The sequence below is a fragment of the Aedes aegypti genome, chromosome 3 (genome assembly GCF_002204515.2).
Source record: "Aedes aegypti strain LVP_AGWG chromosome 3, AaegL5.0 Primary Assembly, whole genome shotgun sequence".
NCBI classification, from domain to species: domain Eukaryota; kingdom Metazoa; phylum Arthropoda; class Insecta; order Diptera; family Culicidae; genus Aedes; species Aedes aegypti.
Genome location: NC_035109.1, coordinates 274,904,083 through 275,048,261, shown reverse-complemented (window position 1 = coordinate 275,048,261; position 144,179 = coordinate 274,904,083). Strand labels below are relative to the sequence as shown.

General features: G+C 37.8%; 2 protein-coding genes and 1 pseudogene across 3 annotated transcripts; all 3 read left to right on the top strand.

The window, feature by feature from the left end:
- The first annotated feature begins 19,090 nt into the window (after nucleotides 1-19,090).
- On the top strand, nucleotides 19,091-20,183 carry LOC5565508 (annotated as a pseudogene).
- An 11,448-nt stretch (nucleotides 20,184-31,631) lies between these two features.
- Nucleotides 31,632-33,760, top strand: LOC23687767. 2 transcript variants are annotated; one of them, XM_011494816.2, is made up of 4 exons: nucleotides 31,633-31,804; nucleotides 31,861-32,575; nucleotides 32,636-32,837; nucleotides 32,914-33,760. In XM_011494816.2, exons 1-4 carry the CDS (start codon nucleotides 31,678-31,680, stop codon nucleotides 33,142-33,144), a joined length of 1,275 nt encoding a protein of 424 aa, XP_011493118.2. In that variant the 5' UTR covers nucleotides 31,633-31,677; the 3' UTR covers nucleotides 33,145-33,760. The 2 variants fall into 2 exon arrangements, with proteins under 2 accessions (XP_021709296.1, XP_011493118.2); XM_021853604.1 differs by lacking the exon at nucleotides 31,861-32,575 and having other exon boundaries at nucleotides 31,632-31,804; nucleotides 32,752-32,837.
- Nucleotides 33,761-60,714: 26,954 nt separating this feature from the next.
- LOC5565486 lies at nucleotides 60,715-142,550 on the top strand. The gene is made up of 5 exons (XM_001649809.2): nucleotides 60,715-61,287; nucleotides 137,452-139,106; nucleotides 139,216-139,471; nucleotides 140,578-140,632; nucleotides 140,737-142,550. The coding sequence occupies exons 2-5, from the start codon at nucleotides 137,471-137,473 to the stop codon at nucleotides 141,445-141,447; spliced, it is 2,658 nt and encodes an 885-aa protein (XP_001649859.2). The 5' UTR covers nucleotides 60,715-61,287; nucleotides 137,452-137,470; the 3' UTR covers nucleotides 141,448-142,550.
- Nucleotides 142,551-144,179: the final 1,629 nt, after the last annotated feature.

Genomic DNA, 144,179 nt, shown 5'->3' with positions numbered 1-144,179 from the left:
CATAATTATAACCCTGATTTTTTTACGACCGTTCTATTTTACGACCCCCGATAACGGACGTAAAAAGAGGTTGGGGTGTATCATATTTGTCCATAGTGACATTTCGTGCCAGTAGAATCTCGGCTCACTTTGACGTACATACATAAATTTCGTATCGGTTTGTCCCTTCCAGATCTAAACTAATTTTGAACATGCTGTACTGTTTTGCTGGAAGTAAAAGGATGATTCAGCAAATTTGGCCATACGTGGATAAATCACTAGAGCGGAATTTTATTCATGCTTTGAGAGCTTCAATAGAATAGTAAAGGATACCATGATGTAACTTGTTCTTAAAAATGAGAAGCTTTGTTATCGAAAAAAAAAGTTTAACTTAAAAGAACAGCTTTTCTTAGAAGTTTTTTGAAGAACTATTAAGTTCTTCAACTAGCATTAGATATTATATTTTCATAACATCGTACAATAGTAGTTAAACGATTACGCGTTCATCAATATAAACAAGAATAACTTCATAAAATGAACAGTTCTTAGCTGAGTAAAAATGGAATACATATTTTTCTAGCTTTTTCCTAAGCAGCTGTCTTCGAAATCTTCAAACCTTCCGACCTGATTACCAACGCAAACAATACACCCCAGATTCTTGGATCATCCATGATCCGATTGTTCGCTAAATTGAAAGTTTATTCTTCTCATCTGCTCATCTCCGAAGATAATCCTTTCGGAGATCTTCCCATCCGATACTCCCTCATTGCCGATTTCGTCCTTTGTGGCTGTATGCCGCATATGCACACTTGTGCCAATAGCGACAGCACGCTCTGAATGTCGTCGCTTCAGTCGGTGTCAACGCAAAACCAGAAAAGGCGTAAGGCGATAAATTTGCATATCGTAATGAGGCTGCCAAATCTGAGCCTGGTACGCCGCAACGGGATCAGAAGGGAGATAAGCTGTGGGCAGAAATTTACGTTTGCTCGAAATGATCAGCTTGAAATCGGATCAGAAATCTGTTCGTTCGGCACCGGCTTTGAGCGTAAGCAGTGTTGTTTAGATGGGTGCAAAACAAAATTATTCAAATTTTTTGAGCAGTATCTAATCAAAACCGTAAATAGGAAAAAATTCCTGGAAGTAAGCACTGTGAATAATTATGCGAAATGAACACCTGTCCTGAAGCGTACAACACAGGTGTGAAAATTAGTTTTGATGAAATCCGATTGCATCCAGCCAAAGAATCGTTGCCGAGGGATAATGTGCTGTAGAGCACGTTGGCTGAGGGATACTGAAATGGAAAATGAAGTAGAAACTCGACACCTGTACCTAACAGATTGGTGAGAAACCCAAGAGAGATCTAAAGTTTTTCATATATCATGATGATCACCTGGATTAAACATGTGGTGAAGTTGACCCCATCAATTGTTGATGTATTGAACATGTCATTTGAAACCAAAGTTTTTGAAACTGCACAAAACCCAAAATAATGAGTGCAATAAAATATACTTTCAAAGTTGCCTTTTTAGTGCACTGAACAGCAAGTTCATCTGTTGTCTGCAAGCAACTTCCAGGAAGTAGCTCAGCATTCTTGGTTGATATATTTAACTAATGTTTTGGTATGCATATTTTCGTGGAAAAATGCCAAAGTTGTACCACTTGTAAAACCAGACAAAAATTCTGTAGAAGCTTCTAGCTTTTGTCCATCATTAAACTTTTCGAAAAGGTCATTTTGAACAAAATAATGATCCACACCAATGCAAATTCAATTTTTGCCAGTGAATGGTTTGGATTACAGCATTGACATTCAACGCAACAACATTCGTTCCAACAAATCTGAAGTCTATTGTACTGTCTTGCTCTTCTAGACATAGAAAAAGCATTCAACAGTGTTTGGCATGTACCCAAAGTTATCTTCAGTTATAAATCAAATCGCACACTTTAGGTTAATAATCAAAACTTCCAATCTGAAGACTTCCTGTAAAAGCTGGTGTTCCTCAAGGCAACAGTTTGCGACCAATATTATATAATATTATCACATCTGACTTACTTGAGTTACCTCAGGGATGTCAGAAATCTTTTTTCGCGGATGACACAGGCCTCTTGGCCAAAAGACGATGCTGGCTGGTAGATTGCAAAAAAGTTTGTATATTTTTTCTTCATACTTGCAAAAGTGATATCGGATGACTTTTTCTGATAAATATTGTAGAATTGTCACAAAAAGCGATTTAAAGCTGTCCACCAGCATTTCACCATAAATCTTTAGAACTGGTAGGACCAGAAAACCACTTTCCTCCACCGCCAATAATTGCATTGCGTTTCAATTGTTCTACATATCTATCGATGCCAGCATAATTTCAAACGACAACCAGCACGTGTTGGTTTCATGAAGTGACAAATATCGCTGCATTTCTCTACACGTCCCCATACGAACAAATAACATGCTGTGCTTGTTCCAATGCAGCAACTGACCGATGAACGCTTGAGCACCAACCGAAGAGTCCTTGAACCCATCACTTTCCTTTCCGACAGCGCACAATGGTCGGGGTTCATACAAAGAGTCGGCCAGAATTACCAAAAAGAATGTTACGATTTCAAAATGTTTTATTATTTAAAAATATATTAAATCCTTGAGTGTAATCGTGCATTTTTGCCGTCAAATATGCTCAAAAATATAATGTTTAAATTCAAATTTAAATAAATATATTAGGGATGAAATATTTCTATATAGCTATGGATTATTTGAAATATTGTGGTGTTAATTGGATATATGGATCAGATATTTCATCGGTATTTTAATCGTTCTGACCATTTTTTTTTCAACCATTGTGCAACCGATAGCACGCGGACCTCGCCATTCACTCACTCTCTCCTGGCTAGAAATCGATCTAATTTGAAATGCAAGCAATTCCAACCCTGATTGTAGGGGTCAAAACTGGGGCAGAAGGGAAATGATTTCACGTGTAGCTGAGGTGGGTGAAAGTATAAAACATGCGGGAAAGGTTGCAATATGGCACAGTAGTTGATAGGTCGATTGTGCCGAAAGCAAATGCATTCGAGCGGTTTCGGTGTGGCAACGGGAGTTTGTTATCTCGAAAGAAATGCTATATGCTGGTTATGGTTGAGGCGAGTATCCTGTCCAAAAACGACGATGAATGGTAGCATCCTTTGCTGTGCATGGAAACTGAACCGAGAACAACTCGTTCAACGGAATGGAAGTTCATTCTTGGAAAATTGTACAAATTCATAGGCATGGCCAGGTTTCCCAGCAGAGGGTGGCGAGCTACCTTAGAAGTTCATTCAAGAGTTTCACTCAAAAACACTTGCACGCAACGCTTCTGCACCATTCTCATATAAAACAAAAAACTATGAATGACATTTCATAAGGACCTATGTAACCATGAGAGAATCTCTCCTCTCCGGTTCTCTTTAAATCATGAAAGTGCAGTACTAAAGCTTTCGGGATTTTTTACTATAGATCGCTAAAAAATGTCCTTGGCTTACGTTTCATACAGAAACGCAACAGAAGAGGTAAATGTAACACAAGCATTATAAAGTTAACAAAGAGAACCTCTCAATGTTAGATAAGGGATGGTACACAAATTATGTCACGCTAAATTTCAACTATTTTGACCACCTCCCCCCCCCCCCTTGTCAGGTTTTTTGTATGAGTCCTCCGAAACTTTCGTAAGGCTTGTCACGCTTGGCTTGACCCCATCCCCCCCCCCTCGGAGCATGACGTAATTTGTGCATGATCCCTAAGTTCGTTTGAAAAGTTACACCAGATTTACTATCGTTTTTCTTTCGCAATGGGCAAAACTGAGCTTGAAACTTGTTTTGGTTGAATTTGTTGGCTGATTTGGGGTCCATTTCACGGCTTGAAAAATTCTGAATTAGAATAGGTTTGAAAATTCAATTGGGTTGTGGGTTCAGCCTAGCTAGTAATTGACTTATAAATATTTCATAAAGATCTTCCAAGAGCTCTCGTATAAAAGTTCCATCAGTTTTGATTACAAGAATAACTCCCGAATTTCTGCAGATGTACTTAAAATAGTTTTTCGAAGTAATCATCCAAGAAGATAAGTACAAATTCCCGCAGAGTTCTCTAGTTTTCTGTGCAAGGAGATTTTTCCAGGATCTGTTTTGAATTTTTCCTCCAAATACTTTGCATTCTTCAGAGTACTTCCAAAGCTTTCTCAAAGTATTCTAACATATGCACTGCTTTTGAAAACACAAGTATATATTAAAGAGTTCTATACTAACATTGGTTGCAGAGATTCCTCTTTGCACAATACGTTATTGTATGCAACAATAGGATACTAGAATGTTCAATACAAGCTCTATAGGGAAGAGCGGAGTATAAAAATGACACAATTACATTGTACTAGTCAGTTAGAAATAAACCATGAATTTAAACGTATCTCTCGTATTAATTATTCCCTACCGGATCGTGTCCGCGGGAATAGAGGTTATCACTCTCAACACGCTAACCTAGAAATACCCATTGATGGGTACTTTCGTACCCATTTCCAACTAAAGTGGCTTAACTCATTAAATGGGTAAAGCCGATTTACTCATTAAAGAGTATTCGGCCTTAATGAGATGAACCAGCCTAGGGCTGAAAGTCTCAATAATAAAGAAAGAAAAAAAAGTATTTGGCCGGAACTTCAAAACATGGGTATTTTTAACTCTTGATTGGTATTGAAAATAAATGGGTAAAAAAACCTCGTTTTTTTCTCGATTTCGATCTGGATTCAGATTGAGACGTTCACAAAACTACACAGAAAAAAATATTTAATTTTCAATGTGATGTAAACTGAAGTCTACTGTAAAATCAAATCGAATTCGTGTGTTATTACAGCATCATGTAAACTTAAATGAATATCCATTCAATTTTCAACTAAAAATGGTTGAATATTACATGATCGTGTAAATTTAAAGTGAATTCGATTGAAAAATAATGGATTGGTCGTTGAAATTTTGGGTTTATTTTGATGCTCCAAATATGTGCATGAAAATAAACTTAAATTTACAACTTTTTTTTAGCTTTATAAGTTGAAAAAACAATGAATGATATAAATGAAACATTAGATATTTATTATGTTCTGTCTTAGGGTCATAAATTATCGTCACAATTACATACAGTATTTTTAATTATAAATTCTGGATCGTACATGCTCCAATGAATCCTCCTTGCTGGAGGTCAAACATTGGAGGATAACCACGGTACCACTGTCAGCCCATTATACAGAGCACTTCCTGGATACTCTATCTCGGTGTTCCATCGCAACGTATTGGAATTTGGCTCTTAGTCTTGAATGCCACATCCTTGGCCAAATCCGTCACGTCCATATCCAGATGCTGTAAAATGAAAACGGTGGTAATAATGATTCTGTAACCCAACTAAACGGCTTTCGAAACAACTTACCTTGAAAAATATGTTTGGAATTAAGGGTATGCGAAATACCGAATGATTCCGTCAAATACGCTTCGAAACGAAATTCCGCGGAATTCCACGGAACTCGCACAGGCGAAATTTGTATTTTGCTAATTCGTTTCATTTCGCCAAATTGTTAAAATATTTCCACGGAAAATTGAAAACAAACGGAATAAAACGGAATTTCGCGAAATTCGAGTTTAATTTCGAACAAAAAAAAGCAAAGCGTTCGCTTCTACTCCTAGCAGCTACAGTCAAAAATGGGTCCGTATTATGGATCAAATCGACTCATATCATGGATCAGAACACTATAACAGCAAATCATGTGCGAGGCAAACGAATGGTGTGCTAGTGAAAGCATACGTTTTGGCGTTTCTTTAGGAATCGGCTTATCTTAGATTCATAACTGTGGTATGGGTTTCAATGCCCCACAAATATGAATCAACGCTTCTAGGCATATGTATGACATTTTATTTCATACGAATGGAACAAATGTGTTTTGCAATGCTGTATAGATTTATGGTTCGCGTAGGTAAAATGGGTTCTGCGTAATTGCTACTCTATTTGATGAGATATTCTCCGTTTAATCCAATTTTGATCCATATCTGTGTGCTATTCATGACTGTGGGATGACTGTAGTATTGACTGGTCCGCAGGATATGATAAACTGCACTGCCGTTGTAAAGTTTCCAAAAACGCCCATTTGCCCTAAATTCCTCGCGGCGAATAGCCCAGGAAAAGAACAACTGCGTTTGATGAACTACCGCAATGTTATCTTCCATAAGAATGAAGAGAGCGAAACCACGGTTTCCTCCAGGGAACATCGCGTGTCCTTTTGAGCAAATCCGTTAATATATCGCAAACATTGTTTGTACACAAATGTCAAAAAAAGCTGCGGAGCGTAAGTCCCTGATGTTCTGGATTTGCTCAGGTGGTGCACACTGAGGAAACGGAACGTATGAGGTACCGTAATCCGGGGTAACATTGATCATTTTTCTGAATGTTTCTTTGATGTTTCGTTTGAAAATGCAAATGTTGCAAATTTTATATTTTTAAAACAAGTACTGCCACCCATAGCTCGTGACTATATACTGTATTTTGTTTTTTGAAATATTTAAGCATGTTTAATAAAATGTTTTAAGTGACTTTTTGATTTAGCTGATATGGGGTAACATTGATCACCTATGTAAACAACGTTCGGTAATATTGAAAATGTCGTTACTTACATAAATCATGGTCCCAGAAACCGAATATGAAGGCCAAACGCTTACAAGTCATTTACTTTTTGAGTTATTTCAAAATTAAAAACACCTCGAACCACGGAATACGCCTAAAGCTAGGCAATTCCCTAAGGGAATTTTACATTCTTAACCATAATTCGGTAATGTTGCCTAATTGAGCATACTTATAAAAGTTTTGACAACCGAATCGTTTTCGGCGATGCCATTTTTAGTAAGAATCACATTTTCCTTGCTTATATCGTTTGCAGAACTTATGTGAGACATGAATGTTTGGTAGTGTTATCCTTACAAATTAAAATCATTATTTCGGGAAATTAACAAATTTACACATAAGGTAAACGCAATTTTCGCAAAAATATTAACTTTTATTAGCTGATGAATGTAAGAATGCCAAGCACCATTCATGATTTGAAAATGTTTCATCAATAAATGATGATACGAACTTTTCACGAGATGACTCATTCCGATCAATGTTACCCCGCTGATCAATGATACCCCGGATTACGGTACACAAGATTTTCTTGTTCTCTTTGACATAAGAAGTATTTTGTTCTTCATTCGAGAATCTTATAAAATTCCAGAACAGACTTATAAAACAATACTCATTACATAGACAGATATAATTTCATAAGAAACTCTTTTTGGTTATCATACGCATTGACCATTGGCCAATCGATCAAGTGTTCAGCTTGAACCGCTGTCGGGTTCGTTAGATTTGTGCTCTTGAAATTCTGAGGTATGCCTTCGATTTATATTCACCTTAAAAAGGAAGATGCATACATTATTTCGTATCGAAAAATGAATCTAGGTTTATTCACGCTGTACCACACCACCAACACCTCTCTCCTCTTATAACGTGACATAATTTCCTCACAACCCCCAATTAAAAAAAAATGCGAGTATTGATAATATATCATTACAAGTATTGGAAGCCAAATGCCGCAAGGCAAAGGTGTCTTAACCTTTTCAATACCGACATCAAGTTTCAAAATTTTCTAGTTTCGCCATCTTTCGATCGATTTTGATGATTTGTTTTAGTAAAAATCACAAATCTCGCGTAACATTACTAAAGGACCTATCTAACATTGAGAGGCTCTCTTTGTTTACTTTCTCTATAGTGAAAAACTTCCCAAAATCTTTAGTATTCCACTGTTATAATCAAAAGAGAACGAGAGAGGAGAGAATCTCTCATTTGTACATAGGTCCTTTAGTAATGTTCCGCGAGAAATCCGTTATAAATTTGATTCATGCATTGCAAGCACCATCAAAATTGGTTCCGGATTTAGATTCAAGTTTGGTGGGATACCTAGGGTATTTCACAATAGAAAAGCGCAACAATTTTTTTTCGATTTTCGCAAATCCCGATTTTGAAAAAACAAATAAGCCAAACATTAAATTTAGCTCATTGAAAGATGGATTGTCTGAACGAACATGGGTGAACTTGTCAATCTTATTTGCGGTTCGTCTATGCTATGTAGTCCAGGTTCAACTTTTTTTTTCGAAATTTTCAAATATTTATTAAAACACTCTCGAGGCTCAAAATTCAGTGAAAATGTGATTTTGTAGTCAGTTTTAAACAAAGAATCTGAAAATGAGATAATATCAACAATCCTTAATTCTTCCAGAAATCGTCCAGAAATTCTTTAACAGATTTTGGAATAGGATCATTTCTCCAGTATTTGCTCTACAAAATTATAGAAATACCTTCAGTATTTTCTACAATTTTTACTCTAAAAGTTTGCATTCATCCAGATTTGATCCCTCCAAGAATTAATTCACAGTTCATGCAAGGCTTTTCCAGAAAATTTATTAGGAACTTCTAAATTAACCCCAACAGGCAATCCTGGCTAAGTTGCTGTCGCAATATCTCTTGGAGTTTATTACTTTTGCAGTTCTTTTAAATTTATCTCGATTGATTTCTTAGGGGTCGTCCATAAATGACGTAGCTTTTTAGGGGGGAGGGGGGTCTTCACGATTTTGTGACGAAGTGAGACGAGGGGGAGGGAGGGGTCCTAGCTAGTAGACGTAGCATTTTAAATCAAGTCCGTTAAAAGAAACGCGCTGAAAAAAATTGCATACAATTATTTTTAATGAAACCTTTTTTTTTACTTATAAACTTGGGTTATAAAATTATGATTAAGCTTCAAAACATTCATATGACAAGATTGAAAAAATATCTTTGAAACTTTAGATTTTCTTGATAAATGCAATCAAACAGATGTTTTGAAGCTTTCAATAATTATGAGATTATTATATTATATTCGCGTCTAATATAATAAATTTATGAATAAACAAAATAAGTTTAATTAATTGAATAAAAATCAATGCTCTAACTACTTGGAGTACATTTTTTTGCCATTTGTTAACATAACATAAAGTCAGCCGTTTTAGTTTAACCCATACTTTCTGTTGGGGCTTTATTTCTTCAAGAAAATAAAATATTCTCTTCTTGGCAAATATTACATTTGAAGCAAGATATTTATTCCGTGAATTATGCCTTCAATGTTGCAGGAGATCTCCACCCAATCAACTCATCATTTGTTTTGATATATCAATGCTCTTGATGGAATAGCCTGAATATTAATGAGGATAATAGATTCGAGTGTAAACAAAATTGCCCTATCATTAAATTTTGTTAATGACTCGGTAATTTGAAGAATTTTTATTATTTAACGGTTTTATTATAGGTTGTGTAAGATTATTTCAGTATGGAAACGATAATGAAAATCAACTGATATATTAATAGAGGCATGTATAATTTTCTAAACATTCCAAATATTTCAAGTGTAATCTTTTTTGTATCTGGGCACTGTTTGCTAAAATGATTTGAAATTGGATAATATTAAAGATGATTCATTTCAAATTAATCTATTTTCTTGATCATCTTCATTGACATCTATTTCCTAACAACGAATAATTAAAAAAAAAAACAATCCTCTAATATAACGAAATTTTTGTTCAATATATTATAAAATATATTGGACCCTAACTCGACAGTAACGAGCTTCATCAATCCAGTCATTTTTTTCACATTGTTTATAGTAAACTTTTTTTTATGGTGGGAACAGCAATAGTAATATAATTTAGTATATAAGAAACTGGAAACAAAAACCAAGGAAAATGTTTATTTAAAACTTTTCCAAATTACTCATTGAGCGCTACTGTATATCAAACTGTTAGAATAGATTATCCTTTCATTTCAGTCAGTTATTAATATCAAACTTTGTATTGATTCCAATTTTTTGTTTCAACCCAGTCACTAAGGAAAACAAATAAAACAATATAGGGGGGGGGGGGGGGGGGGGGTGCTCGATATGCTACGTATTTTCCAGGGGGGAGTACCAGCATTTGTGACGAAATGTTACGAGGGGGGAGGGGGGTGTAAAAAATCAGTGAAAAAATGCTACGTCATTTATGGACGGCCCCTTAGGTATGTATTGATGGATTTTTTAAAATTTACATTAATTCAATACTCCAGCAAATACTCAAGCAAATATTCCAGTGATTCCTCTGTTCTACTTATTTTTCTTCTCCTTTCTTGCGTTGTGTTCCAACTGGGACAGAGTCTGCTTCTCAGTTTACTGTTTTCATGATCACTTATCGACTTGTGTCCCCAATCACATTCACTCAAGCCACAAAGCGTAAAGTACAGCATAAAAAAATGAATATCATTATTCCATGTTTTATGGTATATATTAGCATAACATCACATCCACATGATTAAGAAAATTGTAAGGCGTTTCTAAAAATCAAATTAATTTTGGACTCCTCTTAATATTTTTGAGATTGTTTTAAATGTTTGTAACTGCTTTTCGACCCACTTCTTAGTTGTTACATTTAAATTAAACCCACTCATTGCCTTGTGTGAGTGTCAGATATGTTGAAATGACACCTTATAAAGTAATTAAAAAGATTTCAAACAAACAGAAAAGAGTTTTACCAAAACATGTAAGGATTCCGCTGAGCAACGCTAAGGTTTCCATATGGTAGAAGATTTAAAAAGACGTTTTTATGCCTATTGTCAAATTTCCAGCTTTTGATAGGAAAAAAAACTTACACGTGTATTCCGCGAAACAAATTCAAAAATTTCGTTTCGTTTCGAAAAATTCCGTGAGATATTTGATTTCGTATCGAGTTACACGAAACATTTTTAAAATTCGTTTCGTTTCGTCATTATCAGCGCAAGATATTCCGCGTATCGTTTCGTTTCGTATCGACATGGAAAAAATCCATATCGCATAGCCTTATTTGGAATATGATTGCCAGTACGTTTTAAACATCATGAAACACTTCATACTGCTATTAAACATAATTTCTGCATCAAAACCAGATTTTTATTCTATTAAAAACAAACAGGACCGCAACAGTAACTAAAACATGGCGGTACAGCTCTTCAGAATAAAATGTGCATTAACTACCCATTATTGTTAATCCATTAGAAGCTTCGTTGTGGGGATTAAGTACCCTTTTTCTGACATTTTAAAAATACTCTTTTTCTGACAACTTAGTACTGTTCATAAAAATGGGTACATGGAACCCATTTAATGGGTACTTCTGAATTAGCGTGGATGGTATGAGTTCCCTAGTGTAGAGGTAGTTGTGAAACTCAGAGGAGAATAATATGCAAACTGTCTCGAAAAACACCAAAAACCCGGGTAAAAAAATTTCAAATTGGGTGATATTTCCATATGCATTTTGGTGAGTCTGGAAAGCGTGTGCAAGTTTCGTTGAGTAAAATAAAAACAAACTGTGTATGATAAGCGTATGCGAGTATTCGTGTGTTCAAATGTCACTAAGCTCTATACGCCTCCAACTATAGCCTCCTGATTCTTTCAGGAACAGCACTCGGTTATATATAGAAAGCGTTGTGTTTGGATGGGCATCTAATTCTTCCGAAAGAGGTGCACTTTGCAAAAGAGGACCACGTGATTATTGAGCTGAAATCGAATTCAGGTTAACTTCTGCGTTCATGAGTCCTCTCATGGCGTAGGGGTAACGCGCCCTAACTAGAGATCAGGGAGTTGTGAGTTCGATTCTCACTGAGAAGACGTGTAAATTTTTCGCAAATCTTCACATCAATTTGTCCATCTAATCCAATTGCAAATTATATGTAAGGTTTAGCTTTTCGGTATTTGTCAATTCTTTATGTTTTTAAGAAAGTTTTGCCATGATTCCATAGATGAATTCATAAAAGTGTGTTAAGGTGAAGATGCATCGAAGAAAAACCTCAAACTTTCAAGAGCACAAATCCCCTATGTTTGTGATATATTGGCTTTTCAGTCTTGACAAAATTAAAAACTGTTATTTTATTTTGTCCAACGTTTCGGTCCGTTTGGGACCTTCCTCAGGGACTCAATTGTTACAGTTCTTTCGTCCAGTGTGGTTCGGTAGAACCTGTAACTGTCTGGTGGATCGATTTTTCCCGCACGACCGCAGCCAGTTTAGGATGCTTTTTCGGTGGGAAAATCGAACTTAAAGCTGCGCACCGGAATTTAGTACCTGATCCAATATCGATCACCATTGCTTATTGATATTGGATCAGGTACTAAATTCCGGTGCGCAGCTTTAAGTTCGATTTTCCCACCGAAAAAGCATCCTAAACTGGCTGCGGTCGTGCGGGAAACATCGATCCTCCAGACAGTTACAGGTTCTACCGAACCACACTGGACGAAAGAACTGTAACAATTGAGTCCCTGAGGAAGGTCCCAAATGGACCGAAACGTTGGACAAAATAAAATAACAGTTTTTAATTTTGTCAAGACTGAAAAGCCAATATTTCACAAACAACGAACTACAGTCGATCTATCAACGATACAAATCCCCTATGGGCGATCAGGTGGCCAACAATCGAAAAAATGACTTGTTCTGATAGGTTTTTCTAGTACATCATTCCATAGTAGACACTTCTATTAAGATATTCCTGAAATATGAGGGCAGGATCTTGTATAGTTTAATTGATACAGTATGTCAAAGTTAGAGTTTTTAAGAAAAATAAATAAATCTGTGAAAACACAAGGTACACATTGAATACAATATATTGCATAATCGTAATATTTTATACAGATCTTCATACACTGTCCGAAAGCTTTTTCAAAAAGCTATCTTAGAAAAATAAAATGAAATAAAAATTCGTACCTTAGGTCGGAAAAATGCTGGGAGTGCACTGAAAAAAATACATTTGATTTTTTATCGAAACTTTACACATCCCATACTTTTTTGTCCCAAGTTGCTTCAGACTAAAATTTATCTCCAAGGGTACTTTGAGATGTAAACAAAACGATCGCAAAGAATTTAGCTGCACAAATATGCACTTTTTTGATTTAGGGTTTGTTGAATTTTTCCAATATTTTTAATCAATTTTCATTAAAAACAGCTAAAAAAAATCAGAGGATGACTGAATATAGCTAAATCATTTATATCATCATTTCTTTGTTAGTTATAACATTTATAATGGTTTGCACAACGTTAATCGCATAAATGGCTTATATACATAATTAGTAACAAAACTTATTATTTCGCTATAGGCCCTATTCAAAAGTTAGTCTCGAAAACTTGTTTTTGAAAACATCAAATTTGTATCACAAAACTCATGAATACGACATGAGATGAAAAAATATTTTTGGCCGCCAGTCTGTATGGAAACCGGCCATAGTGAAATCTAGAGAACCAAAAAGCGTTTTGATCTAAAAACTTAATTGATTGGTCACACGCTGGTCACCACCAGCGTGTGACCAATCGATTAAGTTTTCAGCTTGAACGGCTGTTTAGTTCTCTAGATTTGTGCTCTTGAAAATTTGAGGTTTGGTTTTGATGCATCTTCATCTTAAGTCATTTTTTGTGGGGATATCATAGAAGTTATAAAAGGAACTCATGGATGACGCACTGGATCGAAAAAAATTCTTAAAGTCATTCTCAAAATATACTTTGAAGTATTGTTGAAAATTTGCTGGGAAACGATTTTTGAGGAACGATTTTAGGAATAAATCATAGAATCATTCTATCACAGACAAACAGACGTCACACTCTCATCATTGGCCATCGACCACCTTTTTAACGGTCGGTTCAAAAATATGGTAGGTGGCCGATTCACCACCCGCAGCGCTCGCATCGTTTTTGTTCGTGTTTGACGTTTGCACACTACCGCCATCTGTTGGCCTATCGGCCAAACACACCGATTTTAGCATTGGGCGTACATGACCTCGTGACTATGATTTTGATCGACATTTGTTCTAAGTGTTACGTCTGTTTGTCTGTGATTCTATGGTCTCTATTAGATTGGATATTGGAACATCTAGAAGAATATACAAAGGGGTTCCAAGCGTAATTTCGGAAAAATATTAGCTCCACATATCCATTTTAAAAATTTCCCGCTTATCCCTTAAGGTACGCCGGTACAAGTTGAAACGGCTGGTGAAATTGAATGATGATGAGAAATTTTATTTCAGAAACATTAAGTTAACAAATGGAATGAACTTTTAGGAAACAAAAATCTGAAAACATTCATAAGCATCATATTCAAAACTTCGCATTTCATCATGCCCCGTTGTACCTTATAAAATGTTTAGACGAATTTTTGGATGATTCCTGACAGATCATTGGCATAAACCTTTTGAGTTCCGTACCCGGTTTCTAGCAGAATCCTTGCAAGACTCATTCAAATGTCTTTTTGGTAAAATCTTTGGCAGAAGTTTGATTGATTGGTAGATTTCAAAAATTCTTCAAGAAAATCGATCGTGTCATTCTAAAAACATGAATACTGAAGCCAATCTCCTCAAAATTCGTGCAAAATATTATCCTCCGTAATAAACTAGTTGATCTTGATTATTTCTTTCGTCAGTCAAGGGTCTGCGTCACTTTGGCTACGCCTATGCACATGCTCAATTGACAAGTAACATGTTCGTTCTCAGCAGTTCCGACGGAATCAGTTGTCTGTCAAAATGTAACTGACTATTGTTGACACTTTCGGTGTGCATCTCCGCGACGACGATGGAACATTTTTCCGGTTGATTGACTATGCCTTTAGGGACTATAGGGAGAGGGTGTGGACTGTGGATGGGTTTTGTCACTTACATACATTCGGTGAAAAGTGTGGCACATGTCAAACATTCAAATCATGTGTCAGAGAATCATCGACTCGGGTCGGGTTTGAATTTTTACTCTTGCTCTGCAGTGAAGCCCAGCCGTTTCCCTAGACAGAGGGAGGTTACTTACTGTCACATTATTCACCTTAACGGTATTGACTGACCCTTAACGAGTATAGGACTCTGCGGGATTGAGGGTTGATGGTTTGGGTAATTCAATTCCAAATGTACGACGCATTCATTGTAAAATGTGAATAACTTTTGATAAAATTGAGATTTCTCACGGATTTTGGCTCTGCTAACCTTGAATTGTTTTCAAATTTATGATTCCTTCTTGTCAAAATAATTGGCTCTGGCATACAATAGCTAAGCATAAACTGCGGCAAATGCTGAATTTTCTCTACGAAAAAAAAAAACTAAATTTCAATACAGGTCATAAGATTGAGGCGTTCTATCTATTGTGAAACGCTAAGCTTTTGTTCTCTCAATGAAAAGATAGTCTTCCCTCTTACATGGGCATAAATCTTACTAAGTAAAAAATAACGCAAATCGGCATCGACCCTTCAATTAAACTGCAATCGTCTCGCGTTCTCGAATTTAGTTAAATAATCGAATAAAGAGAAAAAACCTCTCAAGCATCATCAATAATTCACTTTTCGACACCAAAAAACGAACGCCACTGCACAAGTTGCACCCGACTGATCTGGGAGGGCAAAACCTCCAGGCCAATTCTACGACCGCAGCAATCCGTAGAATCACATCGATCGAACAATGAAGCGGAATTAATAATACGAGCGTATACGCATTTGGTCATGTAGCTTCGTGCTAGTCGGACCGGGCCATAATTTATGTATGCGAACATACATCACCGAAACGACTGTCGTGTAAGAATGAGGATAAAAGAAGTACGTTTTCGCGTTTTTTTACATCCCTTGAAGAAGGATTTTCTAAAAGGGAATGTACAGTTTTGTTTCAAATTCCGAATATGGCTCATATTCTGAACACTTTGCTTCAGACAGTGATTTTTCAATTAAATCTTAGAAATTTCAGCACAGGATAATTGATTATTGTACAATCGAAGTCCTGCATATTAAAAATATTGAAAATGTTAGTTTCAATCCTTAAAGTCGTCACTGTTCGGAATATGAGTTAAGAATTTGAGACAAAACGGTATTTCGAAATGTCGTAAGTAACATTTGATATGTTTTCTATGCATTTCTATGGAAAGTGCAAATACAGAGCTGTTTTGATTATATCACGGTCACTTACTAACAAAGTTTATTGTCTCGAACATTCAACAATAAGTAAGTAAAGGCAATTCTTGCTTCTGTTTTCCATCATTTTTTCACTTCATTTCAATGCTACGTCTATTACAGCTGTGGCTTCAGAGCACAATGGGCGATCAGGTGGCCAAAATATCAAAAATAAATGTGTAACAACTTTCTAATACATTGCTTTTTGATGCTTTAAGGTGAAACATTTCGAAATCTAAAGATGGCCGGCAAAATGGCCGACTTGTTCCCCAACTCACGTTTTCAAAGGCACTAAACTGGAGAAATAGTAAAAAAATAATACGTTTCTGATCTTCTTATTTCAAGCTTTGTACTATTGCACAAAGACAAAATAAAAAGTACACTGTTATTGGATGCTTTCTTAGCGAGACATGTGCCTTTGAAGTTTAAGTGCAATCTTAGAAGTTGATTCCAAACTGTTTAACTTTAAGAATCCCATCACAACATGAATAATACTCAACAGCATGTGGCATTGCAATCTCTCATGAAAAAAAAAGGAATTGCGACTCTCGCTTGACGGAATCTCTGCTCCACCCAATCTCTCCCCCTCCTTCCAAATACAGATAGCGAAACGAAGTAATCATATTTTCAACAAGTTATTTCAATTACAGTGACCCAATGTCACCCCCTCTAAGGGGTGAGATTGGGCCAATTTTCATTCACATGTGGTGCCGCTGAAAATAAATATTTTTCTTTAATTTTTTTAACTGTTGTCAATGTACCATCAAAGTGCATACACACCAAATTTGAAGTTTTTTGGAGTTAAATTGCGATAGTTATTCAATAAATAAATCGTACATAACCCTTTTTGACCTATTCTCACCCCAACGACGGTATGTTGGAAAATTAAAGTTTTTTAATTTTACGATCAAACCTTCATGCCAAACACTGTAGAATGCTTTTTTCTATGTCTAGAAGAGCAAGACCAGTAGAATAGCTTTCAGATTTGTTGGAACGGATCAAATTTGTTACACGTAAAAGTTGATGAGTAGTCGAATGTCCATGGCGGAATCCGAACTGTTCATTGGCAAAAATTGAATTTTCGTTGATATGGGCCATCATTCTGTGCAAAATAACCTTTTCAAAAAGTTTACTGATGGAGGAGAGCAAACTGATTGGACGATAGCTAGAAGCTTCTGCAGGATTTTTGTCTGGTTTTAAAATTGGAACAACCTTAGTATTTTTCCATCAGCAAAATATGCTAATTGAAAACATTTGTTGAATATATCAACTAAAAATGATAAGCTACTTTCTGGAAGTTTCTTGATGAGGATGTAGAAAATTCCATCATCGCCAGGAGCTTTCATAATTTGAAATTTTTAATAATTGCTCTCTTCTTCTTCTTTCTGGCTTTATTTACGTCCCAACTAGGACAGAGCCTGCTTCTCAGATTAGTGTTCTTATGAGCACTTCCACAGTTATTAACTGAGAGCTTTCTTTGCCGATTGACCATTTTTGCATGTGTATATCGTGTGGCAGGTACGAAGATACTTCTATGCCCTGGGAATCGAGAAAATTTCCTTTACGAAAAGATCCTTGACCAGCGGGATTCGAACCCACGACCCTCAGCATGGTCATGCTGAATAGCTGCGCGTTTACCGCTACGGCTATCTGGGCCCCTGACCCAGATTGTTCTCACTTATTCCAAATCAATCTCCCAGGCATTTTCGAAAACGTTCGCTTGATTGAGAATATTTTCGAACTCCTGAGTAATTTCATTTTCAATTGGACTAGTAAGTCCTAAATTAAAATTGTGCGCACTTTCAAACTGCATAGCAGGTTTTTGAGCTTTTTCGCAATTAGTTAGTAATAATTTGTTTTCCTCTTTCAATGCCGGTATTGGCTTCTGAGGTTTTTTCAAGATTTAAAATAATTTCCAAAAGGGCTTAGAGCCAGGATCCAATCGAGAAATTTTATTTTCAAAATGTTTGTTTCTAAAATCTGCAAAACGTTTCTTGATATTTTTCTGCAAATCCTGCCATATAATATTCATAGCAGGATCGCGAGTGCGTTGAAATTGCCTTCTCCTCACGTTTTTAAGGCGGATCAAGAGATCTATAATCACGGATTCAAATTTTACTTCACATTTTGGAATTGCAATGCTCCTGGCTTCAACAATGGAATTTGTTAAAGTTTCAAGAGCATTGTCAATATCAAGTTTAGTTTGTAATGAAATATTAACATCAAGATTAGAGTCAATATACGTTTCATATATATTCCAGTCGGCTCGAAAATAATTGAAAGTGGAGCTGATAGGATTGAGAATCGCTTCATGGGATATTTGAAATGTAACAGGGACATAATCAGAATCAAAATCAGCATGAGTAACTAATTGGCTACAAAGATGACTAGACTCGGTTAAGACCAAATCAATCATAGAAGGATTTCTAGAAGAGGAAAAACATGTAGGGCTATCAGGGTATTGAATTGAGAAATATCCTGAAGAGCACTCATCAAATAAAATTCTGCCGTTGGAATTACTTTGAGAATTATTCCATGACAGATGTTTGACATTAAAGTCACCAATGACAAAAAATTTAGACTTATTTCGAGTCAATTTTCGCAAGTCAGTTTGGAGCAAATTAACTTGCTGTCCAGAGCAGTGAAAAGGCAAATTTTGTAAATAGGATCATTTCTCCAGTATTTGTTCAAGAAAAAACTCCAGTTATTTCCACATGTATTACTCTAAAAATTTTCATTATTCCAGAATTACTCATTTTTGTGTGTGCTAATCGCAGATTATTTCCATTTATTCTTCTAGTCATCTATACACAGATAAAAATATTTAAATTTCAGTGTAGCATAAGCAGGCATAAAAATCTCATCTGATCGCTTAGATCCTCTCTGGATGGTGAAGAGATATTATCCTCAATCCAAGAGCGCTATGATGTGATACCATCTTTCGATATGAATATGAATAAATGAAAGTTCTTGACAGTTGTTCGGTGGTACAGATAATGTTTCAATCTGCTAAAGCATCTCAGAAAATTGAACTGTTTTTTTACAAAGGTGTAGAGTGCTATATAAAACAGATTCTTGAATTAACTGACCAATTTAAAAATGAACGGTGAAAGAAATATGAATAAGTCATACAATACCAGGCTTAAACTGTGTTCCCTACACAGAACATACAAAATCTTAATGAATTAGAGGTATTCACTTAAAGCTGCGTAACTAAGGTTCTGCGTAATATTGACATAAGAAATATTTCAAATGAAATAATTCCTTTCTTGACTCATCGTTGACGAATTTATAATCAAGTTACCCAACCAAAATCGTTCAAGAATTTGTTTTTGTTTGAACACAGTTCGCATTTTATAAGAATTTGTGCATTTTCGTTCGCGGTATAAAATATTAAAATTCCTACAAGAAGCGCACTCAAAATTAAAGCTTAAAAAGTGCTGAAGGAAGCACGTAAGCTGCTCGAGAAGAATCGGAACGCTTCGCTATTCAAGATCAAAACCTTCGCACCGGCCCAGATCGTGGCTAAGTGCCGTTTCTGGTACTTCCTGCGGCAGCTGCGTAAGCTCAAGCAGATCACCAGTGAAATCGTTTCGGTCAAGCGCATCCTGGAGAAGACTCCACTGCGCCTCTAGAGCTTAGGCATGGTCTGACTGCGTTACGATTTCTGCTCCGGTACGCATAACGTACTTTTACTTAGTGCTACAGCGACATGCCTTCGCGTCACTGTGCCCCTACCCACTCCATCAAAATCGTCAATGTCGAATCGGTGAAAAGCTCCAAGACCCGTTGTGTTCACATCAAACAGTTCTACGATTCCAAGATCCGCTTCCTGCTGGTGCAAAGATTCCATCACAAGCGCTACCGGAAGCTGTTCTCTTTCTGCCAACCAGATACCTACTACAAGTGAAGAATTCGGAGCCGCCGTTTATTTTGCTGTTGGTTCCAGTCTTTTTTAGGGAGTGAAACCAGTGCTTCTAATTGCATTATTGAAACATGTACAGCCAATGTTAGTTCTAATAAATCAAAAGTTATAGCTCGTATAAAACAAAAAGGTAATTTTGTCTGATCCTTGTCCAATAGCAGCTCTTTCGATAGGTTTGAACATATGGAGAAAATGCTCCATGAAATGATCCGGCTTCGTTCAATGCTTAAATTATCGACTTTATCATCAATTTGTGAACATGCGAAACCTGAGCGATATATATCATATGATGCCATTAACACGAAATTTTCGATGATAATACCGCATTATGAGACATCCCGTTTAAAATATTTTCAAGTAGCTTCAGTACACCAGTATCGATCCATTATCAGATCCACTCATGTTCCATGCAACAAAGATGCGTTAATAAATTGACTTATTTGTGCAAACGGGCAACCATTAAAAAAATTGCTCAAGTAAACTTACTTTCATCATTAGCGTCGTAATGGAACATGTGTGGAAACTTTTGCACTGACGATACATAGTTTTGAGAACCACTTCTTGGTTAGATGACTAGAACAGCTGTTATCCAGACGCTTCCACCTAATGTTTAATTGGCCCATTTCCCATATATGTCATCCCATTTCGATCAAAGTTTAGATACTTTTCTGTTGCGGAAGCATACGCGGACTTTTTGATAATCATTTGTTTGAATGTTTATTTATCTTCTGACAATAGTTGTTACGACGACAAACGCGTTCTTCGATCGATTTTGTGTCGATTTTTGACAGCTGGAAATGTTTCATGTGCAGTTTACGCAATTTTGTGAAAGATTTAATATAATCAAATACGGGTGATTTACGCAGCGTTTTACGCTGTTAAGTGAATACCCTTATTAAATTGATGATGTGTATATTTATTGTGAGGCATTTGGTGGATTCATTGTTTCACGTGTCCAGATCTATGACAAAATTCTTGTGATATCATTGACATGGCAATGTGTAAGATTTAATTCATTTTGATATTTTCAGCAGATTTATAGTGAATTCGCGGTGAAATCTTTTGCTCGAGCGGATCTTAAAGAATTCTATTCATTTAGTTTTTTTGGTAATTTCATTCTGAAAAAGTTTGTGGGTGAACTGAATTTATATCTAAATACATAACGATATACGTAGGACAACTTTTTATTTTTGTGTTGTAAGATTTTTTGTATGATACTGGTAAACCTAACGGGAATCCCGCGCAGAAAACTTTCCGAAGAACCAAGGGTCTTCCTTAACGCATCATTTGTAGAAGATTCTTAGGAGATAATCCGGTTAATTGATTATATACAAGTTGTCGATGGAATGAGGTATTAAATTCTGGAGGACTCGGGAACATTGGATGCGGGAACCAATGACATCTCTCGATAGTTTGCAAATCTACTATTGAATAACATGGATTGTTTGATCTCATAAAATGTGCATCATTTACTAACTTCCTTGGATTTACTTCCAATTGACTGTTTTGGGTTGAAAAGTCTTTAAATGTGCGAAAACCGCTATTAATTTACCAACCAACCAAATTACTAAATCAAGCACTTTTTTGAGTATCATTTACAATAACCCTTATCCTCTCTTGATACCTTTTGAGCATTCGTAAAACGACTCAAAAAATCATATCTCCGTTATTTTTGTGCCGAATTTAAAAAAATAACCACTAATAGAACCGGTCACGTCTCTAGTTTGCCTATGTCATACAGAATATGATATTGGCCACATGGTTCGGGAGTTATTCCAGGGTACCGTGGGCTAGGTTTTTTCCCGGATGATGATCCACTTACAAAATGCTTTAGAAACCTGGATTTCGACATGTCATTCTTCATGATTTATCAAAAAAAGGTCACTTAGGACATTTTTGGTCACTTTGGCCACATTCCGGAAGTCTTCCGGGCACCTGGTTCCCTCAGGAAAGTGGCCATATATGGGCCGGTTATGAAGCAGGGCTTGCGACACATCAATCTTCAAGATTTTACGAACCAAGTATGTTGGAGACTATTTCAATCACTTTTGGTTACACTGGCTACGTTACGGAAGTCTTTCGGTTACCAGGTTCCCTCAGGAAAGTGGCCATATATGGACTTGTGAATAAAAGAACATCATTTGGTTTTGCACTGACATAGCTGAAAAAGTATCACTTTCTGCATGTAAGCGCAAGTAGTCACACTTTTCCGGGTCAATATTACTTATGTTGACTGAGTTTTATCACTTTGAAATTGCTAGCTGCAAAAACAACATGGCTGCTAAAACGAATGACGGGCTACTCATACTCAAAATTATTTATTGTTCCCTATAATTCCATTAATCATGCATTGGCAAACAGGTACAATAACAACTGTAAAATTCAACGCAACGACGTTAATCAAAAACAAAGTTGGCGTTACCCAATTAGCAGATCATATCATAATTATTTCACAAATATATGATATTGAGATATAATTATCTCACGTAGATGAAATTTAGATACTATTTATTATTTTTCCATTAATTCATAACACGATTGTATCAGAACGTGTTACAATTCATTTTATAACACATCATGAACAAATCTTATTACAAACTTGTTATAACCGAAACATAAGTTAAGCTACATTCATCATTATAACAAAATTATATCATAGATTTTTATGATAGCAGGACATAATGTTATTGTGTTTTATTGTAAGAAGGAAATTTACCCAGAACAAGTAAGTTTGTCGTTTATATACGTCACTAACTGTGAGATCGTGTTTTCAGCTCAGACGAAGGAGCAATTTATATAAAATCCAAGTCCATGTGCATATTAGAAGAGAAGACGTAGAAACAGTGAGTTTATATCACCCTTTACTTGAAGTGTACCAATAGTCTAAACAGTAGGGATGTCAGGTCATTTCCGATAGTTTGTTGCATGTCTCGGTTCGATTCCCGGTATAGACTTGTTTTTTAAACAATATAAAACTTGTTTTATTTAATTTCTGCCATGTTCTAAAAATAAACTTACACACTTAAAAACACTTGCCCAAAAAATGAGTAAAAATATATAGTGACAGTTCTCAAGTCAATCGTGGCCCAAAAGGCAGGTATGCCATTGCAGCTGACAGCAATGCTGGCAGTTTTTTATAGCTTGTAAAAACTCGTTAAACGAAAGATTTCATACAACGTAGGGTAGAAAAGGGAAGTAAATGAAATAAAATCTAATCAGTTATATCCAAACCATTACCGAGTTAAGTTCGAAATATCCAAGTCCAAATAAAAGTTAAGTGATAGTTAAAGTGCTTGAAGATTGAGTGATCTTGTGGTGCTCAGTTCCGAAAACCATACCAAGTCCGGTAGAGCCTGAAACGTCCGTGTGTGACCCCAATTCCCCGCCGGAAGCTACGATCCTGCCCTAACATTGTATGAAATCTTTCGTTTAACGAATTTTTACAAGCTATAAAAAACTGCCAGCATTGCTGTCAGCTGCAATGGCATAACTGCCTTTTGGGCCACGATTGACTTGAGAACTGTCATATAGTTTTAACCTTAATCGATTTTCACCCATTTCGGAATTTTTAACAAAATATGTGGTGACCCATTCCAAGTAACGGCTCTCGGATAGTGACGTTCGGGGTAGTGTCATAGAGTAACACACGACTTCTTCTAACCACTCCTTCGGTCATACTTCCTGCTCACAAATCTTAAAACCCAGTGCAGCACTTCTTCCAGTGCATCACCACCGTATTTAAGCAGCTTGGTCGGTAGTGATCTACTCCAGCGGCATTGTTGTTTTTCAACATTCCAGTCTCCGAGCCTGAAGTCTTTCGTTCTCAGCACTGACCAATCCCCATTGAGGTGCTCGTCGTAGTGCTGTTTTTGCACGGATATTTATTACACGGCCGTGCAAAAAAAGTTTCCATAATTTTTTTTTTCACCAAAATCTTATTTTTGCATAAAACATCGAGAAATGATGGTACCGTAAAACGGGGTATCTTTGATAATGCGGGTAACTTTGATAGTGCGTAATCCACCAAATACTAATCGAAATATCATAATTTATGTTAATCAGTTAAGCAAAACGAATGCAAAACTAAAGAATATAAGTATGACACTTCATGTAAGAGCGGTTTTCATTTGAATCAAGAACATTTGAGGCTTTTTATACGAATATTGAAAATTGACACAATTTTAGCATTTTCGAAACGCTTACAAACAATCTGTTCTACGATCACTATTTGATGTGGTTTTGAATAGTTGGCCACTTATCTTAGACAGCCTAGTTATCATAGTACTCGAATACGGTCTCAAATCTCTTAGCGAAAAGCATTTTCACAAACTGGGACCATTTTTGTAATCTAAGTCGTAAATTTCCATATATCGTTAAACGCCTAGAGGTATGCAATGCCCTACAAATGTTCGTTTTTCATTCAATTTTGTTCGATTCATACTTCATTATCAAAGTTACCCCAAAACAGAAAGCCGACTTTCGATTATATGAAAAATTATATATCCATTCATAATAAATCTTTTGGAAATCTATCGACTGCAATCGATAGCTAGGATGCCAGTACTTGTTTCAAAAATATAAATTATTATTCTTTGAAACAGCATGCATAAATATTCAAGTTTTCTTCGAAAAAACTATCAAAGTTACCCCGTTTTACGGTACTTTTTTGCACGGTTTTTGAAATTGTGAACTGATTTTTTTTTACACGGTACGCATTTCCCGTGCGAAAACAGAATCGGGTGTATATTAAAGCGCATCTTTAGATGTAAAAAGTTTTGTGATGAATCCTCCTAGCAGTGAGATAGAAAAACTATTTTTTATAACATTTAAATTGACATATGGTGTCTTCGACAAAGTTGTAGAAGTAACAATTTGAAACAACTTTTTCGAAGACAATTTTTTATCGCTCATACTTTTTGAGATTTATTCCGTTGTATGTGAATGAATTCTTGAACCTGGTCCAGAGATCGCAGTAGGCAGCGCGCGCGCGAACGGATGAGTTGAAAATTTACCTGTCACGTTTGTATCGTCTCCGCAAATTATTAGTTTCAGCTGATGAAACTTTAGGTATGGCTTCCATGCATCTTCACCTTAAGAAAACTTTGTAGAATTCATGAAAAATGCTCAAAGTCTCGTTAACGAATTATGAAATTTTACAAAAAATTGCAGAAATTTGTATAGGAAAATTTAATATGAAATCATTTTTGTCCATAACTTGTACTATTTTTTAACACTTTTCATGTCATCTATAAAGTTGTTAGATTACTTAAAACGCGTGTTTTTGTTGAACATCACAACTCTCTATATCTCTTTAAATAAAGAAGTTATAGGCCGATTTCAGATTCATAAGGCTTGTTTATTTAATAGTAAAACGTATGAAAAAACTCATAGACAAAAGTTTTTATCGCCTACCGGAATGTAAGATATGCGAGCGGTTCCATTTGAATTCGAATGTCGGTGTGCTTTTGTATTTTTTGATTTGGCTGAAATTTCTTTATACCCAAAATCGGTTCGCCATTTTTACCCTAGCGTTACTTTAGAGTTACTTTTGGGCCTAAGAAAAAAAGCCTTAACAATTTTCAAAAAAATAAAACTCAGAAACTATTTGTCTGATCGGTTTGGTGTTTTCCGCAAAGTTTAAGGTTATTGTTGGAACTATCTGGAAAAAAATATACACTGTAAAAAAATGTTGTATTTTTTTATTTTGAAAATAAAGCTTAAAATCCATTTTCTCAAAAATCCTTTTTTTTTATATATTTTAAAGTAGACAAAAAATAGAGTATTTTGCACAGTGAGTAAAGATGGAGAAATCATGTACAAAAAAAATATGTTTTTTTAAAAAAAGGTTGATTTTTCAATATGGTCTAAAAAAACTTTTTGAATGCTGTTCGACCCGATTTTATGAAAATACGCAAAATTTGCAACAAAAAAGGTACATGAAAAAAAATTGCTAATTGCTACCGTTTCCGAGATATAGATTTTTAAAATTAAATTTACTGAAAATTCACAACTTTTGGTTGTTTTCGGATGTTTTTCGAGTTGATAAAATAAAGAATATTTTTTTCTGAAAGCATTTTATTTCATGTTCTTATACAATGATGGAGCGTCCTATTTTGATACAGATTTCTTACTTTTTCATAATGTTTACAATTTTTTTACTATTATTGCAGTTTGAAAATAGGGTCCTAAAGCCCTGTCCCAATGTTGATACCAAATGCTTAAGTTTAGGCTATAAACACATGTTTACTCAATTTATAAATGATTTTCGTTGGTTAATGTCAATAAAACATTTTTTTATTGTTTTTGAGATTTTGTCACACCCCTTGGCTTAAACTCAAATTTTTGGGTATCTTTTGTTTACCGTGTCCCTTCCAAAATGTCAGATAGGAACAACCCCAGTGTTAAAACTGAAAGCCCTGTGGTACTTTTGTCGATAAAGTGAACGTCAAACATGACCAAAAGTGTCAAAGTTCATATTTTTAACAATTTTAAATATGTTATAGCCATTTTTTGAGCTGGAAAAATTGCTAAAGTAGTTGCAAGAACATGCTCTTTCGTATAATTGAATAAAAACAAAAATTCATTAAAAATTTTAGGACCCAATTGCCTAACTTATATTTTATCTACGAAAACTGGAATAAATGAATGGTATTTTTGTGTTCCCTGAATAGTTATTGATTTCGAATATTGTTCATTAAGCTGCACCTTGATATGTTCATACTTGATATTGACTTATTGAAAATATCGATACTCACTTTTTGGATGTATTCAGGGACGTTGCAATCCGTTGTCTCAATCGATGTTTCTGACGTTGCTTTTAATGTCTCCTTACTAGAAACATTCAAGTTGGAGTTCGTTGATTCTATTGAAGTTGCTGACATTGCTTCCAATGTCTCCTGACTAGGAATATTCATATTGGAATCCGTTGACTGTATTGAAGTTGCTGATGCTGATGCTTCTATTGTTTCCTCTTCCATGCAAACATCTTCCTCTTAACTACTTGATAAGTCATCACCTCTTGATAATGCTGTTCTTTTTGGCCAATTGTAAACGACATGAATCGCAAATTTTAAATTGTTTATTAAGTTTATTTTCATCTGCAAATCATAGTTCAACTAATTTGGCAATATTACTTTCCGTGAGATTTCGGTAACTTTTTGAACACTTTTTCGAAAACACATTTACACAACCTTTGTTGATGGTGCTCATTTTATACTTAACTAGCTTACCCGACGTGGCTAGCCACGTTCCATCGAAATTTTAAGGGTGTGAGCCGTTTCACCGATTCGTTTAACTTTTATTTAAAATTTGACAGCTCGATAGTTATTTCTCCTCCGGTTGAAAGTAACCCTGCTCTGAAGCATGATTAAACTTGACAGTTCGAAAGTTATTTTCCGCTCCCGAGAATTTGAGAATAACTAACTCTCTGTCAACTTTGTTCAGAAATAACTTCTCGACAGTCAAAGCTCAAATGGATTGACCGCGAAGTTCAATTTAACCATTTGAGGGAAAATAACAATCAACATGTCAAATACTAACTAATAGTTAAACGAATTGGTGAAACGGTTCACAACCTATAGCGAAAAGCTACCTATAATCTTTCAAATCGCATGATACTGATGACCTCAAAATCGCCTAAATTTATGCTCAGGCAATACTTCATCGAGCACGTGGCCTCAATACTGCTGTAGTGTTCTAGTCTGAAATATTTCAAAAGTTCCAGAAGATTCTATGAATTGGAGAGTAGAATCGTACCAAAAAATCAAGCATATCCTCCCAAATAGGTGCTGTAGTGTTTCAAAATTACAGTTGTGGAAAAACCATCCACTCAGAGAAAGGGGCTGTCCATTAATTACGTAAGACAATTTTAGCGGTTTTTCAACCCCCCTACCCCCATGGTAAGATTTTTTGTGTGAAAACCAAAAATAATTTGTATGGCGCGTAAGAAATCTTCAACCCCCCCTCCCCCCATAAACCCTTACGTAATTAATGGACCACCCCAAATACCATGTCATGGAACAGGAATGTTTTAAGTAATCATCATAGTAAGCATAAATTTTGTATTAAGTTTGCATCCATGAGTCGATATCGAGTCATTGAGCATCAACTTTTGGAGGTTTCAATGTAAATTAATAAAACTCGAATATTTGGCGCACATTCATCTCATTTATGTTTATTCTGCTTATACATATGTCAAACTCGTTTTTAAACCTGAGATGGAACTGGAGAAACCGTTTCACATTTTCAACTCACACCCGATAAAAGTTCGACTGAACTAAAATTTGCTTGAAGTTGATTTATTGACGTTTTGATCACCAACCAAATTTCAAATCAGACGACAATGATGAAATGTTCGAAAATATTCTACGAATTGGTATGAACAAAGTTCCAGAAAACTCCAGAATATTCTGCCAAAGAGCTATTGTAATACTACACAATTTGCAATTGTGTTGTTCTAATATTAAAATGTACCGTTGTAGTGCTCTAAATTGCTGTTGTAGTGATCAATGAAACTTTTCGATGAAATATTTCAAAGCGTTACTGACAGACAGACAACTCTGGGATATTATATATATGATTGTTCTAAGCTATCTTTTACTTTTCACTTGATTATCACTTGCTTGTGTCTTTGCTGCATCAGCTCTTTTTATACCAACATGGGTACTTGAATCAAATATTAGGTACGTATCTGTCCGACCACAAAAATATACCAACGTGCTGTACTTTAAGAAAACATCAGGTATATTTGTGTTCCATTATTGTGTACATTTTGTACCACATTTTCTTGATAATTACATATCAAAATATCACAATGTTGAATGTCGAAGTTGTGTTTCGTTAAAAAAATAAATAAATCATTAAATACGATTTTTGAGAAAATTGATTTATTTTCGAAATATAAAAAATTACAACATTTTTTTACAGTGTTTATTTTTTTTTTTCAAATAGTCCCAACAATAACCTAAAACTTTGCGGAAGACACCAAACTAATCGGACAAACCGTTTCTAAGTAATTTTTCCTTAGGCCCTTTTCAAAAGTAAGGCTAGAGTCAAAATGGCGAACCAATGATGCAAAAAGGCATTTTTGGGCATAAAGAAAGCATGTGCAAAATTTCATCCAAATCAAAAAATATAAAAATGAGATTTGGGAAAAAAAGTCGTCATTTTCTGTGGAACCGCTCATGGTACTTTCATAATATGTAAGAGTTGTCTGTGCTATTTTGCGCCGGAATCAGGTATTGGGGTCTAAACTACCCCTTGAAAAAATAGTAAATTTTGAATAACCTAGTTATTTTGAGAGATAGCGTGATGACATGTTCAGCAAAAACACGGATTTTTCTGTGACAAACAACTTTGTATAAGAAACAAAAAATGTTAAAAAATCCTGGAAAAAAGATATGATGAAAAATATGATGTGTAGTGGTCATTCAGATACAACGGCTTATATCTCAAAAAGTATAAGAGATACAAAAATCGTGCCTTTGACAATGTTGTATCAAATTGCCACTTCTACAACTTTATTGAAAACATCTAAATGTTATGAACGAATACCTAGACAACCAGAAGTCGCTTTACAATTTACGTAAAAAGTCGTTTACTTGTGCGAATTACATCACACTCGCACAACATGGTGAATGAAATCGTTTGATTGATGAATTTCCTCGTATAGAACGCTATTTTCTGAGTTTATCAGTGCATTTTGTTTCGTTCCGTATCAACGTAAAAGAAAGTCGAATTAATCCGTAGCAACTGTCAAATCAGCTTTGTTATCATAAACCAAATCATATAAGGTTACAGATTGTTTCGTAATAAAATCTGTACACTCGCATTGTATGTCAATTTTCATCATATAAATTATGCATACAGTCAGTGACATACGTGAGTTCTGTTTGATCTTTCGACCTTGAAACTTGCATTTGCCGGGGCGAGCGACGAGGGCAGGATCAAACATGTCGCGCGTCGGTCTAGTAAGTGAAAAAGTGGCGTGATCGGTGAGTTCGGTTGGAGTAAGTTAAAAAGTGCCGCGATCGGTTCGTTCTTTTTGATCTTTCGACCTTGACGCTTGCTCCTGGGAAGTGCGTCAAGAAAGCCCAAGCAGTCGTCCGTTTTTTTTCGGGAGGCGCGCCTATTTTTGAAGCTGAAAGTGGATTGTGGCTGCTCAGTCAAGGATAACGGATCAATTGGTGAGCTCGTTTCATGCTACTATTTCTAATCTGTAAAATATGTGTGACTGCACATTTAATCGTTACAATGGTGGGATGTGGATGTGATTTTTCAACAAACTATGAATGGTTCGTCACTGTGAGTGTCGACACAAACTCTGATTCATGATTTATTTATGTTTAACATTTTTTTTTTCAGAACACCTCTTATATACCTTTATTTTTGTAATTAAAAAACTTTGAATGGTTCGACACTACAAGTGTAAACTTGCGAAAGGTTCACTTTATTCAACAAACTTTGGATGGTTCGCCACTGTAAGTGTCGGCATAAGAATAAGAGTGTTCTATGATGTCCCAACCAATCGAGTTTTTTGTTTCTTTTCAAATGAGTAAAATATAATAACACATGCTTTCGTCCTGAAGGCTGTGGGAATGTTACATTTGGGTATTCGTTCAGCAAGCTTTGAATGGTTCGTCACCTCAAGTGTCGGCATAATTTTCCTCTACATAGAAATTGTTCATATCAAATGAAAATATTATATTTTCATAAAAGCATATTTATATTTGACAAAAAACTATTTATCATGGTCTAATCGCTTACCAAAGTGAATCCTGTGACCCAACGATCCTTCCTATTAACAAACATCCCTCCCAGTAACCTTTGTGGAGATGCAGAGGCAAACACGGTCTCCATATAGCAAAGGTTATACACTAACTTCCTTCCCCCAATCCCACCTGACTGCAAGGACGTGGCCGGCGCCGTTATTGACCTTGTTCAAATAGAGGCACTGAATTATGCACATTGAAGAAGATTATGGCCAATCCCAGCCGAACTTCTAGTTGATTCTTTGTGCATTTTCACTGACTTCGGTCAATCACGGAATAGCAACCATTGATATGTGTAGTCAATCTAAGCTAAGCCAAGCTATAAATTATGCATACAGTCAGTGACATACGTTAGTAACCAAATGCTGGTTTTCCATACAAAATGCTCAAGGTTGGGGTGCTGTATCTCAGCTTGTGGTAGTCCGAATTGGCTGAAATTTGACCTGAAATGACGACCTACAAATAACTTGAAATTTTGCCTGTAAGGGAATTATTACATTGCAGTCATTTTACATAGAGTTTCAGAGGGTTGTTTAAAGACAAAAGTTAGTATCCAAGAGACTGTTTAATTTAATTCTAAAACGGTAAACGTTAAAGTTGTTTTCCTCTTTAATCATAAGATGGCTCAAAATTACAGAGGTTGTAGGTCATTGGCTCACTTTGGTAATCACCAGTATGATATGTTCAACACTTGTAACGTCAGATTTCAAAAGATCGTTCCATAATGGGTAGTGACGTATAACTGACCCAATGGCACATCAAAGACAACTCGTAATCCTCCACCTTATGAAACGATTTGCAGTCCCTTTAATCGACAAATATTTCTGTTTGACACAAAAATAGGCAATTTTCCTAATCATATATTTCTGTTGCTAGTAATTTACATTAACGAGAAATAAATGACTCTATTAACAATGGGATAGATATATTGACGACTCATTCTTTTGACCCTTCATTTAAAATCTTCAGTTCAAAATGCACTAAGGTTGGAAATGGTGCACGTAAAATCACTGAAAGTAAAATTACTACGGGATTGGAGTTGTATGAAAAAGTTCATATGGCATGATGAGGCTGGAGATGATTATTTCCGTTTACTCGATTATGTTGCGGTATTTGCTGGTAAGCTTGATTCGCTTCAATGTGTATGTGTTTGTGACCAAATCTCATTTTATCAGGGACAAGATTCGTGCCAAAAAATCACAATCAAAAGCGAATGCTGCCCTTCTGGAAAGTGTACCGTTGGATGTGTTACTATCACAGCATCTATGTGATAATGAACGCGTTTGCTCATCTAGATCGACGAAACAATTTCAGTGAATTTTCATGGTTCGTCATGATTGCTCTGGAAGTTGTGATGGGACACGTTAAAGATTTGATAGTCGCTCGAAACTCGGAAAAAATTCAAGATGCTCAAAATTTTATCAACAAGCGGATGACAATAGTATCTGACGAAGTCTTTGAACCCGGAACAAGAAAAACGTTTTTCCGAAAGGTGCAAATAATGTGTGGTGCAACCGGGATGGTAGCTTTGAATATGATTCTTATGATGACAATTCCGAATAAGCAGATCGATGAATTATTTGCCTTACCAAGTTGGATCGCATTTTCAAGTGTGTTATCATATATTTTCAAATTCACAATTTCTCCACCATGGCCTTGTAAAATTATTTGTGGTACGGTACTCCTAACATCAATACTTGAAGGATTCAAAACAGAATTACTAGTTTTTGCAAACGATCTTGGTAATACTGTGGATCGTGCTCGACCAACCGTATTTCAGCAATTCCCTGATTCAGAAACATATCAACGTAAAGATAGTGAAGAAGTTGTCTTCAAGAATCTACAACAACATATACCGCAGAAAATCATGCGTCACATTGAGTTGCTTGAGTATAAGAATCATCATCATTTACAGTAAACTTAATCAATTGTTTTTTATGAATGTTTTAGAAAAATTCAGGATTTCAAACCATTAGTGGAGTTGTTCTTCTTCGTTCTCTACTTTCACGCCATGGCTTTGATTGGAACTTATATTTTTGTGATTCTTCAAACCGATTTCTCCATAGGATCCGCTATGATACTGATGGCGTTAACGGCATACTTTGCCAAATGCTACTTTTGGTGCTGGGTTATCAGTTCTTTTCAGGAAGTGGTGAGTTGATTTTGTATACTGACACAGTTTTTAATACGAAGGAATATACCTATAAATTACCACTGAACATTTTCAGAACGAACTAATTGCATTAAACATCATGCAGCTAATAACTGCAATACCACACCCCGCGGAGCATCACCTGAAGTATATCGAACTGCGAACAATGTTGATGATTATGATGATTCGAACTCAATCCAGTGCTCAATTTAGCTGCGGGGGTTTATCAATAATATCTGTAGAGTTGTTTGGAAATCTGCTGAATGTATCTTACTCTGTGATCACGTTTCTTTTGAACATTATCTAGGACTGCATAGGGTAGCTTTATAGGAACGTGCTCATTTATTGCACAATACGATTTTTTTAGGTAGCTTTATTATTGTATATTGAAAAATGCATATCATTATATAATCTTCAACTCAATTGTCGAATGAACAAGTTAGTATTAAATTTCTATTTACAGAAAACAGTTTGCAGCTTTTGCTCGTGAATATGTGTAGTAATTGTCAATGCTTAGTACCGATGTTGATCATAGGCAACAAAGACTTATATAACTTTTCTTCGACCATTGAATAATTACTCGTTATACAACCTTGTTAAAAAAAAACGCTGAACAAGCATTTCTGCATGTTAAGGGGATAATCAATAACTTAAATATTGGAAAAAAAAAAAAATATTGATGGTACTTATAACGTAAATCCTACTGAACAGCCAAGGTTAGATCATTGAATAAACATGTAATACAATATGTTATTAAAATTGTTGTTATATCATAGATTCTCCCTTTCTGGGTAAAAAAAAAGCTAAAAGTTTATTTTTTTATTTTTCTTTTAAATAAAATCAAATGTAACGTCAAATCTATGCTGAATAAAATAGCTCTAAGTAACATTTCTTAGAGCCGAAATTGTTTCTTTGGGTGAAAATTGGGAAGTTGATCAATACTTGCAATTGAGAATTTGAATGTTTATCAGTACACAACAAATCGAAAGTAGAATGTTTTCAAAGCTTGCTAATGTCCATTTAGGCCACAAGTGTAGACACATTTCTAATACAAGATAAAATATGCTGAGAAGAATGCTTCTTGCCGGTCAGACGGGTCACCACAAATAACCGGTTTGTTTTTAAACGTTTGTCTTTGGTTACGATCGCCCAAAATTTCTCCACTAATACTAACGATTCGCGCCTGTCTGCCTTCAAGCGATATCGCGAATTAAATTTAAAAGCATTCAAATCTTGCACCAAACCCATACAGACAAGAATGGTTCTCTTCCCAGTCTGCCAACGGTAAATTCTCGCTCGGACGACTCGACGATTGTCGTTAATTTTGGCAAAGACAACCGCGGTTGCAAGACCGCGCCTAATTTCGGTTGTCTCGCGTGGTCTCCGGTTTCTTCAAGGTCATTGCCGAAATTCTGCGCGACGTCTCGCATTTGGGGTGAAGGGACGTTTATCTCTTCGCGAGTACCAACTTATTGTTGTTCAATGCAAAGCAAATGACTTGAGAAAAAAAAACAACACTCTCGCTCTCACTTTCACGTGGTGAATGTAATTAGCTGCCTAAAAGCAAAGGGTGTCGTCTTGGACCGTGCGCTGATTTTAGTTGAACAAGGAAATGATACTGGCCAGACCACCAAAGAATAAATTTGATTGTAAAGGGCACATAATCCAAGTTGGATGCTGGAAAATATAAATACAATTCCGAATCAAATACTTTTTTTGCCTATTTGTGTTGATTCATGACAATAATAGTATGCCATAAGAGTTCGGAATATGATTCCAAACGGTAACTAAAAGAATATGACATACATATACCGTTTTGTCTAAAACACCAAGCATGACTTATATTCCGAACATCTATTTGTCTCTTATTCGCGTCCTCGGAACAAGATTGACTGACCTTCTTCTTTTGTACGTATGAGCCAAGGCGGCCATTAGGATAGGTGTACCAATTATGGGAGCAATATGTCAACAGTATGAATAAAAATAAGATTTTGGTAGCGTTTCTTAAACGTAAGCATAATGTTGATGTTAAATACCAGTTTCAGGTAGGTAGTGTACGGACGTAGAAATCCGAGAACGAATAGTTTTAGTAATAAATTGTCTTGAAACTTCTAAAAATGTGTTTTCAAAATCGTTGTCTTTGTACCAATTATGCCAATAATGTTCCTGGCAATCGCCACAAAAGTGTGCCAATTATGAACTGTTAAATGAGTTGCACAAAATGAACTTAAAAGCCATCCGGCGCAATTGATAAGCTACACTAAGAAGTAATAAAGTGATTGGATGTAACATTTACCCCAAAATGTTGTGTAAACATAATGATGGGTTGAAGGGAGTAAATATTTTTTTGAAAACGAGTCGAAATGTTGTCAAACTTTAAAATATGGTACAAAACAGCATTAATGAACGAAAATTGCCATCCTGCTTAGAGACCATTCAAATATTACCCAACGATAAATTTGCCAATTTTTGTATGTAACTGTAACATTATGCATGACCCCCTCCCTCTCCTTGTTGCGTTGCGTAATATTTGAATGACCTCTTAGTGATTTTGAAGAAAAAGGTGAAAAATAAAAATTGAGTTGAAATTTAAACTTATTTAATCACGCGAAAATGATTGAATACAAGCATCAGTTGAAAGTATGAATATATTTTGCACCATATTTTAACTAAAAGAGCATGAGCATGAGCATGATTGACCGCCCGCAGTTGCTACTCCGTTATTGCAAGAACAGCTGTACTTACACAGGGAACCAACAGATGCTACTCGGGATCAGTAACATCTTCAATGTGTAAGTACTGGTGCTCTCATTATTATAACAAACAATACCGGCGCCGGCTGCGTCCGAATGCTGGTCAATTTGGGAATGGGAGGGAAATTTTGACGTGTTACTTGCTTTATGGAAGCCGAGGAGTCCTCTGCACTTCCACAGGGAAACACTGGGAGTTTGGATATGGGAAAGGATTCGTTTTGGTAAACGATAAAGTTATGTTTTTAAATTATTACGTGAACGTATACACGAATAATCGATACCGATTACTATGCAAACCGGACACGATCCGAATTCCGTCGCTCACCCACAAAGGAGCATGCAACAGATTCAACGGATCAAACACTACTCTTTGCACCATATTTTAACTAAATGTGGACAAATTACAATTTTTGTCTAGTGTATCATGAATGGATTAAATCGTTTATGGTATCATTAAATGAAGAAGTTTTACGATGCACATCCTACAGGCCAACACAACATTGGGTTCATTCACATATTTAAGGTGATTATAAAACGAAGCCAAACTTTGAATTTTTTAATTGCACAAGACTGGAGAATCTGACAACAGTTCGCGTTGAAAATCAATCAAATTACTTGCTTGCTGGTGGTGACCAATGAGATAAATTTTCAACGCGGAGCGCTGTTTGGTTCTCAAGTCTTGTGCTCTTGAAAATTTGAGGTGTGGCTTTGTTCTATAGTCACCTTAAAAACGCCAAAATTTTTAATTTATACTTTATTTGTGTGAATTTTAACTAATCCGGCTAGTTATTCACTCACCAATATATGAAGACCACCCAACCTCTCGTAAGCTATAACACCATGAGTACAAGGGTTAATAGTACCGATCCCTTTTCACGAGTATCGGTTCTACGATACTGTAACTCTAAATTCCAATAGTACTGGAAAAATACCGCACAGAAAGAATCTTCTGCAATAAATATAGTATTGCAACTTTTTCAAACTCGTCAATAAACACAAATTTACTAAAAATATTATCAAGCTTATGCTTCATTTTGACGTAGGACTACGTCTTTCTTCTCTATACAGGAGTGAAATCGGAATTTCATAACCAAGAGCGTTACGTTGGCATGAAATATTTTAATCGTTTATAACTTTTTGATGGCTTAACGAAATTCCTTGATTAGCACCTCAATCGGAAGACAAGGCATCAAAGGTTCATGTCGTTCACTTACTGAATCCCACATACCTGTCCAAATAGTTTAATAACTGTTTTAAAAGAGAATGTTGATTTCAAGCAAATCTTTAAATAGTGGTGCTAGAAAAAAGTTAACGTCTCCGCTTGGATCGCATCTCAGCAGGCAACAGATCGGCTTGCTCTGACCGGGCGTGCTTCTCAGGCACAGACAGCAATAGCGAAGGACCCCCTCGTTCGTCTTGCTTCGCTCAAATCAAACTGACCGTCAACCGACCGAGAGAAGAAGCCCTCCGAAGCCAAATCCATCACCGCTACAGCCGCCAAGAAGAAGTAGAGGAAGCAGTCCACAGAAGAATGAAATGGTTGTGGCCGCCATCGCAGCCCTAAACGAACGGAACGGGTCCTCCCTGCAGGTGATCGAGAAATACTTCGGCGGAAACTACAACTGCGATGTCGGCTAGATTGCAAGATTGGCAAAAGTAAAGTGAAATCCCTGGAGACTGTGGCTATGGCTGGCATCCGAGAAGAAAAAGGAGAAAAAGAAGGCAGCTCCTAAGCAAAACCCCACCAAATTTCAAAGACCACCGCGATGAAGAGACCCCGAAGAAGCCGCCACCGCAAACCTCATCGGACGAGAAGGATTTCAACCAGTGCGCCGTCAAAATGTGTCCGTGTTACTCGAATTCAACAATTACATCGGCCTTTTCAGGGCCAACAAATGTGTACTAAAGAGTTATTTGTGAAATATTTACTAATGTGCTTACCACATACTTGCTATTATCTTTTAATTTATCTCGTAGCATCATACAATATCTGACTGATTACGAATAATCGACATCATGGCAATTTGGGGATGTTTTCGAAGACGCTGCTGCAGTGCCGTCGGAATGCAATGACAGCATAATGCTAATCTTGTACATCCCTTGCCAAGACATCAGTTTCATATAGCCCATTTCCCATTTGCTTTTCATTCAAAAAGTCGGATTAAAAAATGCAAAGCATTTTCAAAGTTTAATGTTTAACCGCCAAACGTGAACATATTTTTGTAACAAAACTTTCAGACAAGGGGAAAGCTTTTCTGGGTTTATCCGGAAGTTGCTCGGACTGTTTCTCATGCAAACCCATGAATTATCAATTAGTGTTTCGCTTTGAGCTCCACAGATTCGTACGATACCGTCGTTGGGGGTAAGAATGGGTCAAAAAAGAATATATACGATTTATTTATTGAATAACTATCGCAATTTAACTCCAATAAACTTCAAATTTGGTGTGTATGTACTTTGATAATACTTTAACAACTGTCAAAAAAAATAAAGTGAATGAAAAATGACCCAATCTCACCCCATAGAGGGGGTGACATTGGGTGACTGTAATTGAAATAACTTGTTATTGAGAATATGGTTGCAAAACCATTCACAGCTGAAAAATATTGATGAAAAACGATGCAAAAAAGACGAAAAGACATCTAAGATGTTTCACAAGTATAATTAACCCACTTTAAAGAACAATTATAGCAAAATATTGGAGACCTATGAGAAAAAATATGTGAACCCAGCATTTATCGTCAAGTTTACACAAATTTTCTTGTTTTTCCCTCAAATTGTCTTCAAAGTCTAATTCCCATTGCCATAAAGCATATTCAGTTTCCCCAAAAGTTTACATAAACAGTGATTATTTTAAACCTTTGCAAGTTGTTAAATTTCGGTGCGACATGCCACGAAATTTTAGGCAGATGTTGACGTCATAATCCCGGTATTTCAGCGATCCAGCTCATTTGTATTTCCGTGAGTTGTTTAGATAATATGAAAACACTAATTAATAATTAAATTAAAAAAAATCCATTCGATAAAATATTATGATATTGTTGCGCACGTAAAACAGTTGCTGGTTTCAGAGGTTGTCAAAATGCGTTGCATTGTTGTTGAATGCACGGAATCCTCAACTAGACTTGTTTGATGTTTCAGCGATGCTGTATATAGATTGAATAAACCCATCTCAATGAAGAAAGAGTACACATGGCACCGTAAAACGACAAAAAGTAGACTTGTGATTTCATTCACCATCGCTCTTCCCTGACCCAATCTCACACCCAATTTTAATGTTTTAGTCACCGTACCGAAAAAAATGTTTTTTTTTTGTGGAAAAATCAAATAGATTCCGGAAAATACGTGTGAAGTGTATTGAAAAGACTTTCAACCTTCTACTAATATAACAAAAGAGAATAAAGTACAAGCATTATACTTTGCACAGGAGAAATTTAATATTGTAAATTTTGTCTAGTTTCAACATATAAGTTTGTTGATATATTAAACAAAAACTACTATTTCTTACTTGTTTTTTAATTATGAATCGTGGTTTACGGCTAACCAGCCGAGTGGAAGTTTAACAACTACCGAAAAGCTAAACATTACATATAATTTGCAATTGGATTAGATGGACAAATTGATGTGAAGATTTGCGAAAAAGTTACACGTCTTCTCAGTGAGAATCGAACTCACGACTCCCTGATCTCTAGTTGGGGCGCGTTAACCACTACGCCATGAGAGGACTCATGAACGCAGAAGTTAACCTGAATTCGATATCAGCTCAATAATCACGTAGTCCTTTTTCGCAAAGTGCACCTCTTTCGGAAGAATTCGATATTTTTTAAAAAGCATATTGTGATTAATTATGTGTAAAATATGTTTCCTAACATATGAATTATAAATTTTAGTAATATCAGCGTTATTAGCTGAAATATTTCATAAATAATATTTTTCCGTTTTGAGCCATTCTCACCCCCCAGACCCATTGTCACCCCCATCGACGGTACGAGTTATGCCGAACAATTTTTACTAATTGTTTGCCATAATTGAAGCATTTTTAAATGCCCCACTATTCTGAAACGGTTCTATATACTCGTACCTTGTTGTCTAAAAATCATAATATTCACTGAATCGTTTTCGTTCAACAACTTCACTCACACTATTAACAGTCAATAAATCAAGCTAACACCATGCTTTTAAAGTAAACAAGATGTAAATAGTGAGCGAGCTTCTAACGTTTTTATGTATGATGATAAACTATCCTTAGTGCTGAAAAGATCATCATTAGAATAAGGTTTCACGTCATACGTTCCTCGATTGACCTGAGAAGTTTGCCATCAACTAACTTTACCAAACTTATGTATCATTTATTGTGAAGAAATTTATTGATTTAAACGATTATTTCATATTTTTTTATCAGTACCGTGAACGGGGTAACATTGCTCGGAATGACCCTCCACGTAACAAGTTCAAATAAACATTTTTCGATGAAACTTAACATATGCATAGTAGCCTGGGACACGGTTATATGAAAAATTTAGATTCTCGCTCCAGTCCACTTTTTGGATTGCATTTAGGTCCCATAACAATTGTGCAAAATTTCAGCTCGATCGGAGAAACTATATTTTAGCGTCAGCCGTTCAAAGTTTTTAAGGGATTTACTATTGGAAAACTTACTTTTACAAAGAAAAATCGCCAGAGGTCGTCCATTGTCCTCTATAAAAATTCTGAACACAGATCTCGATAGGTATTTCTACGATGAACAACATTGCCGAAGACCGCAGAGCAATCCGATGCGTGTGAAAGAAAAGTTCGAATCATCATTTATTGATGAAATATTTTCAAAGTATGAACGGTGCCTCTCTTTCTTACATCCATAAGCTAACGAATGTTGAGGTGTTTGCAAAAATTGGTTTTCGTTCATGCGTGAATTTGTCAACTTTTTGAATCAATGATTTTTATCATTATGGATGACACTGCCGAAGATTCATGTCTCACAGAAGTTCTGCAAATGGTATGAGCAAGAAAAATGCGTTGGTAACCAAAAATGGTATCGCTGAAAACGATTCCGTTGTCAAATTTTTCATAAGTTTATTCAATTAAACAACAATAATGAACTACTATTAAGAATGCAGAATTTCCTTAGAAAATTGCCTACCTTTAGGCGTATTCCACGGTTCAACTCGATTTTATTTTTGAAATAACTCAAAAAGTAAATGACTTGTAAGAATTTGGTCTTTATATTCGGCTTTAGGGGCCATGATTTAAGTAAGTTAGACATTTTCAATATTACCGAACCTTTTTTTTACAAGGGTGATCAATGTTACCCCATATCAGCTTAATAAAAAAATCATTTAAAACATTTATTTAAACATACTTACATCTGTTTTAAACCAAAGTACAGTATATAATCACTAGCGGTAGGTGCCAGTACTTGTTTTAAAAATATAAAACCAGCGACATTTGCATTTTTAAATGAAAAGTTTGAGAAATATCCCAAAAACTGATCAATGTTACCCCGGATTACGGTATTTGACGATACACGATGTTTTTAAATTCAAAATAACTAAAAAAGTAAATGATTTTTAAAGGGTGTCCGGCCATTTGGGCGAACGGGTCGTTTGGCCGAAAACAGAGCAAAAACATCAAATTGCTACTATGCAGATGTGATAAGTGTGACCCAGATGTGCATTAGTGTGACCCAGTAACTGACCAGCTAATTAATCTGTTAATTTTTTATGATGCGACGGACGTCAGGTTTAGTTTACGACGAAGTTATGAACTCCACACATCGCATCAAGATTCTAAGCTTATGGTTGATTCGTTTCTGGGTCACAAACGGTGACCTAGGGTTACAAGTATTTTTAATGATTTCATCATATTTTTCTTCTTCTTTTAAACATAGGGTATTCTTTTGAGTTATACTGGTTCAATTACTACCAGCAATAATTTTGCTTATAATTTAATTGGGAATTTTACCTTCTTTGAATCAATGGCAATTCTTTGTAGTTGTAGTTTTTTCATAGTTATTGAAAATAAGGCTTATAATACATTCATGAAGAGACTTCTTCAAAACATTTCTATCACAATCAGTAACATAGAAGAGATGTCATTCTCCTCCAAGAATAGGATTACAAAATACAGTATACAGCCACGAGCGATAAGTGCCAGTACTTGTTCTAAAAATATAAAACTTGGAACATTTGTATTTTGAAATGAAATTTCCAAGAAATATCCAAAAAACTGATCAATGTTACCATGTAATACGGTACCGAAAATGCTGGTACTCAATGCTTTCCAGTACTGGTTTATTCCGTACCGGTACTATCGGTACCAAAACCCTAATGAGTACATCCACCCACCCCCTTCTGCGTTATGAATTTGTGAAGCCTATTGCATAGGACAGCTTATTCTTAAAAAGTAGGATTTATCATTAATTAACAAATAACAATTTCTTCTGTGTAAGTTTAAAAAATAACCAGAGCTAAAAGTTCATTAATTGAAAGAATTGCCTTTTCATGGAGGAAAGCAAACCTCGGATAGAAGATTCATCACACATTACGCCGGTGTTAACTTTGAAGATAGAAGTTTAAACAATAAATTGCTTTTGGAGAAGATTATTGATTAGCGTATTATAAGCTACAATTACAATACTTATTCAGAAATAAGTTTTTAAAAAGAACAGTTTATGATCAAAAAAAGAAAATTCACTTATGAAAATCGGGGATGAACCAGCCTCGGGTCGAATTTTCCCACAACATAGAGTCAACTAAATAATTAACTTCCGAAAATGTAAGCAAGTGTAACACAAATAATCATTACCGTAAATTCGGGTGAAATTGATCAGTAGGGTGAAATTGATCAGTAGGGGGAAATTGATCATTGTGTCACACGATTTTATATCCCTCTAATAGAGCACAGAAATCAATGCAACCTATGTAAATAAACGTTGTTTGTCTTAACTACTGTAGAATTGCATGTTGTGTAGCTTTTAGTGTTGATGAATGTTTATTTCTATGAAAATAATACAAAATTCCATAATCGTGTTATGTATGGTATTGCCAGACATCAATAAACTTATTTTAATAAACTCATTACGCGTGGTAAGGATGGACAAATTATGGGTGAAATTATGAGAAAAAAATCCACGTGCTCGGCTGGGATTTGAACCCAGGACTCTTGTATGCTAGACGAGCGCTTTACCAACTAAGCTACCGAGCCACTTGGTGACACAATAACTGAGTTGGTTACAAGTTTAGAATTCAAATCCCTACATCCCCCTTTACCACGCGTAATGAGTTAATTAATTTAATACCCATGCGGATTTGATAACCGAACAGCTCAATATAAGCATCAATTTATATTAGAGTGTTACTGCCTCTCTGTAGTAGTCATGTCGTCACTTGAGTGAGAACGACACGTTGATAGCCTTCCCACATCTTTACTCTTCCACAATACAGTTGTTGTGGAAGCGATGTAGGTACGATAGGCAAACTGTTTCAACACTAAATAAATCGCACTCGCTCTTCCCGCGTGTGTAGTTAACATCAAATGGATGGATATGGGTTATGAAAGGGGTCCGCGTGGTCTTTAGGGATTTGAATTCTAAACTTGTAACCAACTCAGTTATTGGGTCACCAAGTGGCTCGGTAGCTTAGTTGGTAAAGCGCTCGTCTAGCATACATGAGGCTTGGGTTCAAATCCCAGCCGAGCACGTGGATTTTTTTCATAATTTCACCGAAAATTTGTCCATCCTTACCACGCGTAATGAATTAATTAATTTAATAACAATGCGGATTGGATTACCGAACAGCTCAATATAAGCATCATTTTAATAAACTTAAAAATTTGTAAGGATGTTTGAAATATATCCCCAAACCGAATTTTATTATCAAAATTCGTACCAATTTATTCATTTTGTTGTAATAATTGAATTTTTTATAGTTTCAGAAGATTCGGAAATTGTCTACATTTAGACGTTTTCTACGGTATTGATGAAAATTAATTGTTTATTATTTCCATAAATTTTTCATTGTTAAGAATTTTGCAAGCATTTTTATTTTATTTTTATTTTACAGACGATTTTCAGCACTAATATCACAACTGTATGAAAATTTGAGTATATAAACCAATGAGGCTCACCGTTGTACTTGTTTTTCTGCATTAAGTTGTTTGGAATTGGCAACATCATAGAAAACAGTCATAGAAAACAGTGCAAACTGATCAATTTCACCCGAAATCACGGTATACTAATTTAATAAAAGGACCTGCAAATGATTTATCCCTCTAATACCAAAATTTTTATTCTTGATCTAAGCATCAGTTTTTTGCTATCTAAAATCGATCTGAACACGTTTTGGACATTGTATTATTTTTATTCGCAAATTTATGAATTTTAGTTTTCTTTATTTTTAAATTTTAAATTTTCAACATCCCTATTTTTTTTCTTTTTTATTTGAAGCCACTTCTGGGTACCAATTTTTGACAATAATAATAAATTCATTTTTTGCAGTACTTATGAAAACATGAAATATGTTATTTCTTGATGAAACAAATTTTATTGTCCGTGTAACTATCTGTAAAATCGATTTGAAATTGTTTCAACTCCACCAGGCTCTTCTTCTTTGATAGGTTGATTATTGATAAATATAAAAAGTACAACTTTTTGTGTAACACGATAAACTACACTTTGGCAGTTGTAGGTTTTAAAATAATTAACTTCTGATAAAATCATTAATCATCGACTTTAGCATACCGTTGGTAACTTTGACACGATGTACAAAATTCACAGCTTCGTCCTAAATTAACAGGTCGATTTTGTTTTTTATATATATACTGATAAACATGACGCTCGATAACATCATCAAAATGTACAAACGAAATAGTTAATCAGTCATTGGGCCGCATTCATAAGGGTTTCTGCAATTAATCAATAATAACTGGAAATGCTCATAAGAATACTAAGAAAAAGCAGGCTCTGTCAAAAGGAAGAGGAGAAAATAGAAGAAGAAGAAAAAGAAGAAGAAGAATTATCACCTACAGAACAGCTTACCTAATTCCTACAGAATTTTCGAAGGAATTGAAGATCTAATGGTATTTCTTGAAAAAGTTATAAATAAATTAAATAAAAATTGTGAAATTCTACGATAACTACTCGGAAAAACCCTTGATGAACCTACTCGGAGAAATCTTTTGAATAGTTTTGAAATGAAAATGTTTTCATGTGTTTATCGTGTGGCAGCTACGAAGATATTCTATGCTCTGGGAAGTCGAAAATGTTTCCAACCCCAGAAGATCCTCGACCTATGGGTTTTGAACCCAGACCCTCAGTCAGGTCATGCTGAAAAGCTGCGTGTCTACCGCTACGGCTATATTGGCCCCATCAGTAATACTTAAGGAATAATTTTGACATTTTGTTTTGCTTGAAACTTTTAGACATATTTCATAAAAACGATAAAAAGTGCCTACAACAAAACCAACAAACAAACGTTGAAAAAAATGATGTTGCTGGTTTCTCCTAGACATTCTTGTCAAATACTACGGATTTTCTTGCTTGTAAAATGTATGCAACATAAAATAAAGACTGAGTAATTGTTGGCATACTAATATTATTGAATTTTCTAGAAAATCTAAGCAACACAATTCGTGAAAAAGTGCAAGGTTATCTTTTACGTACCTTTGAGAATTTAGGATTTGATTGGACTGTTTTTGATTTCAAAATTTTACAACTTTTGAAAGACAGAATGGAAGCTTTTTCAATTCTTTAGATTTAATTAAAATTAATCGTTAATTCTCAAAACACGTATTCTTTTAGTTACAAGCTTATCAAAGTAACACATGATTAATTAGCCATACAATAACTTTCCGGAGTAGGAATCAATGTAATTTAGTATGGCCCGTTAAAAATGCAAAAATTATCGCATCAAGTTTTTTTATTATTTTTGATATGAATAATAAAAACTTCAATTCAATTCATTAGTTGATCTGTTAAATTTGTTTTAACCCTTTTTTTTCGCAACTAGGATTGTCATGTCTATTACGGCTTAAACCAGCCTACGGTGTTTTTAAAAAACTGAAAGTCATAGACACAAAAGTAAATTTGGACAAATGGAGATGTTAAATTGTGAAAAATAATAGAATCGTTCTGGTGGGCTTCGATCCCACGACTCCCAATACGCTAGACCGGGCGCGTTAACCAACTATGCCACAGAACGGGTAACGATTCTGCAGCGCAATCGGCCAACCTGAAACCAAAGTCCGTCACGACCCCATATTCTCCTTCACAACCCTAAACCTCCTTCGGCTCTCTGAGATGCCCAATTCGACTCTCCTAAGCGTGCCTACGAACAACAGTAAGAGATTTTACATCTTTGTCCAAATTGACTTTTGTGTCTACGACCTCCCGGTTTTTTGTTTTAGATGATTATTATCTGTCTCTTTCTCCTCACAAAAGAGAGTTTTGAAGCATATTTATCATACAGCAATTGAGTGAAAAAAGGTGGTGAAAGCTTTTTTTCCTTTATAAGTATTAATTCAATCATTCATTCCTTATATCTAGGTATTGTGTGTTAAGAAACAAGTTCATCCTAATTTAATGAAACTATATTAAGCTAATATTAACATTTTGCTAACAAAATATTACATTTTATTTTCCGTAGCAGTTCAGGATTTTTCAGGGTGAAATGAATTCGCTTTTCAATAAACTTAACCTCAATATATAAAGCAGTATTCGTTGCTAAAGAAGATTAGATAGCTCCATTATACGTAATGAGTGTCTTAGATTGGTGAAAAGGTTCAATCAAGTTAACTCTTACTAATTTGAAGCATCTTAAAAGCCACGTTGCTTTCCAAACCAATTTTAACTAATTAGCTGCCCATATCTAATATACTATAATCCCCTTTCAATCCCGTCAGCAAAGTGTACGTGTCTAATCGCTTTCCCTAATCTAAATGCCCATCCTGACGCGTTTTTATTAGCTGAAAAATCTTATAAATAGACCGTAAAGCCTTTCCCATCGAATATCCACGTCGCCGCCTCCAACGGCGACGAAACCGAAACATATCGTGAAACATTCCTACAAGCAGGTGAAGATATGGAAGGACAACATAATTAGACCGCGATGTTGCTGTCTCGCGGAGGATGAAGAAAGCGTGTTTTCGCCCCATTAAAATTCGTTATTCTTCCGTCGCTAGAGCTTCTACGGAAATAGGAATGGTCCTACACGCCTTACTCGACTTCCTATCTACCATTCGTTCTCAATTAGGACCAACTGTGTGGATGAACTCTGTTGAACCTTTTTCCAATCGGTGAAGCCAAATGGAACTGGTCTAGTGGAAAGCCTCGTTGGTCGTTGTCATCGTCTGTTTTGATTACTGAAATCAATTAATCATGACACTGATGCGCTGTTTTGGTGTGATAATGATCGTTGGATAACCGAAGTGGGTGCTAGCGATGCATCCGACGCGTCGGTCGGGACATACATGTGGTCTCGGAAAGATGATTAATTCGTTCAGGATATTGGCTGAAACTCACTACAGTAATTTTTAGAATCATTTTTTGACTCGAGATTTAATTAATGGAGATCAACCAAAAGAAACACTATAAAATACATAAACAATTCCACTATATTACCAACTTTTATCATTGTGAAAATTGGTTAAGTAAACCTTTTTATGACAAAGGACACTATCAGTGTTACAAATTAAGGAGTATGTTTTGAAATTTTCCAACACCTTCAGAATTGACTTCCCACGTAATCAAATAGCAACTTAAATTCGCCCTGCGTGCTAGTATAGTGCTATTAATCAGCTGACACGCCCTATATTGGCCGTCACACTGTTGCGCGACTATCATCCCCCAGGTCCTTATGCTTGTCCATCCCGTTTCCCTCCCACCGCGCATCGATAAACGCACTGCGCAGCGTAATCTACTCGCTCACGACTCGCGAGTTCACCATATTTTCCCACCCTTGCATTCCATGATTCGCGAAATGCATCGTCGTCGTTGACCGCTGCGCAAAACTCCATCAGCACACCGAAACACGTGGTTGCGCACCGGCTGCTTCACCTCTCGCTACATCTCGCTGGCCGTCGTCGTCTTCTTCATTGTCCGTCGCCCTTCAGATCCTGACTGAACTGGAAGAAAGAATACCTACGCGCCTAAATGGATCTGGACTGTCGTCGTCCGCCAAGGTGGAAATAGGGAGTACGGAAACCGAAAGTAAAATGCGAAAAGCCTTCACGTCATACACCTTTGAATGCGTTTCATAAACAGGAAAAAGTTGTGTAACCAAGCTGGTATGGGTGAACCAGTGAAAGAGAGAATAGGATATACGGAGAGAATCGGAAGAAGGAACTTCAATCGGAAGGTGTGCAATGCAGCAGCATAGAGGTAACGGAGAACCCTTCGTTCATATATTAACCTACTGTCTGTGCCAACAAAAGTTAGGTTGTTTTTGGCGGCTTGGGGTCATATTGAACAAAACAAAATTGCGATAGCTTCGCGAAATTAAAATTAACTTTTATATTTTCAACTGTTTTGTAAAGAAAATACAATTCAGTTATGCTACGAAAAATGCAAAATATCATCCGTGAAGCAAACAAAATGACTGGATCTGTTAAAAATCGTACATAGTCTGTTCAGCCTAGCTCTCCACACCTTCTAGCGCAATATTGAACAAAAGCATGAAAGTCCATCACCCTGTCGTAGTTCCCGGCAGGATTTAATCGAAGTGAAATGTTCAACCGTGATTTTCATGCTGTTTTTCTCACCGTCCATCGTTTCTCTTATCAGTCTCGTGTGCTTCCCGGGAAAGCTGTTCTCGTCCATGATTTTCCATAGCTTTACGCGGTCGATACTATCGTATGCCGCCTTGAAATCGATGAAAATGTGATGCGTTGGGACCTGGTATTCACGACATTTTTGAAGGATTTGCCGTACAGTAAAGATCTGGTCCGTTGTCCAGATGGGTCATATTTCCCCTTCCTTCCACTCCTCCGGTAGCTGTTCTGTTCCCCAGATTGTGCCTATCAGCCGGTGCAGACAAATGGCCAGCCTCTCCAGGCCCATCTTCATGAGTTCAGCTCCGATACCATCCTTACCAGCAGCTTTATTGTTCTTGAGCTGGTGAATAGTATCCGCAACCTCCCTCAAAGTGGGGGCTGGTTGGTTTCCATCACCCGTAATATTGACAAAGGCATATCTTCCGCTGTCCCGGCCTTCATTATCTGTGCTCTCAGAGCGTCATTCAGGTGTTCGTCGAACGAAGTGCTGCTTCCACCTTTCGATCACCGCACGCTCGTCCGTCAACATGCTCCTATGCTTATCCCTGCACATCTCGGCTGCGGGATGCGCTGAGCTTCTGACAGAACTTACGCGTTTCTTGAGACCGGCACAGCTGTTCCGTCTCCTCGCAATCCGTCTCCTCCAGGCGGCGTTTTTTCTCCCGAAAGAGACGGGTCTGCTGTTGTCGTTTCCATTTATAGTGTTCCACGTTCTGCCGGGTCTCTTCCTGCAGCATGACCGCCCGCGTTGCATTCTTCTCCTTCAAAACCTCCTGGCACTCCTCGTCGAACCAATCATTCCGTCGACTCCGTCCCACGTACCCGACGTTGCTCTCAGCTGCATCGTTGATGGCTGCTTTTACTGTTCTCCAGCAGTCCTCAAGAGGGGCTTCATCCAGCTCACCCTCTTCCGGTAATGCAGCCTCGAGGTGCTGCGCGTACGCTGATGCGACATCCGGTTGCGTAAGCCGCTCTTGATCATACCGGGGCGGCCGTCGGTACCGTACGTTGTTGACGACGGAGAGTTTTGGGCGCAGTTTAAACATCACCAGATAGTGGTTAGAGACGATGTCCGCGCCATGATAGGTTCTGACGTTGATAATTTCAGGGAAGTATAATCCATCAATCAGAACTTGGTTGATTTGTGATTATGTCTGCTGTGGTGATCTCCAAGTGTATCGGTATGAAAAGCTGTGCTATGAATGGCCATATTCTTGGAGGCAGCGAAATAAATCAATCGTAAGCCATTTTCGTGCGTCAGTCGGTCTGAATTCCTGCTCCTACCCAACCAGAGCGTTTAGATCTACTATAATCAGGGCTGTTAAGGCTAAGTAGCCCGTCATTCGTTTTGGCAACAATGATTATTTTTCTGCTTGCATTTCAAAGTGATAAAACTCAGTCTTGATAGTTTATATTGACTTGAAAAAGTATCACTGTACGCGCTTACATGCATGAAGTGTGCTGATACTTTTTCAGCTGTGCCAGTGCAAAATCAATTGATTTTCTTTGATTCGAAATCGTGAGATGAATGAGCAACAATCATCAACGACGCGTACAAATTTCAATGACGGCCTACTTCGCCTTAAGTATCATGACCGATTTGCGACACTGACGATACGAGTATTCTCACTATCACCATACGAAGCTATATTTCATGTGCTCACTTCACCACGTCGCAATGAAGTAGCTTTCACGAGAGCAATTTTAATGTTTTTTTGCTATTAAAATTTCTATATAATTTTGGAGAATTTCGGAAAGTAAATGTGTTTGATAAGATGAGTGGATATCCTTCCATGATTCCAGCGATATAAACAACAATCATAACAGATAATTAAATTATACATAACAAGTTTACGATTCCGTCACAAGACATAGTGACGTAAAAACGGAAGAGAAATTGAAAAAAAATCTCTGTCATTTTTTCGCCGTCCGATGACAGTGAGTAAAGCATCTATGTAAAAGTCGCACGACACACTCTATTAACATTTACGTTTTCCAGCACAGGCTATGATGATGTTGACGTGTGACTTGGGCAGAAGTCGAACTAGCGGTCAAGCTGCGCGTAAAAAGCGTCAGTGCTTCCACAGTGAGGGCTGTGCACGTGTTTTATGCTGGAATTGAAGAACCGGCCTTTGAGCCTCAACTTGCATATTCTTTCATTGATCGGCCACCACTCGATCACGCGCCTTTGCATATCACCCATCACTGTAAAAGCTGTTCCTAGCTCGTGTGTGTTGCCGCAGCTCTGGTAGATGGTATGGTTACCTCGAAACGTTCGCACAATTGATCCCTTCCAACACACTTCCTGCAACGCTACGATGCCGAATCCACGGTCCTACAGCACGTCGGTGAGTATGCGTGTGTTCTCGATGAAGTTGAGAGATTTACAGTTCCACATACCGAGCTTCCAATCGCTAGTCCCTTTACGTCGCTGTGATCGGCAAAGATTTTCCTGGTTCGTATTTTCTCGTTGATTATTCGTTGCTTGATTTTTTTACAGCTGGATTGCAGGGCATGACACCAACCCCCTAGATTTCCGGAGGACCATTCCCCCTAAATGTTCGGAGGGCCATAGTGCGCAGTTTAGCTTAGAGTCCTTCTCTGGCACTCGAACAATGATCAGCCGCCCCTGACATGGGGAACAAACGCTGTTGTGAGCCGCTTCTAACATGAAGTACAGACGCTCAAGGTTTGCTGCCTAAGTAAATGCTTCTTCAAACCTAAGCAAATGCATTCTACTTGCTAGACATTATCAGAATGCATTCAACGACAGTGATGGGAAGTGGCGAACATTTCTGCTGAACTGGAACAAAAACATAACCATACGCTCCTGAGCGTCAGAGCGCTGGTTTACTCGCATCCGTCGTGCTCCCGAGTAACCGAAGCTAAAAGTGATTCGCTAACGTGTTCGGAGCTGTTCAGAGTCAAATTGCGTTTTTGGGGAAAAAAGCTGCTTCCATTCCAAGATTTGTGGTTTCCAAAGTGTTTGGACTATAAACTAGTAGTTTACTGTCGACTTGATGGTAATGCAATTAATTTGTCTGTCAGAACCATAATAAATCACAACTTGCTCGGTTACTCGCGAGTAAACGTTCCCGAGCTTGTTGCTACTTCTTTTGGCATGTTCTCCCGAGCAGACGGGTGCGTACTTACTCACACCTAGCCAGTTCGCGAGTCTGTGATGTTTGTTATACGTTGGTATACACTCGTGAGCTGCGTCGTAATGCGATCTTTTCCAGCACTGTTCAACGATACTGCATCTAGTGATTCCCAGGTGGAAATTGCCTGCAAAGAGACTCCGCTTAACGTCTATGAGCTTGCGATCAGTCGCATAATGGTCCAACAAGTTGCTTCCGCGATTAATAAAATGACATATTCAACAACAGACAGCCCTGATGGAATTTCGGCCTGCGTATTGAAAAGATGCTGTGATGCTATAAGTCATTTTCTGGCATTATTTTCAACATCTCGCTATAACAACGCAAGTTTCCAGAGAGTTAGAAATTATCCATTATGTTTCCTGTGTATAAAAAAGGAGACAAGAGAAACATAGAGAACTATCGTAGAATCACATCTTTATGTGCCAGCTCTAAGGTTTCTAAGGAAAAAAATTTTCAGCCTCTGAATAGTCATTTTCAGTTGCATAGATAAATTCCCAATCTTTTTTAAATTGGTCTTTCACCTCTTGCGACACAGCCCAGTCGAAAAATTGTTTGGCGTTATTAATTTCTGCTGACTTTCTAATACTAGCATCTCTAGCCATTCGCTTAATGTTGCCACCGATACCATCACAAGGACCTTTTCCATGTGAGGTTGGGAAAAAGTGCCATTCTGCTTTAATTTTAAAATCATTTTCATGGTTGCATACATTTTTGAAATTTGACATTAAGCGAATGGCTAGAGATGCTAGTATTAGAAAGTCAGCAGAAATTAATAACGCCAAACAATTTTTCGATTGGGCTGTGTCGCAAGAGGTGAAAGACCAATTTAAAAAAGATTGGGAATTTATCTATGCAACTGAAAATGACTATTCAGAGGGTGAAAAATTTCTTCAGGAAAGATTTTCTAACATTGTTCCAATTCCTGGAACAAAAAATATCATTCATTTATACCAAAAGACGAACGAAGCATTTTTGCTAGTGAATTCTCAGATGCACATGAAAACCAAGAATATACAGCATGCTTTGTTCTTAATAATACAAAGAAACGAAAATCTTCTGGTGTAAGCAACCAAAGACAATCTTCCCGGTTGAAAAAAAGATAGTATTAAGATGAAAATGTAATATACTGAATAATTGAATAACTAAAATTAAAAAAAGGCTTATATGATCATTTTCCACAAAATTGGCCATAACTCAAAAACGAAAGTACATTTCAAAAATTTCAGCGATGAAATTACCTTCTCAAAAATGTATTTTTGAAAGTTTTCCACTAATTGGAACATAGTTTTTCCGGCTTTTCTTTACTAATTTTCTCAAAGGTTGAAAATCTTGTGGAAAACTGTTTCCAGTTAATATTTTTTTTTATTTCTTAGAAAATTTGCTTTCATTTTCATAAAAAAAAACTTTGTTTCTACGATGCTTCTTTCTTGAGTTATGATTTTTCAAAGAAAAGGCTCAAAATGGCACATTTGCACATTTTTTACAAAATTGGCCATAACTCAAAAACGAAAAAAAGTACATTTCAAAAATTTCAGCGTTTAAAGCTTATGAAATTTTCTTCTCAAAAATATTTTTTTGAAAATTTTTCACAAGTAGGAGTATAGTTTTTCCGGCTTTTCTTTACGAATTTTCTCAACGGTGAAAAATTTTGTGGAAAACTTTTTCCAGTAATTTTTTTTCTATTCCTGAGAAAATTTGCTTCCATTTTCATAAAAAAAACTTTGTTTCTACGATGCCTCGTTCTTGAGTTATGATTTTTCAAAGTAAGTAGTGTCAGAGGAAAACAAAAAAATTCCAACTGAGTTTTCCGGGAAAATAAGCGACCCTGAATTTTTCTCAATTTTTTTATTCATATATTGATGGACCTCGCCTGCGGAAAAAGTTTCATGAAAATCTGAGACCCTTCGGCTCACTTTGTACGGAAATAAAAAAAAATCCCCTACAGCGAGTTGATCAAGTACGTGTCTTAGGCGTTATGCTGGATTCAGCGCTCAGCTTCTGGATTCACTTCGAAGATGTCTTCTATAGAGCAAACAGACAGTTGGGCTTCATCTTCAAAATTTGTGGCGAATTCATGGACCCACTTTGTCTCCGGTCATTATATTGTGCACTCCAATGTTGTTGTATGGTACCCATATCAACTGGCGTGGATAAATAGATAGAGACAATTCAAAGAGGATTCGTAAGGCGTGCTCTACGTAATCTACCGTGGCGTGATTCGATGAACTTGCCACCATACGAGGACCGATGTCGTCTTCTTGGCATTGACACCCTTGTCAACAGAAGACTTATCCAAAAAAGTGGTTTTTGCGGCAAAAGTACTCACTGGAGAATTGGATTTGCCTGAAATTTTATACCATTTGAATACCTACGGACCTCAACGAATTTTGCGGCAACGTGATTTTTAAACAATTACTCCCAGTAATACGGTTTATGCCCAAAATGATCCAATAAGTGCCATGTCAACTGTTTTCAACGAAGTTTACGGATATTTTGGCTTCAACGTGCCTGATGCAACATTTTTAAGAAGGCTTCAACAATACAACCGAACATGATGTCAGGACAAAAAATCAATATTTTTAAGTAATGTGCTTTGTTTTAATGCGGACTTATAGCTTGTAATTGGTGCAAAATTGCAAAGCATTAAATTGTCAATGTAATTTTGAAAAGATGCGGTGTTTTTTAGAATGGCAATTACAGTGCTTGTCAACTGGCTTTTCCCCACGGACGACGATAGGCATAAATACGATAGGCATAATGAACGTTTGGCATAATGGTCAATAGGCATCATTTACAAAATGAAAATCGGAATTGTTTATGTGAAAATTGTGCTGACTTTTTTGATACAGTCAAACCTCCATGAGTCGATATTGAAGGGACCATCGACTCATGGAAATATCGAGTCATGGAACAGCTATTCTTTGGAAAGCTGTTTGAAGGGACCATCATTGTAACCATGATATTGTGATTTTAGTATGGTTCCATGAGTCAATATCGAGTAATGGAACATCGACTCATGGAGGGATGACGATAATTGTGAAAGGCTTAAAAGATCAAAAGTGTGTCCTTTGAAATGTGGTTGGCTTGCTGTCGTCTCACAGTTGTGAATCCTTTGAGATAAATTTCTAGGACAAAACTTGATTGAAAGATCAGCATGACAATGCTGCAGAGGGCCTTCATTAGCTTTCTGGTAACTTCTGCGACCATAGAAAAAAAACATGCTGAAGGTATCTTAGTTCGTTTCCTAGTCGATCCAGGATCTTTTCGTTTTCTTCACTTCCTTGGTCATGAAGCATAACCGTGTATCGTGCACAAAGGAGAATGCAAAATGGCTACTTTGGCAAAGCAAACTTTTGGTTGATAGCTGTGGAAAGTTCACCTAGACACTAAGCTAAAAATTTGTGTAGGGACGTAATGCCAAGAATAAGAACGACGCTATACATGACAAGCTGATCATCTTTTTAATTTGATTGTACACATATGACTGACAAATTTTTCATCGGAGATTATCCATTCTTTAAATTGAAGGCTGTTCTTTGTTTACAGTTGAACTGTCAACAAAATTATTGGTGGTAGTGCTGCTAATGTTTTTTTAAGAATATGTTTCTTCTTTTATAACTAAGCTGCTCTTCCGAGACTTATTGTCGTTATTGCTCTTAATATTTCCATCATATATTTTCCCTTCTTTGAATCATAGAATAGCCTATTATACTTATACAGTTAATTAAGATAGGAGTAAAAGGCTGTTTGAAAAATCTCTGTCTGCTTGTACTTGGATTCTTACTGTTCCAATAGTTCATTGTAGATGTAATATTTGCATCAAAATTTTTCGTTTCGACTTTCGGTTGAATGGTTATGTGGAACACTTGGGAATCAGATTAGTTGTAGGAGCTCTATGCAATAAAATCGGGAATACGTTTTTGATGTTGGGTTAGGCTGCCATGCTTATTGCTGAATACTGTGCTATCTTAAATTTGAACTTCACTTCTGTATCTAAAATAAACACTCAATCAAATTTTACTTTCGGTAAAACTTTCATATGCGGCTGATCAAAATTGATAAAAAATCATCGAAATTGATCATTGATTTGGATCATTGATTTGGATCATTGATTTGGATCATTGATTTGGATCATTGATTTGGATTGGATTTGGATTGGATTTTGATTTGATTTGGATTGGATTTCGATAAGATTTGGATTGGATTTAGATTTGATTGGAATTGATTAGATTCGAATTGAATTTTGATTGAATTTGTGTTTGGATTGGATTTGGATTAGATTTGGATTGGATTTTGATTTGATTGGAATTGCTTAGATTCGAATTGAATTTTGATTGAATTTGTGTTTGGATTGGATTTGGATTAGTTGAGGATGGATGACATTCTGCCTCGTTTATTGATTTGTTTCACAAGCTCACGACTCATCAAACTTGTCAGGAAAACCTCCATAAGAGAGTAGAGGTGAGAGGGATTGTGGTGTAGTATACATGTCTATCTATAATGATAATTGTTTGAGAATATGTAATATTGTAATTTATATTTGGATTGGATTTAGATTTGATTAGATTTGACTTGAATTTTGATTGAATTTGTGTTCGGACTGGATAAATATTTGATTGGTATTTTGATTTGATTTGAATTGATTAGATTCGAATTGAATTTCGATTGAATATGTGTTTGGATTGAATTTGGATTAGATTTGGATTGAATTTGGATTAGATTTGGATAGGATTTATATTTGATTGTGATTGGATTTGGATTGGATTTATTGGATTTGGATTGGATTTGGATTGGATTCGGATTGGATTCGGATTGGATTTGGATTGGATTTGGATTGGATTTTGATTTGATTGGAATTGCATAGATTCGAATTGAATTTTGATTAAATTTTTGTTTGGATTGGAATTGGATTTGATTTGGATTGGCTTTAGATTTGGTTTGGATTGGATTTGGGTTGGATTTTGATTAGATTTAGATTGGATTTGGATTTGATTTGGATTGGATTAAGATTGGATTTGGATTGGATATAGATTGGATTTTGATTTGATTGGAATTGCTTAGATTCGAATTGAATTTTGATTGAATTTGTGTTTGGATTGGATTTGGATTAGTTGAGGATGGATGACATTCTGCCTCGTTTATTGATTTGTTTCACAAGCTCACGACTTATCAAACTTGTCAGGAAAACCTCCATAAGAGAGGGATTGTGGTGTAGTATACATGTCTATCTATAATGATAATTGTTTGAGAATATGTAATATTGTAATTTATAGAAATCAGTACTAATGCTTATCAAGAAAACAGCACTGATGAATATCACCACGCAATAAACATCATTTGCAAATAAAGCCCAATTCAATATTTACTCTTTACGCTGCGTTCTGTGATTGAACGAAACTTTTCTTGGAGAGTTATTTCAATTTGTGTAGACAGTTGATATGGAAGAATCCAACTGTCATATTAGAGAGGAAGAGCGAGAGCGAAGAGACAAAGAGACAGTCGGAAATCCGACCAAGCTGCGATCGCTCAAAGAAAGCTGAAATCAGTTATTCGGTTATTGTTGAGAGCAACGGACGTGTTGCAACGATTTTGTTGAGGATGCTTCACATCCTCAGTCAGATACGACAATCGCTATTTAAAACTTCTACTTTATTTTCCTCCACAGGCTGTATTTATTCTACCATCTACTTTACTACACTTTCTTATAGACTAATCTGACCTGTTCACTTTTTGGGGCACCTTCTTCTTCCGGCTACCACCTGTTCACTCCTTCCTCTCGGCCTGGTATCGGCCGCCGGCGATCTCCTGCCACACAAGTATCCTTCGGCCACGTCTGGCCACGCTCTCCTCGGGTTGGCTTGGGGAACTTCGGCTGCAGCCTTCTAGGACCCTCCTACGCCTCATAGGCTACCGATATGTTGACAGATCGGTCTATGGCCAACGACGGTGCCGGAATCTACCCGGAATACGGCTCTAGGACGGCGCAGGGCGGTAATAGAAATTATGTGGTTTCTGTACCAAAAAACGGCCGGGCCCTGGTGGAATGGAAAAGGGGTTAAACCATGGTAATAGAAATTGTAGTTTTCTTTTGCGGTTACCTGGTGTCCACTTTCCGCTACCTTCTTCCTCACACAACTCCTCGTCTGCTTTACACTTAGCTTTATAATTCTAGCTTAACGACTAGCTTCTTCAACTGCATCCGGGAAAGTGAACGACTAGTAAGTTATTTTCGACCGTAGAGGTTCTTGACCTAGGTCGAAGGTCATTCTCCTTTTCCATTCGGGTTTTCAACGATGTCCCCCATTTCGCCACCCCTCATGGCCGTCTGAACGTTATGCTACCAGACATCTGGTGGTGGGTTTTGGGCTCGGTGGGTGGTAGCCTGCATGGTTACGGTAAACTGACATACTTTAGCCCTATTTTCATGCCTAACGCTACTGGGGAAAAACCTACACAACTACTACAAACATTATCTGTCATATATTTTTTGAACAAACAAAATTTCCTTAACACTATCCATTAACAAACCAAACACTAACACTATAGATGAAGATAATGTCACCTATCATAACATAAATTCTTGAGTTTTGTCTTCAAGCTAATCATTTGCATTATAAGTACTAATATTTATATGGAAGATTTCCCTTTTTTAGGATTAACTCAATTATGTAAGAGAAATATAAAACATGTCAAATACTCACTTAAATAAACATCTTTAGAAACGAATAACACTTTGATTGCACATTGCATATAAGAATCGACACTTACAAGATTGTACTGCGTTAGATTTTAGAATGATAACAATGACCATGACTACAATCTTCTTCTACATCTTGCGATTGTCATTCGATGTATTGTTGTCATAGCGCTTTTTGTTTGAACTTCGCACTTTTTATAAGCTGTTGGATCTTAAGGACACTCATACACCCCCATCAGCGTAATGGAATTTGTAAATGGATCCGAACAATTTTCGATATAAGACGTATTTCAAATGACACACACGTAAGTTATTTTATGCCAAACGTCCATTATGTGTAACGTATTTTATGCCAAACATCCATCATACCTAAGTCTTTATGCCTAACGTTTTTTATGCCTAACATTCTTATGCCTAACGTCCTTATGCCTAACGTCTTTATGCCTAATGGGGTATATTCTTCCCCACCACTTTCATTAGGCCAAAAGGCAGATGAAGTAAAAAATAAATAATACTAAAGGTTTTTGTCTTAGAAATGTTCGATATTCAGACAGACATACCACGTGTTTTCTGATGGTTTCAGGGAAACGTACCCATTCGGCATTCGAAAAATCAAAATATTTTCATTATTAGCTGTCAGAATGGAACATATAAATTTGATGATACGTCTATATCAAAATAACATCAGAACAATTAGAAATTATGGAGTTCTAAATTTATCTTTAGAGTGCAAACATATCATCTAGTCCGATCTGTCCGAGCATCTACCAAATCTTCTAAATTTGACATTAGGATGCATCTATTATGACGAAGAAAACAAGGCTGCTGGAAGTTGTCAAGGTGTACCAGCCGTGGGCTAAAATACTCATTAACAAAGAATATAATAATAAAAAAGCTGCTAAAAATATATAAAATCACCCTCTTTATTTTTTTTTTTCAAAAATTACTTAAAGAAGATCTCTTAGACATCTTTGGAAGAATTCATGTGGAGTAGTTAATAATCCCTTTGGTCATTTTTAGTCAATTTTACGTATGGTAGTAAATATAGGCGATATTTTTCTAATAGAACTGAAATTGAAGAGATCTGTGAACAAAAAAATAAACACATTCTTGACAACCTTCATTCAAAAATCCTAAAAAAAATTCTGGAGGAATTCTCACAAGAATTCGTCAGAGAATTTATTGAGAAATCTATAATAAGTTTAGGACGCATACCTGGTGGAATTCAAGTAGACTTTTTGACGGATTCATAGAGAAATGGAATGGAAAAAAATGATTCCTCAGATAAATTTCTGGAAAAATCCCAAGATAAACGTTTGGTTTAATTACTGTAAGGGTTCTTGGGAGGCCAATAGCAAAACATATTTTAAATATTCCCGCAGAAATTCTTACTGATCTCTGACAAAACTTTTGCAAAAACCTCGGAAAATCTTGAAGGTAGTTTATGATAAATTCCTCAAATAATTGATAGCATTTTTGAAATATTAGAGAAGTTCTTTCAAGGAATTCATGAATTTCTCAAAGAAAATATTTGATGTAGTTCGCAAACTACATAGACGTAAAGTTGGTGGATTTCTTGCTAGAATACTGAACGAATAGTAAAAATAAGCCTTTAAGATACCATTCGAGATCTCTTTCTCAAACAAACATAATTAGTATTTGTATTTCACAAACAGTTTAGGCCTAAATCATGATCTAAATTCTCAGTTTAGTCAAACAATTATGTTTGACTCGGTAATATCATGTTGAAAATTGCGCTATGCCACGAAACGCGGGACGTCTGGTCACTTTACTTTAAGAAAATCTTAGAGAAACCTCTGAAAATTGATGAAATTCCTCAAAAAATCTCTTAGCTATTCCGTAGAGGATTTACTACCGACACATCCGTTTAAATTCTTGAAGATATCGCTGGACAGTTTTCTAGAAGAAAATGTGAATCTTCGGGCAAATTTGTGGTGGAAGCCCTGCAATAATTTCTGATAGAATTCTTAGTAAGAGAATTGCTGGAGGAATCCCAGGGGAAATACATAGCTTAAATACTTTAGTGAATACCTGACCCAATTTATAGAGATATTTCAGATAACATCTTTGGAGCAACTCATAGACTTTCTGATAGGCTGTTAGAAACTTTTGAATGAGTATGTTCATTAAAGAATCCATGCTGATTTTGAGATTCTTATAAATATTTAACTAAATTCATTTTCCAATACATGAAGGTTTACTAACAAAATACCAACTGCCCTTCAAAGCACTCTGCGGTCCAATTGACCCCAGAAAACAGACAACGGGTTAGGAACAAATGTTTTTACGGAACTGAGGGTATCCTTTCGAACGGGCGGCGGTGCAAGCAGAACGAAAGAGAGCGCACCACTACAGTTGACCGAGCAGGCACAAAGTTGCCGGCGCATACAGGCGTAGACCGGTTTTTGCGCTGTAAGCTCCGCGCGCCGGCTAGCAGGAACCTGAACTGTCAAGCAACCGGCTCACCTTTCATACGAGTACGAACCGTCTGACTGAGCGGACACACACGTGAGAGCAACGTTCCCCGGAGTCACGAGAGGATTTTAGTTTCGCTCTAGGTGCTGGTGCCTAGTCCAAATTGACCGTTTTCGCTGACCATTTTTTTGGACCTAAGGTGATTCGAAATTTCGCAGCCCAGAACAATAGTGGAAGTGACGAAAAAGCACACAATTTGGATTATCAAAATTGCTCCGGTGTTTTTGCGTGTGACACTAGTGGAATGAAAAAGTTGCAATACTTGGAAGCAGAACAGTGCGCTGTGAAGAACTGTGCAAAGTAAGGAAAGTTAGGCAATAAGTATGAATCGATTGTGCAAAGTTGCGAAAATCGAAACAAGGATTAAGTGATCGAATCTCGAGAGGTGGTGCACAATTTGCCTCCCGAAAACGGATGAAAAGTGCTCAACAACAATCACCGATCGCAAAAAAAAAACTCGAAGAAAATTGCTCAGTAGAGCCTGAAGAGGATCGCGCACATGTGCGAAGAGACTTGCGGGAGCAGAATATTGGAGTTGTGTTGTGAGCAGTCAGCGAGAAACTCCCGGACCCGGAAAGGTAAGTGTAATGGAACAACGATGTATATACGATTGCATGTCGAGTGCTGAAAGCACTTCAAATATTTGCCTCCTTAAAAACGAAACCCTCCAATTATCGCTTACGGAGTGGGAATGCAATTCAGTGAGGTATTAATATTAATTTGCGCACTAAATGATGGCGGGCAGGATGGACTCCGATTGTGCGACGGACAGGTTCTTTCCGAATTATGGTTTTACTTTTGAAAATAAAAAGCTAAGATTTCTTACTAATCATATTCTGTGAGTGAAAAATATTTCTATATAAAACATCATTGAATAAATAATCAAAATAAATTTGAATTTATAAAATTTATAGTAAACATTATCTAACAATATAATAGAAAGTAATAGTAAGAAATTGATAATAATCGATAATAACCGAAACTTGTTTCATTTTAAAATTTTTAAACATTGAACAAATTACTACTAATCACTTATCGTAATTTTGGATAAAATAATCAGTTTTCAAAGTTTTCCATGTCACTATTCCTCACCATTCAACGCCCAACTGTAGCTCCTGTAGTCAATGTGCAACCATCTGTTCGGTGTAAGACAATCGTCTTCCCGTATGGTTGCTTGCATAAAATTATGGAATTTTTAATAAGGATACCATTCCGCCGCGTCTGCGGTGGCCTTCGAACAAGAACTTTTCATTGAGAAATGTTTCGATCCACGAAGGCAGCAGCAACCGACATCGGGAAAGCGCATAGCAATTACTTACCGAGTTTGCCGACACTTTAATGAGCACGTTTCTAAATGTATTCAGTATTAATGGTTGTTACAGGGAGCTGCAATCGATCCCCGGTAGTAGGGAACCGAGTATCCCATTTGAATCCAGATGTGTCCGTTTTTCGCGGGGCAATGGGAATCATCAATTTTAGGCTCGTGAGGCTAAGCCGATTAGGCCAGATTAATTGGGTTTTGTTTTGATTGGTCACCAGCAGGGACAAATGGTTGGTGATGGCACTTGGTTTTGGTTACCATAGATAGCTATCGCTACCCAATAGCAAAAGGTGGCAGTAATTGATTAGGCGAATCAGCGGGTGGTCGCATTCCGCATTACTTGGAACAGGGTTTGAATTTTGTCGTTATTTTACTAATGATTGGGTTTGCAGTAAACCTTACGGATACCAGCAGTTTTTGGTCGTCAGACGGTTGGAAGTCCATTGTAACTTTTGGTTTGGAGAAAGTAATGGCTGTACGATCGAATCAAAGCTACAACAAATCATCTAGCGGACTCCTGATATTGTACGAATAGATTGTTGATGCAAAAAATCTTCTGGTACTCTGTATCAGGGATTGCAGTGTTTCTCGATTACTTTTTCAAATCGACGTAAGTAACTTTCATACGATTTTGAGAAAATCAATTGAGGAGAATCAAAATTATTGATCTAAAATGAATCTCTTTTCTAAAATTGTGTTGCCGTGTACATCGTCTCAGTTTTGCATGCAATCAGCTCGAATTAAGGGATTTTTTTTACTTTCCCACAAAAATTTGATGACGAAATGATACACAGATTCATTCCATTACTTACGACGTTTTTGTACCAATGCAAGATTGCCTCAAGTAGTGTTTTGTTTGGATTCGTGGTTATGTCACTTTGTCTCTCCATTTAACATAAAGGTGAAAGAAGTGGTAAGGTTTCGAAAGCTGAAAATCCGACTAAAGTCGTTTTTTATGTCCGGAAATTAAACATTTTAAAGTGAGAACCGAGTAGGTTCAGTGTGAAATATTAAGAATTTTGTCTGCGTAACACAAGGGATCGATAATTCGGAGTTAAGGGTGTTTGAATACTTTTTCTAGATTTGTTATCATTTTTGGACTAACAGGTGAAAAGGGCAGAACAAACATTGCAATCCGAACCATTTCCCTTCCGACTAATCCCTGGAAATATTCATCGCTAACTGGTATTTCTGACTTCCATGGATGCATCTACCGGTTAAAGCTGGGCTGAAAATAATCCATACGTTCGATCTATATTCTTTTAAATGTGATTCTGTTAAAGTTTGACTTTGGTTTGATAGCGAAGACTTTTACACACAATTTCAAGTTTTACACCATCGATTAATGTGTTTTACAATTAGTTAAAATTCACGTGTGAAACACGTTGATCGAGCTTGTAGAATGTTTTCAGTGTAGCTTATCACCTTTTAAGTACAATAGTTCTGTAGGGAATGTTCCAAATTATTGTATCTTTTGTTCTTACTGGAATAAATGAAATGAAAAATGAAGTATGCAAGAATTAGTATTTAGTAAAATGGAAAATGAACGATTGATTTCGTGTGGCTATTGTAAGCTGTCACTAGGGTTTTCTAACTATTAAAACTTTGCAATCAAAATTTGTCAATTAGATTTTTTCAGTTCATAGACAACCACTAACCAATACACAATGTTCCTCGTAGCCAGGATGTCCAGAGTGATAATTAAAATTGCCAACTGTCAGTTTTGACAACTGTGAACATATAGACCATTGCTTTGTTTAATGTTTGTTATGGTTTGGTTATCAACTTTTGAAAAAAGCAGAGAAATCATTTATAGGTATCCTGCAAGCCTCCAAGCATGAAATCAGTTATCTTATTGCGACGCATGTTCGATTAAAGATTATAAAAATAAAAGAAAACTTCGCTTTATGATTACACTCTCGATTCAATTTATCCGAAAATGAGTGAACACATCAAGATGCTGACTACGCTAGAAGTCGTCCCTTGCCATGGGCCTAGTTTTTCTACAGAACGTTTCAAAATGCAAACACTTCGTAAAAAAGTACACTTTACTGTCAAAATCACTGATAAAAAAACAGATGGTAATTTAATTATAATTCGTGAAAAATTCTGAATTGACATTTCTGGACAAACATTTGAAAAGGGCCCAAGAGGTCTTAAGCTTTTTTTTCAGGAACGTTGCTGTTGAGCTCTTTTTAGTCCGCCCACGCAAACTAACATCGGATTTTCTCTAGACAAAGATAAGTATTTGGTCTATATTTTCATAATCGGAAGGTTTTAAAATATTCTATCGGTGAAATTTTTTCCATACATTTTGTATGGGCGGAAATACGTCGAAAACTTGATTTTCATGGGATTAAGTATGAAAAATGTCTAAAAAGTGGAAAAAAATCAAAATTTCACCGATGGAATATTTTAAAACTTTCCAATTATGAAAATATAACCCAAATACTAAACTCTTACGAGAAAAAACCCAATGTACATTCGATTTTTTTAATCGTCTGGTTCAGACATAGCGTGTGTTCGCTCTTCCTGATAGTGAAATTGATGAGCGCGATCGAGTAGAACTGGGCGTAACAGCGGCTTGCACAGCCAATGTTTACCAATGTCGATGTGCCCTCTTGAAATGTTTGTCCAGATTAATGCAAATTTGATAGGCACTTTAGTGTTATTCTTGGAAGTAAATCTTGTAAACCGTATCGAGACACTGTTTACTTTTCAACACTGAGGTTGTTCCTATCGGACATTTCGAAGAGACACGAAAAACAAAATACACTCAAAATTTGAGTTTAAACCAAAAAAATGAGAAAACATGTGTGTTTGGTCTAAACTTTTGCGTTTGGTACAAAAATTGGGACAGGGCTTAAGGATCCTACTGGAGCACTTCTTGGGAGAATATTTAGTGGCATTTCTGAACAAATTCTTTGTCCGAATTTTACGCGTTCCAAAAGTTCTTTTTTCAGGATGCGATATTCTTCTATCAAATTCTTTCTTTACTAGGAATATTTGAACAGTTAATACAGAGTGCTTCAGAAATGCTCATCTGAATAAATAAACAAAACACATCTTAGAATGTCAGCAAGAAATACCACTTGGTAAGAAATTTCTGCAGTGATATCACCTATAACTTACCTTACCTATAAATTCCACAAATAATTTCATGAATTTCATCACAAGTTTTCTCTGGAATTCTACTGAAAATTCTTCAAGAAATATGAATGTGTTAAAGTTTGGTATACTGGAGAAATGATGTCAAAAAGCTTGATATGAATTCTATATGGAGCTTATAAGAAACTTGATTAGAACAAAATGCTTGCACTTAATGCCCCATAAGTATCTCCTGTATTCATTTTGTTAGGAAAATCGTTTAGCGATATTACTAGGCAGACCTTTGCGATTAGTCTTTCAATAATTATTCCAGAAAATTCTTCCAAATTTCATGCTTCTAAGAATTTAACAAAATAATTTTACATAATCTCCCACATCTAGTATCAATTTGATGTTATAACGGCTTCGTAGGCCAATTTTCAGTATTTAGTCGATAGGCAATTGATCAGCCATTAAGTGATGTTTGCGTAAAAATACACTTTAGATGTGAATAGGGTCCTAAAGCCTTGTCCCAATTTTAATGCCAAACGCTTAAGTTTAGGCCAATAACACATGTTCACTCAATTTTCTAATGTTTTCCGTTGGTTTGAGTCCAAAAAACATTTTTTTAGATTTTGTCACACCCCTTGGCTTAAACTCAAATTTTGGGTGCATTTTGTTTTACGTGTCCCTTCCGAAATGTCAGATAGGAACAACCCCAGTGTTAAAACTAAAACCCCTGTGGTGTTTTTGTCGATTAAGTGAACGTCAAACATGATCTTATGTGTCAAGGTTCATATATGGGCCCAATTTTTAAATTAAATTTTAAACATGATATAGCCGTTATTTGAGCGGGAAAGATTGGTAAAGTAGTTGCAGTGAGATGCTCTTTCGTGTTATTGAATAAAAACAAGATTTCATTAAAAATTTTAGGACTCAATTGGAAATTTGCCCAAAATAGTATTAATTGTAACCATATCAAATTATGGTGATCTTTGCCAGATTAAGCTCATTTAACTGAATTTTGATATTATTGATACATTTTAGACAATTTTCAAATTTTACCAATAGATAACATACGCTCTAAATTTGGAAGTATATTTTACGAAACTACAACTCTGTTGATATTGGTGTTACTTTCAGGTGTTACGAAACCACCTCCAGTCAAGAATTCATTCATAAAATAGGCTTTCAGTTGCTAACAAACGTCTCGTAAAACGAAGTATTATTATGTATTTCAATTCTAGAATCTTATAAAAATCCACTACAGACTTATGAAATTATACTCATAACATAAACAGATATAATTTCATAAGAAACACTTCTTGGTAATCATACGCATTGATTATTGACTTCCATGAGGCAATCTATTGGAGTACGATTTTTGTAACAATTTCATGCGAAAATATAATGAATTACGAGGGTCGATGTTAAGAACATAACATTCACGATAGAGATTTATAATGGACGAACTACCTTCGGGTAAAAATTTCTCCAAAAATGATGCAGCAGTTCAGCATTGAGATTTATAAACCTTCTTATGATAATGATTAGTATCACTTGTGAAAATGAGTCGCCTTTCTAGAAAAACACATAAAAAAGAACTTAAGAAGACATAAGAAGTAGCTAATGAGACTCACACGAAAAACTTGTAAACTTCAATAATTGATCATTGCGTTCATAATATGAATGGGTATTATTTCATAAGATTATCTTAAAATGGTCGAGTTTCTCACTAAATTTCGACTACTTACCACGAGAAAGCGCAAAATAGGTGCGCATCAGTTTGTTTTGATTTGGTTTTGACGACAAGTCAGTAAAAAACATCATCTACTGAATAGTCGATAATTGTTGTTTTGAAATTTCTCATCGTAATAGGCTGTTTTTCATCACGCCAATCTGTCATGAAATGGCCTACTTTCCTGCACTGAAGTATGCAGTGCGGGAATAGTCATTACGTAACTGAAACCATTGCTGTAATGATTCATTACGCAACGCTTTCTCATTACGCAATTGTTTTGAGTTGCGTAATGAACCGTTTACGACTCGTGCTGTAAAATTCATGATTCTGCAACTTGTTCCGTAAACTACTATTACTGATTTTTCGGCCTGTTCGGTAATGTTGCAAATTTGGGTCTGACAGCTACCGTAGTTTAGTCAAAAGTAAAAATTAATACAGAACGTCAGAAGTTTTTAATCAAAGAGCTGAAAGTTCGGTATTTTTTATGAATTACAATTCGTACCCAGTATTAAAAATTACCGAACAAGCAAATCGTGATTTAGTGTGTTCATTGGTGTTTTCTTTACTTAAGAATTTCGTTTTTACTGTCACTGAAAAAGAGCCATCTATTGCTTTTTCAGTTTTGAATATTGCCCTATTAGAAAGAAAGGATGGATGCAGATAGGCTATCGACATCGATGAATACACCATCTTCTATGGTGACAGAGGGCTCGATTGGCTTGTCAGATGGATCGGGCCCAGGACATCCTGTCTATTGCAAATCGCTGCAGTTGATATAGGGCATGTCCATAGGCTGGATGAAGATCATGTCAGTAAAGCCATTATGAAGGAACAGTGTTGAAATGCATGAAATTAAATTAAGAGCAACATTTACAAAATGTTGTAACACTTTTCACAATATAGAACGTTTCTGAATATGTTCTAACGATTTTCGAGCACAGCTTTCAAAGGAGACAACCCCGTAATGATCCATTTTAACGACAACCATAATTTTGCCTCAAACATAAACAACGGTACTAACTACCACCACTCATTTAAAGCATTAGCGAGTAAATTATTAGCAATTACCACTAATCGCCCTGCGATGAATATTCAAACGACAAACCGCACAAATCCTACTGCTTAGCGGTCTTTTTTTTGTTCTCTAAACCAGCTTCCAAGTCATAAAGAGACATCAATTTATGAACCGGTGGATTCACTCTCCAAAAATGACAATGATTAAAGAATTAACTCTTTAATTCATAATTTATCGGGTCCGGACCGGAGACAGGACAACAAAAGCTGTGCGGCGGCGGAAGTAACCCTTCGATTCCAACCCTCGGTGCGGACAATGCCCCGATAAAGTGTAACGGTTGCGGGCATTTAGCGTACGGGACTAGTGTCATTTTTCTGTCAACGTCAAGAACGTTTTGCTTTGTTCTCCCGCTACGCCACGCTACGGCTACCCCTTTCCCTCTATGGATTGGTGTTGCAAAAATGCACCGTGTAATGAGGAGGAGTGTTTATGTTTTTTCTACACACTTCAAATTTTTCGCACTCTCTGCTCGGAGCTTTTCCATGTGTCACACCGATGCTTATAAAAGTAAATTACAAATAATAGCTAACTTGTACCAGCATGCAAAATTTTACTGAGGGTGAAAAGGGTGTAGCATGGATTCAGTTTGGGTGCATTCGGAGCAAAAAGGGTACACGAAGAAGGATCGACGCATTTGACGTTTGACTGACGTTTTGTGTGTAGTTCCTGGGCCCTGGGATTGATAGTTGGTTTCAATATCACACCATGCAGTCGATTCCAAACGCACCCAAATATCGAGTTTCTTCCATTGAAACACGAAAGGAAAGAAATGAAGGTTCATTCAGTGCAACTAAATCTAATTTATTCCCGAACCGAACCCGAAAGTGAATTGCATATTGATTATTTATTTACTGCCGCCAATGTCGGCCCGTCATACACTGCACGAAAAGAACCCGCCGAAATGGGTGCAAATTATAGGTGTGGCAGTTGGCTTTAAAATTTCTTCCAACTTTTCGAGAAAAGGAAGGCGTTTGAGCTAATGATTCAATTTCCGACCGTACGCATAAATTATTCCGTGGTAAATCCTTGAGCAAGCAAAACCTGTGGGAAAATTGCCCCAATCTTCGTCCTCATCGACCCGAGAACGAACTGTCATCATTCGTTACACATGCCTAACCTCAAACCTAATTACGGCTATTGTCTTTTCGCTTCTGATGGGTGCCCCTGCCTGCCTAGCCGGAAGGTTAACAACGATGCAATGGGATGTGAATTTTTCGGTTTCTTCGATAGTTTCGTCCGTTTGCCGCATTCGACAGAGATGTAAAGCAACAGGCGGAAAACCACAAGTTTATTAGTGCTAAATCTGGAGTGTTCGTTTCACACCATTGAACATTCTTTGGTCGGTTCTGTTTTTGGCGTGATTCCCGTTTGGGACGGATTTCTGGTTCGGAACAACTGTTGTTACCATAAAGAAGCGCAATCCATTCAAATGGAAGCGGCTTACGTTACAGAACATAGATAATCCCTTCGGTGAAAACCGGGTAAGAAAATGCAAATTCGACCACTTACTGAAAAAGATTATAGAACACCTGAAAGCAATTTAGGCCTAATTTCCAAAAAGGGACCACCTCAAAACTCGTTTCCTTCCCATTGGCCCTTTTCGCTTGTTTACCTTTCCGATCAATTTCCAAAGGAAACATTGTTTCTAACGACAACTCGGCGTGTTCCGAAGCAAGCGTTGAAGCGTTTCCAGTTCGTTTGTCCGTGTATTGTTTGTCACCTTAGTTTTGGTCGACTCATCGCGGTCAGGGTGCGCAATATCCTGCTGTGAGCCAGTTGCGGCCACAATAAAACCTGTTCGCCGATTCGATTGCAGTGCCGTTTCTGTATCGAATCGCTATTGTTACCCTCCAGTCAACCGATAGTTGCTAAATGACATAATTTCTTTCTTTTCTGGTGGAAGTATGGTATGGTATGATAGACAATTTAACGCTTGACAGCCGAATCCGGATGCACTGACAGCCAGAATCCGCGAAGAGTAAACAATTGGGGCTGACACAATCTGCCAAAAATGACGCGGCCCGAGGTTTGTTTGTTTTAATGATTAAAAACTTTCATCGCTGTGTTTGCGGAGCTATAAAAAGCTGGAAGGTATTTTAACGGATGAATAGCTGGGGTTCGTCGGTGACTGATGCTGAGGAAATCAATTAATTTAAGGGAAATAGCAAAACTAGAACGGAAACAGGACACATATTTGATGTCACATCAGAAAATGTAGATTAACATTACAAAATTTACACTAACCTAAGATTATTCGTAATTTATGCTACTAAGATATAAAATTAATACAATTAATATTCAATTAATCATTAAAATAATCAAAACGGCCGCTATGAAAAAGATAGATAGCGCCACCGTCTTGTGTGTTTGACAGAACTGCAATGCTATCACAATGTTAAATCGCATATATTGTGGCACCTTTGTTTTGATGCGATGATTGCCACAAAAAACACCATAATAGTTAGTTTAGGGTGATATCGAGACAGTGTAAATGCGATTCAAGGACCGCATCGAGGTAGCCATGAAACCCAACTGTTATTATGAGCTTATGCATGCTATAAAACGTTTGACTTTTACTGTGCGCCTTGTTTTCAAGTTGCCCGTAAGAGAGAGCGAGACAGCACCAACACACGGCGCACAGTAAAAGTCAGAAGAACAAATGAATTTATAGCACGTGCAGAGCCTCATGGTTCTCTAACTCGATATCGAGGTATCAAAGTATCATCGAATATCAAGTACGAGAGTTAACTCTCTCGATGTTTGTTCTTATAGAGTAAAGTGAGGCAAAACTTCGAGTGGGGCAAGAGATTATTTTTAGATTTCTGTTTTTTCACAAGCTCAGATGTGTGAATCTCGGTTTTCAAAGTTTGACCGAGACTTTGCTAACCAATTGTTCACCGAGATTTTCTAAAATAAATGTGTAATACATTTTAAATCTAGTTCTCATGGTTTTATTCAAATTGTATATTACAAACTGAAAAATAACAACAAAATGCGATTTTTATGCATAAAGGCGTACTAGTCACTGGCGGTTACGAGTACACAATGATATGTTTTCAAACAGCACCGTCATTATGAACAATTTTCTGCTGAGAGTTCGACTGTATTTTCAATGAATGATGAAATATCGGCAACGCAGTCTTTTATGTTAAAAACGAGTTTTATTATTTAACCCAATGTTTCGATGCAGGTATGGCGTCTTCTTCAGGGGATCATTTTTCCCCTGAAGAAGATGCCATACCCGCGTCGAAACGTCGGGTTAAATAATAAAACTTTTAACAAAAACGACTGCGTTGCCGATATTTTATCAATCATTATGAACAATTTAGAAGGTTTTTCGTGAAATTTAATGAAATTGGCGTTTGAGACAGATTTGCGATTATGTGTATGTATATCATATGTCATTTAGGCAAATTACAGTTTTTTTTACTTTCCCCTCCATACCAAGGGGCTTAAATGGCTTAATCTTCCAGTTTTGTTTTTTTCCGCATCTTCATGCAATTATGACTTATTCATCGCTATACTAAATTCACTCGGTCCAAGAATTGTGACTCTAGAGCAGGGCCAGAACACGTGGGGAGCATACAAAAGCGTGCTCCCTTAAAATGTCAAAATTCTTGAATCGAGTGAATTTAGTACACCGGTGGACAAGACCTGAGACGAGACTCGCGAAGACGGTCTTTTTTCCGCTGATAGCTGAGTTTTTTCTTATTTTACTTTATGTTTATTCCAATCATGTGCAAGCCGTACAAACCTTCAAATTAACCTCTCAGCAAAAAATGATTGCGTTTGCATCACACCGAATCATGAATAGCCTTTTGAGTGAAATTTTATACCAGCAAACGTAGCAGACATTAGAAATAACAAATCTTGCATTTGGATTCATCAGCAACTTTGGGAAAAACTGCTCCATCGACTGAGGTTTTCAATAACAGTTAAATACAATACTTTTCACTTTTGCAGCCATAAAAACGGCGGGCTGCATTTGACGTTTCGTGACAGCGGAATCTGGGCTGCATATGACGTTGATATTTTTCCTCTTCGCGAGTCTCTCTCAGGATAAGACCATCAACGCACTGTGCGACGCGACATGGCATTGGCAAACTGCACCTAGAGTGTCAGTAAACAAAAGTGACGTCATGTTCCAGTTTTGACAGGTCTCATGCTCGATTGGAATCCGAATTCGTATGGAAATGACAGTTCGCCACTGTTGCAATTTTGACATTGATGCCACTCTTATTTAAATTCACTCTGACTGCACCATGTATGGTCTAATCCGCCAGTGTACTAAATTCACTCGGTCTGAGAATGGACCAATGTACGAGTTCACTAATTTGACATTGCGATGCCGTATTCACTCGTTGGCATGGTCACGTAAATACCATGGCAGCGCTCAAACGTCAAATAGTGAACGCGTGCATCGATCCATTGTGACAATTGAGTGGGGTACGCTCCCGTATGATCCCCACGTGATCTGGACCCGCTCTAGTGTCAAAATTCTTCGACCGAGCCTGTTTTGTACACTAGTAGGCCGTTCTCTTGGCCAGACAATCTAGTGTTCATCCTCGCATAATGAACTTTTTTACTGCGAGCCGTGTTTACAAGAAAAATGAACGATTTTGCTGCGCATTTATCCACTCAATGTTCATCCGGTGAACATTCATCCACTGGATGTCATTCTATGTAAACACGGGCCATTAGGAACAGAATAAAAAAAAGTCGACAATAAAAGAAGACCATGAATAAGTCCATGGGCCTTTTGTGACAGATCAGCCTATACATTTGTTTACATCGGTGGAGGACCGGTGCAAACACAGGACTGTCATCTCTATAGAAGAACTGTCAAAGTGATTCGTGATCAGCTTATTTGAAACGTCTCGTAAAAAGGCCTATTAGGCATTTCACGGCGAAATTTTCTCTCTTTCGCTCTTCAACAAAACTTGAAAACAATGGTGCCAGTGCCTGTCAAGTTTGACAGGTACTGGCACTGTTGTTTTCAGATTTCTCGAAGGAGGGAAAGAGAGCGATTTTCCGATGAAGTCACCGTGCAATGCGCAATAGCCTCCTTTGCAATTCGTAAACACATTGTGCACGATAAACCGAAACCTCTCAAAGTTATGATAAAAAGTCATTACCATTATCCGTCTTTCAAAGAGCAAAATGTGTTTTTCACTATTTTCATTGATTTCTCGCGTATAAGAAGGGCAAAAAATAAGAAAAATGTATTGTTCTGCTGTACTTCGATTACTGTATCTACCAATTATTTATTGATATGATAATGACTTTGCATTGAACCTGCATCGTGTTACGATACATAAACTGAACTGTATTAAGAAAATTTGTATATTGTCGGCAATTTTGCTCATTTTGCCGGCTTAATCATTAAAAATTTGACAGTTTGATGGGCTTTTATGCTAAAAACATTAATGATTTTTAACTCTGCTGAAGATGCCCTTAATTTGTCTTTGGTAGAACTGTTATTCTATACAGCGGTATCAATCTAGTACTTCACGGAAAATTTAACCACGGTTAAGTGTCGAAGTTTTGCATTCATCAACCAAAAAGGACCTATTGATATGCAAATTCATCACAAATGGTTGGCTAAATAGGCAATTACTACGCCGCTCAGGTTCGCAGCGACAGCAGCAATAAAACGGTTATAAATCTCAAAAATCACCCTCTCTCTCGTGTCGAACTGGTGCTGAAAGCTTCAATATTTCAATTAAATCTAAACAGTTTCAATTGTCCCCAGATAGATTGATTTTTTTTTTCTTGTATCACACATTGTGCATTTGGACTCCCTTCCCACACCGCTCGTCGTACCTGAGGACCAAAGCCTCGTTTATGCTTCTGCACGTAACATTTGCCTAATCTTGAAATTTATCGATCATTAAAAATGTTCAACCCCTCTGCGCTTCAGATTCTCCGGGGTCAAAAACAATGGCTCTACCATGAAGTAATAAAAATTTGTACGGAACAATTGAATTGCAACACCAGCCAGTATCCGCACCTCAAATGATATTTTATGCGCGAGCATAAAAAGGGTTCCCTCGGCTGAGTGTTTGCGTAACCGCTTATCGCGTCATCATCGTTGAACTCCGATTTGGATTTGAGGAGATTGCTTCAGGTCGCTCATCCACGAGAAGAAAGTCATCAATTACCATAAATCAACACGTGTATACGTGCTTCCTAGTGACCATCTTCCCTAACGAAGATGCACTTTTCTCCCGAGAGAATTTCCATCCCCAGAATCAGCATCGTTTTATCCGCGCGCGAGGTCGCGATTTGACCTCCTCTGGTCTAACCTCTTGCCGCGTTCTTCTCCTATCGAAAAAGCATTTTCCTCCGTTATCTTGAGGGGTGGTTCCGAGGCGAAGAAAGTACTCGTTGGATCAAGAGGAGAAAGTCAACGGCGGCGAGCGCGAGTCCGAGTGGACGTGTTAACGACGTGGAAATAAAGTCCGAAATTTATTATCCTTACGGGGTTGCGCAAGGATACCCCTCGTTGCAAAGTTAGAGCGAGCAATAAACGAACTGACCATATGGTCGTCGATGGACTTTCACTCCGCACGCTCCTTACATTTGAAAGCGGAAGTATGAGCACCACCAGGGTGGCGGAAGAACGCGAATCTAATGCGGTGGTCATGCCGAATCGAGATCAAGGAGGGTGATTTTCGGTGGTCAGTTGGGAATGTCGGAAAGCGAAAGTTGGATTGCTTGGGCAAGATTACATGTGTCGTATGAAAAACACCCTTTCTCCGTTTGTTGTGCGTAATAAAAGGATGGATGGTTGGATGGATAAGTTGAGGGGAATACAATGCTATGTAGGCAACCAAATCCAAACTCTGGCGATAACTCTGCTATCTCATTACCGATGGATTTGATCGCTGTGTGACGGCTCGCAGAACATTGCACAGTCAATGTTTTGTCATTTAAGTTGTTTTTTGGGAAATAGATCATCAGATGTTCAGAAAATTCACTCTGAATACAACAACCTGAGCTTTATTAGCTAGCTAGCAAGCGTAGGTGAAAAGCAGCGAGACTGAGGTCCACTGCGTTATGTTATTATTTAGCGTTACGCCGGCGTTCAAAACCTTAAACCTCTTCAAACTTCTGACAAACTACAAGAAGGCCTTATTCAATAAATGTCTGCTAAACCGGAACAAAAACAAAACAAAATGCTCGCGTGCTCGCGAGTAAACGAAGCTAAAATGATTCGTGAACGTGTTCGGAGCTGCTCAGAGTCAACGCGCTTTTGGGAAAAATGCTATTTTCCCTCCGAGATTTTTGGTTTTCAAGGGGTTTTGGCTAAAAACTGGTAGTTTACTGCCGTTTAGCTGAATATGAAATTGATTTGTCTGTCAAACTCGTAATTAATCAATCCTTGATCCTAAAATAAACAATCAAATCACGGTTTCGCTAGATTTTCGAAAGAAACTTTTTTGAAAACCATTGTACAGAATCTCTATAGAAATTTTTGGAATTATTGAAAAAAAACTGGTGTTAAAACTTGAATGAACTCTTGAAGATTGCATGGAATTTTTTTCAAGAAACTTTTAAAGAAATGTTTGGTATAACTGCAGAAGTAATACTTTGATGAAATGCTGTAAAAAAAACAGATTTGTTCGAAGGACCCCTCATGGAATTTTAGATTTCTGGAAGGAAAGGTAAATGATTTCTTGAAGGAATCCACATGAACAGGTGGATGAATTCTTGTAGGGTTTCTTGAAAGAAAAACCTTAAGCTATTTTTTTCAAACACTCTGGAAAAACCTTTGTGAATTTCCTCGGAAGAAATTTTGTAAACATCTTTGGAAGATCGCCTAGATTAACAACGGGAAAAAAAACGGGGAAATTACTGGAGGTAGTGACTTTGAAGTGCTCAAGGATTTCCTGGAGAAAATTCTGGAGAAATTCCGCTAAGCATCCTTTAAAAATCTGGGAGAATTGGTAGAGAAATCACTAGAGAAATGTCTGGAGAAATCCTGAAAGTATTCTGAACAAAATCACTATCACTATAATTCCTAAAGTTTTTCCTCGGGGAACCTGAGACGAAATTCCTAAAGAGCCTGTTAAACCCGTTATAGTCTCTGAAGGTTTCTTCGGAGTTTGGATTTTCGCACAATTTTGCATCAGAATAAGCAGGAAGAGACTTTAGAGGCCTTCCATTCAAATAGAGACTTGCATTAAAATGGATACAAGTCGCTAAATAGAAATATTCTAGCAGCCCCGTCTTCAGGATCATTCATGGAATTTTGATATCATTCATATTAAAAAAAACTATGAATATCCTTCATATTTATATCTTTTTTAAGTCAATCTTATTAAACAAATTAGACTAAACTGACCAAGTGTTTCCAAGTGATGGATTGGAGCACCTGAAGGAAACTAATCACGAAATTGCTTCATTAGCCACAAACCATCTTACCACCCACTTCATCGCCCACAGCTTCTCAACGTCCAAAATTGATTCAAATCTGCCACATTCCAGGGCACCCCACAACAACCGCCCATTCTTTCATTAGCAGTAAACACGCATATCTCTCGAGACATCGCCAAAACATCTTATCGTGCCTAGTCATCATAATCATCATCCTCAATGTTCGTTGGCACAGGGCACAAATTGATTCTCCACAAGTCCTACCGGGGAAACATCGTTCCGCGTTGACGACGACGGCCAACGATAGCTGCTATTACCTCTCAGCCATGTACCGTAATCCGCGGGGAATTTGATCACGTTGGAATCGAATTGCAACTCCTTTCAATCTTCCCTCAATCTACTCATAAACACGATGTTTATTGATTGTTTTCTAGTTTTTCGATATTTAAAGATGATTGATGATTTTAAACGATTTAATTTTTTAAACAGTTTATTATGCATCAAATGTTGCTCAACTTTTAAAACTTTAACCAGTAAAATTGAAAAAAATCAGTTAAGAAAAACCGTATTCGTTTTTCAATAATAAAATTTCTAATCCCGAAAAAACTTGCTTCTATCACAAGAAAGATGTAAAAATGTGACCATTTTGCCCCCACTTTACGGTTATCGGAGAAAACGTGGGAAATCCTTCCCGCTGTGTCGCCTGGAGAGAGCGATATACCCAGACCTACTTCCCTGTGACCGATTACGCTTGCCGAAGCTCAACGCGCACGTAACCCCGTGTATAGTGTCTTCTTCGTCTTGTCGTAGCCCATGGCAGAAGACGACGCAAGGATCCAACCGTCACTCGGTCCCTTCCTTATATCTATTTCTTGGCTCTGTTCCTAAACGGGACGACATAGGAAACGCAACGAATCTAGATCACACCCGGCCCCTGGTCTATGGTGGCGGACTTGACGTGACGAGAATGTGTCAGGAGAGTGAAAGAGTGATTTTTCTTCCGGCAACTTCGGAAGAATGTTATTTTTAATTAATTGAACATGATACGGATAAAATTATCCAAACATTTTTCATTCGGGGGAAAAAAGGGGTATCGCACTCAGATTCTGGGAGAGCGGTTGTGTTTTTCTACTGCTGTTGGGAAGTGTATCAAAATATATGTATCGTGTTTCGGAATCGGTGTCACTGGTGGGACAAAGAATTCAATCGATCCCGGAGGAATAATCAGAATTCAGAAAATTTGATGTCACTTTTTGATGTTCACACGAATACATTTCCAATGGCGTAGGAATCGGGGGCCAGGCTTCTTCATGAACACTTAAAACCCCTTTGCCCCATGACATTAACTATAGAATGAGGAATAATTTTGATTTCAGTGGAATGTTTATGAAGTTTAATTGTGGTAACATTATGCTTAAAAGATGAATAGCTGGTGGGACTGGAAACAGGGTTTGGATTTTGATCCGAATAAGCCGATCGAACCATATTCAGAGAGTGTAACAGTTCATGAATCATAACAGTTCGTGGCACATTGCAATCGGAGAGCCCTATGAATGTTGATATTCACTCTCTCTAATTTGGTATGTGACGACAGAGCGTTCAAGAGCAGTACCTCTCACACAAGACACGGACACCGTCTTCAGCCATTTAGCTGCACAGACTGTAGCTTAACACTAGCAACGGACAAGCATGCTCCAGTGGCACAGCCACGAAACATTCTTGACTAAAAGTTTCAATGGCTAAAGCGGGAATCGAACCCACACCCCACGACACGATGCGCTTAAATGCTTGACGACACAACCGCACGGCCACGAGGCCCAAAACTACAACGGTATCGAGCCATTCGGGTGATTTTTGTATTGCGTAAAATTAGTAATAGCGTTCATATTTTCTGATAATGCAACCTAAACAATTTTAAAATAATCTATTGGATCATCGAACTCCACTTCAGTTGCACAAAGAGCTCTGAAAATGGAAAATATTCGCCTCTGTTTCTTGATCAGAATGAGAGTGTGTCAGTGAATGTAACACGTGGTGACACACAGTGATCGGCGCCAAACAGTGGGTTCTGTGTTTTTTTTTTCGTGGCTAGATATATTCCACAAACGATAAATGTTATGCGTGTTGTGTGAATACAGGCGAATAAATGGGTTTAAATTTTGGCTCGTGTATCATCGTTAAATTTTCCAAAGCATGACTGGAAATCACAGTATACATGCAATTATAAAAAAAAAATCAACAAACAAGCCTTTGTTATTTAACAGTATCTGTAGGAATGTTGCCAAAATATACTGAAAATTCTCCCCTGAAAGTCGACGCAAAATCAATTGAACTTTCAATTCATTTCTTGAATTCCTCAAGATGATCATCAATTCATTTTATTATAGTTTCCATAATTTTGTTCTGGAATTCCCAGAAATGTTCTCAAATCCCATAACTCATTTTTACTATTTTTTTTTTGAAAAAAAAATTGGATCTTGACAAACATTCTTTTATTTATTTTCCTAGAAACTTCTATAAAACCATTACATTAAAGCCTATATTAATAGTTACAACTGTTTTCAAGAAAAAAATTTAATTAAAGAATAAAGAAATACTCAAATAAAACCCATAATAACTTATTTAGTTGTTCCTGATACCGTTTCCTAAAATTGTACCTAAATACACATTAAGGTATGACTTAGTTTTCGAAAGTTCTCAAAACTAAAAATTCGCATGCTCTTCTGAATTCAAATCAAATGAAATGGGAAAACGTCAAATTTATGAAATATGACTTTCGTTGAATTCTTCATAACTTTGTTATTTTTCAACCAATTTTGAAGCTCTTAGCACCATTCTCTTCAAAATTAAATTTGTAAATTTTTTTCAAAATATCAAGTTTGACCAAAATCAAAACTAGTCTTGAATAAAAGCAGCTTCTCCTAATATTTCTTCTCTTTACTAAAAAAAATCACTTTTGTTTGACCATAACTTCGTGAATTATTAATCAATTCCAAATCTTTTTACATGCTCTTGAATTCTGCAACGCCTGATCATGAACTATGATGATGAGTATTTTTTAACACATAAAGTTTGATTCGTGTGGTAAATTGAGCAAATGAATTGCCGAACAAGCTGGTAAACTTGCATTCAAGTTGACCGAAATCGTTAAATAATGCATTTTAAACATTCAATATTTCAAAAATCAGACCTGCTATGATATTTCTGAAAACGGTTATAAATCCAGTACCTATACATTAATAGCGGTAATTTGGTGCTTGAAACAAAAAAGTGATCCGCAGTGTAATCTGTTATTGACTCCAAAACAAGCTGGTCTTTTCTAGGCCTGCTCCAGAAAAAAAAACAGCTGTGCCAATTTACATTTTCCCAAGAGTTTGGCATCACTGCACAGTCAGGAAGTCGTAAATTTTGGCACCTTTCGGTCTCGATTTTCGATTTCCCAAAAAAAGGTGTCCCTCACAGTAGGTGATTAGCTACACAAACGGCAGGAACTTTCTCTCGTCCCTTGAGTTGATGCATCTTTGACGAGTTCGAGATTTGGCAATGCTACTTCTGTCGAGCTAGGAGAAGAATACAACTTCTACCAACCACCGAACGGGAGTAATTATCGATGGTCATAAAAACACAGTCATTTCCTTCCGGAATTGCAGGGGCCTACCGACGAGGCCCATTGTCTCGAATTTATGACGATAAATATTGCGCTTGGAAACTAGACGAAAAAAAGATGGGAAAGGAGAGAATGGATGATGCACTTTTTTGTCTCGTCTTTCTGTAGTTTTTTTTTGAATGATTCTTTCAGAAGAAATAAAACACAAAAAATGGAATTAACTGCGTTAAGTCCTATTACGGAATTATCTAAGGACATGTTTTTTTTTCTGCGCCCTATCGCGTCGTGTCACAGTAAAATAAAATTTATAAACTTTGATTCGATTCGTTCGGAGAACAAAAAACCGACAGTAACTCTAACACTTCCTGGGTGACATTTTTTCCCTCCTTGATCTCCGACGATACCCACGTGCATTTGAAACAGAAGAAAGTATATTCAAATGTCAAGAGGCTTCTGACGTCGCGTCGGTAACCCGCGTTCTTCCTCTGAGGATGGGATTTTTTTCCCAGCATCCACCTCTGGGATGCACCATTTTTTTTCGTCTGTTCCAAAACCGTTCTGCTGTCAAATGTCAGTGAGTCGAATCTTGTTGATTCGGATCGTCGCAACGGGACTGCTCCCGATTTGCATTCGATGCTAATTATAATAAAATAAATTTCAGGCCGACCTTTTCGGTTGGTGCATAACGTCTAAGCCCTGATGCTGATAAAGGATTAGGCGCATCTTCAGAGAAGCAGGAAAAAAATGACGAGGATGTTACCGTCATGATTGGCTTGTATCTGTCCCAGAAGATGGATAGCAAAAAACTGATGCTTCACGATAGCAGTCAACAGCTCTCAGTGGTTCCCTTCTGGGGTACCTCAAATATAATATTACTTTCTGTATAATGGAGAAATTACTATTTGTAAAAATATTGCATACGTTGCAGTATGATTTACATATGGATCCATGAACTTTCGCAGTCCGAGAGTTCAAATAAACAAATTTTGGGGGTTAAAGATTGTTGAAGTTTGATCATTATGAGCTACCACATTTAACAATGGTATAATGTGTGGTAGTCGTCAGATTCTACCAAAAATGTATAAGCTTAGACAGAATCGTTCTGAAGAACACGTAAAATCAACCAAGAAAGCACTGAAAGCTGGAATAGATAGATAGAATTGTATTGTAACTAACTACTTCTCCACTGTCTTTCGAGAACCTCTAAGATGGTTTTAGTCTAGTTGGTTAAATATCATCCATCCAATCGTATTACCAGCGTTTTTGCGGAAGTGCAGAGGTTTCAACGGTTTTCACAAAGCAAGTATCACGCCGAAGCATTCGGACATATCCGACGCCAGAATTGTATATGTATTGGTAAAGTAAAGGCCTTCAATTATGCTAAGGCTCATCTTCAATTTGACTGGATAATGATTTCTCAATTTTTGAGAGGTGCTTGGAGCTGAATGAACTCCCCTTGTGTTTCAATCAGAATCCTCTGAAGACACCCTCAAACGTTAACGATTCATACATAATGACATTCGTATGTTACAGGGCACTGCTTCGCCAGTAATTAAAATTATTTAAACAACATAAATTCCAAACGCAAACAAAAACATAAGCCAAACGGCGCAGTGTCATTCGAGTGCACCCGGAAAGCAATTTATTAGCTATAAATTTTCCACTGCGAAAGGGTTACCCATATAGCATCGCAGCCATCCTGCGTTTGAGCACGGATTAAGAACTCTAATGATGCTTCCAGCTCTCGAGAAGCAACCGACCTGAGAAGTAAATCCAGCGAAGGATGAAGGAAACTGTTGATTTTTTTTCTTCAAGAAACAGAGCGCAGTTCCAGAGCGTTCCAGTGCAGTGATTAAATTAAATTAAAATTATAATATTTGAAGCAACAGCCCTCGCAAGGAGCAACAACTGTCTAAGAGGGGTCCACGGAAAGGTGCGCTTATCTGATGCCCTAGTTCTGGCGGTCCATCTCTCATCTGTTGTGTAGCATCTTGTACTCAGGCTGTCGAGAGCTGGGAGATGAACCTCATCCGCATGCCGTCCCATTTTGTCACAATATCCAAACACACACAATTACGGCGACGTCGTCGGAATGGCAAATGGTGCGCCGAGAGATCAGGGGTCCCGGATGGAAAATTTATGATGTTCCTCGGCGGGTCGACAGGGACTGGATTTGAATATTTTATGCGATCGAAAAACTATAAATTTCTCCGAGTGGCTCCTTGTTCTTCCGGAGCGATTCATGGTCAGCTTTGGCTTCCGAAAAAATGGATGCGGAGTGATTTATTTCACTAGATTACACTGGTTCACGATTTTTCACTATTTGCGATGGGTAAACTAGCATTTTTCCACAAAAATGCATACTTTTACAGATATTTATCATATTTGGTCTTTAACTAAAACCAATCATCTTATGAGATCAAACCACTCGCAATTGAAATTTTCACTGCAGCTCAGATATAACATAGACATATTACTATAATTGAAGAGTGTACGGAATCAAATTGCGACACACAAAAATATTAGACGAAATTCGCACTTTCCACCAATCATCTCCAAACTTCAGGGAATAGAATATAACATGTTATGACTATTCGCTTCTTTTTTGTTTTATTCATTTTGAATTCCATATCCAAATGCACGAACTTTTCTCTTCACACTATTTATAAGGTCCTGTACAACACTTTGACCAACTTTTTTTTTGCGTGGCAGTCAATTTTTTCTTTATATCTTCCTCCTATTTCGTAAACAAATCCACATTGAACAAATTATACCCAAAATTTCAATACAAAATTCCCAACTGTTAAAAAGTTAAGCCATTTAAAAGTGGTGCAATTTGTTCAATACTTCAAATATTAGTATGGTTTTGAAAATATAGTTAAATAATATTTAAATAACGTCAATGAGGTATTCGAAAGATATTGAGGACTGCTTGAGGTTTTGAGCTGCTACAAAATTATTTCTATGTGAAATCGTGTATTATTGAAGTAATGTAATCATTTTGGTGTTTGTAGAATATGCATGAGAAATTATTTGAGGTATTTTACTCTTTATGCAGGGCTCATTCATTCCTCATTCACGTAGTAAGTATTGAAAATTGCTGCGAATACCTCATCTTGGTAGGCAGCACCAATTTTCATCTTCTCGGGTTTCAAGTTACTAAAAATCTCACATTTTACAAAAAATGTTTTGGATATACAGTTAACTCTCCCTTACTCGATATTCTGTATCTCGATATTTCCCCTAACTCGATGGAATACACGGTCCCTTCAATCCAGCATACTTTGATCCCTCTGTAAGTCGATACCTCTCTAACTCGATGTTCCCTAACTCGATGCGATCTGTTTCAGTTTCCTATGCAAGTTTACCTCTCTAACTCGAGATTTACATGAAAACTTTCAAATATTCCCCAAATGTTATTAAATTTCATAAATTTGATAATTATGATTATAGTGATAATAAAATGAAGTTTGACAAGTCATTTCAGGGTGATAAAAAATTGAATTTTTGAAGACTGTGCAAAAAGTGTCACGCTGCTAAATGTACTAAAAATTAACTATTTTTCATATTTAATTTACTATTTTGAATTTACTTTTTCGAAATAATCGAAATTTCAAAAATTGAAAAAATGTGTTCTGTATCTCGATACCTCCCTAACTCGATGGTCCCTTCAATATCGAGTAAGGGAGAGATGACTGTATTTTGAAATCAATCAGTTTTATTGAAAGTTTTTATTGTAGAACTTGTATATCCGATCAAATTGAACTATTTTGCAGAAGAGCATTGCAGTTTTTTGAAAATCAACGATAACTTAAAAGTTACTGTTTTTGTAAAGCTCTTAGCTCTTCCAGCTTAGCAAATTGTAAGGTACTCTCACGTTGCGTTGAAAATTTCAGATCAATATGAAAATTAGAAGCCGAGATACAAGCCTTCAAAAGTGACCACCGTTTTTCCATACAAAATGGAAAAACAGAGAATGTCTATTTTATTGTATTAAGTACCGCCGTGCGGGGTCACATTGGGCCTAGGGGGTGGCCCAAAGTCACCCTTATGGACTAATGTCACCCCGCACGACGGTATTGTAATTCTGGTTTATTCGAATAACACCATATTTTATTAAAATTAAAACTTTGTTACTCTGGGATGATCAACTTGCGCTTTCTTTTCAAAATCTTTGTGTACATATTTTATGAATAAACATCGTTTCGCTCGAATGCACTTTCTTTTTTATTCGTGACCGATAATTTTTAAACAACTGAGAGTTTTATTAATAAACTGCAATTAGTTCTCATGTAAATTTAACTTTTTCTTCTGAAGCTGTTGACGGCATCGAACCCTACGTGTTCGTTTACCGTAATTCAGATTAGATTTAAATAAGAGTAGGGTCAATGTCAAAATCGAATCAGCGGTGAACTGTCATTTTCTTACAAATCCAACTTACAATGGGTTACATGCATGCCCTGATTCGCTACTCACCACATAGTCACGCACTTGCGCTAGTGTCTATGCACGAAAAATCGCTAAAAGGTAACGCGAAAAATATTTGTATGGTGAAATGCATCTAACGAATTATTTCTCAAAATTGGGAACTATTTTCGAAAATATATTTGGTACCGATTGTACGTAATGATGATGACTATCACGCGTACCAAATATTTTTTTCGATTAAATCTTCCATTCAGAAGACATTTTAAGTTAGAATTAAATGAGAAAACTTCTGCTGATCAACTGTGGACATGAGCAAAGCAGGTAATCCATTGTGTGCGGTCGCAATGCAAATCCGGATCTTTCGATATAAAAAAAACTTGCTTAAAAGCTTGGTTTGCTTGCAAGTACTATTTACAGTGTTTTGAAATCGTTCAATACTCGTTTGACAACAGCTCGGAAGACGGGAAGCGGAACAAAAACGGATTCGAAGAACCACCAGTAGCATGCAAAGGTGAAACAGATATTATTCCCAATGGAAACAACAAACGACGATTATAGAAATTTTCGAAAATATTGGACAAAACCAACTAAATCGGTTGCACAGAAGTCTGCACTAACACTCATGGCTGGAGTTAGCTCAAAAGTTTATCAATTTTTCATGCAGTCCAATTGAGTTATGATAATTTGGTTTTTAATGATTAACGATATAAGAAATTTATTAAAAAAATAGTGTTACTCGAATTAAACTTACGGCAAATTTGTTTTATTCCAAAATTTATGTGTCCAGAATTTGTCGTGAACAAGCCATATTCGGCTTCAGAAGGCCATGATTTAAATGAGTAATGATATTTTCAATATTACCGAGCGTGGTTTATATAGGTGATCAATGGATGCTGTGTCATTAAGCCGAAATATAACACGTTAGGCCGAATGGATCAGGGTGTTAGATGAAGTTTTGTTAAATTTAGAAAATGATTCCAATTCATAATATGGAAAGTGTCAATACTCAATGTAGTAATATAATTAAAAAAAAAAACAGCATATATTTTAAAGAAAGAAGAATTTCTAATGCCAAATAACTAATTATTGAAGCAACATTACTAAAAATAACAACCTGTTTTTATAAGAAAACGAAATCTCTCTGACATCCGCGAGATCTTCTGTAGCCATAACTCCAACAATAACTATAAACGAAGAGCTCTAAAGAATAGCTGTACAAAAATTGCTAATGAATGGGGAAGTTACAAGTTTTTTTTCATAAAGCACTATGACAACAAAAACTGGAAGAACACACTAAGTAAAAGAAAAAAAAAGCCACCGAGTCGAATGATGTGCAGGTATGAAGACAATGATTGTAACTCTTCAAATTTTCAACAGGAAAACGGAGAATTTCCGATGAAAACATCAGCGCTGAGCTATCATGATGAGCAACAACAGGCTCACGCTTGCTCTTAAGCGTTTCACTCTTTAAAATTAGCTCTTTTGGTGTGAATATCGCTGTGGAAGTACTGCTGAAAAAACATAAACATATCATTGGAAAAATTACTCTTATCAAATTTTAAAGGTTTCGGCCTAACGTACTTCGACCTAATGATCGGACACCGAACAAAGTTACCCCATATCAGTCAAATAAAAAAAATCGAAAAGCAAAACATTACATATAATTTGAAATTGGATTAGATGGACAAATTGATGTGAAGATTTGTGAAAAAGTTACACGTCTTCTCAGTGAGAATCGAACTCACAACTCCCCGATCTCTAGTTGGGGCGCGTTACCACTACGCCATGAGAGGACTCATGAACGCAGAAGTTAACCTGAATTCGATTTCAGCTGAATAATCACGTTGTCCTTTTTCGCAAAGTGCACCTCTTTCGGAAGAATTAGATGCCCATCCAATCACAACGCTTTCTATATATATCCAATGCCTAGCCCGAGAGCGCATTGTTTTTTAGGTATAGGAATAGCACACTACACTAGCCAGCAACTGCGCTAGCTGAGGTTTCTATTGTGTGGGCTTCCAATGAGTCGCGACGTTCTCAAACGACCGGTTACGGAACATTAGTCCGTTGCTCGATAAATACATGTTTTTAATTATAAATCGTGGTTTACGGCTAACCAGCCGAGTGGAAGTTTAACAACTACCGAAAAGCTAAACATTACATATAATTTGCAATATAGGTAATATAGGTCTTGTTTAGGTTATTATATATAATAAGACTGATTTAACTTGTTTATTTATTGTTGTAGTCAGTTCAACCGGTTGGAATATATTACCGCTATTAAACAGCATAACTGTAAAGTTATCCAAAAAGTATCACAATTTGTTTTGAAATCTATCAATGTTTTTGTCAAGAAGCTATGATCAAAAAAGTAAAATTCTTACGATAAGATTTCAATGGAATCCTTGCTAAGAATAAGAAAGATGCAGTAAAAATTAATAGTCTTTTGTAATATAAATCTTTGTAGGAAATCGCATTATTTTCGATAAAAAAAAAACTTTTTATAAAGAACTTTGGCGGTTGCAATTTTCTAAGCGAAATCTGCTAAATAGATTCTATGCATAGATTTCGATTATCAGATGAAATCATTAGCCGTGGAGCAATAATGATGAAATTTCATGGAAACTAAACGTTGTATTAAACGTCTACACAACACAAACAATCTCAAATTTACATGGTATGCTTTTATGATGACAACCACAAGTAGTTAAACGAGTTATAACTAAACATTCAACGATAAATAATATAAACTGCCTCCTTGCTTTCAGAAATTCTTGCAATCTTGAGTGAAGCTGAAACATTTCATGACATCGCATCCAACATTCGCCAATACTTAAAAATAACCCCAAAAAATATCAGCATCAGTAAGTCAAAATCATTTGAATCTATTGCAAATGGTCAAAATTTGTAAACAAAGTTTCGATTTTGGCGTCTAGTGTTTTCGGTAGCTGCTTCCTACACAAAGACAACTGTCGACCATTAAGCGTATTATCAACCCTTTATCGGATTGGATTCCATTACGTAAACTAAAAACAGTGAAACAACCAAGCGAAAGAGTTAGCCATCCTAATGGGAAAAGCCCTTTTTTGTGTGACGCTATTTAGGAACTTTAACTGTTTTGCTTGCCCTTTTGCCCATCATGCCACTCCTCCTCGGACCTCGTCGTTTCCCAAAGCAAACCTCGGCCTCCGGGAAAGAAAGGGGACATTCAACTCTCGAGCAACGAACCACAACCGGCTTCGGCGATAGCGTCCCATCCCGAAACGGGACACTCATAACCGTTCATAAAAAACTGCCGCTTGAACGAACTATTCCAGGGTCACTTCCTTAATGTCCGGATTCTTGAGAAAAGGGTCCCCTTCGTTTCCAAACGAGGGACTCAAGATGGCAATCGGACCTTTCTATTTCTGTAGAAGAGAATGTTTGTTCTTCGTGTCGTTGGCAACACTAAACAAACAGCTGGGAGCAATCCTTTTCCTTTTTTTCCAGATCTCGGACCTTTACGAGGACGTCCCCGCGCGGCGCGGAAGTAATCAACCGTGACTGTTCGCGCTCGCGTTTCGTGGATTTCCCGCGATAATGGCACTTGTAAGCTCGGGATATTAATTTCTTCCGCTTGTGCCCGTCTAGATTGAGTGGCTAGGAACAAATGCCCCGTTGTTAGGTGTGAACACCCAGGGAGACGCCGGGAGAAATTTGGGATGCCGCGACCACTCCTTGCGCGATACCATTAAGTGGATTAACGGTGTGGTTGCATTTCACTTGAAATGATGGTTATGACCTTTGGTTTAATATGGTGCAGTGCCTTTCTTCAATTGAGGTGTTCAAGGAGCTCTTAAACGGTGCTATTTGAAGGAGGAGAAAGGGTTGAGGTCACGTCGTGAGTTTTACTTTTTGTTTGAAGAAAGGTGGTCGCGATGTTTGCGTGGTTGAGGTCAGCAAGTGACCACTGTCTTGTTCCGTGATGAACGAGGAGTTTAGGGATCGAAAACTTTTAGGCAGGTAGAATTACAGGTGCTCCCCGATACACGGACAGTAGGGAGCCGGATCCTATTCTTGGCACTTTTGATTCAATTCGGCAGTGGGGTTTTTTGAAAGCTACTACCTCATATTTGGCCACAATATGCGTCTTATTGAAGTGCTCCTTATTGCAATGTTTCGGACGTTTTGGCCGAGAAAACCCCTCCCCATGCTAAAGTGAATCATGGAAGAGTCCAAGTAGCTGTGTACCCTACCAATGTTTTCAGTATAAAACACACACTTCCTCCCAAAGTAGAGCGTTTTTCTGAGTGGCAGCGTTAATAATATTTTCAAATTTTTACATTTTCTCTTCAAATATATACATCAATATGCTTTTTTTTTTTTTGAAAAATATCATATCATTCAATTGAAGTACGAGATGTTATTCAGATTTCTGGAGGAAAATACCCAAGTTACTTAATATTTTAGAGCATAATTGACATTTCGTCGCTTCTTCATTCCAAAATACACAGTATATTTGAACCAGTCATGTAACAAAAGCGTGGTATCTTCAAGCTTGCTGCTCATGCCTACAATCTTCTGCAATAGCTACAAGCGCCGTTTTATTCCTCCGTTGCGTAAAAAGCAGCTGCTCGATCTGGGTTCCTCCTCATTGCAGCCACGTTGTATGAAGTTTTTCTTCCAAGAAGAACACCAAACATCTCGAGGAATACACAGTCAGGATTCATTGAAGGTGCTGCAAAAACCAGCTGATGAGTCTGCTTCACCTTCTCTGTCTTCGCGCCGTCGTCATCTTCCATGGCACGACGACGACACAGAAAGTGGGAAAGGTGAAATAGAGCAGCGGCCGTTTTCCTCGGAAATTAAAAATTGCATGAACCCTCGGGATTGGGAAGGGGAATCCTTCGAAGGACGATGAGAGAAAAAAAACTGTAACACGGAAGTGATCCGCTTTCCCACAGATTATTTGTGCGAGCTTCACGCCTTTTCAATGAATGGACTTAATTTGAGGCAGATTTAAGGAGAAAGACGGCTGCTGCTGCTGCCGCTGGAGAAATGCTACAAATTGGAATTAAAAATATGGCAAAAGCGGTAACAATTGGCAGTAAATTGCTGACACCGTCGAATGGAACGGGGAAAAATTAGGGTACTCGCAAGAAACAGACGGAAGGACCTCTGCTAGATGGGTCCGAATTGATATCACGGATCGGTGAATGTCTTTTCAATATACGCTACGACTGGAAGACACACAATTGCGAGTTCAGATTGGCAAACTCGTTTCGAGCCTTGCCAAATGAGCGCAGAATGAAGTGCGAATCCTGTTTGCCGAAGGCTCCAGGATACATTGTAGCGTGGAACAGGTTTCGACGCCAGGACAACGACCATCTCCAGAATATGACGGGGATCTGACTTGTTATAGTTGGGAGTAGCTTCCTTCGTTCGCAAAATGCATTCAAGAAAAATATATCATATTACAAAGGAACGGACAAACGGACTCTAATTTGCATACCTCGCGTGCAGGTTTCGTCCTGGAGATTTGCAACTCAAGAAAAGAAACCTCGTACGTTTCTTCAGTTTGGCGTGATTTATGCGACCGGAGGGAACGAGGACCGGTGGCAAGAATCTCCCGGGAAGCCGGTTTCCCTGGATGGAATCGCGAATTGCTAGATAGCCACAATTGGAAACATATTACGCTGCGATTAGATCTGGATAGGATGGGAATGTTTACGGTATTGCCTTCTTGAGAGCGGGGGCTATCCGTTTGATGAATTGTCATGAAAAGGTGGTATCGCGGAACCGTGAGAGCCTTTTGGAAGAGTTGGAATCTTCCGTTGTGGTACCGCTACCTTCTGGGTTGGGTATATTGGTCATTTGCAAAAACCAAGTGAACAAATTAGTTCGGGTCTGGTCTGTTGTGCTTGTTTCTTAGTGCTTGTATTGTGATTGGCTTCCTACATGAAGAATCTCAAGAAGTTTTTTATGCTTGTGAATTGGATGCCGTATTTGAAACAACACGGGGTTAATGACTATCGTCAATGATTGAAATTAGATTCCTTGAATTCCCGAAAACGATCATATCTTCTCTACTGCATTATACAGGTTGCAAAACACTTTTGTAGATGTTCATGGAAACATGTGTTTGATAAATTAAATAAAGTTTACAATGCATTCCAACGCATCGGAATAAAGATATATAAGAGACAGAGGTTGAAATCTCACACTAATCGCTCTCTGTGACAATGATCTGCTGCTCATCATGAGAGTTTGTTTATCGTCTACTGCTACAGCTCTGACTATATCGGGGAGATAACAGTGCATGATAGAACCCATCTAAACAAGCTCTAAACCTGGGGGACACTCCGCTATAGGATGTTCGGGGATTGTTTATCATACCAGTAAAGTAAACCCCAATGGAAAATAAGCGTCTTTGGGTCTCTCTTTCGCTGCTGCTGTTTATCAAGCTTGTTACAACTTGCGACACATTGCCGATCGTGGATCGATGCAAATACGATGTTTTTCTCTGCTTGTTTTGATCGTGCTTAGCAATCAATTAAGAGTGAATTCCGCAATGCCTGACAAGAGGACAAGTTTGCTTTTATCTCTAGATTTCATTAATAACAATATGTATTTGTTATTTCTAATTTCGTTGCAAAACATGTTTATGTGCAGGTGAAGCATTGTCCGCATATGACAAACTACTCTGTCGTTCTTGTTGGAAAAATAACACATTAACTTTTATGCCGTACCGTTTTTTCGCCTTTGTTTCATATAAACCTCAAGCTCTTTGAGCACTTCTTAAATTTGATCTTATTCGTTCAATTTTTCACAATAACCCTGTTAAACATTTCTAGATTCAATGACGACTATAAATACTAATGATTGTTTTTTCTTTATTTTTTTTGCAGGTAATAATGACATAGCAACTGAGAGACGCATACCGGAGGGAAAGTTACACCAATGAAAAGTGAATATAACGTAAAATAATTATGCTAGTAAGGCTTAGCAGAAATCAAGTTTATTCGACTGTCGAAACTACATACAAATCGACTACATCAAATAAAATCCTGTAAGGTAAAATTCAAACCTGAATTATTCGAATGTGTATCATAATTTGAATCACAATAAACATTAACAAATGTTAATATGTACATTTTACTCTAAAGGTTCATTCTCAAATTTCATAAAATCAAAAATAACCATTTTCAACACAATATTCACCAAATTTTGTATGAGCTATAACATCTTAAAGACACCCACCCACCCCGCTCAGCATTATGAAATGTGTGAAATTGTTTTTTTCTTAAGAACTCTTTTAGGAGTAACATAATAATGACAACCAGTTTTGTTGGGAATCACGGTGGTAGACACGTTTTAGTTGGTATTCGGCTTCACCGCAGGCAGCTCTTGCCTTCAACATTCACAACACGAGCGGTCAAAAAAACGCACGAAAAAAAAATATCAATTGAATGCAGCTGACCATGAAGGTGTCGCTAGAAAACAGTACGGTTTTGTATATTTTTCGAAGTACAGTACGGTATTATCTAACTTGGAAATAAGCGCTGCTTTTTGTCACATATGAAATAGCATGCAAGATTGGACAACGTATTACTGTTGTTTGTGAGCAAATATGTCTTGAAATAATGCAAACTATATGATTTATGAAAATGTCATCGTGAAAGTCGTCTGACATTCATTTTACAGTTTTTGTGCTTCTCGATGTTCATTCTGCTCGTGCTGTGTGTAAGAGGTGACGGTAGCGAATGATTGTAGAAGAATCAATTGAATGTTGACCATGAAGGCGAAACGAACATCGCAAAAAATGTCGAATGTTCACTGCACTGAGACAACTGCACTTTTCAAAGTCTAACTTTGAAAAAATCAATAACTTTGAAGTGTTTTAGTATTTATTCAACTCAAAACTCCTACGAATTATGTATTTTTTTTCGGACGGTATAATCACCTAAAATATCGTTCGAAAACTTGAAAACAGTTGAAATTTTTACTTTACTTAATTAAAAACACCTTAATGTCACTGACACCCATTTACATTTGATCGTCGTTCAAAATATTAATATTTCGCAATGTTTCTGATGAGATTTTTAAAGAATTCGACAATTAAAACGTTTATACTTGCGCTTTGTAATGGTTGACAAGTAATGTTAAGTTTGTGAACTTTAATTTGATGAAAGGAAGAACATTTTATTATCAAACTCATGAATTGAAGGGGTTTGAAAAGCAAAGAGGGATGAGTGACAAAAAACTAATTTTGAAAAATACCTGTTTCAATGCTCCACTTACAATTGAGGGGCCCAACAAAGTGACATTTTGGTAGGTTTTGAGTTGAGTATACTGAAATAATTTACATTTAGGTAATTTTTTCGTCAAAGAGAAAAAAAAACATAATTCGTAAAAGATAGTCTTGCTTTTTTGGATCCCATACAATTTGTATGAAATGAAAAATTGCTGAAAAAACTTCAAAGTCGTTTTTCTCAAAATGAGTTTTTTTGTCACTTACATCCTTTGCCCCTCAATTTTAGTTTGCGATTCCTCCTTATAAGCTATCCTCCTGATGCCTTCCACCAGGTACAACAATTTCTTATTTTATCATTAATTTCAATTATTTTGTTGATGCCCAATCTATATAAATAAAATGGAGAGGTGTTTGTATGTCACGAAGTGATTTGAGAACGGGTCATCGGATTCACGTAAGTTTTTCACTGTTGTAGTCGAGAAAGTTCGGAAAATCTCCAGAATAATCGAGAAACATCGAGAACCGGAAGAATTTTTTTTGTATGGGGGATTACATGCCGTTTCACAACAGCCTACTCTACTATGCAGTTGAACCACTCCCCGTAAGTCGCATGATCGATTTCTCTTCTGTGAATAGAGATAACAAGATGCAAATTTGTCAGCATATTTTCACCTCAGGACACATGATTTAATTCCACTCGTTCCACAATCTCTAATTCGAGTCTAGTATACGACACTGAAGACGGCCTTACAGTTGAGGTCGAAATATGCGTATCTGTCAAAGGATGCAAACAATTCAAAACAATGTTTCTGTAGATCTCTTGATTCTATCCAAATTTTTAAAGTCTAGTAAAAACTCATACAGTTCATATTGCAACCTTGAAATTTATGGGAGTTCAGTAACTCTAGAGGCAAACCTCTAGGGGAAAATTCTGCGGACAACTATGAAGTGAAAACGGGGGTGACCCATTTCGTATAAAGACGTTTGGCACAATGTACGTTTCATAGAGCAGTTCAATATAAGAAAAGGTCGCATTTTGAAGAAGACATATAATTCTCTTTATGCCAATCGTCCGTTATGTGAAACGGACCTTTCACACGTGACCGGCAATGGAAGCTGTCTTTTTAACTTTGATATCCGATTGAATAGCTATAGAATCCCTGTCAAATTGTGGTTTTAGAAAAATTCCCCAAGATTTTTTTTGTCAATTATATCACCTATGCATTCGCATTATGCATTATCAAATGCAACATGTTCTTGTTTTGTAATTTTATAAATCTGGCTACGGAAACACCTATGAGCTAAATCCATTTGTATGGGCTACCCTGCCAAAATGTCCCCTAAAAGATTGACGCTGATGTCAAAAATTTGGAATAATGAAGATCGAAATGATTATATAATTGTGACAAATATCAAGTCTTGGTAATTTTTCAAAAGTTTTGACCAAGTCTCCGTGATTTTTAGGTTGATTTTCAAGTATTTTACATCTTAATTTATCATTTACCTTCAATATCCCATGCAACTGTACAGAAAGTCCTATTATAGGATCCCCGTAACCAAATCACTACAACATCCCTCGGTTATCGTCCTTCCTGAACCCGTGTAAAAGTAGGTAAATAATTGAAATCGTCCTACTTTCAGTTTCGTATGCAGAGTTCGAGACGACATGCAGAGGAAACCGTGCTGCAGCTCTGCTCCGTTCTTATTCGAAAACGTACCAAGCATGTAGGTTGTAGTAAATGCAGAAGTAATTCTATACACCGCGTGGTGAAAAGTTTTAAGCGACTGAATTTAGCCGCCGGCTATTCTTGGGCGAAAGAAAAAAAAATTGCGCACCATAATTTTCGCTTCCTTCCACAAGCTCCAGACGTTTGAATGCAGTCAGCGATGGAACGAATGCGCTGCTGCCCTACTGTCGTCTTCGTCGGAAGTACGGAAGAAACGAACGGTACGTGCCTGCTCCTTGCTGAGGATTAAATTCGAGCACAGTCGGTAGCTGCCGAAAAATTAAAATAAAAAGTCCTACACGGATTCGGACCGGTAATTTAAATAAAGGACACACAAAACATATACGTCGCATGCATATCGAAGCGAGGCGATGCACAGTGGCTGCACTCGATACGAAAGTTGGGCATAAGTATGAATCAAGTGTAACAAGACCAAAAAGTATAATGCGGTGATAAATACAAGTCAGATAATTTGATACCTTAATTCACAATCTAATAGAACATCAGAATATCTTATATTGGCGCAATAATCCGCTAGTTTGTTTTCTTGTCCATTTTATGCCCTAACATGTTTGAAAGTTGAACAAGACGAACGCGGTTCGAAGCTTATTCAAAACAAAGTATAAGTATATTCTTTCGAATGAAACTAGTTTAGCTAGATTTGATTGAGTTTTAGTATTGTCGCACCGCCACTAAACCGGATCGCGCCAGTGGGACTCGCGACGCGCCTCAACTCGCCGCATTTTGAAGTCAGTTTTTTTAGTTTGGCGCTGCATTCTTCCGATTTTTATTTCTAGGGGCCCGAGAAAAAATGAATTTAAAAAAAGTGTTTGTCTTGATTTCTACCGGATCCATAATACAGAAACATCTCTGGGCCACTGTGCGATGGTTCCTTGCAAGGAACGAATGGACATTCGGCGGGGGGGAAATGTGCAGAGAAACTTTGAATAACAACAAAGGAAAATAGCCTGGAGCAGATCTGCTGCTGTTGTCGTCATCCTCATCGTCGTCGTGCGACAAGACTCGGTAAACCGAAAGCGATTTTGGTTGATATCTGTAGGTAACGGCAACTCGTCGAGGACCGCGCTTCCACAGCTGAAAGTCGTGGACCAAGATGTGTGCAACAGGACTTTTAAACTGTTGCTGGCCGCGTGTGGTTATGTTATGTGGATTTGTTTCACGATGTAAGTCTTGAGCTCAGCTGAGACGTCACGCTACCGTTGTTTGTGTAAGTTTTGCTTATACAGTCGGGTCTCCTATTAAACGCATTCCTATAACGTGCACTCCTATTACGCTCACTCCTATAAGACACACCAGGACGTTATAGGAGACCCAGGGCTTATGGGATTTCATCACTTTGGGGGTGTCGTTGAATATCTTGTATGCTAAAAGAGATAGTACAGTACTGTCTTCGGTGAAGTTTCAGTACTAAGTACGATCTACCTTTAGGAGTTGAGGATCATCCTTTTAGTTGAGAACTTGGCCGGTAGGGGCGTTTTTTCTGATTTGCACTATATGAACCATGAGGGATAAGAATGCAAAATTTTGTAATATATGATATCTCTGAATCCTGATGTTTTGGAAGGTTGGTGTCTTCGGAAGAGTTGTTCAGTAGCTCAAGGGCTGACATGTGGTGGTCATTCTAATACGGAATTACGCCACCAGGTGGCGCTAGTGGGCATGGAATTTTTATTTTGCGCATAACTCAGTAGCCTGACCACTTAGAAAGATGGCGTCTTCGGCAAAGTTGCTCTGTATCACAAGGGCTAACATTATTTGAGCCGAAAGTTTCGAAATTTTGCCACTAGGCGGCGCTAGTGAGCCAAGAATTTTTGTTTTGCGCATAGCTCAGTAGCCTGACCACTTAGAAAGATGGCGTCTTCAGCAAAGTTGCTCTGTATCACAAGGTCTAACATTATTTGAGCAGAAAGTTTTGAAATTTTGCCACTAGGCGGCGCTAGTGAGCAAAGAATTTTTGTTTTGCGCATAGCTCAGTAGCCTGACGATTTAGAAAAATGGCGTCTTCGACAAAGTTGATCAGTATCACAAGGGCTAACATTATTTGAGCCGAAAGTTTCAAAATTTTGCCACTAGGCGGCGCTAGTGAGCATGTAATTTTTGTTTTGCGCATAGCTCAATAGCCTGACCACTTAGAAAGATGGCGTCTTCGGCAAAGTTGCTCTGTATCACAAGGGCTAACATTATTTGAGCCGAAAGTTTCGAAATTTTGCCACTAGGCGGCGCTAGTGAGCAAATAATTTTTGTTTCGTGGATAGCTCAGTAGTCTGACCAGTTAGAACGATGGTGTCTTCGGCAAAGTTGCTCAGTATCACAAGGTCTAACATTATTTGAGCCGAACGTTTTGAAATTTTGCCACTAGGCGGCGCTAGTGAGCCAAGAATTTTTGTTTTGCGCATAGCTCAGTAGCCTGACCACTTAGAAAGATGGCGTCTTCAGCAAAGTTGCTCTGTATCACAAGGTCTAACATTATTTGAGCAGAAAGTTTCAAAATTTTGCCACTAGGCGGCGCTAGTGAGCAAGTAATTTTTGTTTTGCGCATAGCTCAATAGCCTGACTACTTAGAAAGATGGCGTCTTCAGCAAAGTTGCTCTGTATCACAAGGGCTAACATTATTTGAGCCGAAAGTTTCAAAATTTTGCCACTAGGCGGCGCTAGTGAGCAAGTAATTTTTGTTTTGCGCATAGCTCAATAGCCTGACCACTTAGAAAGATGGCGTCTTCGGCAAAGTTGCTCTGTATCACAAGGGCTAACATTATTTGAGCCGAAAGTTTCGAAATTTTGCCACTAGGCGGCGCTAGTGAGCAAATAATTTTTGTTTCGTGGATAGCTCAGTAGTCTGACCAGTTAGAACGATGGTGTCTTCGGCAAAGTTGCTCAGTATCACAAGGTCTAACATTATTTGAGCCGAACGTTTTGAAATTTTGCCACTAGGCGGCGCTAGTGAGCCAAGAATTTTTGTTTTGCGCATAGCTCAGTAGCCTGACCACTTAGAAAGATGGCGTCTTCAGCAAAGTTGCTCTGTATCACAAGGTCTAACATTATTTGAGCAGAAAGTTTCAAAATTTTGCCACTAGGCGGCGCTAGTGAGCAAGTAATTTTTGTTTTGCGCATAGCTCAATAGCCTGACTACTTTGAAAGATGGCGTCTTCAGCAAAGTTGCTCTGTATCACAAGGGCTAACATTATTTGAGCCGAAAGTTTCAAAATTTTGCCACTAGGCGGCGCTAGTGAGCAAGTAATTTTTGTTTTGCGCATAGCTCAATAGCCTGACCACTTAGAAAGATGGCGTCTTCGGCAAAGTTGCTCTGTATCACAAGGGCTAACACTATTTATGCCGAAAATTTCGACATTTTGCCACTTGGCGGCGCTAGTGAGCAAATAATTTTTGTTTTGCGCATAGCTCAGTAGCCTGACCACTTAGAAAGATGGCGTCTTCGTCAAAGTTACTCAGTATCACAAGGGCTAACATTATTTGGGCCGAAAGTTTTGAAATTTTGCCACAAGGCGGCGCTAATGAGCATGGAATTTTTGTTTTGCGGATAGCTCAGTAGTCTGACCACTTAGAAAGATGGCGTCTTCGGCAAAGTTGCTCAGTATCACAAGGGCTAACATCATTTGAGCCGAAAGTTTCGAGATTTTATATATACGTAGTAATCGGGAGAGAAAGTTTTTTTATAAGATTGAATTTTCGTTATGAAAAAGAAGGTTTAGATTTTAAAAATATTCAAACAAGAGTGTCGTGTAACTAAAGAGATAAGGCCAGTCATAGTTATCTCATTAAGATTGTTGGCGAATGAATTTCCCAATTTATTAGTAATGACTGACATTCCAACCTAACTTCATTTCTATCTAATCCATACCTTGGAAAATGTTCAAGAAATGAAGTTCATGCAATGACAAAATAAAAATAAACATACATATTTTTTTCTCTGGTTCATATGAAAAGCTAAAGATCACATATATGAGTAGTAAACGGATCCTCACGCATTCTCATATCAAATTATTGATCAAAAATTCTCCCAATCCGTCGAAAATACTAGGATACTAGCCATACTTTTATCCGATTGTAAAAATAATGTATATATTTTTCTCCAGGCACTTTTACTTAAACGTGACAATGCGAGGAAAATCGATAGCCTAGTGTCATGTTGAACAACTTTGGTCATGCTTCTGAGCTATCCGCAAAACAAAAATTCTTCGCTCACTAGCGCCGCCTAGTGGCAAAATTTCGAAACTTTCGGCTCAAATAATGTTAGCCCTTGTGATACAGAGCAACTTTGCCGAAGACGCCAACTTTCTAAGTGGTCAGACTACTGAGCTATCCACGAAATAAAAATTCCTTGCTCACTAGCGCCGCCTAGTGGCAAAATTTCGAAACTTTCGGCTCAAATAATGTTAGCCCTTGTGATACAGAGCAACTTTGCCGAAGACGTCATCTTTCTAAGTGGTCGGGCAACTGAGCTATGCGCAAAACAAAAATTCTTTGCTCACTAGCGCCGCCTAGTGGCAAAATTTCGAAACTTTCGGCTCAAATAATGTTAGCCCTTGTGATACAGAGCAACTTTGCCGAAGACGCCAACTTTCAAAGTGGTCAGACTACTGAGCTATCCACGAAATAAAAATTCCTTGCTCACTAGCGCCGCCTAGTGGCAAAATTCCGAAACTTTCGGCTCAAATAATGTTAGCCCTTGTGATACTGAGCAACTTTGCCGAAGACGCCATCTTTCTAAGTGGTCGGGCTACTGAGCTATGCGCAAAACAAAAATTCTTTGCGCACTAGCGCCGCCTAGTGGCAAATTTTCGAAACTTTCGGCTCAAATAATGTTAGACCTTGTGATACAGAGCAACTTTGCCGAAGACGCCAACTTTCAAAGTGGTCAGACTACTGAGCTATCCACGAAATAAAAATTCCTTGCTCACTAGCGCCGCCTAGTGGCAAAATTTCGAAACTTTCGGCTCAAATAATGTTAGCCCTTGTGATACAGAGCAACTTTGCCGAAGACACCAACTTTCTAAGTGGTCAGACTACTGAGCTATCCTCGAAATAAAAATTCCTTGCTCACTAGCGCCGCCTAGTGGCAAAATTCCGAAACTTTCGGCTCAAATAATGTTAGCCCTTGTGATACTGAGCAACTTTGCCGAAGACGCCATCTTTCTAAGTGGTCGGGCTACTGAGCTATGCGCAAAACAAAAATTCTTTGCGCACTAGCACCGCCTAGTGGCAAATTTTCGAAACTTTCGGCTCAAATAATGTTAGACCTTGTGATACAAAGCAACTTTGCCGAAGACGCCATCTTTCTAAGTGGTCGGGCTACTGAGCTATGCGCAAAACAAAAATTCTTTGCGCACTAGCACCGCCTAGTGGCAAATTTTCGAAACTTTCGGCTCAAATAATGTTAGACCTTGTGATACAGAGCAACTTTGCCGAAGACGCCAACTTTCTAAGTGGTCAGACTACTGAGCTATCCACGAAATAAAAATTCCTTGCTCACTAGCGCCGCCTAGTGGCAAAATTTCGAAACTTTCGGCTCAAATAATGTTAGCCCTTGTGATACTGAGCAACTTTGCCGAAGACGCCATCTTTCTAAGTGGTCAGGCTACTGAGCTATGCGCAAAACAAAAATTCCATGCCCACTAGCGCCGCCTGGTGGCGTAATTCCGTATCAGAATGACCACCACATGTCAGCCCTTGAGCTACTGAACAACTCTTCCGAAGACACCAACCTTCCAAAACATCAGGATTCTGAGATATCATATGTTACAAAATTTTGCATTCTTATCCCTCATGGTTCATATAGTGCAAATCAGAAAAAACGCCCCTACCGGCCAAGTTCTCAACTAAAAGGATGATCCTCAACTCCTAAAGGTAGATCGTACTTAGTACTGAAACTTCGCCGAAGACAGTACTGTACTATTTCTTTTAGCATACGAGATATTCAACGACACCCCCAAAGTGATGAAATCCCATAAGCCCTGGGTCTCCTATAACGTAGATTCCTATTACGCCCCCCAACCATGTGTCTAATAGGAGACCTGACTGTATCTACCGGGTGGAGCAATTTCGGTCGAGTAACCTTGAATAAAATGGAGTGGAGTCAGTCGGGAGGGGATCGGTGGTAAACGGTGCAAAAACGAAGCCATTTAGGAACCTGACGAGTCGAACAATAGCAAGCGAGGCTCAACTTGCGAGAAGTGCACCCTTTTGACTTCTTCGAGAGAAGTATTCATTATGAACGAGAAGCTCGTCTACAGTTTAGAACAAAAGGCGTTCGTATGCATAGTGAAAGGATCTTCCCTACAGTGTGTAGGAATGTTCGTGCGCGCTTGACTTCGATGTGAGGAGGCATGTAGAAGCAGCGGTTCTCAATGTGAAGTGCTTTGTGCTCTTTAATAAACATACAATTCTCGCATAATCTGGGATAACGCTCTAAAAGCCATTGGTAACCACGTGTGTAGCTCGTTGTTTCTGAGCAAACGAATGAATAAGTATCCCAGCCAACACTACTAGCAGGTAGGGAATGACACTTTCTTCACCATAGCGCTGTTTAATAAAGTGTAACTCCATTCAAATGCTCAGAAACAACGAGCTACATACATGGTTACCAATGTCTTTAAGGACGAGATCATAAGTTATTCAAGAATTTTGATTATATTGGTGAATACAATATCTTTTTGTTTCCCAGCAATTCCATTCCATAGTTCCAATAGCTTTGCAAAGGATTGTTTAGAGGTCCCCCGTTATTAAAACATTGTACCTTGTACGTTAAAAATGGATCCATCAGTACGGGGCCTTACTTAGCCGAGTGGTTAGAGTTCGCGGCTACAAGGCAAAGCCATGCTGAAGGTGTCTGGGTTCGATTCCCGGTCGGTCCAGGATCTTTTCGTAATGGAAATTTTCTTGACTTCCTTGGACATAGAGTATCATCGTACCTGCCACGATATACGAATGCAAAAATGGTAATTAAGGCAAAGAAAGCTCTCAGTTCATAACTGTGGAAGTGCTCATAAGAACACTACGCTGAGAAGCAGGCTCTGTCTGTGAGAATGATATTATTCAGGTCAGTAGATGTTTGCCAACCACTGCAGTGGACAGCGCCAGGGTGTGCCATATAACCTTGGTTAGTGTTTTCGGGCCACGGCTCCTTCAGCAAATTGCTTTTGTTTCGCGCCAATCTCGACGGTGCGTTTAGCACGATCTCTGTGAAACAAAAGCCCTTCAGTGGCTTTGTGTTCCGTCGTCATCGTCTTCGCCGGCTTTGTGATCTTTGACGCTTTTGCTGTGTTTTTGCTTGACACATTTACGTCGGAGTTTCGTGCAAATCCCTGTCTGACAGCTCACGCAGATGTTCCGCTTTGCTCGAATGACTTGGATTTGTTTGTCTAAGATGCTGATCCAATTTTTGGTCCGCACCCCTCCGGCTACGGTTCGGGAATGGGATCTGTTTTTTTCGGGTTGGTTGCGCCATAGCTGAACACCTTTCTCGCAAGGATAAACGAGCGAAAAAAGGCGCTGCTGCTGCGCCTTTCAATTCTCCAAATGAGCGCTCAAAAGGTGCTGCAGCAATCGAGACGGGTTGGGCAAATTTCACAATCGGCGCAATTGAAGCAAAATGGCAGGATAAATTAACAAGACGACTGAGAAACAGATTACGCTCCAATGGAAAAGGATGATGCTCCGAACAACGATTGGGATGCAACTAACGCGATTGCAGCGATAAAAATTGCGCATTCATTGGAAAATGTTTAAATCCAATTAAAGTGGGTACGCTTCAGTTGCCCGGGACGTCTCGGTGGAATCCCTCCCAGGGAATCGGAGGAACCACTTGAACCCGGAGGACAATGGAACAGAAACCTGAAGGATAACTCTTCCTATTCGAATGCTAATGGCTGAAGCGGATCACGTTACCCCTTTGCGAAGTAGGGCCACGTTGCTGATTCTGCTGTGAGCGCCTATTTTGATCTATTGTAACGAAGAAACGATAAGAGTTTGTAATATGGGAAGACCTCCCTATAAGATAAAATAGCAAGGCATGTGGAACAAAAGTTTGCTCGCGATTTGCTCTGAAAGCGCACTGCCTAGACCTGTGCGCCGAAATATTTTTGGTCGGCGGCGTGAAGGATATTGAATATAATTATTAAAAGATTCGTAAATTCTTCTGCCATTATGTCTCAACTGGAACGGAGCCTGCTTTTCAGCTTAGTGTTAGTTATGAGCACTACCACAGTTATTAATGTAGGGAAAGTGTACCAGTTATGGCTATAGTGGTTCCCTATTTGGCCATACGTGTTTTCTCGAAAACTTTCACATTTTTAATAATTTCGAATGTTTCAACATCAAGATTCATTTGATATCAAGCTACTAAAACACACAGAATGATTAAAAATTTGAAAATAATCAAATTATCACCTATGGCGAAATAGGGAACCATTATGTCCATAACTGGTACGCTTACCCTAGATCTATATTTACAAAACCAAAATGTTTGCATGTGTTTATCGTGTGACAAACAGGAAGATACTCTATGCCTGTTGAACAGTGTGCAATATTTATAAGGTAAATTATTCCGAAAACTGTCGTAAGTTACCGATGTTGTGAGAAACTTAAATTCTCATAACTCACGATTGAAAGTACCCATGAGTGCGTTGTCAATCACGCAAATCAGCTGTCAGAAAATCATGGATATGTTGGCTCATCTGTCTGACTTATTTTCTCATATTTCCACAGTTTACTCACTCAAAGCAATGGTAGAATTAAAGTAATCTTTTCTAACGTAAGCAACAACATTCGACTTTCACGAGTTTTTGACGAACTTTATCATTGAAATGTTTTTGGTGACTTGAGTGTGATTGAGTGATTTTGCACGAAATACTCAATCATGAAAATTTCTTATAAGATCTCTAATGAAATTGCTCTCGCGGGAGAGCTCATTGATTGGCATTTGAGCATGAGTCTGTCAACACTCTTAGTAACTTGACTAAGTTATTTCTCTTTGAACAAATTCGTTGAACAAATAGTTTAGTGATCCAGGTAAGCTAGGCTAGAAATAGCGTTACATGTTTATAATCAGGGCTGGCATATCCTCAGTGCAAACAGGAAAACACAAAGAGCTTTTACTTTGTGTTTATCATGAATGTGAGTGCAGTGCGGCAGCTACACTTTCTCACTGGTTCTTACCTCTTGTAGGCCTCTTTGTGCTCTGCTCTCGCTGCAATGCACAAAGTGTTCAAGGAAAATGGTGAATACACACTTTTTGTGTTGCTCATTGAGTATCTACTAAATGGGGCGAGCTTCCATTGGAAAATATGGTAGAACTTTTTAAAAGGAACTGACGAGTAGATGGCGGAAATCGATGACCGACGTCGTTTTGGAATCCTAGATGGCGACTTCCGGTTTGTGAAAATCACTTCATACCCCTGCAATATAGTTGTTTTTGGAACGAGAACAACGAGTACTTGACTGAATTCATTGTACGACGTAATTTTGGAATCCAGGATAATGACTTCCGGTTTGTGAAAAAGTCGCAATCTTAGATTCCAAATTGACGTCGGTCATGGATTTCCGCCATCTACTCGTCGGCCTCGTTCCAAAAAGACTCAAATTGCATGGGTTTGAAGTGATTTTCATAAACCGGAAGTCGCCATCTTGGATTCCAAAACGACGTCGGACATCGATTTTCCTCATCTACTCGTTGGTCCCATTCTGAAAATTCCCATGGTATAAGGTAAAAAGAGCCAAATTGTGTACACTTTGAGCATCTTTTGCCAACACACTCCGTCAGCATCACGCTTTGCGTAATCGCTTTCACTCTCTTCCCTACTGCGCGCCCTCATTGTGTTCGTGTTGCGCGTTTGTCTACTCTTTGTGCAGTGGTTTAATTCTGCTCTTTGCGCGCATTGTGCGAGTTGATGCCAGCCCTGTTTACAATCGGATTAGATCAGTGGTTTCCAACCTTTCGGAAGCTGCTACTCCCTTTGATAATCTAAAAACATCTCGTGGACCCCTAAAAAATGATGTTCTTTAAATCAATGTTTACGGAATTATTGGGGGTCAACGTGGCGTAGTTGGCTACACGTTCGCTTTAAGCGGATGGTCATGGGTTTGATTCCCAGCCCCCCAACAAAAACATAGCCCAGTCCCTCGAAGATGCGTCACGGAGGACGATGGAGGGACGTCCATCCTCTGGCTTCATCAGAGAGCAACTGCGGAAAACAGACCCTCTTCGCAGGCAGCAGCCTCAACACAGCACAATCGGCAAACCAGACCAACGCAATGAACAATGGATTCTGAATATGGATATGAACAACGACCCATGGTGGTAAGCGCAGAACGCTCTTCGCATCTTTGTGTGAGATGACGAATGAGGAACCATGCACTATAAATAGATCTAGACTAGAGCACAAAACAAATGTATCTAGTTATAGGAAATTGGCCCAGTGGTGCCCAAGTGGACAAAGCGGCCGACCAAATAAATTTGAAAAAAAAATGTTTACGGAAACCTATCGAAGATCTTGAGATGATTTACAAATATACTGGACAGGCACAGCTAAAAATCATGCCTATCATCCTCCACAGGTAATGTATGAACTATGCTGTGAGCATTTGTATGACTCCATTAAGATTTAAGCCATATATCAACCACTTGGGCACCTCTATGATTCGCTTTGACATCGGGGTTTTTTCTCGGTAAAGTTGCCATAAATTCGACACTCTACGACACAACATGTTGAAAAATATGAGCCTAGTAGCTTTCAAAATAACTCCTGCCTAAATAAAACAAAAGTGCCGGGAACAAGATACGCGTCTCAACTTGGGAACATTCCAACAAAAAAAAAACACCAGCAAATCATCGAAGAGCTATTGGGAGATTTTCTCCGGGTATCCCCCAACGGTTTCACCTGAAATCCGAGATTCTTCTCCTTTTTCTTTCTGGCGTTACGTCCTCACTGAGACAGAGCCTGCTTCTCAGCTAAGTGTTCTTATGAGCACTTCCACAGTTATTAACTGAGAGCTTACTATGCCAATGACCATTTTTGCATGCGTTTAGCGTGATGCCAATTTTCCGTTCGGTATTGGTGTGACGATAATTGAATTGGCGGCGCACAAGTCTAGCCTCTTGCCTCACTTTGCATGATAAAACGCACCCAACGGAGCTATCTTAAACGGCTGCCAAGAAACAGCGATATATCAATATTTTCGTCGTCCGTCGACAGTTAACAGGAACGCACCGAGCGCGCAAACTGATGTTACGTGTACGTCTAATGAATAGAATTGAAAGTCGAAACCCGCGAGAAGGATAGAGTTATAAATTACAACATCGAGTGCGCGGCCCATGTCGAACATCGCGAAAACGGAACCTTTTATCCGCACGCAGCAGGAAGGAGCCTTGTTAAATGCAAATAGCGTCTGCTTGTAATATCTCGCGCGAATGCGCGCAATTTGCGGAATTTATGTACTAGAGGGATGAGAATAGGTTACCGTCTTGGGACGAAGTGGAACCAGAGAAAGAGAAGCAGCTGGAAAGGAGACCCAATGCGGAATCGATTTCATCGCGTAGCGTAATTTCCTATCGTCGTCGTCATCAGGACGAGATTCATCCCGTTGGTGACATCGTACAGTCAAGAAGCCCAAGAAGGGCGCATTACCAACGGGAACAAGAACAAGCAAAGAAAAGATAAATTGAGGGAAATTTATCACTTGATTGTTTGCCGGGAAGTTGCGTTACGGTTGAGACTTGGATTTTGAACTGGTGAGACGTATACATGAAGAAGAGAGGGATTGTTTGCAGAAATTTCACCTACAGCTGGTCAGCTTGCGAGAAAGAGACAATTCGTCTTGCAGTTTTCTTCGGCATTATCTCCATTGGAACCCTAATTTATTCGATTGGATCCGGTATATTGGTACAATGCAGTGCATGTGGTGAATTGTTTGTCGATGGGTCCTGGCGATTCCTATCTTCGGATGATCCTTGGTTTCGTGTTATGGGTGAAGGTCACTTAACAATCGAGGGACAGCCGAATACTGACTGTTTCGGTCAGAAGAGATAGAATCCTGAAATCTGCACATTGTTTTCAGTGTGTTGAGAGGGACACAAAGAAGAAGACGGTTTTAGGTTTGCCATTTAGATTCAGTGAGGCTTTCATATTTTTGAAAAATGTGTTTGTTACCTTCACGAATATTACATAAAGTAAGAGCAGAACTGTCATTGAACTAATGCGTAAAACCAGAATTTTGAAAAGCCTTGAGAAAGTGCTTCAAAAATGTTATACATGACCTGTAGCATTACAAACTTGACCCAATTGTATTGGACTGAACAAGTCCCTTCTCAATGCCTGGAAAACGTTTGGTTAAAATCACCAAAAGACAGAGATTTCCAGGAGAAAATCGATATTGAAGTGCATTTATACGGAACATGATTTCCTCGTACAGTTTTGCCTATAGTTAATGATTATTTCGCAAAATGTTTGTGGTGCTGAGGTATATGTTTGCATGTGATTTCTCTGAATTTCGATGAGATATATGGTATTAGCTATTTTCTATAACGACTTTACCTTGCGCTGTCGCTAGAACAAGCTTCCAGTGTATATCTAATTAAGTTTTAAACGATGGTGTGAGCCGGCAAATTCTGTTGTTAGAAAATCGCTCGAAGCTTCACAAGAGATTGTAAGCAGCGTCCGAGCGGCGCGTAACGTAACCGATTGCCACTCCCACTCGACCGCCACGTAATTGTAACTTTTGCACAAACAAAAGTCAGTAGTTTCCGTTCTGCTTCAGGTAGGGTGTGTCAATCAGTAGCTGCTAATTTGCAACGGTCATTTACCCCTTGTTCCGTTTTGCACCCACACTTTTTTCGATTCGTTGCATTGTCATTGTAACCATCAATGAACCTGCATCGCTACCAAGGTCCAAAAAGCTAAGCAAATATTTGCCCAAAACATCATATTTCACCAAAACTTCAACAAGAACATTTTTATGAGCCACGTCATAAACTGTGAGCGACCCTCCTCGCAAGACGCCAGAAACTCATTCTCCTTATGCTCGCTCGGCCATTCCTCCGGAGAGATCCGAACCGCCCGATAACGTCCAGGAATTACAATAACAATTTTTATTATTCAAATTTATGTATGCCGCCTGTCGACCTGTCTCGCCCCTTTGCCGTCGTCGCCCTCCACCAGAGTAAGGCGGATTTCGGTAAACCACATTGCTGCAACAGCGCTACTGCGGCGACGACGCCTACTTCGATGCGCGGTGGAAACGCCATCTGCGACTATGACGACTATGACGTCCACCCGAGCGCGAACCAAGACAAAACGACCAGAAAAAAGAACTCGCACATCGATCGAAGGGCCGCGATAAGGTCCTTGTGAGTGCTTCTCGCCGCGAAAGATCCTGCGTGGCGGCGGGGTGTTTTACCGTGGTTGTGTCTTAAGGGTGATTAGCATTTTTCCGGGGGTGCCACTATGGGCGCTTTCGATAAAGTCTTGCGGCCAAAAATATGGGGGTGGGACATTTGGCGTAATGGGCGTTTCGCATAAAGCAGTTACATACAAGAACAGGTAGCATTTCAAATAAAGCATGACACGAATTTGATGTTTTGTTAAAAAAACAAAAGTTTCCGAGACATACTTTTAGTAGGGCTTAAGTTTTGTTACATTCTATTTGTTAGAGCTTATATTTCCATGGGTATTCAGAGAGAGGTCACGGCCCCTCTTCATATTTAAAAAAAAAATCGACAAGCAATCTATCAAGAGGTTCTTCTAGTTATTTATTCAATTATATTTTGTTCTTGAGTCGTTTATAGAAATGAATGCAAGATTCATATTTTTTCCCTTTTCTTAATTTATATAGAGAGTGTTTATCGAACCCTCTCAAAATTTCTTCAGAAGTCGTCATGAAAATCTGTAACCGAGTGTGTAGTTTGTTATTGCCGAGCAAACGAATAGATTAACACGATATTTAACAATGTTACGATGAAGAGAAGATCCTCCTATATCTCCCTGTCGTGATAGTTTTCATCCTGGTCCATTCGTTTGCTTAGAAACAAGGAGCTACACACTCGGTTACCAATGGCTTTTAAGGCGAGATCACAAGTTTTGCAAGATATTATGTTTTTAAGTATGTTTATATCTCACAAATAATTGTTTATGTTATTATGGTCTAATCGCTTATGAAACAAGTGAATCCTGTGACCCAGCGATCCTCCCCACTAATAAACAATCCCTCCCAGTAACTTTTTTGGAAATGCAGATGTAAAAACGGTCTCCAAATAGCAAACATTACACACCAACATCCCTTCCTCCAATCTCAACTGACTGCAAGGACGTGGTTGGCGCCGTTATTGACGCTGTATAAATAGCGCCACTGAATCATGCACACTGCCGAAATGTGCCGGGATAAGGATGGTGGTATCTTGACGGACGAACGTGAGGTGATTGAAAGGTGGAAGCAGCACTACGATGAACACCTAAACGGCGCAGAGGAGGAAGATCAAGACAGCAGGAGGAATGGCTTCATCAGTACGGCGGATGAGGGAGACGTGCCAACTCCCACAATAGGTGAAGTTAAGGATGCTATCAAACAGCTCAAGAACAACAAAGCAGCTGGAAAGGATGGTATTGGAGCGGAACTTATTAAAATGGGCCCGGACAGGTTGGCCACTTGTCTGCACCGATTGATAGCCAGGATCTGGGATACAGAACAGCTACCGGAGGAGTGGAAGGAGGGAATAATATACCCAATATACAAAAAGGGTGACAAGTTAGAATGTGAGAACTATCGAGCGATCACCATTCTTAATGCAGCCTATAAAGTGCTTTCCCAGATCATCTTCCGCCGTCTATCGCCACTGGCAAGCAGATTTGTTGGAAGTTATCAAGCCGGATTTGTGGACGGGCGATCGACGACAGACCAAATCTTCATGTTGCGGCAGATCCTTCAAAAGTGTCGCGAATATCAAGTCCCTACGCATCACCTATTCATCGATTTCAAAGCGGCCTATGATACCATCGACCGCGAAGAGCTATGGAAGATTATGGACGAGAACGGTTTTCCCGGGAAGCTGACTAGACTGATCAAAGCTACGATGGATAGTGTACAGTGCTGTGTGAAGATATCGGGTGCTTTATCGGACCCGTTTGAAACACGCAAAGGACTTCGACAAGGCGATGGTCTTTCCTGCCTCCTGTTCAATATTGCGCTAGAAGGTGTTATGAAACGGGCGGGCTTCAACATGCGGGGCACGATCTTCAATAAATCCAGCCAGTTCATTTGTTTCGCTGACGACGTGGACATTGTCGGAAGAACGTTCCAGGTGGTTGCTGAACAGTATACCAGGCTGAAACGTGAAGCAGATCGGGTTGGATTGAAGGTAAATACGTCGAAGACGAAATATCTGCTGGCTGGAGGAACCGAGCGCGATAGAGCTCGCATAGGCAGACGCGTGACGATCGACGGGGATGAGTTCGAGGTGGTGGACGAATTCGTCTATCTCGGATCATTGATAACGTCGGATAACAACTGCAGCAGAGAAATTCGAAGACGTATCATCGCCGGAAGTCGTGCTTACTATGGACTCCACAAGACCTTGCGGTCTGGGAAACTTCACTTCCGTACTAAGTGTACCATGTACAAGACGCTAATAAGACCGGTAGTCCTCTACGGGCATGAGACGTGGACAATGCTTGAAGAGGACCTGCAAGCGCTAGGAGTTTTTGAACGACGTGTGCTTAGGACGATCTTCGGCGGAGTATGTGAGAACGGCGTATGGAGGAGAAGAATGAACCACGAGCTTGCGCAACTCTACGGTGAACCCAGTATCACGAAAGTCGCCAAAGCTGGAAGGGTACGATGGGCGGGACACGTTGTGAGAATGCCGGACAACAATCCCGCAAAAATGGTGTTCAACTCAAATCCGGCCGGTGCAAGACGAAGGGGAGCGCAACGAGCTAGGTGGTTTGACCAAGTGGAGCAGGATCTTGGAAGTGTGGGGCGATCGAGGAATTGGAGGTTAGCAGCCATGGACCGAGTTAGTTGGCGTAACATTGTGGCGCAGGTCATGTCTTGAAGGACGTAGCGCCAGCAAAAGTAAGTAAGTAAGAATCATGCACACTGAAGAAGATTATGGCTAATCCTAGCCGATCTTCTAGTTGATTCTTTGTCTTCATTGACTTGAGTCAATCGCGGAATAGCAACCATTGATATGTGTAGTCAGTCTAAGCTAAGCTAAGCTAAGAAATTTGAAATTCTTAGATAAATCTATAAAAAATGCAAAGGTTCCTTAAAAACATTTTAATGGCTTTCCAAATGTTCTTCCAGGTACTCGTCTACCAATTCCACTTCTTGCACCTCCAGGCAATATTTTTTCCAAGCTTTCCCTCTAGAACTGGTCCTGGAAATACAACCAGGATCGATTTCGAAAATTTTGCAATAGTTTCTATAAAAAACACATTTTTTTACGACATCTTGAGTAATTTCTGAAGATAAGTCTTGAGCAACTCCATGATTTGTAAAATTTCTCCCAAAAGTTGTGATAAAACGCAACTTTTGACTCGTAAAAAAATCTCTGGAAATAGCTGGAGTCCCAAAGAAGTTTGTAAGCGATTTTTCAAAAAATTTATTTGGTATGCTCCTGAATTTATCAAAAGTTTTCTGAGCCATTACACATAAAATATTTGTTTTGAAACAAATTCCTTGAGCATAGGACAAACAAACACAAAGTTTAATGATGATTATAAAAAACCTACAGTAGTTCCTTTATGCATAATTGTGGGGTTTGCTAAAGCATTTTGCAATAAATTTTGAAGAAACATTTTTTCAAGATCTCTTCCGATGACTTGTAGAGTATTTCCATGAGAATTTAAGAAAAAAATAACTTGGAATTTTACCAAAGAAAGTCATTTTCAAGAACTTTCCAAAAAATATCATCAGGAATTTTTCAACTTGAATTCCTTTGAGAATTATTCCAGCGATTCTTCCAAGACCACGCCTAGATTTTTTCAAGTATTATATTAAAAATGTTTTTGGGGCCCAGATAGCCGTAGCGGTAAACGCGCAGCTATTCAGCAAGACCAAGCTGAGGGTCGTGGGTTTGAATCCCACCGGTCGAGGATCTTTTCGGGTTGGAAATTTTCTCGACCTCCCAGGGCATAGAGTATCATCGTACCTGCCACACGATATACGCATGCAAAAATGGTCATTGGCATAGTAAGCTCTCAGTTAATAAATGTGGAAGTGCTCATAAGAACGCTAAGCTGAGAAGCAGGCTCTGTCCCAGTGGGGACGTAACGCCAGAAAGAAGAAGAATTACAAATGTTTTTAGGGAAACTATTTCTGGCGCTCTCTTCAGGAAGTTGATTGTTGAAGCGTTGTACAGTCAGATCTCCTATAAGACGCTGCCATCCACTTTCCTCTCAACGCAATTCCCTTGCTGTTTTCAATTGGGCCAACCTTATTTTTTATTTGTGACTGAGCTTATTACCTACCAAATTTCACTAGAAACAATTTAACGACAGCTTGAACGACAGAAATTGCAGTGGGGGGCAGCGTTTAATATGAGACTTCAGTTGCAACTTTTTGATTCCTTTCAGAAAATGCTTTAATTACATCAAACAATTCCTACAACGGTTCATGCAGGATTTTTCGTAAATCTCAGCCACACCAGAAGTTTTACCAAGAATTTTCAATAAAGTTCTTCAGTTCCGCAAGAAAGAATCATAAGTTTCAGATAGAGATCTCAAAATATTTCTTCTTAGAATCCTTTACATGTAACTTCAGTTATTTTGGATTAATATTAGAAAAAAATCTCGAAATTGTAAAATATTCTCAACAGAAGTCTCTTTACAAGTTAATGTTAGTGTTTTGCAGGAGTTTCTAAAGTTATCCTGGGTGAAATTCCAGGACGAATTGTTGAAGGAATTACAGTGAACACAGAGAAGTTGCTGATGTTACTTGTGAAAGACTCCAAGGGGATAACTCCAAATAAACTCTTCAAGATGTTCTCAGAAGTATCTCTGAAGGTTTGGCTGCATTTCAAGGATGAATTTCTTCAAAAATCTTTTGGGAAATCCCTTAGGAACAAAAAATCTGATGAGGAATTCATGTAGTGAAATGTTCTGAGGATATCAGATAGGCAAGTATTGAATGAATTTTGGAAGATATTCCTCCAATATCCTTACACTAATTTCGGGTATGATGCTCCACTCTTACTAAAGCTTTAATGGAGGAATTTTTGCTACAATTCCTAGAAAACTTCGTGCAGCAATTCCTTCAACACTTTTGATGGGTAATCTTCAGGGTTTCATTCCTAGAAGATGTAAGATAGATATCTCGACACGGCAGTCAACAGCAGAGTACCTCCACTAAACCTTTGAATTTCGGATGGAAGCATAAAAAAATGCAACTTATGTTCTACTCTAACCTTTCTCATCTCCTCCTTGCTACGGCACTGGTCTCGTTGGAGCGGTCCAGTCAACATTTTGGTTTGTATAACTTTTGTTATACATCATTCTATATAAATCAATTCAATCGTATAGAATGCACGAAAAGGCTATATACCTACCAAAGTGGAGGCTATATGCGTACTTGGTACGACTTTTTCAGACTCTATGCGATTAGATATACGATGCCACAAGATTTGGATAAAAATAAAAAAAAAAGTTCGCACCCAGCCTCGAACGCGAGACCTCTGGATCAGGAATCAGACATCTTACCACTGTACCACGAAGGTTTACTTGATAGAAGTATGATTATTTGCCAATATTAATTCATGTTTCATGTTCAGCGACACTTGCTATGTTGTTCTTTGAGGCCCATCGTCAGCAGATACCAAGTTTGGGTGGCAATTTTATCTAAGTTATTGCGATTTCATATGATGCTTTCTGGATTGATATACGATCTGTCAGTTTATTCAACTCAACGCGATTCTATGTTGCACTATTTACGACATGTTTAGCTGTCAACACAGATTGTCGTTTATGGATCGTATTGGGGATTAATATGCAACTCGTGTTGACATTGATAACGCTTAATCTGGCATGTTGTGCGATTCCGATTTTGGACGTACGAATATGTGATTTTGGATGCACATTCTTATACGATACGTGGTTCACTGGGTGATCGTCGGCTTCTCCTTCTTGTTTGGGCACTAACGTCGCCGAAATGACCATCCTTGACACTTAGCTAGGGGAAGGAGATACACTGAGAACAGCGTTGCGGTTGAAAATACTATATCAGAGGGTTAAATTAAATACACAACGCCACTTGATTTGTGCAGACTTAATTCGCATTTATTTAGAATATTTTGTGCATTCAATTTTACCATAGCACCATTTGTATAGTAAAAATTACTATATCATGGTTAAAAACTTGCAGCAGAACAGAATAGAACCGAGGATCTTGCGATTGCCAAGCGCGAACGCTAGCCGCTCGGCTATCGACGCGGTTGGAGAGAGAGGGAACAAAACGCAAATAAAAAGCGTTCATGATAGCTCAATCGTGGTTGGAATAGTAAATTTAAAAACACGTTCTTGGTTCTCATTACTGCAACACTTGTTTCAGTGTAGACTTCTTTGTCGGATCCCCCCTACCAACGCTGGTGATAAACACCGAACTGCCTACTTGCCATAGACAGTCACGGTAGTTTCTGCAGAATTCTGCCACAGGTTGTACGCCCTTTTTTACGCATCTGTCTTCGTTATCCTTGGCTATTAACACCTCCACAGTGAGAACAGCATGTTTTGAGAACCTTTGGCTTGACCACCGGGAGACGAACATCTCCCTTACGGCTAGCGCAAAGCACTCCAAAATGGTGGCGATTCTTACCTTTTTGCACTACTCACCATTGGCGTAGATAAAGGGGGGCACGGGGGGGCACGTGCCCCCCCAAACTCCAAATCAAAAATTCGTTTATATTCAGTTTTGATCACTTCACTGCACAGAAAATACATTATTGGCGCCAGAAAAATTATAAAAATCATTAATGAGTCCGTTTTGGTGCCAGAAGTTACACTATTGGCGCCAGAAAAATTATAAAAATCATAAATGAGTCCGTTTTGGTGCCAGAAGTTACACTATTGGCGCCAGAAAAATTATAAAAATCATAAATGAGTTCGTTTTGGTGCCAGAAGTTACACTATTGGCGCCAGAAAAATTATAAAAATCATTAATGAGTCCGTTTTGGTGCCAGAAGTTACACTATTGGCGCCAGAAAAATTATAAAAATCATAAATGAGTCCGTTTTGGTGCCAAAAGTTACACTATTGGCGCCAGAAAAATTATAAAAATCATAAATGAGTTCGTTTTGGTGCCAGAAGTTACACTATGTACGCCAAAGTGCTCTTACTCAAATACACATTTTCAAAAAAAACCAATCAGGCTGCATTGGCGTAGATAAAGGGGGGCACGGGGGGGCACGTGCCCCCCCAAACTCCAAATCAAAAATTCGTTTATATTCAGTTTTGATCACTTCACTGCACTGAACTGAACTGAACTTATGTTTAATTATATAAATATTGATAAGATTGTTTAGGCTTTTGTTGGCCTTATTGAAATAGCGATTAATTGGTGAATTTCGATATTTTCAGTTGGTACGTATTCTTCTAATAGCATTTTTTATTTGTTGATGGTTGGAACATTACAACATACTTTTTATTGATAATACTTGCAAACATTAACAGTAGTCGACCTTTAGGCGTTTTTGATTATTGTACTGCTCTGCAATCCTGATTCTTATTAGATAATTAGGTTTGTGGCAAGCGATTCAAACCCGAAAACCTCACTTTAAAAGGTTACTCTGTATTTTTATTTTTGCAAATGTTTGGGGAAAGTTTACCTTCAATATCAATCATTTTTTGCAACTAAGTACTGGAATTCATGCATCTAAAGGCAGATCATGTATTTTTAAACAACCATGATATTGGAGATTATAAATATTGTGTTGACGCCAAAGACAATTTTATTTAAAGCATGATTGAATTGCTCATCTTCAGTCTAGGCCATACATTTGTTACAAATGCTAAAATCAGAGGCATCTTGAAAAGATAATTTTCATTGAAATGTAACAAAATTCATATATTTTATTTCTACATCTAAAGTGTTTTTTTTGTCATGAAGATATATTCTACAATGCGGATTTTTTTGTAAATTTTTCATAATTTCAAGATGTAAGTTAGTGAACCATAACTTTGACCAAGTGCATTGGCATACCCAGAGATGGAGGTTGTTGGTGTTGGTTTAGGATTAACCCCCCAGTGCCGAAAATTTAGGAACGAGTTTTTGGCATGGAACGACATGAAATTTGAAAATTTCTCGGCTGCGCCGCCTTTATCACCAAATTAATCCCCATGAGATTTTTGTGTTTCGGCTTTTTTTCTTCTGAAAATCTTAATTGTCTATGAGTGTACGATAAATGAGATTCCGATTGATTTTACTATTGCTGAAAGGTTCATTGATTGACATTCTAGGATCAAAACTTGACAACAGTTTGAAAAGACATTTTAATACTGCTTAAACATAAATTTAAGTTAACTTCTTCAAATTGATGTAAAACTAGTATTTCTAACAAACTGATGAAATTTAATTTTTATAAAACGCATTGCGAGAAAAATGTGGATTCCAGGAATAACCAAAACATTCGTTTGAAAATTTAAGTTGCATCTATAATTTGTAAAAATAATTCCTTGATTTTGTTGAATCTACTATTGTATTGAGCAATGTTTGCAGCAGGTGTGCAAACAATAAATTGCGTCTCATTTATATACACTCCCGTGCATAAAAAACCTACAAAAGTGTTCGTCCATATCTCTGGGATTACATGTCCAATTGAAACTCTCTTCGAAAGGCAAAGAGTTATTCTTACATCGTATGTATTTTTCCAAAAACATTTTTGAATTTTGTATACTAATTTTTTACTTAAAGTTGTGACATTTTTCAAAAAACACACTGAAAAAACATAGCCAATTTCCTCAGCATTGGATCGACTAAAATTTTAAAACAATGTGTCATTAGAATCGTAATCTTATATTCTTTGAAGGGCGCTTACGATTTTTTTGCGGATAAATCTGAAAACTATTGAAAATCAATGAAACAGTCAATCAAGTCATCGTGCAAAAGTATGGGTTCACCTGAAATTACTTAAAACACGGAAAATCTGTGAAATCTCAAACCAATCATGTACGCGCCATTATTTGCGTGTGAAAAAGCTTTTACATATTAAAATCGGTTGAAAAATGGCAGAGATATTGACAAAAAATATATGCGTGCGGCTCAGGTGAACCCAAACTTTTGCACGATTTGCATCATATTGAGGGGTGAACCCAAACTTTTGCATGATGACTTGAATGACTCTTTCATTGATTTTAAATAGTGTTCAGATTTTTCCGTATGCGCCCTTCAAAGAATATAAGATTACGATTCTAATGACACATTGTTTTAAAATTTTAGTCGATCCAATGCTGAGGAAATTAGCTATGTTTTTTCAGTGTGTTTTTGAAAAATGTCACAACTTTGAGTAAAAAATTAGTACACAAAATTCAAAAAATGTTTTTGGAAAAATACATACGATGTAAGAATAACTCTTTGCCTTTCGAATGCGGCTTAGAAAGTTTCAATTGGACGTGTAATCCCAGAGATATGGACTGAACACTTTTGTATGTTTTTTAGAGGTTGAACCCAAACTTATGCACGGGAGTGTAGATCTTCTGGAGGATATAATCTGTGGATTGGATTATTTGAAGTTGAAAACGTAGCTACTTGCTTGACGGACATCTTTAGATTATAACGATAAATTTCTCGATCAACTATGAATTTGACCTATATGCAATAGACTGCTTCTCAAGCACGATACATGTTCTAGCTGAAATATTATTTAAGAATATTGACGTAATGTTAACTAGAAATCATCAAATATTTGATCAACATATTGTTTTAAATCTAAAAATAAATTAAAAAATGAAAACTTTTTCTGAATTATATTTAATGAAAAACATTCAAAGTGTATTTTAATGCGGGTTAATATTGAATGAATGGATATCTCACGAAGAACAGTGTGTTACCATTCAACTATACTTCAGATTTCGAACAAAAAAAATCTCATTTTCATGATTGCTTGTATTTTAAGTATTTTATCTTTTAAAGCAAATTAAAAAAAAACAGAATTTGAATAACTTTCCTAGCTGACAAAATTGTGTGATGTTAATCTTGAATTCTAATTTAAGAAAGGTTGACGTTGATCTTAAGAGAGGTCCTAATTACTTGATGATAATGATTAGTTATCGTTCAAAATGAACGATCTTCTATGTTTTGAACCTATATGTTTAAATAAATATTCAAAAATAGTAAAGATTTGTATATCAAGGAAAAGAAGATTTTCAATTGTGTTTTAGACTCAAAATATTTGCAGTAACTATTTTTGAACTGACTATATGGTAAAGATCATAACAGAACGTTAGTTTCATTTTACGCAACCATCACAAGTTGGTAACATTGAGTAAAATTATGTGCCGTTTTTATACAATTGGATGGGTTCGATGCACAAGTTTAAATCATAGGAATTCGTACATTTATCATAGATTGTTAAAAAAATAAAGTTTAAATGTTTTTCTAATTTTCTATAGCTTATAATTGCTCCTTATCCGAGGAAAAATTGATCGAATTTTGAAACTTAAAAACATTTTATCACCTAAAGCCAATAATACAAGCCTAATATGTTTCAAGCAAGTGTTGTTTTACAAAAATTGGTACTACATAAAGTATTCTTCATTTTGATGGTCAAAAATATATAAAAAATTTTAAGATAGATTTTGTTCTTGATTTAATCTATCACTCATATACAGGATATGCGGACATGTTGAGAAAAATATTTAAAATTAAATTTATGGTATTTAGTGAGAATAATTAGATGAAATTCTTGCAACTCTTACAATTTTCTAGCAACGTTCAAGAATCCGTCATCGTCTGTATTTTTGTTGGAGAATAAAATACAATGAGCACATTCTTGTGTAAATTTCCTTGCTTTTGTACGACAAAACTGCTTTTGAAAATTCCGAAATCAATGACAGATCCTGCTTCCTTAACGTTCAAAACTAAAATTAATTGGATAAACATGTGTTCACTGTGTTTCGATTGGAGAATAGAATCCAGTGAACACAATTTCATATAAATTTTCATGATTTTGAACGAAAAAACAGGTTTTTAAATTCACAAATGAATGACTCATCCTGCCTCCTTAAGATCACAAAAAAAAACACCGAAGATGCTTGAAAAGTAAGAAATTGTCTAAGTGTTTTTTGATAAAAAAAAAAAAACAGAAACATGTGCATGACTAAACCGACTCCGGTGATTCCATTTTAAGTAAAAAAATCTACTCCCTGGTTCATATCGTTCCTGAAATTCATGTGAGTTATGAAAGTTCGATCAGATTATTATATCATTCTACCATTCAGTGTTACCTCACTTAAAGATGTTACGCCAGTACTATGAACCACATCTAAAAAAATTATCCTAAACAAATATTTTCGGAAATTTAAGTCACTTCTATATTGAATGAATACTGTGAAAAACAACTATTTTTTGAAAATAAATCTTTGAGCTGTTTAGAGGAATATCTAGAAGTAGATGAAAACCCGAATTTAGTACCATACCATTTAATTCCACTAGAGTTTGTATCCTTCGACAAATACGCGTATATATCAAAAGATACAAACTCTAGTGGAATTAAATGGTATAGTACTTAATTTAGTTTTTCATCTACTTAACTATTTTTTACTATTGAATGGAAGTGAAAACCATTTCAGTATAAAAAATATAGTACTTAAAATATTAGAACAATTTGAAATTTGAGTCAACACAGATATATTAAGAAACTTGTCAAGTCTTCAAAATGGCATCGAATTTTAACAGAAAAAATAAAGTTTATTTATGTTTGTTTTAGGTATGACCCCAAACTAAAAATTAAGTTGTAACTCAAAATAGAATATAGTTTTAGGTTGTTCAGCTTGACTCAAATTTATTGTTTTCAACTATATGGTGGTTTGGATTTCCCAACTATCAACCCAAATTCATTTTCAAATAGTCTATATGATGAGATACGATGTAAAAATTTGTAGTTTTAGCTATAATGTCATTACATAAACAAAGCCAATAAAAATGTAATTGATCACGTAGTAGAAACACGCAAAAATATGTTTTACACAGATTTTGTGAAGAATTATGTTGGGTATTTCGTTTGGTGCTATTTTTGGCACTTATCAGGTGAAGTGTTTTTTCTTTAGAAATATCAATATCTTATACTTCAATCATTCCTTTTTCATCGAGAATGTAGAAGGTAGATTAAAGATCCTAGATATACAATTAATATATGGAACAAGACTGGGGAGTGAAATTTGATCCAATCTTAAACAAGAATACCAAAACGATGAACTTCGCTATTCTCGGCCACGCATCTTTACCGTTACTTGATATAGTTGGACAGTGCTACGGTGGTGGGTATTGGTAGAGATATTAGATCAGCATTTGTCTGAAAATTTAACGACGAACCCAGAGCATTTATTGTTAAAGTGTATTTAATTTAATCTTTTGTATGTCGGCAATCAAGGGCAATACTTGTTTTATTCATAGTATGAAAATATCGTGGTGCGTAAAATGAATCAAGAACCTGTAGAGTTCCTTCAGTTTTTTTTTTTGTTTTTTTTTTTTTTTTTTTTTTTTTAATTTCTTTATTAGTATCATTCCAAACATTACATTCATTTCTTATATCTAGGTGTTCTGTGTTATTTGACAACACTATCATCCTAATTTGGTAAAACAAATTTAAGATTTAATTAACATTTTGTTAACAACATATTACATTTCATTTGCCGTAGCAGTTCAGTTTTTTTTACAGGTGAGTTGATTTCACCTGCTTATAAGAGAAAAAAAAACGCTTTGAATATACTTAACCTAACTTAACCTAAACATATAACGCATTAATCGTGGCAATAGAAGATTGTAACGATTTTTGCCTGAAATTATTAATGATTGTATTTGACATTTGTTCCAATGTTTCAACATTGGATATTCTATGTAACTCATTGGTACTATACCAGGGAGGAAGCCTCAGAATCATTTTCAAAATTTTATTTTGAATTCTCTGCAGAGCTTTCTTCCTGGTATTACAACAGCTAGTCCATATTGGTACAGCATACAACATGGCTGGCCTGAAAATTTGTTTGAATATCAACAGCTTGTTCTTAAGACAAAGTTTTGATTTTCTATTAATAAGGGGATAGAGACATTTTACATATTTATTACATTTGGCTTGAATGCCCTCAATGTGATTTTTGAAAGTTAAATTCTTATCTAGCATGAGCCCTAGATACTTAACTTCATCTGACCAATTTATTGGAACCCCTCTCATCGTGACAACATGTCTACTTGAAGGTTTCAAATAAAGAGCTTTTGGTTTATGTGGGAATATTATTAGTTGAGTTTTGGAAGCATTAGGAGAAATCTTCCATTTTTGCAAGTATGAAGAAAAAATATCCAAACTTTTTTGCAATCGACTACAGATGACACGCAGGCTTCGTCCTTTGGCGGAGAGGCCTGTGTCATCCGCAAACAAAGATTTTTGACATCCCTGAGGTAGCTCAGGTAAGTCAGATGTGAAAATATTGTATAATATTGGTCCCAAAATGCTGCCTTGAGGAACACCAGCTCTTACAGTAAGTCTTTCAGATCTGGAGTTCTGATAATTAACCTGAAGTGTACGATTTGACAGATAACTTTGAATTATTCTAACAATGTATGTTGGAAAATTAAAGTTTTTTAATTTTACAATCAAACCTTCATGCCAAACACTGTCGAATGCTTTTTCTATGTCTAGAAGAGCAAGACCAGTAGAATAGCCTTCAGATTTGTTGGAACGAATCAAATTTGTTACACGTAAAAGTTGATGAGTGGTCGAATGTCCATGGCGGAATCCGAACTGTTCATTGGCAAAAATTGAATTTTCGTTGATGTGGGCCATCATTCTGTTCAAAATAACCTTTTCAAAAAGTTTACTGATGGAGGAAAGCAAACTGATTGGACGATAGCTAGAAGCTTCTGCAGGATTTTTGTCTGGTTTTAAAATTGGAACAACCTTAGCATTTTTCCATTTGTCAGGAAAATATGCTAATTGAAAACATTTGTTAAATATATCAACTAAAAATGATAAGCTACTTTCTGGAAGTTTCTTGATGAGGATGTAGAAAATTCCATCATCGCCAGGAGCTTTCATGTTTTTGAATTTTTTAATAATAGTTCTCACTTCTTCCAAATCAGTCTCCCAGGCATTTTCGAAAACGTTCTCTTGATTGAGAATATTTTCGAACTCCTGAGTAACTTCATTTTCAATTGGACTAGTAAGTCCTAAATTAAAATTGTGCGCACTTTCAAACTGCATAGCAAGTTTTTGAGCTTTTTCGCAATTAGTTAGTAATAATTTGTTTTCCTCTTTCAATGCCGGTATTGGCTTCTGAGGTTTTTTCAAGATTTTAGATAATTTCCAAAAGGGCTTAGAGCCAGGGTCCAATTGAGAAATTTTATTTTCAAAATTTTTGTTTCTTAATTGAGCAAAACGTTTCTTGATTTCTTTCTGCAAATCCTGCCATATAATTTTCATAGCAGGATCGCGAGTGCGTTGAAATTGCCTTCTCCTCACGTTTTTAAGACGGATCAAGAGTTTAAGATCATCGTCTATAATCACGGATTCAAATTTTACTTCACATTTTGGAATTGCAATGCTCCGGGCTTCAACAATGGAATTTGTTAAAGTTTCAAGAGCATTGTCAATATCAAGTTTAGTTTCTAAAGAAATGTTAACATCAAGATTGGAGTCAACATACGTTTTATATATATTCCAGTCGGCTCGTAAATAATTGAAAGTGGAGCTGATAGGATTGAGAGTCGCTTCTTGGGATATTTGAAATGTAACAGGGACATGATCAGAATCAAAATCAGCATGAGTAATCAGTTGGCTACAAAGATGACTAGAGTCGGTTAAGACCAAATCAATCGTCGATGGATTTCTAGAAGAGGAAAAACATGTGGGGCTATCAGGGTATTGAATTGAGAAATATCCTGAAGAGCACTCATCAAATAAAATTCTGCCATTGGAATTACTTTGAGAATTATTCCATGACCGATGTTTGGCATTAAAGTCACCAATGACAAAAAATGTTGACTTATTGCGAGTCAATTTACGCAAGTCAGTTTGGAGCAAATTAACTTGCTGCCCAGAGCATTGAAAAGGCAAATAGGCAGCTATGAAAGTATATTTACCAAACTGTGTTTCAACAGAAACACCTAAAGTTTCAAAAACTTTAGTTTCAAATGATGAAAACAGTTGATGTTTTATACGCCTATGAATGATGATTGCAACTCCCCCACATGCCCCATCAAGTCGATCGTTACGATAAACAAAAAAGTTAGGATCACTTTTGAGTTTAGATCCAGGTTTTAAATACGTTTCGGTAATAACTGCTATATGCACGTTATTAACCGTAAGAAAATTAAACAGCTCGTCCTCTTTACCATTCAGAGAACGAGCATTCCAATTTAAAATATTTAAATTATTATTTGGATCCATTAGAAAAACGTAATCCAATAACAATTTGATTTGTAAATTTTACACCTACTTGGACTGCTTCAGTCATAGTGGTGGCTTTGAACATTGTTTTTGAACAGTTAGAAAATTAAAATCAGAGGCAGACATGTCATGTGATTTCCCATTGGAATTTCCGGTAGACGAAGAAGCGGAGTTACCTGTGGCGGTAGGGTTTTTTCCATTTGATTTGAAACAAGTGGAATGGGTACCCATGGATCGAACAGGGGAGGAGTTCGAATTTCCTGCTACGATATCGGCAAAGGATTTACCGTGGGTAGATACATTCGAAATAGAAAGATTCGAATGGCTACCCGACGGATTAAAATTTGTTTGTGAATGAGCATGATTATGATCTTCCTGATGGGTATGATTCATGATCAAGCGATCGTTAACTGAAAAATGAGCATTGTTCGATACTCTACCAGGCAAATTCCGGAAACGACCGTTATCGTAACGGATATTATCTTTCATCTGCCTGGTACGAGCCTCAATGACCTTTTTGCGTGAAGGACAATTCCAAAAATTGGACTTATGGTTAGCCCCGCAATTACAACATATGAATTTGGTGGTATCTTCCTTCACTGGACAGACGTCTTTGGCGTGAGAAGAACCTCCGCAAATCATGCATATAGCATCCATGCGACAATTTTTTGTACCATGACCCCACTTTTGGCACCGACGGCACTGAGTGGGGTTCTGGTAATTTCCTCCAGGTTTCTGGAAATCTTCCCATGTCACACGGACATCAAACAAAAGTTTTGCTTTTTCTAAAGCTTTAATATTATTTAGTTCTTTTTTGTTAAAGTGAACTAAATAAAATTCTTGAGAAAGCCCTTTCCGAACAATGCCAGATTGGGTTCTCTTTTTCATAATGATTACTTGGACTGGGGAAAATCCAAGTAAATCATTTATTCCATTTTTGATCTCTTCAGGTGATTTATAGTCACTTGAGAGACCTTTCAAGACAACTTTGAACAAACGTTCAGTTTTGTCGTCATAAGTAAAAAAAATGTGCTTCTTCTCTTCAAGATGTTTGAGAAGAAGCTCACGATCTTTAAGAGTTTCCGGCAAAACGCGACAGTCTCCTTTCTTTGCGATTTGGAAGGAAACCTTGATTCCCCTAATGGAGTTCAAGATCTCCTGCCTAAATCCCCCAAATTCGGAACAACTGACCACGATAGGCGGCACTCTTTGCTTCCTCACTTGAATCAAAGAGCTTGGGCTAGAGGCTGCTTCGATTTGGTGTTCGGAAAATTTGTCTAGAGCATCGAACTGATTGCTCATTTCGATACAATTATTCATTTCACCCTTGGAAGAAAGTTCGCATTCCGGAGAAACGTCCTTTCTTCCATTCTTGCCACGTGTAGTGACATTTTTAAAACCCACTTTTTTGGAAGGAAGTAGTGAATTCAGAGATTCACCCTTCCTTTTGTTTGTTGTTGATACCATGTTTAATTAATAAACGAAAGAAGACGTGACCTTCGAAAGGTTTTTTCCCAAGACGGTGTCCAAGAAGGATTACCACCGCTAGCTTTCGCCAACGGGTCCAACGAAAAATCGAAGGCACGGGTCCAAACAAGGATCGTAAAGGGATCAATAGTAGAAAAATGAATGAATGAAAAGTACTGATTTATTGCTTTAGGTAGTTTTTAAGAAAACTTCCAAGAGCAGAGAGAATTCGTGTACGCACAGCACGAAGGTACGATGCGCACTGAGAGTTCCTTCAGTAATTCTTGCGAAGTTTCTCCAGGAATTCTGGAAGAGTTCCTACAGGAATTTCGATGGAGTTCTTTCATAAATTCATGCGGTGTACCTCCAGAAACTCCTGCAGAGTTCCCAAGAACAAATCCTGGATACATTTTTAGGCGGATCCTTGGTGTAATTTTAAAACTTAAAACAAATTCTTAGGGAAACCGCAGAAAAAAATTCCACAGAATTATTAAATGTATGTCTTTTATGTGTAACGCCTTACCGAGAGGACGGCATAGTATTCAAAATCAAAGGAGGTTGAAATTTCTTATAGCTTTAAATTATATACATCAACATATAGGAATAGATGATAGATTTTCCAAATTCATATTATAAATATTAGAAAGTAAACCGAACAGTATGTTATAAATCAATCTTTAAAATACAACAGTAAAATCCAGAAGGTTTTTTTTCGAAAAAAAGTACATATTCTAAAAAAAACTTCATAAAGAATCCCAGAATGAGATTCTGAAACATTCTCTGGAGGAAATGATAGTGGAACTCATGAATAATTTACAGTAAAGTTTGTGACCTAATGAATTTAAAGAACTTTGTTAGTAAACACAGAACTAATTTTTGTCCTTGGACGAATTGCTGAAGGAGTATCTGAAATAAGTGTTAAATAAGTTCCTATCTACGATCTATGAAAATTAAACATAAATCGTCATAAAAAGGAAACCTGGAAAATCTCCAAAGGATTTCTCTAGAACATTCTCTTACAAATTTGTGAAAATGTTGCTACAGAACCAGTGAAATGTAAGGAAATTCCCAAACGATATCTTTGAAGAAATAGCAAGGAGTAGTATTCGAAGAATCTGATGAAATTTTTTTCGATGAATATTAGTTTTACCAGCAGGATTGATGTTAGAATTTATCAAATTGTAGAGGAAATTTATTCAAGAGTTTTAGCAAGATTGCAACATGGATTGAGATTATTGAGCTGGATGTATACTGCAAGTTAAAAATAATCACAGACTGAGCCATCACGATGTAAATCTTCATTCGCCAAAATAAATGCATTAAAACTAATTGAATTATTGAATTGACCACTGCGTTCATAATTTGACCATTAACAAATATTGCATTGTTAAATTGAATTGAAAAACTAGCAAATAAGAACAATAAAAAAAACATCCATGGAATATTGAAAACCGCAAGTATTTACTCTGGAACTAGACGTTTTTGTCAATGATAGTATATATAGAAGTTATAGTTTCAATGGACCTTTTTTCTACTGCTAGTTTTAACTATCATATAAATATTTTTGAAAACGTTGCATAAACATAAATAATTGTTTAAAATGAAAAAAAAATAGTTATTGAGTTATCTTTTTTAAATAACATTGTTTATGGAATCAAAAATAATTCAAATTCTTGCTTTGTCTAAATTGTCATTCTGTTTTCTGCTTCCAATTAAACAGAGATTGTGTTGAAACATACAATCTGCTCATTTTAAAGCCACTAAAACATAAATAAATAACACCTGAATTTTATATTATACCATTTAATTCCATTAGAAATTGAATCCTTTGACAAATACGCGTATTTTGACCCAAACTGTGGCCTTACAAGTACGCGAATCTTTTAAATGATATAAAATGTAGTGGAATTACATGGTATTATACTTAATCCGATTTTCATTTATTTATAAATGTCCCACTAAATAGCTTGAAATTATGTTTTCAAAACCCCTTATTATGTATATTGTTCCGTAAAGAGTTCAACATTCAAATAAACCCTCGGAAGAACACTGAAAACCACGGATGCATTTTGAACAGCACATGAGCTTGGCTTTTAAACAGGACACAATTTGCAGCGTGTTCAGAATAAAATATGAGCAGGGAACTGTAACATTTCTATATAAATGGTACCTAAGTTCAAAATCACACAATCAAGCATGCTGGATTTGCACCATAAAACTGATCACGTGTTTGCATATTTTTGTGATTTCTGCAAAGCATACTATGAACTACAATGGCCAAGAATATGAACTTGAACAGGTCATTTGCAAATTCGTCTCTGCTGAAAACTATGTATTCTTCTTGACGAATATAAATTAATGAATAGAAAAGAATGTAAAAACAGTTGCGACTATTACTTGGGAAATTTGTGTGAGAATTTTACGAAATATTCTTGAAAGAAATTGAGAATTTCAGGAGAAATTTGTTAATCATTTAAAAAACATTGAAAGTTCCTGGATCAAGCATTGAGTTATTCTTGAAAGAATTATTGAAAAAACCTACTGAGAAAATTTTGAAGGCATGTATTTTGGAGATTATTCAAGGGATGACCTTTTATGTGGTGGTCAAAATTCATGGAATATCGTTAGAAATAAAAACGATACAAATCCTCGATAATATTACAAACGAAATTACGAACAAACTCCTTATGGATGAAATTGATTAAAAAATCTGGAAAACTTTCTGTTTCGTCTAACTCAAGGATGGCTTGGAAAATTCCAAAAGAAATTTTAAAGTTAATCGTTTTGTCATCAAGACGACCGTAAGATGTTCTAAGATGTTTAACGCACAAAACAAAAAAAGTCAGCAGTGCTATTCCCTTTTTTGTGGATAATATTAGATGACCAGTTACGTAGCTCTACAGAAGTCAGGAATTGTAAATTTTAGCAATCATATTGAGATTCTGGATGTTTAACCTTCAAGTAGAAGTTTTTGATGATATCCTGTGGAATTTATCAGAAGAATCACCTATTTGAATCCTGTGGAAATTCACAGAGAAATCATTTATCAAAATTTATAGAAATCTCAACAGGCCTGGATGAATCAATAAAGCTTATCTTATTTACATCGAGACAAAACTTAAACAAAATGTTTAATTTATGAATCAAAAAATGTAGTCGACAAAATTTGGCCACTTTGGAATATATTTCAGCTAAATAAGTTGTTAAGTGACCAATGTTACTTGAAAAACTGTTGGAAAGCTTACATACCTTTTCCGAAAAAAAATACAATGCACTGTTCCACTAAAAAAATAACTGTTTCGATAAAAACTAAGTTTATTTGAGAGATAACGAGCACTTTAATGTTTGCTAATCAAATTCAACGTATTTTGATAGAATATTATTCATAAGAATACTATAGAATTTTATCGTGCTTTTGTTAGTCGATTGTTTAGTGTTTGAGAAATAAATAATAGAAGTCGATCATCGGGGGACGGACCTGGTGTAGTGGTTAGAACACACGCCTCTCACGCCGAGGACCTGGGATCGAATCCCATCCCCGAAATAGTCATAAAAAAATTTCAGTGACGACTTCCTTCGGAAGGGAAGTAAAGCCGTTGGTCCCGAGATGAACTAGCCCAGGGCTAAAAATCTCGTTAATAAAGATATAAAAAAAAAGAAGTCGATCAACTAGAAAACAAAGTTTAGAAAACTGTAGCTCAAATTGTCAAATCTAGACAATCTTCTGCCGCCAAAAAAATCATGCATGGTTAAGATATGTTCAATTCACTTATTCCTAGGCGCCAAATAATGTGTTATATGAACTCTCACTATGTACGCCATCGTCGAATCACATGCGCCATTTTTCTGAAGTGCCCCCCCAAACACAGGCGCCTAGCTCCGCTAGTGCTACTCACTAGCACTAATTTTGTTCCCGAACCGCAGGCCGGCACTGTTCCGTTGGGAATCACAAAACGGACACGCCCGACGGTGCTGAGAACAATCATCCAGCGTACGGCCAACACGAAAACGGCACTGCAACGCCTTCTCGACCGAATATCTAAGTGGTTGAAAAACGCGTCCGTCGCACTACGCGGTTCGTAACATTCTCCATCTGCACGTCATCGTCCGACCAAAACACACATGCCACACAAACGTCACCATCTCCTGCTACCGTGCTCGACAGTTAATCTCTTTATGTTGCCGTCGCTCTTCTGCCTGCGGAAGGAGATAGAGACCTAATTTCATTTCCCTCACCGATACAATATCAACGATAATTTTCACCCTCCCTAAACAAACACTTTAAATAAAATATTTAACAAAAATGAACAAATTAAAAACAACTCCAAAACACAGTGGTGTGTTTGTTGCCAACACATACTATTACAAACATGAAAACAAAGCAGCATAAGGTGACGTTAAACACACCACGCTAAAAATACCCAAACAAGGGTAAATTAGACACAGAAAAACTTTGTATGTAAAATACACGGAACAGAAAGAAAATACCCAAAATGACAGCATTGTAACCACAAATTTCAAACTGAGAGAAAGGAGACAGCTGGCTTAGATTGCGAGCTCCCAAAAGTCAAGGGAACTGTCATCAACTGCCACTGGAAAACCGCACATTTGAAGGGCAGTGTGTGAAAAACCGGCAAAATTCAAGCAAAAATAATTAAAATTTCTAGGTGTTTTTCGATGATTTTTCATTTTGAAAAGTTGAATACCTCAGTATGGTTATGTGTTGCCAAACTTATATTGTTTTTTTTATTCTTATCCTCTTCCATAGCGAACAATAATACGTGAATGTGATTTTGACAAATACAAGTTCGTCTGACCGTTGTGCACAGCCCAAGAATTGGGTCCTAAAATTTTTAATGAAATCTTGTTTTTATTCAATAACACGAAAGAGCACCTTACTGCAACTACTTTAGCAATTTTTCCCGCCCAAATAACGGCTATATCATGTTTAATCTTTAATTTAAAAATTGGGTCCATAAATGAACCTTGACACTTAAGATCATGTTTGACGTTCGCTTAGTCGACAAAAACACCACAGGGGTTTTAGTTTTAACACTGGGGTTGTTCCTATCTGACATTTCGGAAGGGACACGGAAAACAAAATACACCCAAAATTTGAGTTAAAGCCAAGGGGTGTGACAAAATCTAAAATAAACATAGAAAATGTTTTTTGTACTTAAACTACCGGAAAACATTAAAAAATTGAGTAAACATGGGTTCTTGGCCTAAACTTAAGCGTTTGGCACTACAATTGGGACAGGGCTTTAGGACCCTATTGAAGAAAGAAGTCAACAGTCAACAGTCAGTGAACTGTCTTCTCTCTCTCAGGTTACAAAGAATTTTGAGTACCTGGAGGAATGTTTGAAATAATTCTTGAAAAATTCTGCTTGAGAATCTCAAAATAAAGTCCAAAGCAAATGTGAATTCTTTAAAGAACTGTTTGCAAGATGCCGGTAGAAATTCTGGAGTTATTAATAGATGAAACGAGAAATTTCTCCTGGAGCTTCTTAAAAACTGTTTTTGTCTCTTTCGCCATTTATCAAATCTCCATACTTTTCCACCCAAAATGGTTTGCTGAACCCTTTGTAAACTGACCTCTAATATATTAGAAATTTAAGAGTGTGCATCCTTCATGGGGTTACGAACCAGTAGGGAAATTAATAACGAAGAGAGATGTTGCCGATTTCACTATTTATTTCAGACTGATTTGATATTCACCATAGTGTCGTATATATAGTCCTATACTGTGTATTTATAATACATACTATGTTTACATCTTAAAATGTCATTGAAAACAAATTTTAGTCAGGACAACTTCGGATATCTTCATCTTTTTTTGAGTGGCTTTTCGTCCTTGGCAAATTCGCCATGAAACTTGGGATAAATAAGTTTGTGATGCGTAAATTTACGATAAAAAAAATCAAATATAGTTTTCTTACTTCATTTTTCATTGACCCGCCCTTAAGTACGATTTTAACCTTATTTTACTAAGATAAATTCAGAAATAAGCTTTCAAATAATTCATAACATTATATTTTATGAACTCTGAATTTAGCGTACAGTGATACAGTAACAAAACTACAAATCTCGAAAATCTTATTCAGCTTCAAGTCAAAAAAGTAAACAAACTTACTTCATCGATTCTACGTGTTTCGCAGCCGAAATTCTACACGTTCCGCTCAAAACCAACGATTTTTCACTTTTATAACGGTTATTTTCCGGATCTACAGAACAACGTAAGTAAGATTTTCAGCTTTCACAACCTAACCGCTAGTTTCACCGCTCCGTCGTATGGAGAGACAAAGTGACTTAACCACGAATCGAAACAAAACACTACTTGAGCCGTTTTTTTATTGGTACAAAAAAGTCGTAAGTTAATGAATAATGCGGCTTATCATTCTATCATAATTTTGTTTATGGAAAATGAAAAAAACTACCAAGTTTTTATATGAAAGCTATACCCAAAATTTAAGCGATGTTCACGGGGAAAAAATGTTCAAAAGATGATTCTAATCAACTAAAGTTAGCAGTCTTTGAAGACAGACGTATGAAAATTGCTTACGTCGATTTGGAAAAGTAATCGAGAAATGATTTTGCTTTGGTATTCGAGGGATATCTTAGTACAAGTTATAAAAAAATATATTTTATTTTATAGATTTTTGTCCATCTGTTTGCCCATAGTGGGTGCTTCTTACACCGCCAGGAAAGGTGCAAAAACGGTTCGGCTGAGCCGAAATGGTTGCAATTACGGTTGTGCACCGTGTACGGTATCGATGTCACATCTCGGGCGGGGGCAGATGATATTTGTGCGTGAGGAACTGCGTAAACATCTGCTCTGTTGTGTGTGAATTTAACGGAGACCCAGAACAGGAAATGGAAGGGTTTTGTGATTCCCATCGCTCTAGTTTTGGACTGGAGACAAATTGAATTAGCTAAGGATGGTGGTGCCAACTAGAATCGGGGAGTTGATCGAATTAAAAACAAATTACGCACGTTAGGTCGCGTGATTTTGAACTTCCGTCCGCAAGGGGGCTAACTAGTTAACCAGTTTGAGCTACTACACTGAACGAAAACTCCGGTCATACATTGAATGATTTGTAATTCAAACGCTTTAAAAACTTCATATTCCTCATTTTGAATGACATTGGAAGAATATGATGCATCCACTTAATATTAACCAAAAATCATCCAATTCAGTAATGAATTTCAGACCATGTTCTAATGACATTAGGCAGATAATCGAATTATGATAACATAAATGAACAACATGCAGCTTATGACAGATTCTAATATCTACTATGCCCCATACCGAAAATCATTCAATTATTGTCTGAAATATCAGGCGAAAAGGGAATGATCATAAATGTCAAATCATTCTGGCAAATCTAAACGTGAATATGGCGGCGGCAGCGTGGAATGTCAAACATTTCTTCGTGGATTTTGCAGGTAATTACCCTTTGAACCTAATATTATCCTCATTTATAGCATTTAATTTTCACATCCTTAAGGTACCTACCAACTACAATCGCTGACATCCAAGTGTTTTGGTTCGATGGAGCAAAGCTGAGAAACTAATTTATTTGCAAGGAGCCACATCACACAACATATTCGCTGTAGGTAGGCATCTGTTCCTGAAGGCTGGAGATTGTTACATTTGTGTTACCTCGTAATAGAAATAAACATTAATGTACATAAACCAACAACGTTTCGTGGTTATTATTTTTTACTTGAGTTCTTTCAAAATAGGAAATATTACGAATGGAGTGTTGTTTACATGTGTGTATGATAATCATTCAATATGAGGCATCTATTTCGAGGATAAAAATCCTTCCAATACTGGATGATTTTCATTCGGTATAATTTGTAAACAGATGATTTCCACGAAGATGAAAATCATCTTGATTTTGTCTGAAAATAGGTATGGGGCTCGGATGAAGCAATAATCATTCAATTCAAGGCGGGAGTTTTCGTTCAGTGTAGGGGTGTCATAGATGGGAAAACCGTGGGGCGAGGATCTCGTTATAGGCGCTAGTAATTACGGCAACCAATTTGTTCATTTCCGTAATCAGATTTTCGAGCGATAGCGAAACGTCCATTCTCACGCTAGCGAGATTCAACCCGTCAGGGTGCTCTGACGATCGTTAAAGTGTAGTACTAGATTTTTTGCTGTCCAGCTTGTTGACAGTTTGTCAAATTTCCATAGCAATTAAAATGCACCCATGTAGGCAAGCGTAACCCATAAAGTACATCGCACAGCTGTCTCAAGGACACGTCACAGGAGAATAAGCCTCCTCCAAACGATCGTCCCACAACAGCTGACCGATTCAAGGATTCATTTGAATTTCAAATGAGCTTCGGGCTCCCGTGAGCTACCAGGAGAAATTGGGCCGACATGGAATGGTTAGAGAATTGTCCGTTACAGTTTTTAATTCAAATCTTGCAATTTTAGATAAAATGAAGTGAAATGAAGAATAAGTGGGTAGTCCAGGGCAGAGTTGCTATATAGTTCACATTTCAATCGTAGACTTTTTATTTGGTTACTGAATTTCTCTTATATTCAACTAATTGAACTTTAACAGATCACTGTGGTCATTTTCTTTTTTGTTTCATCAAAAAAGAAACTGAACAACCTTTGACGAATGAAAAATGGTGAGCTCATTCCATACTATTTTCAATATTTGCTATGATCCAATCAAAGTTTTGGTTTGAAAGTTATCACAAGAAGAAGAATTTTTGAATGTTGAAACATTCAACGACCTTTGACATGCCTGGCATCCCTTTAGCGAAGCATCAGACTATTGACACCTTCTGGCAAACCGAACAGGTTGCTTCTCTCCCATTCTTCTCAAGTTCGTAACTGTCGTAATCGATAATAAACACTTGTTTATTCGAAGCAGAGAGGGCGACGTTCCATTGCCGTCAATATATAATCAATTAGGAGTCGTTTTACGCTATATTTATTTTCCTTTCCGTATTTTCTCGCTTCCTTTCCTTCTGGGATCGTTGACAGATGATCCTTGCAGGCCTCATGGGCGCCTATAGACTCAATGTAATTTAATAAGCAAAGAAGTTTCCAAAGACAACAAAAACACCTCAACCCGTGTGAAGGAGTCGTTTCTTCACGAGCACACTCTTTACACTATTACACTCCATCCACACGTTTTTCGCGCACATTTTTTGGGTGGAAGAGAAGTCCCGAACTGAGAGCAAAACGGAAACGGAGACACCTGCTAGGCCCATTAGAGCTGCCTACTAGGACCGAAGTCGAGTATAGAGTCAGACGGTTAGCGAGCGCCCTTCTTGAGCCCGTTTGTTTACATTTTCGAGTCCCGCATGTCAAGGTTGCAACCGTTACCTACGTCCATCAGAATTCCGGACGTTTAAAATGCCTTTAGTGCAAGTCATCGATGACAAGTCAAGCGCACACAAGGCAACAAGTGAAAAAGGACCAACACACACGATTACAAGGCGTGAAAGACAATTAATCAGATACGACTCAATCTGGCGGCGGTGAGGCGAACCACCTGGCGTGAAACTGTCGCCACTGCTGGTTTGTTTACACACTTTCCGTTCGGCGCGCTAAATATTGACGTTCGTTCGATCGTCGACACTTAACCTTTCGAGCACCGGGCACTTAACCTTACATTTCCTTCCGATTACGTGACGCGCGATGGGGGTAGACCCTGCCTGTGCCTTTGCCTCATGCTGGTTGGCAGTCATTTAAATATTGTAACAACCTTCCGTCGGCTTCTGAACAGTTGAGCAAAAGGTGCCAGGAGGAAAAAAGCGGATTCGTTTATGTTGCCACATCGTATACCTTCAGTGCGCCGGGCGCATATCGAACAAAAACTTTGCCAACATAACCACCACTCACAGTCGCAGCAGTTAGCAATGCAATGGCTGCCACGTCATTCATGTTGCCGTTTACTGCGGGGAAGACGTCTGAGGTGCCTTAGGTTTACAACAGCTGACATTGCCCACTTTACAAATTCATTGACTTTTGCAGTAATTGTGCCTGTTAGAGTTCCAGGAATAGAATCTTAAAGCTTTATTCCAATTTTAGTATAAACGCTTAAGTTTAGATCAGAAATAAATGTTTTCCCAATTTTTAAGTATTTTGTATTAATTTAGGTCCAAAGCACATTTTTTTCTGGTTCACGAAGTTTTGCCACACCCCTTCCTTTTAACTCAATTTAGAAGTGAATTTTGTTTTCCGTGTACTTGTCGGAATAATGCTACACTGAGAACAGCGTTGCGGTTGAAAATACTATATCAGAGGGTTAAATTAAATACACAACGCCACTTGATTTGTGCAGACTAAATTCGCATTTATTTAGAATATTTTGTGCATTCAATTTTACCATGGCACCATTTGTGTAGTAAAAATTACTATATCATGGTTAAAAACTTGCAGTAGACCAGAATCGAACCGAGGATCTGGCGATTGTCAAGCGCGAACGATAGCCGCTCGGCTACCGACGCGGTTGGATTAAGTGGGAACAAAACGCAAATAAAAAGCGTTCATGATAGCTCAATCGTGGTTGGAATAGTAAATTTAAAAACACGTTCATGGTTCTCATTACTGCAACGCTTGTTTCAGTGTATTTAGCGATCCTACACGGAGAAATCAGACCACCCAAAAAATAAGTTCTTTTTACTCAAATTTGGGTAGACTGCATTTAGTTTCTACCACGGTTGGGTTGTTCTGCCTCTCTCACAACAGCAATGTTGTCAAAAACAGAGAGAGAGACGCACCGACCCAGCGTCGAAGTTCAATGGAATAGCCAAATTTGGGTTTTTTTCGAGTTTACCTAACGTTAAGTTGTTTTAACCCATCATGGAGACTTCGAAAGCCAACGCTGGGTAGATTTTTTTCGGCACTGAGTTGATTGTTTTGCCGCCATCAAATGGAAACAACCCAATGATACACTGAAATGAATTTTATTGTAGAAACTACTGAATCCATGGTGAAATTAAGAACTGCACCAACGATTTTCAACCGACTACATTAATCTGTTAACTCTACCATAACATAGTCAACAAGAAAATATATTCTGTTTATTTAACCAGAGTTGTAGTTTTTATGACTAGAAACATTCTAGATTTGACAAGTTTGGCATTGTACTTTTCACCATACTGTGTTGTACGGTTGGTGTCACGGATTGAAATACAATGCTTTGTAGTCGAGGCTACTATGGACATAGTCACATTTACTACACTGCTCAGTGATTTTTACCAGATTATAGTAAACTAAACAGATTTTTGTAGTCGGTTGAAAATCGTTGGTGCAGTTCTTAATTCTACCATGGATTCGGTAGATTATACAACAAAATTTGTTTGCGTGTAGGTATATATCAGTTAACCCAAATTTGGGTTATCCCACGAAAGAGCCGAATTGCGTCAAAAGAAGTCAAAGTTGGGTTGATTTGCGGCTCCGTGTATAGCATGTAATGTATACCTGCTTGTAAACAACACCTTTCTGGCGTTTTTACTTTTCCGCTATAAGTCTTAAGGCACAAACGCAATGAAAGCGGAACGGCAACGAAAAGCGGAACCGGTTCCTCTTTCTGTTGCCGTTCCACAATTATTGCGTCTGTTCCTGTAATGTTGATTCAGAACTTGAGATGCACGGTTTTTGAATTTTGGCTCCATCATGTTATCAAACAAAAACTCAGATTTTAGAACCCTATTGGCCAATGCATTTGCATTTATTTATTCCAGAAATTCCCAAAAGACCCTTCTAAGAAAAGTCAACGAGTAAGAGCCTCTTCACGCCTACAGTCAGCAATCGAAACCGCAAAACGCTCCGGCACGTGCTCAAGCAGCGGTCCTAATCGTGGCCTGCTATTCATCGAAAGGGCACAAAAAGTTTGGTCCAATGATAATCTACATGCCTGTATGTGCAGAGAACACAGTCCTAACCCCGAAACCGCAGCAGTCAGGACGAGGCGCTTGAAAATTTGCTGGTATACCACCACCACATCCCACCATCTGAATAATGAAATGGTTCCCTTTTTCGCTGTTCGCCAACCGAAATGGCCCGAAGAATGTTGCGTTGAATATTTCACTCCAACACATCATCGTAATCATCTTTTTGCTCCTTATCCCACACTCCTCTGCTGTTCGACAGCTTTTGCAAGGCTTTTATTAGTGGCTGGTTTTCTTTCCACGTCATCGCTGTTTGCTTCTCAAATTTGATCGTTTGGCGTTGCCAGAAGACAATAATGCATTACCCGATGCAAAGTTAATGTGTGGAGTCGAAGAAGAATTTTCTCTCCAATTACATGAAATTTTGATGATATGACACATTTGATTTAAACCAAAAGAGCATATGCAAGATATCGAATGTTTATGTCGAATCTCGGCACACATTAATTAGGTCTTAAATTAACTATCAACTCTCAGGCAATTCAGCCACATGTGCATAATTTTCGTTAACTTTAAGAAATTCGTTTAATTCCTTTTTGTTAGGTTTCGTACCTTGGGGAACTTTCATGTAATATTTCAATCGTGTGCTAGAATTAGGGCGAATGTAACAAGATCGATTTCTATTCGTTGATCCCCTCTTCTTCGAATAATGGTGACAAAATGCTAGTTGCGATTCTAAAGTTAAAAAAATATTTAATAATGGTCTACGAACAACTAATTTGACTCGGGCATCACGAAAGCGCAGAGTGCAATGATATATATTCCAGACCACGTTCACTTGCTACCGTCATTTCTTCCCCTAAATGATCGTGGGAGAAACGGATTCTCCCCCGATGGCTAAGAAGAGCACCACGCAAGAAGGAAATCCGGCAGTTCCTCCAACTCCGCACACAAATGCACAGTCAAGAGCTCATCGAAATTATGAGCGCTCGTTTCCCCTTTCGCAACCTTCTTTCATGGAGGTTGCGTTATCTTGATCCAAGAAACGGAAACCAACCGGATGAAGGCCAGCGACGATGACGATGAGCAGGACATTTCAGTTTCGTTTGAATTAGTTTTAATTTCCTTTTCTCCTTCTGTGGTTTTGTCATTTAACACTGAATATTTTCCGTTGTTTTTGTTCCTTTGCAGACCAAATCCCATCATCAAGATGTTGAAGTGGACCGTAACCAAACGCCAGGAAGGTGGTGGTGCAGCAGCCGCAGTTCAAAGGCACCAGCAACGACAGAATGGTCCCTCTACTCAGCACGCTAGAAGATCGTTAGGAGCCCTCAGTGAACGCAACATTTACAGTGATAATATAACTGCGGCCAGCAAGGTGAAAGCCCGGAGATCCCTAGGGGCCACCATGCATCGTCACGCACACATCGACAAAGAGAACCAATGCGTAACCTCAACGCCACATCACGTCGCAGCCGGAAGTCGAACGTCCGCCTCGCCTTATTCCATGGCTCTCCGAGACGTCAGCAATATCACCCCAAACTCAACTCCTCGACGTCTGTCCACAACTCCCCAAAATCGCAAACGAGCACTCGCAGTGTCTCCTACCAGTGCCGTCACCTCGACTGCCAAAAAAGACGCCAACCTACCGTACGCGTCTACGTTACCAACGTTCGACATCGAATACTCACCATGTGCAGTGAAGAACGTCCCATTCCTTGCCCTACGAGGCCTTGGCCTCACAGATTCTTATTTCGAAAATCCCGGCCGTTACTTCCCAGATGAGCAGCCTCCCGCAGCGAAACGCTCCAAACCCTTCGTTGCTCCTGCACCTCCACCGGAAAAACCGGACACGGGTCTCACTCCACTCTCGTCCCGCTTGTCCGAGCTTCGGTTCAGCAAAATTAGCTTCAAGCGCAACGCCGAACCCAAAACCATAAACAACAACCAGATCTTCAAAGACGACGACGAGCCGTCCCTCAACTCCTCCGAAATGGGTGACATCACTCTGGACAAAATGATCGACGCCATCCTCGAGAGCGCCAAAAAAGACCACCCGAAGCGCAGCTCCAGCCTCAAATCCAAACAACCCAAAATCCCCTCTCCAACCTACACCGCAGCCGACGATCCCGCATCGGACCTCTACAAAGACACCCTCATCGAGCATCTACCACCGAAGCTGATCGCTCAAGTTGAAACAACCATCATCCTCGAAGAATCAACCAACGTCAACGAGCGGGAAGTGAAAACACCCGAACCCACCAAAACCTCCAAATCCCTTCGACAGTCCCTCACCAGATTTGTCCTGGCGAGCCCTCTGGACGCCTGCCATCTCCGGCGACAAAAAGCTGTCCGGCGGAAAAACAAACCCGACCAAGTCGAAAAAGAACCCGCAGAAAAGAAACCCTGCCGCATCGGCCTTACCCTCCCAAACGGAATCCCCAGTCCGGAAACCCCGAAAACCGTCAGCTTCAATCAGTCCAGAATAGACCAGCTGGCACAAATGAAAACGCCAACCGACGCTGTAATCGTTGTCGACTCGGACCTTCCCGCCTCCAAATCCGCCCTCAAGGCCTTGAGCACAATCGACGAGATGACGCCGAGCATCCGCTCGATCGATCTCCAGGGCACCTCAACGCCCACCGGCTCCACGGACTCCATCGAGAAGACCCGCAAGTGCTTGGCCTTCTCGCCGACTCTCAGCGAGGACTCGCTGGAGAAACGTCGCTCCGTTGCTTCCTCAACCACCTCGCGCTGTTCGCGATCGGCCAGCGTCGTCAAGGGATCGCTGGATCTGCACCTACGTCTGGACGAGGACGCCAGCCCCAGCAAGTTACACGTTCACGGTGAGTGGTGGATGGTATGACGTCGTCTTTTGCGTTTTAGTGTCTAGGTTGCGGAACTCTCCGGAGACTAATCCAACCCTTTTTTGGTTTGTATTGTGTATCGTTTCAGTCATTCGCTGTAGGGATCTTCAACGGGGTGCCAGCACCGGTGGAAGCACGATAAACGCCTACGTCAAGGTGGCGGTCGTCAATGCATCGAGTGCAGGAGGTGGAGCTGATCAGGGTTTCCAGCGGACGGCAGTGCACCGGAACTCGAGCAAGCCGATCTTCGATCATCGGTTTGTGTTCGAACTGGATCCCGGCGTGGATGAGGACGACGGGCGGCGAGTCCAGCTAGCTGTGTGGCATCGGGACCGAGAGTGCAAGTAAGTATTTGGCAGAAACTTGTCGACATGATCGCACCACGCAGAGATGAGATTAGACCCCAAAGCTCTGAATTGCTCAATTCTGCGTCACGTTGAAAGCTCCACAAAACCCTTGCTCAGAGCGCTGACTATACAATTCTCACCCAAAGACATCTCCACTGCAGGGGACCGCACATCTGTCACCGAGCTAATTTTGTCCTCTAAACTCCTGTCACCGAGCTGCTGAACTCTTCATATCCTCGAGCTTCTCCTGGTCAGCTGCACCAACCTCCTTATGGTCATCTACGCCGTCCACCAAGTTCCTCCTGACTTTCGAGTTCTTCCGGCTCTTCCAAGCTCGTCCTCCTATCAACCTGTCCACCCTCGTTCTGAACATCTTGGACTCCGATTTTTTATTCCTATTCAGCCACCTCCCGCCCAGACTCCATCTCCTGTCCAGGCTCTATTCCCCTTTGATGTTTTGCCTCATCATCCAGGCCCTGTCTCCTCGACCAGGTGCTTGCTCGTGGTTCCTCATCGATGTCGCCTCAGCGTCCTCCAGGTGTTCCTGGGCCCATAACTTGTTGAAATTAACTTCACAAAATCAACCAGACTAATCTTTCCAACCGCAGGCTACTGACTAATATCGCACCTCTCTGTTATTCAATGATTGAATGTACATATTAACAAGTTTTTTTTCTTATCCAAAGACATCGCCACTACAGGGTATGTGATATACCTGCTCTCCAGCACTCCTCCTCATCACACAACCTCCGAACCGCACGTCTGCCACCGAGCTCTTTTTGTCCTCTAAGCTCCTTCTGGCACCGAGCTTCTCCTAGCTGCCTAACTCCTCATATCCTAGAGATTTTCCTGGTCAGCTGCACCGTCCTCCTCTTGATCTGCATTTGTACTGTCCAAGCTCATCCTAACTTTTAACTTCTTCCAGCTCTTTCAAGCTCGTCCTCCGATCAGCCAGTATCCGCACCTGTACAACCTCGTTCTCAGCATCTTGGCCCCGACTCTTGATTCCTCCGCAGCCACCTCCCGTCAAGACTTTACCTTTTTTCCAGGCTCTTACTATCACCTACATTTTAACTTATATTTCGCTTTTTTTTTCTTTCTAGGCGTAGCGAGTTTCTTGGGTGTATGTCGTTTCCACTGAAAAAAATTAAGAACGAGGTTAGTATCTTCATCATTCTTCGGTAGTTCAACAGATGACATTCCTTCTACCATAAGAGACTAGAAACTAATTCTTTCCCAATCTTCCATTCCTTCACCCACAGGAAATCAATGGCTCCTACAAAATGCAACCCCAGTCAAGCTTGACAAACCCCACACCACCAGTACCGGATTTGTGTGAAAATTCACAAACCAGCGTCGAGGAAAGCGTTGGCGTTGATGAAGCACCCATTTACGTCAACGTTCCCGGCAACGGTCAGCTGGAATCGATAAGCCTGAGCAAGAAGGCACTCCATCAACGAGACGCCGATGAAAACCTGTTCCTACGATTCCTGGAGCTGGACGAAACTGCAGAGGCCACCAACCTCGGAAGAACTCCCTTCACCATAACCAAAAAGTTAACCCGGACGGCCGACAAGGGCTTCGGATTTTCGGTTGTGTGGACGCATCCTCCACGGATCGAGAAGGTGGAACCGGGGTTGTCAGCCGAAAAGGTCGGCATTCTGCCGGGAGACTATATAGTATTTGTCGACAAGCACAATGTCGTTACGATGCCTGAGCTAGATGTGCTGAACCTAATCAGAACACAAGGCAATACCCTACAGCTAGAGGTCTTCCGACGCCCGCTGAGACCCATTTCGTTGAGTCACGATCCATTCAATACTCGTCAAGAAGATCCCTTGCCGAAACTGTCCGCAACTCCACCTCGTTTGACCGCAACATGCTCCAACGTATCCCTCGAATCGGCCAAACGGAAACTCAACCTTCCCCAGGTGGCCTTCACCAAAGAAGTCGGCAAAGGCGTCCTCGTCTGATGATCGCTCATCCAAACGCATCGATACCAAACGGAAAACTAGCTCTCAAGCACACCCTAGTGAACATTCTGTCAAACAGAAACCAAAACCAAAATATTTCACACCCTAATGTACATATATATCTAGGCCTCAGAACAAACTATGCCCCAGTATACCCACATTGAGAAAACGACGGAACGTTTTCGGAATCAACCCCCTCAATTCTGTAGATACCTAACCTCTTTGTCCAAAAAAAGAGACAAACCCCCTATCGGAAAGTTACGCTTCTCTTACTTTTAGTGATCCATTTTGAAACTTCACCGAAAATTTACTCTGAAGTTCGCATCTATCCTTTACCAATTGTCGAAATGTGTCAACTCTCCAAAACATCCCAATCACTAGTCTCCCGCGAGAATCAACCACGGTTCGGAAAATTGCAATAAATTTATCTGTTTAGGAAAAAAAAGTGGTGGAAATTAGTTTAATTTGTACATAAATTCGGAATAATCGACCAAATCAATCAAAATTACTTTAAGTTATGTCCAATTGTTTTTTTGTTTTGTAGTTCGATCTAAATTTATTCGGTTGGCGATTGTGAGGAGACTAGTGGGAATTCACCTTGAACCACGATCTTTCGGAGATTGTACATATGTATGCGTAAATGTCGAATTATTATTACGTTTGAAATAGTTTTAGCTAATAGTTAATCGTGAAGGGCGTTGTTTTCACAATTCAGTTCAATGTACATAAACTAATTAATCGAATGTTCAAGTGAAAACAAGGCCAACACACGCTTTTCGTTTTGTTTACTTTTTAGTTTTACCTGAATTAGTTTTCGATATATAAATTTTTAGTTGAACAAATTCTGTTAACTTATCTTTTGTTTGCTATCGTAAGTTACGCTACTTCGCGTCCGATTGAACCTTTTAACCGATTTATTTCATTACGCCCTTGTTTCCGCGTTATCGATTCCACTGTAGTAATTTATTGTAATGTGTTCCCAAACTAACATCCGATTATGTTGTCTCAGAAAGCAAATATTTATTTTGTGCTCGATATTATATTTTGTGGGACTGTTTATTAAGTGTAAATAAAAGCTGACAACAGCATTGTTTAATAAATAACTGTTTGATGTTGTTTTATTTAGTGGAAAGAAACTGATCATTGCCCGGGAGGTCTAAAAGACGATCTAAACCTTAATCTCATTCATAGGTTCTCTATGCGCTGAGAAGAAGACATATGTATGTAATATCAAAGTAACAATTTAGATTATTACAGGTTTTATTTATGTTTATGATAGTATTTTATATTGTATATTGGCAAATTCGTCTTGGTTTTATAGTAACTTTCATCTAGTACAAATGATCTTGAACGGTAATTGGTTTTAAACACTTCTATAAGAATACTTCGAATGCACCTTATAAAACTTCATGTTTAATAAGTGAACAAGCCGGGAACTCTGTATGTGCCGGGATCGAAGGTTTTAATTCCAGTTCGAACTTCGAACGGAGCACAGGAACGTACACAGCCAATTCAGATTACCGACCCCAGTAAAATTTTACTGGGTTTTGGAACTACGGTTTTTTTTGGTAATTTTTACGATTACCGAAAAAACCCAGTAATCCAAAATATGTTTTGATTGATGGAAATAACTGACTTAGGGCCGATTTCTTCACCTTCGCTTAAGCCGTAAACCACGTTTACCCATACGATTAAACCAGGTTTAGGGCCTAAGCGGTGGTGTAGAAACCGCTTATTAGTCAGTAAAGTTGTTGAGCGTTTTTACTGGCTTTCCAGTTTCCCATGCTTCATGTTTTGCTTCTCCGGATAGTTTTTTTTTTCAGAAATCAATACAAATTAAAATCCAATCGACATGAACATGAACATCGTCATGCATTTTTCGTACGAATAAATCTACGGCATGCTTATATCTCAGTGGAAGTAATCGAAAAATGTGTGACAACATCATTATTTGGTTGGTTTGCATACAAGAGGCAAACTCAATGATGCAGATGAATTTACCTCCTGTATTGAAACCAACCGAATTTTCCAACGTAAAGCTAAGTATGCTATTTCCCTCAATAAAAGTAAAGAAATTTCTTGACTGAATGGGTCAAGAAATTTCCTACAGGGAGCCCCATTTGAAATGACATTTCTTCTCAACTGCGTACTGCGATCAGAAAAATGTGATTTTCTGGACCATTTCTGGGAAGAAATCTCCCACGCATCGAGATAGGCGATTTCTTTTCTTGTCAGTAGCAAACCAGCCTTAAGCAGTTAAAATCGTGCTGAGCCTTTTTGGCTGCTTAAAATGGTTGATTTTCTCACTAAATTTCGACTACTTACCACGAGAAAGCGCAAAATAGGTGTAGGAAAAGTTTGGTTGCAATAGTTGTGTCTTCCGGCGCCGAACGATTCTACAGCAGGAGATTCTTTTTTGACACTTTCCCGCATGCGCATCAGTTTGTTTTGATTTGATTTTGACGACAAGTCAGTAAAAAAAACATCAACTACTGAATAGTCGGTAATTGTTTTTACTGACTTTTCGGCCTGTTCGGTAATGTTGCAAAATTGGGTCTGACAGCTACCGTAGTTCAGTAAAAAGTAAAAATTATTACTGAACCTCAGAAGTTTTCAGTCAAAAAGCTGAAAGTTCGGTATTTTTTATGATTTACAATTCGTACCCTGTATAAAAAAATACCGAACAAGCAAATCGTGATTGAGTGTGTAGAACACAAATTGGCACCACTTGA

Bases quoted from the DNA above. Each gene is read 5' to 3' on its own strand.
- LOC23687767 (XM_011494816.2), top strand. From the start codon at position 31,678: ATGGTGCACGTAAAATCACTGAAAGTAAAATTACTACGGGATTGGAGT. The intron at 31,805-31,860 runs GTAAGCTTGATT...TCATTTTATCAG, and splicing joins TTATGTTGCGGTATTTGCTG to GGACAAGATTCGTGCCAAAA. The intron at 32,838-32,913 runs GTGAGTTGATTT...GAACATTTTCAG, and splicing joins TCAGTTCTTTTCAGGAAGTG to AACGAACTAATTGCATTAAA.
- LOC5565486 (XM_001649809.2), top strand. From the start codon at position 137,471: ATGTTGAAGTGGACCGTAACCAAACGCCAGGAAGGTGGTGGTGCAGCA. The intron at 139,107-139,215 runs GTGAGTGGTGGA...GTATCGTTTCAG, and splicing joins CAGCAAGTTACACGTTCACG to TCATTCGCTGTAGGGATCTT. The intron at 140,633-140,736 runs GTTAGTATCTTC...CTTCACCCACAG, and splicing joins TGAAAAAAATTAAGAACGAG to GAAATCAATGGCTCCTACAA.